This window comes from Capra hircus, chromosome 13 (genome assembly GCF_001704415.2).
Source record: "Capra hircus breed San Clemente chromosome 13, ASM170441v1, whole genome shotgun sequence".
Taxonomy (NCBI): Eukaryota; Metazoa; Chordata; class Mammalia; order Artiodactyla; family Bovidae; genus Capra; species Capra hircus.
This window is the reverse complement of record NC_030820.1, coordinates 76,625,903-76,763,538: the sequence shown is the minus strand read 5'-3', so window position 1 is coordinate 76,763,538 and position 137,636 is coordinate 76,625,903. Positions and strand designations below refer to the sequence as shown.

Here is a 137,636-nt window from a genome sequence, read left to right as displayed (position 1 = left end):
CAGGAAACTGCCTCGTACATTCCTTTCACTGGATTCCAGTACTCCTACCAAGAATGCGCCAGGGGGGACCCAAAGCTGAATCTTGCCTTGTCGCACATGGAGGTCATGTTTCTCAACCAAGGAGCAGAGAGCAAGGAATAATCAACAACTGGGCTGCAGCACCAACACTCAGGTTTCTGAAATGGAGTAAAAGATCACAAATGGAGTAAAAGATCACAATCCAAGAGTGGGGAGACCGCCAACAACATTCCCGGTGTTTGCCTTGCAGTCACACCCGTATTAACAGATTGCATGTGTGCTAAGAGGCTTCAGTCGTGTTACTCTGTGACCCCATGGACGTAGCCTGCCAGGCTCCTCTGTCCATGGGATTCTGCAGGCAAGAATCTACTCTTTGTGACCCCATGGATGTAGCCCGCCAGGCTCCTCTGTCCATGGGATTCTGCAGGCAAGAATCCTGGGGTGGGTTGTCATGCCCGCCAGGGCATCTTCCCAACCCAGGTCTCCCACGCTGCAGGCAGATTCTTTACCAGCTGAGCTAGATGCCCTATTTATTATTAGACGTTTACAGCTAATATTATGTATATTTATGCAGCTAATATTCTGACTGAATGCCAGATTCATCGTGCCCCACAAATAATGCCCAGTGTGGGTAGGGATATGTGACAGAAATTGGCACAACCTTTCCCATGGGATAACTGGCCCAATAATTCCACCTTCAGGAAAAAGAGAGGAAGACTGGCCTAAAAGGTGGTCTACTTCAAGATTTATAAAAATTCTACATACCTAACAATGATTGTATAACTTGGTATTGATACATCCACATGATGAAACTATATAACCACTGAAAATTACATCTGCCAAGTAAATGTTTTAAATGGTACAAGGTTTTTCTAAAAAGCATATAAAATTTTCTTTACAGAATGATCTAAACTTTGCTTGGAAAGAGAAAAAAAATGCTTGAAGGTAAGAATGTGAATGATTTTTAATTGTTAAAATATTTTCCTGTATTTGCTACAAGGAAAACATTTATAAAAGAGAAAGATACAGTCAAGCAGCAGGGAGAATCAGTGGGTCCAGCAAGAGACTGACGAAGAACTCTGCAGCGGCAATGGCCCCCATGTCTAGAACCGTCCTGAGAGAGGGCCCTGCCTAGGCCCCAAAGTATGAACCCATCCCTTCATACAGAGAGCTGGCCCCACCAAGGAACGGCCACTAAGACATCTCGAAAACACACCACAGCAACTCCCCTCCCGTCTTTTAACTCTATAAGATAGATATAAAAACTGTCTTGGACGCAGTAGGAAATCTCAATTTTAAACATTAAAAAAAAAAACAACAAAATATTCATGAATTATGCTAGAGTAAAAGAATGCAAGTAACCAGCCTTCCTGTTCAGAAACTATTTTAAGAGGTGCAGTTACAAAGTGAAATGGTTTCTCATTCGTTTTAACCGAAGAAGGAAAAAATTCAGAACTTGAACTCAAAAGACTGATGAGGATGCTGAGACCAGGGTTCTCCAGAACAGTGCCTGCCTGCCCCCACTCAGCTGTTACCCAGCAGCTTTAGCAAGCTCAGAACCAGAGCTCCGCCAAGCGCCAAAGCAGCACCAACTCTGCCATTCCAGACGTTTCACCTGTATTAGGTCATGTTCATAGTTTAAAAAAGATCTCAGTGCTATCTCAATATTCATCTGCCAGTGACGACTTAAGCCACAGTAAATATGATTTAATGCTTCCATTACTATTCAAATCAAAAATAATCATTAGGTTGGTAGGTACAAGTACACTAGGTTAAACTGGAAACCTCTCAAGCAACAGAACAAAACCAACCTGAAGAAAACAAAGCATTCAAGTCAGGTGGGAAAAAACCCCACATAATCTGTACAGAATCAAGATTCTGGTCTCACTGCACTAAACAGACAGTCCCCACATCCTTTGTAAAAACTGCCTGCTCACGTTGATAGTCTGATTCTTTATTCTCTAAAGACAGAGGCCATGGAACCCTGGATTCGGTCCAGGGAAGGGCCGGGCTGGCAGCCTTTGCCAAGATGGATGCCAGGGTTCAAAAAGTTCCAAGGAGCCTCTGATCTGCAGAGAAGCCACTGGAACAGCAGCAAACAGCCGCAGCACCTAGCGCAGCCCCAACAGCCTGTGAAGCCAGGCCGGGCATGTCTTCCCAACTCAGAGGAAACCATTTCCCACAGTTCACGTTGCCACCCAGGAACTGGGCTAACGGAGAGTTCTCACACACAAGCCGCAAACCTGCAGTGATGGTTCCCTTTCCCTTATTAAAAAAAGACTAGGTAATCTGAATTTGAATTGTTTAGAAATTAGGATTTTATGGAGTCCAGGAGAGGGAAAACTTAAAGAAAATTCATTATAAAAATATCAGCACCAAAAACCTGTCCTTAAGATGTTCTTAGATACATATTTTAGGGCTTTTTATTGCTCATTACAGATTTAAAACTATGAAATGTGCATTTCTTGGCAAGTTACACAAGTGATTTCTTTGCTTATTCACATTTCCAGTAAAAGCTTAAGGAAACGGACAAAAACACAGGACAGGGGAAATACAAATGGCAACAGACTCGAAACAAAAGGACTTAGTAACAGAGGAAACGTCTCCACAGTCCATGTCCGTCAAAACAGTGCAAATGCTCGGATCAATGTCATACGCTAAGCTAATAGTAATACTTGTCTGTAGCTGCAAACTGAAAGTCACTCACTTATATGATCACACAAACTAATTTGCTCAAGGTTCAGCTTAAAACAACATTTAATAGACAAGTTCAAAAAGAACACGTTTTGTTTTAATGCAGCTGTGCTCAGATGTCTACATGATGTCCTCAGAAACCATTCTGGACTAAGCCAATTCAAAAAAGGCAGTTCAAAGCAGCGTCACACTAGCCGCCTGAAGGTATCCCTGGAGATACTGGAGCGCTTCTGCGTTGAGGCTGGTGCTCACCATGGAGGGCACCTACAGAAGGGAAACAGATGACAGATCTGAAATGGGGACCCACAGGAATCACTCTTTTACTGTTCAGTGTGATGGTGGTGTTATGGTTGCTTAAACCAAGTCCGTTGGTTACTGATGCCTAACGAAGTACTCATGGTGAAATACATGATGCCTAAGGCTTGCTCTCAAATTACTTAGTGAAGGTCTGTAATAAATGAGTATTTATTACAGTTTCTAAGTTATGTTCTAAATTTTCCACAATGAAACAATCAAAAATATAGATTTTCTGACAAAATTGGTAAGACTGTTTCTGGCTAATGCAATATAAAGCCATTATTAGATTTACTCTATGGTCTGTTATTTCTGAGTATGTTGCACTTAAAAACATTAATGCCTCCATTTTAAAAATGGAAGGGTTATTTCATTCTGGGAAATAAACACATTTCTAGTCAAGGGATTTATCCTCCACTTTGTCTTTACTCCGAAGTCATTTGCACATCATCATAAAGGAAACACAGAGCCTATCACTTAGAGACCTAACTGCAAGTGCCTGCAGCTGACTGTGCTGGAAGGAAGACAGGTGCCTGAGCGGCTGCCCTCGGCGCCACCCCACGGGGGCCTGTGAACTGAGCAGAGCGATTCAGAGAAGGTTAGAGTTCTCCAAGGTGACAAAGACACGCACCCTTCCTGGACAGGCAGTGGACAGCTTGTGCAGCGACTGTGCCAGGTGGATTTTGGGGTTGTTCACCATCTGACCGACAGGGTCGTGCTCCTTTTTCCCAGCAAATGCCAACTGTGAGAAGGCAGTCTGGTATCCTGGGGTATCTTCTATATCAATAAAATGTTCTTCATCAGGGATGGTATCATCCTCGGGTAACTCGAATAGGCCAATCAGAGACTGTAATAAAGGAGTCCTGGATTGGAAGATGACAAGATTTAAGTAACCTCTTGGAAGATTTAAGTTATTAATAAAGGAGCAATGTCTTCAGAGACATAAAACTACAGACTCGTGGTCTCAGGAGGAGGAAAGGATCCTTGCGATTAAGATGGACACCAGGGATTTTGTTTAACTGAAAAGCGTTCTTCAATTCTTTGGGCCACAGCATGCCGATGTGCTTTGCCCAGAACTCTCAGTGCTGGCTGTGTAACCCAGGCTAGTTAGAAGGCCATGTGTGTGAAGTCAAATTGAGATTCAATGGTTTTAAGTTAGAAGAAATAAGCTTCAAGTTGTCAGATCATTTGATGGAAGAGGCTGCCTGACTGAAACTAAGGGTGAGTCAAGAGGTCAAGAAAAGCTAGGTCGTCATGGAGCCAGACATCAAGCACGCATGTAAGATCTTCTGCCTCATCAGTTTCTCCTTTTAAAGACTTAAGCCAATTTAATGGAGTGAGTGTGTGAAAGCCTTAGAGGTCACCTAGACCAGGGACTCTCAGCAGTCTCTCTAAGGGGTCCATGAATTCCCCCCCAAACTTCCCTGGTGGTCCAGTGGTTAAAACTCTGTGCTTCCACCGCAGGGGGCACAATTTTGATCGCTGGTTGGGGGAACTAGGATCTTACATACTGCTAAGCATGGCCGAAAGAAATAAAAATAATCAGGAAACAAAATCTTTCTAGGCCCAGAAGAATCCACAAGTCATGTCTTGGATTTGATGGTAGCTACAGAGGCAGCTGAGGTCAAAACCCAATTCTCTTGACCCCCAAGAGAATAAGCTTGGTTAATTTTGTCATCACAGGGGAAGGAAACTGTAATTTCCCCAAACTTCAGAATGGAGTACTTACCACAGTTTGGTGTACTCTGTGTCCATCATTGGGGGACATTCAGTTAGTAATTTCGTTATCCCAACAGCACAAATCTTTTTCTCTACATTTCCAGATACTTTCTGAATTTCAGGAATAATGATTTTTTCCAAAACCATTCCAAACATTCTGTTATTCAAAGCAAAATAAATTCACTCAATATTTAATTACAGTAGTCTAACTTATTTACACTCAGTGACTCCTTAGGAATATAATAAAATACAAAAAAAGGCTGCTAATTTTGGTCAACAGAAAGGAAGAGACCTAAAAAAATCAAACCGCTACTCTGACCAACTGCCACCATCCTTTGTGAACACTGCACCGTAAGCTCAAGGGGATTCTCTAGGGCCATTTTTCGGTCTTGCATGTTTTTTTAATTACTCAAGAGATCTTTAAAAAACTAACAGAGCACAGATGAGAAAAGAGAATCACGATCACCTCACCATCCAGCAATAACCAGTTTTAACATTTTTGGATTATAAACTTTCCAACTTTCTATGCTTACATACTTCTAAGTATGTGAATGTTAAAGGCTGTCTTTTAAATAAATGATTTGGCTAGTGAATGTTGTTGCAAACATCCTGGAATTAAAGTTTTCTGTAATTCTGCATGGTATACAATTCTTAAGTTTATACTTCTGTTATTAAGAATTTATCTTATTAAATTCTTTGAAGTGGAAATGGTAAATATCAAGGCACGTGGACATTCTGATCTCTGGACAAGTATTTTTTGCTCTGTGGAAAGACCATGCTAATTTAGGCGCCATGAGCACCGAGTCAAACTGCTCCATTCTTCATGACTTCCTATAGCTAGAAAACATTTTCTGGTACTTCTTAGGTTAATTCATTTTTCACATTTCAATCAATCAGGAATTATTTTTGATTTACTACAGATATCTGTAAGGTTTTTCTCTAAGAAGTTATTTTCCATCATTACTTTACTGCCTTCTTTTCCTAGTAAATGGGTAATGCTGCTTAACTGTATTCTTAATGCATATATACTAAGTCAAGAGCAAAATTTCACTGATATTCGCACTTGAAAAACCACTGTTGGCCTTAACAGAGGGAGGCCCTGGAGACATGCCAGACATCTGACACAACATAGAGCCCTGGCTGTAAAGAACATGGCAGGTAGGGGCAGGGGCCTTTGGGAATTAGAAAAATGTTTGCAGGTATTTTCTTCTTTACAGCCCACCGGCCCCCCTGCAAGAATATTTTGGAAACCACAAAGATACTATCACTGCATCAAGAACTATACAGTCATCTATGAAACAGAGACTGAGAGGTCAGATGCTTCGTTTTTAAAAACAGGATGATAAATAATAAAAGCAGACTTACTTTGGTTGTATACCATCAAATATTTCCTGCAGTGCTAGCGCCCCATATTTTATACAGTACAAATTAATGAAGACTAAGAAACCTGTCAAAAGGAGATACAGAGTATCAATACAGAGGACTGCATTAAGTAAGCAATCCAGTCAAAGTCTGCCAAACAGTTTGGCATCATTCCTTGCCTTTTAATACAACTTCGCATTAGTTGCTCAGGCATGTCTGACTCTGTGCGACCCCATGGACTGTAGCCCACCAGGCTCCTCTGTCCATGGATTTCCCTGGCAAGAATACTGCTGTGGATTCCCATTTCCTTCTTCAGGGGATCTTCCTTACCCAGGGTTGAACCCACACCTCCTGCATTTGCAGGTGGATTCTTCACCATCTGAGCCACCAGGGACAAAAGGTTTACATATGGTCTCTCTCTGATTTATATTTCTTTATGATTTTTCTATTAAAAATATTTTGATGTTTAAACTTACATACTAACTTTTGGAGCATAGTATATTGAAAATGACTTAGTTTAGAGAACAGAAGCATCTTAAAATATTTTATACATAAAATTTATAAATGATTAAAAAATTTCTGTAGGAAAACTCAAATGACTTTACTTACTCTTGATAAACTTTGTTGTTTTGGAATTCTGAAGTCTTTGGAATAGAAGAATGAAGATTTGCTTTCTGTATTGGTCAACTGACTCACTAAAGAATTAAAGAAAAAAGCAACAAAATAAATCCAGCATTTTTCTGAGTCCCGAACAGAATCCTCAATTAAATGTACAATGAAGCTGTATTCATACTCACGGGGGCATGTGCTCTATTATACTATTTAGAAGATAAAAACCTTGGTGGTCATTGGCTTTGGATGCAATCAGCTTCTGGAAGACACCTAGTAACCCAGGCTACAACAAATTAGATTAAATAATAATTAAAGAGGCAAGGATTAATTATTCTGAAAGTAAAACAGGTGATCTATTTTGGAAAAGAGTGCATATTGTAATTATCTAAATAGCATTTTCTCCGTTTGTCTTCTGAAGTATGGGGGGGGGGGGAAATCTCGAATAATAAGCCCCCAATGTTAAGTTTCTAGCAGAGATTAAGTAACTAAAGGATACCCAGTTCCAGTAAAATGTAAGTTAACATTTTCTACTAATCAATTCCCCTTATAGTAAGTTCATTTTAAGATATTTTTAGAAAATTAAAAAGAATCTGCCATCTCTCGTTTCTCAGTTATCTTAAAAATTAGTTATATCAAAATAAATCTGACTCACAATTTTGTCAGCTGCAGCACTTGCTATTGTATTTGAACCTCGTTCTAAGAATGCCTGGAGAAGCCTCACTAGAGCAGGAATATTTCCTGTTCTTTCCCAAAGCACTGGCTGAAGGAGATGAGGAAATAAGGCCATATAGGATGACGGGATGTCATTTTTGTGTGTTTCCAGAAGCAAAGACATCACTTGAAAGACATACGGAATAAATTCTGTTGATAGAAGTAAAAACAGAGCTTTCAGCTTCAGAATTAATGGCTCTGACACAAAAGATACATATCTCTTAGGCAAATTGCATTTTATAATCACTTGAACAATTTTTAATCAACCAGAAAGAAAATAACTTTCCTTACTTACCTTGTACATCATTTTGTAAAATTTCAGTAAACACCAGAAACAAAGCCTCCTCAAAATTTACAACAGCAGCAGGGTTAGATTTGCAAGTTATTCTTATGGATAAACATATTGCCTCAAACATATAGTGATTAAAGTGAGGTTTGCTTGGGTTCTGAAATTTAAAAAAGAAAAAGAAAAAGCTTATGTTTAATAATCTAATTCACTACCTAAAACACATTTAACCTTACTGAAAACACTATTGAGAAAAAAAACACCAATTATACAAAAAAGCCTAGATGTTCAAATTTTATAGTGACTTGAAAACTGAGAAAATGAAATAGTAATACTAATGCCGGTTTGGACTTTATTTTTAATGGGCAAATGTCTACTTATGAAAAATACTTCAGAGGCGCCGGAAGGTGACTGCATGAACCTCAGCTCCCAGTGTTTATAAGGAGCTTTTTCACGCCTGAGTGCTCCCCAGAGCCATCACTGTAACAGTGATAGACGAGACGGACGTGTGGGGCCTCAGGCCAATCTCAACTTCTGCAGGCCTCACTATGCCTACACCTGCAGTAGCAATCCCTCAGACCAGCGGCTTTCAATTTTCTCTTTCAAGCACAATCCTTTGAAGGGCACCATATAAAGTTGATGAGCTGAAGATGAACGTGACAGGGCCAGGTCAAAGTGGAGAGACCTTACTCCTCTTTTCTTTCAATTCCCCAAAACCCAAGTAGGCCCTAGAGGCTTACCCGGGATTCAGTGGAAAAATGATCACTATTCTCAAAGTCTCCCTAATACTTCCTAGGACTTCATCTCCTTTTAATAGAATAATTAACAATAACACATGAATTTTATTGGCTTTAAACCAATTTTTCTTTTCTAAAACTTGGTATTAATATTTAAATATGGATCAAAATATCTGTAAAATTTTTCATCAAAGGAGTGAACTTTATTTTTGGGGAAATGAGTCAGAAAGAAGAGACACAAAAGGACATTAATCTGAATAGCCTCTTTTGTGTCCGTATGGGGCAAAGCCTACTTCTTCCATCTAAGATTATTTCAGATCGTTTGTACTTTCTCAATTCTCTTCAATGAACACGTTACTTTTTAAAGTGAGAATAAAACGTTTTAAAGTTTCTGAGCTTACACTTAAAGGTGACTGCTGCAATGACTCCAATCTATGTCACACCCCACACTTTCAGAATCATATATTAACTGCCGGTCAGGAAGAATTCATAGATCTTTCCCTGTCCGACTGATTGCCAAGGAGTTCTGAGGCTCAAACAGTTTGAAGCATTTAGGTTAAAAAGCAACCGCACTTTCAACACTGGCTCTGTTACCTTACTAACAGCTAATAGCTTCTGTGTGAGCTGAGTGATGAGAGTAGGGATGTAGGGGATTATGGCTTCCTGTAGGAGGGAAAAGCTTCTCATGATAGCTGTAAAATACAAGAAGAGCAGAAACAAACAGTTTAGTGTAAACCTCAGAATAACACTTGTTAGGGGGAGAAAAAAGTCTTCTGATTCATAAAATAAAACATTAAGACTCTGAAACAACCCTCAGCTCTCTACATTAAAAAATAATCTAAAATTTCCCTTCCTTTTAAAATCAGGCCACACAATTTATGTATTTATGTTATTTCCAGAAGGCTTAAGGAACAGTAAGAAATAACGAAGTGACTAAAGAGGCAGGTAAAGCAGAGGTGAGCGAGGCAGGGGATGGACACAGAGAGCAACAGGGAAGGGAGTTTCCTCCATCAGCAACCAGGGGCATGGAGTTTTGCCTACAGTCTACTGGAAAGATCACAGCCCACCACAAGCTGAAACATAAGGCCACCTGCCCATCTTCCCACAAGAGACTAGGAGCCTGAGAAAAATCCAGAAATATACATCAAGCAATAGAGGGCCCATGTTGTGAAATTAACTGTTCATTAACAGACACCCAAAACACACTGGGCAGCGGAGATAAATACATTATTAGGCTAAAACTATATGATGGCTGTTTCTACACAAATGGAATAGACATTTACTAAGCAGAGCATCTACGATATGCCAGGTGCACAGAACAGAAAGTTATCCTCTTTCCTCCTAAACTTTGCTGTGATGCCAAAGGCTCGCCCTCCAAGTAGCTAAGCACTCCCTATCCTGCAGCTCAGCTTAGACACCACTTGCTAGAAAGCCGAGGTTACAGGATGGGTCAGCGTCCCTCCACTGGGCTGCCACAGAATCCCTGCGTTCACTCATGCAACAGTCTTTACTGGGAAGCTGGTACATGCTACATACATGCTCCTGCACACCCTAGCAACACAGCAATGAAGACCACGGACCAGTCGGCTGCCTCAAAAAATGGCCATTAAACAACAGTAGTTACACATCACTGTAGGGAGAAATACAGTGCTGAAAACACAAATACACCTAGATACACACTTACAAACAGAAACACATGCACACCCACCCACGCATCCACCTAAGGGTTCTGACCGGCCAAGCCAGAGGCACTGGGAACAGTTTGACAAGCATTTCCTGCTGCTGCTGCTGCTCAATTGCTTCAGTCCTGTCTAACTCTGTGCGACCCTAGGGACAGCAGCCCACCAGGCTCCTCTGTCCACGGGATTCCCTGGGCCAAGAATCCTGGAATGGGTTGCCATTTCCTTCTCCAAAGCATTTCCTATGTGTCATATAAACTGTGCTGGACCCTTGGAATGTCCCAGAACTGATGCCTACAGCTAGCTCCTACTTCCTCGGCAGTGGTGTCTATGAAGGCAGATCTGTGTGGGGTCCATAAGACACACCCAGGTTTCACACCCAGACCTAGCAGAGCATGCTGTCAATAAATGTAGTCCCAGCTCATCTCTGCCCTCAAGAATGTCAGTCAAGGAAAAGAAAAAAGGAGCTTGATACCTTTTCTTTAATAAGAGGAGTTCCATATCAAGTTAGGGTAAAACTTTCTCTTCAAACACTGTTAATAGTATTTTTCATTTAAAAATATCTAAACCTATCAAATTCACAATATAACCTGAACTACAACTCAGTGTTGACCACCCCTGCAATCTACGAAATTAGATACTTAAGAGTCTGTATACCAGGGAAATGGCCTACCTTTCATAATATATTCATTTTCTGAAGAGCCAGGAAGTGTGAGAGCTTTGAAAAGGTTTGTTAGCAGAATCTCAACAAACGGTGCGATTTCTGTAGCTGTAAAGCTATAGATGAAAAAAGAGCTTTCAGTCACCACCAACTCTTGAGTGTCACTCTGGAATACCCTTGGCAACTACTAAATCACACTTCTTGGCATAAAGCGAGCCATCTCCCACCACAGACAATTGGTACACAGCTTAGGAAAAGATTTCTTTTACATATGCTCACGTTAAGTTCCTCAGAAGGCATGTCTGAGACCAAACACAATTAAACAAACCCCAAACCAGGCAAACCCAACACTGTCTAAACTGCTGAGGTCATAACTAGTTTACACCTGTCAACTAGTTCCTGTTGAGAACGGAACTTGGACCCTCAATCATCTAGCTTTCCAGGAGGCGGAGGAAGTTCAGAACTCTTTTCTGCATAAATTCTGAGCCTGAAGACAGTACTGTCTTAACTCACCTCAAAGGATAACCTTTTAACCCTTAACTAGCCACTGAGTGTATCTGGACTTCAAGTCCTTGAAGAAAAGAACCCTGAATGCTTTCCATCTCAGTTTTCAAGAAATAACACTGTCGAAGAAAGGCCTGAAAGGCATGCAGACCATCCAACCCCCCCTTCTTTTTATCCTTGGAATAGGCTTCAAGAGCCACTACCTTGAACCCCAGAGAATTACTTTCACTCAGCTGTCTCTTGTCTCAGCACTAAGTAAGATGACAAGAACAGCCAGGTCAAAGGGCTACTACCCAGTATTCCCTCAACCAAGGCCTACTTCTGAGATGCCTTCTGAATAACCATTTTACTTTTCATCTCATAGACATTATGGACATTTTAACTTACCACATTTCTCTCTTTGCCTTGGCTGCTGGAGGATTCCACATAAAATTCCTGACTTTCTTTACTATACAGGATCCTAGGACAAACCTCTTTATTAGCCTCACACCCAGTTCTTTTCCTTTGCTCCAATCTCCTCCACTTACCTTCACTGTCATAACATAGCTACTCTGGCATGCAGTCTCAAATCCTTTCCGAATGAGACACAGTATAAATGACATACTCACATTCACTTTTCTAACTTCTAATGAAATTATGACTACACTGAGCTATCTCTAACCAGTACCAATGGTCTACAGCCCAAGATGAAAAAATATACACATCAAATACTTACAGAGTTGCGCTGTTAGGCCCTCTCATAGTAAACAGTCTCTCAAGAGCATGTGCTGCGTAAGTATGAACAACAATGCTTTCAGCCTGAAGATGACTGATTAAGAGGGGAATAGAGACTAGCAGATGCTCTTTTGGTACCTGAAAAACACAACAACACATACGCCATAACTCACTGACCATCTCTGAGTAAAAGCCAACTGGAAGAGAGTGCTTTGCTGGCTCTAAAAAGTTAGGACCTAATTTTAGAGATTAGTTAGAATCTAATTTCTAGCAACTATTATAATGGAGATGAGATGATATGATACGGGTGAGAAATCAAAACTTCTTCCTCCACGCAATGGTTCAACTCACATTCACTTTTCCAACCAACTCTCTAGCTCTGAGCATGAAACTATGACCTTAGGGTAAAAAAAACTCATGGAGCAGCAGCCTGATTTACCTGCTCTTAGGAACTGTACTTCCCACTAGGAAGTTTCTTAAAAAAAACCACTCAAGCTCTTTGTGCCTCACTTTCTCTTCTTTAAAAAACAAAGTGGAGCGGGGAGGCATAAACATAAGCATACTACTCTTCACTAAAAACTTCTAAAAGTTGAGAATATCTAAGATCCCACAAGCCATGTGGTGCAGCCAAAAAAGAAAAAACGGAGAAAAATGGTGTTCAGCATACTCTCTTCTGTGTAGGAGAGTGGGAAATATAGAAACAGATATAGGACAATTGTAGGTTATATTTTCAAAATTAAGTAATGGAAACATAAACCAAAATTCAGTGAAAAACGGTTACCTTCAGGAAGAGAGAAGGAACAGGGAGGAAAGCTAGACCTTTCTGAATGTACCTCGCCTGACTCTGGAGGCATGGACAGTAACCTTTCTAAGGCCTTCCGCCAAAAAACAAAACCCCACAAAGTAGGAAGCTAATTATTTATCAAGTTAGTGGCAAAAATGCAGAATAATTCCAAGTTGTTTTAAACAGTTATTTCTTGACTATCCATCCAATAGGATAATATGCTAAGGATATAAGATACACAAAGAAATCAAATGGCACTCAGCAGTATTCCTTTGGTGATAATATCGGTTTTACTTATTTCCCAGCTCTCTTCATGAAAAAGCCTATAATCAGTTTCCCCAGCATCTAGATTATGGTCTCTAAATAACATTTCCCACCTTTAAGGGCAGCAAACTCAGGTCTGGGACAGGAAATATACAAGATGAACCTGAAATATTGTCATATATGAAAGAAAAGAAGCTGCTAAAAAGTTACTAAATTTGTGTCAAGAAGACACAGGAAGGGACATATGTATACCTACGGGTGATTTATGTTGATGTACAGCAGAAACCAACACAATATTATAAAGCAATTATCGTCCAATTAAAAAAAAAGAAGAAGAAGAAGAAATGAAACCCTACATAATGGGGCCCCTACTGGCCAAAGATGACACCAGAGAGCCAACAAATAAATTCCACTTGTCTTCTGGAGGCTGGTGAGGCACCAAACTCACCACTCTGAACTTATAAAGGGGAAAAACATGGGGAAGGAAATGGCAACCCACTCCAGTATCACTGCCTGGAAAATCTCATGGACAGAGGAACCTGGTGAGCTGCAGTTCATGGGGTCGCAAAGAGGTGGGCATGACTGAGCGACTAACACTTAGAGAACAAAGAAAACAAAGAAGATCAGCAATTTTGTGTGATTTGCCTTTAGGCTCCTAATGGCTTGGCTGGAATTTAAGATAAGAAAGTTGGATAACACTGAGCAGGGGCAAATTGTTCCTAGGGTTTTCTAAATAGATTTTGTAGTCTTTGTTACTTAAAAGGTGGACAGGGGACACACAAACATGTATCCCGTTTTCCCCATTCAAATTGGTAATTAATTAATTAATCTATGAGGCAGTAATGTTGGTTGTGCAAAAGAATAAACATATTAAAAACCACACAAGTATACATTTAAAAATGGTGAATTCTATATTAAGGTTACCTATATCTCAAAAAATGTGATCATCACTCTTAACCTCACATTAGAAATACAGGGAACAGAGAAACAAGAGGTAAATTATACCACTGAGGATGCAATCAGCCAAAGGTAGAATGAGAAACTCTACAAGATAAATGACAGGTTTCTCAAAAAAAAAAAAAAGGGGGGGGGGTTGCGTAGGAAAGGGGAAGAAGGACCCCTCTGTTGTAAACTAACGGACATGAGACATATCAACTGTAAGCAATGTATAAACAGTATTTTTGAGAAACGGAGAAAAATTAATCACGGCCTAGTATCCTAAGTTTTTAAGGAGATATTGTTAATTTTGTTAGATGTGGATATCAAATATGACTGCACAGTAGAAGGGAAGAGAAGCTGTTATAGAATAAAGCTCTTAAGAGAGTAAGTGGCATGTAACATATAAATGAAAAGCTACTTACTTGATTTCTAAAAATCATAATGTATTTGATGCCATCAGCTTTAAGAACAGGAAATTCATTTACTATTGAAAGAAATAAAAAGTCACAGTTATTTAACTATTACTCTCAAATCAATCACAATATTATCAGATTTTAAAAACATGGTTCTGGTAAGCAAATGTCAAGTAATTAAAGCTTAGTTAATTATATAATGATCTACCACACAACTATTAATTCTGGTAAGTTTATGAATAATTCTATTTTTTTCACCTTTACCTTTAATTTTCACTACAAAGGAACACATATTACTTATATAATTCAACAACAATTATTTGGGCCACGGGAAATAATGACAGCATCTCTTCCCAGAACCAAAGCCATTCTGAATCAGGAGCAAGCCTCTCCAGATGAGCTTACACGAGCAGTGGGAAGCACGCTGACTAGTGAAAGGGACACAATATCGGGTGGTTGTCAAAGCTCTTGAAGTGACAGTGACGAGGGAGTCCTCTATGTTATGCCCACTGTGCAGTGACTGTAAGTCTCCACAACTTTACGTCTGTCTGTCTTGATTAACATACTTTCATAAACATATAAAAGTATCCTGAGCATCTATTAGTCTCAAGTGTTTTAAACTTACTTCCATTTTCATGAGTTCATTTTTTTTAAGTTTAATTTTATTTTTGGCCATGTTGTGAGCTCTTAATTCCCTGACCAGGTATTGAACCCAGGACCTCAGCACTGAAGCACAGAGTACCAACCACTTGACCACCAGGAAATTCCCAAGAGTTCTTTTTTTTTTTTTTTTTTTAATGAGAAGGAAAACAAAAACCAAAGTATGACTTCTAGTGTGAAATTATTAGGATAACAAAGCTGAGTGACAATTCAGTCTCACTTGTTCCTATTTTCCTTCTATATAAGCAACATTTTCTTTGGGGAAAGTTAATTTCACCTGGGCAAGATCGAAGGCAACTGTTTGAAATTTTATCCAACAGAAGTAACTGCAAGGATAGAAGCCACTGTTTTCAGTATCATGAATGATACAGAGCCAAGACAGCATTCATTTGGTAGTTTAAAATACCCGTGCACATAAGAATTACAGGTACACTGTAAGTTGTATTAAAAACATTTCACAAAACTCACCATTAGCTGATTTTAAATCAGGGAGAATGTGATTCACGAAGAATTCAGTCAGGTTTACAAGCTCATTTGCTTGTGTAATCCCATGCTAAAAAACAAATTCGTAACAGTAACATGAACTGCCTGTATAAATCCACCACAATGGAAATTTAGGCAGCTTTAGAAAACCAGGTTAAAGATGGACTGCTTACATATAAAATAAGACTGGTTTAACAGATAATAAAACTTCCCCTAAATTAAAGAACAGCTAAATGTAAGCTTAGCAAGTCTCCTGTACTGAGTCTCGCCTAAAGAAACAAGTGCACCATCTACACTGTGGTCTATGGGAAATGTGTTAAGTAATACATCAATGTAAAGTCATTTCTGGAGACTATGAATTCTAATCAGAACATTACCTACCAGAGCAGGCTACATAACCAGAAATACATCCTTTCTTTTTGACTTCTGCGCTAAAGGACAACTATGTTTTGGAAACAAAAATAGACTGAAAAGAGTCACCTTCTGTGTTTGGGCTTTCGATGCCAAAGATGTCACCAGGTAAATAGCTGCGTCTTTGTGTTTCCAGTTGACAGATGGATTTTTGGCATATTCCTGCAGCATGGAATTAACATAACCAGAGAAGATTCCTGTCACGGGTCCCTCAAAAAACTTGCATAATCCTCGAACTAGATCACAAGCAGCCCTGCGTCTAGTATCAATATCTACAAAATCAAAGGGAAATACATCATGGGAGAAAGAAGCAACCACCAACCAACTGGTCAAGTTTTTAAGAAAACAAACTGCCATCTAATAGCTATAAGCAACAAAAAACAATGAAAAAAGTTCTCTCCCCACAAACAAAAAATGATAATGAAACTAAAAGATCATAGTATGATAAATACTAATAAGTATATAAAAAGAGAGAAGACAAATGATTTAACATCTGATACCTTGATATAGCTCATATAAGGGCTGCTTTTTACCACGCTCAAGTTAAAGAAGGAAAACAGTTCTCCAGAAAAAGACAGCTGAAATGACACTTACCCTGACTCCCTTACTTCCCCGTATCTATCAAAAAAGAGCAAGTTCAACACTGGTTCCTAAGAGACCAACAGATAAAAATCAACATACCAGATCCTTCCAGATCTCTTCTTATGTACTCCTCAGAATTATCTTCAAAGGCTTCTTCATCAGCAGCTGCAAAAGCAAGATGACATTCAGGTCACCTCTTGCAAGACATAGCAAGTCATTCTAGCTTTACAGTTGGGTATGCAGAAGAGCACATGGAACCACCGTGTTTTACAGCAAAGTGTTCTTTCCCAACCAATGATTATTTCACATATTCTTATTAATTGTTCTTAGAGCAGTAAATGCTACCCTGAAAGCTTAGGTAACAGGTAATTTACACAACTGTGAGACAGGCTCACTGTTTTAATGTGAGCGTCCACAGAACCACACTTTATCACCAACTTTCACAAGTGCTGGAGATCAATACAGGGAGGCCAGCTCTTTATTCTGACAAGTAAAGACATTAAACAACCGCGTAACCACTACCATCACCATTATTTCAGAAAAGTCACTTCAACACCGAAACAAGTAGGACAGTATCAGATAAAGATCTGTCCTTTAAAAAGGGACAGATCCTTTTATGAAAAGGAAAGGAAATAGAACCCCATGTTACACTGTTATTTCCTCATTCTGTTCCAGACTGAATGATCTAATGACTGCTCTTCCTACTCATAAGAAAGACATTCTGTACAAACAGACTCTGAGGACTATTTTAACCTTAAAGCACGAACTAGGTGGGCTTCAGTTCTGTGTTTAAAAGCCATCAATCACTTCTAGTCTCAAGCCAGCTACTCAAAACCAGCTTTGGCCTTGGTTAAATACTAGATCCAATAGAACATAGACTGAATCTGTTACAAAAAGCAGCACAGAGAAGACTTCTTATAGTCACACTAACATATTCTTTTTAAAAATGAGCTTTCAATTAATCTCCTGAAAAAGCTTTCCACAATTACCTCTAAATTCCATGTTAGGCACAATAACCTTTTCACAGATACTTGTCAGCGTGTTCTGGTCCTCAAAGAGATTCTTATAGTGAGGTCTCTCACAAACTGAAGCCAGAAACTGAATTGCATTACTTACCAACTGGAATAAAACACAAAAATAAACATATTTAAGAGCAAACTGAACCATTTACTTCATGGGGGAGGGAAGGGATGCCTTAATTGTCTCCACCATCATCTTACCAAGTCATATTTAACCTCTTGACCTGTTGTAACTAGTAAATTCCAGATGGCTGTGACAAAACGAGGCAGGTATCGCTGAAACTCTTCATCGTATTTTTGTGCATAAAGTGCAGCATTATCACAAATCTGGGATTTTAAGAGCTCCAGTAAGCCTGCTTCCTCTTCATCCTCACATAAGAGAAAACAGAAAACTCAAACATACAACTTCAATGCTACCATAAACATGGAGAGCAGCCAAACTCTTCAAAAATCATAAATTCAAAGTGCTGTAAACACATCTATGAAATTGCAAATTTGTTCACCTGGTCTTTCAAGTAAATAAAATATGAAAATGCTTCTTATTTATTCATCAATGAGAACAGTTATCAAAAGTTTTCAAGTTAAATAAAGCCCTTTCTTCTGGTTGCTGAATTACAAAATATTTATGTATTAAACTGAAAATAATATATTCCTTAAAAAATCTGAGTAATAAACATCAATAATATCACACTCCCATTTCTAACATAGTCTTGCTATCTCTCAAAAGGTTCTCATTTTCAAATATATTAAAATGTGTTCTCTTCCCCGTAAGTTAATACTATAACATTCTCACAAATAATAGTTTGCTCCTCTGTCCAGGGGATTTCCCAGGCAAGAGTACTGGAATGGGTTTTCATTTCCTACTCCAGGGGATCTTCCTGACCCTGGGATCAAACCCAGGTCTCCTATACTGGCAGGCAGATTCTTTACTACTGTGCCACCTGAAAGTGAAGTCGCTCAGTCGTGTCCGTCTCTTTGCGACCCCATGGACTGCAGCCTACCAGTCTCCTCAGTCCGTGGAATTTTCCAGGCAAGAATACTGGAGTGGGTTCCCACTTCTTTCTCCAGGGGATCTTCCCGACCCAGGGATCAAACCTGGGTCTCCCGCATTGCAGGCAGACGCTCTACCGTCTGAGCCATCAGGGAAGCCCTGTAAAGGCGGAGGGCATGGCCACCCCCTCCAGCGTTCTCGCCTGGAGAATCCCACAGACACAGGAGCCAGGCGGGCTACAGTCCATGGGGTCGCAGAGAGTCGGACGTGACTGAGTGACTAACACTTTCACGTTTACTGTAAAGTGTTAAACCACCAACTAAAGCAGGGGTCAATCTGCTGCCTAATTTCTGAAGTACAGTTTCATTAAAACCCAGCTACACTCATTCTTTGTTTTCATTTATACAACTTATAGTATTGCCCATGGCCGCTTTCAACTACAACTGCAGAACTGAGCACATAGTGCCCAAGTCCAAAATACCTGGACCTTTATAGGAAAAGTCTGCCAGCCCCACTCACAACCATGACAGTGACTAAAAGAATAATCCTTAAGATATATAGCAGCAATCCACAAATACTTTCTGAGCTATATTATGTACCAAAGAACTCAAATTGAGAAGAGATAAAAAGTACAGCTCCTCAAAGCGTAAGTATCGGGGATGCCACACACAGATGACACACAGTTAAACGGGCAAACAATTCCCTTAAGAGTCCTATGTGAGAAACTTCCTTTAGACTTAAGTGTAAAGACAAGCTTGTTTTCTGAGGGAGTGGTTTCTCCCTAGTGTACTGAAGGAATTATTTTTTAGGAACCCTTTTCTTGGTTGCATCCTCTGCAAATCTCAGGTAAAACGTGCTGTGTACCCACAGTAATATTCTCCCTCTGTACATCACTCCCCAAACAGATTTGCATCACCAACTGTAACTTTTATCTGGTGTTGAAGTATTCTTACTATATCACCTTTTACATTTTTTTTGTTTCTTGAGAAAGAGGTAAATCATAAATATAATAATAAGCAAATGAGTAACACAGAAGAAGCGTTATTATGTTGAAAAGCACTTATTACAAAACCCAGATCAGAAACTTACACCTATTACAAACTTCCATGTACTCTCTTTCCCATACTGTAGATGACTTTTTCAAGAGAGGCTGTTATTACAAAGGTTTAAGTTTTCTTAGTATCTTCAATGACAAGTGATTTTCTATTTCATAAAATGCTCATAATGTGAATATTCTTGAAGACTTACTTTCAATAATGTAATAAAATAGCCTTACCTATAAATCGTGACTTAAGTCAGTATTACAAGAGTAGTTCTGCATATTATAAATAATCAAATGTGGGACACCCCATATAATCAAATTTTACATGCATTCTTAGAATTTTTATCTATTAACAATGTAAGAGTAAATAAATTGTAAGGAACCACAATGCTAAATGTTCTCAAATAACTTACATTTTTCTGAAGATTAATTAACTATCCTCCCTGCAATATTCTCACAGGTACTCAAATAATTCTTTTAACATTTAAAAATACTGAGATACAACTGACATTTAATATTGTATTTCAAATAACTCTTAGCTTAAAAAAGCCTACTTAGGAAATAAACAGTACTTACATCAGTTTGTAGAAGCTTATTATCTAATGTTAAGAGGGTATGAAAATTGTTCATCCAAGTTTCCATATTATCTTCAAAAAATTCAGGGAGATCCTAAAGAATAAATGGTGACTTGAGACTTTGGGTTGAAATAATCATTATATTTCAATAAGATTTCCCCAATGGCAAATGTTTTCCACGTGCCTACAGACTCCAGTCCACATTTCTCAGCTATATCAACCAATATCTGCTTTGGCAAGAGTTCGCTGCTCCAGCTGGGTCTGGCAGCTGAGTAAACCATTTTGACTGTCTCTGTAAGCTGTCAATCACAAACGATGCCGCCTGTTTCCTGTCCCAATGTAAAACTACTTATTCCTTTAAGGTCGAACTGGACATGGAACAACAGATTGGTTCCAAATAGGAAAAGGAGTACGTCAAGGCTGTATATTGTCACCCTGCTTATTTAACTTATATGCAGAGTACATCATGAGAAACGCTGGGCTGGAAGAAACACAAGCTGGAATCAAGATTGCCGGGAGAAATATCAGTAACCTCAGATATGCAGATGATACCACCCTTATGGCAGAAAGTGAAGAGGAACTAAAAGCCTCTTCATGAAAGTGAAAGAGGAGAGTGAAAAAGTTGGCTTAAAGCTCAACATTCAGAAAATGAAGATCAAGGCGTCTGGTCCCATCACTTCATGGGAAATAGATGGGGAAACAGTGGAAGCAGTGTCAGACTTTATTTTTTGGGGGCTCCAAAATCACTGCAGATGGTGACTGCAGCCATGAAATTAAAAGACGCTTACTCCTTGGAAGGAAAGTTATGACCAACCTAGACAGCATATTCAAAAGCAGAGACATTACTTTGGTGACTAAGGTCTGTCTAGTCAAGGCTATGGTTTTTCCAGTGGTCATGTATGGATGTGAGAGTTCGACTGTGAAGAAAGCTGAGTGATGAAGAATTGATGCTTTTGAACTGTGGTGTTGGAGAAGACTCTTGAGAGTCCCTTGGACTGCAAGGAGATCCAACCAGTTCATTCTGAAGGAGATTAGCCCTGGGATTTCTTTGGAAGGAATGATGCTAAAGCTGAAACTCCAGTACTTTGGCCACCTCATGAGAAGAGTTGACTCACTGGAAAAGACTCTGATGCTGGGAGGGATCGGGGGCAGGAGAAGAAGGGGACAACAGAGGATAAGATGGCTGGATGGCATCACGGACTCGATGGACATTGAGTCTGAGTGAACTCCGGGAGTTGGTGATGGACAGGGAGGCCTGGCGTGCTGCGATTCATGGGGTCGCAAAGAGTCGGACGGGACTGAGCGACTGAATTGAACTGAAGGCTAAAGACTTTCCTTACACAACACAGTGCTTACCAATACATTTCTTTTCCTTTCTGAATTACTGCAATTTTTTTTTTAAGATGACAACCAAGTCAGGCTTACTGGCTGATACAGTTACTGATTTCCTATGGCACAGAACTGCCCTCTTAATGAGGAATAATCCCCCAAGGGTAAAGATTATGCCTCCTTCCTACTTAGGCTTCCGTGACTAACAAATTATTAAGCACCTCATTCTACCTGACTTCTAGGAAGCAGAATTCAAAGGTGTTAAAAAAAAAAACACCCAGTGATATCCTTTAAGAATTTCTCAAACTGCTATCCAGCTGGACACGGATGAAGGTATGCCACCTTGGGCTATTTGTCTCCTATTCATTCTATCTATTCCTTTTAGGAATGCTGTCCCTACCACTGTGAGGGAGTACTGTTAGGGATTAAGCCTGGTACTTGGCTCTGGCTAAAGTTAACGAAAAGGCCACATCCTTCCTCTTAAATCTCAGTATAGCAATCTGTACCAGTAAGACTTCCATCTTGTCCTGAAGCCCCAGCTCTTATTTAAAGTAATGACTCAAGAACAGAAACAATGACTGGAGCCACTACCTCACCAGCAACAGAGTGACCAGGCATTTCCTACTGTAAGACTGTAGCTGTTTCCTGTGAGACACAGAGGCTCCAGTTGTTACACTTTCCCAAGCCTGCTTCTTCACTGTTTTGTCTCCCAGATAAGCTTCCATTAAAAGCTATAAGCTTTTTTTGGTATTACTAGCCAGAGGCCTCTAATCAAAACATGGTTCCCCCAGCGTCAACACCCACTTAAATGAACAAGAGGAAGGCCTGGGATGTGCTGTGTCTTCAATAAAATAGAATATAGGATGACACCCCAATAATCATTTAGGATGCGGGGTTTCCCTAACTTACCAGACTAAGAGAATGCTACTTTTCTCTGTGATACATCCACCCACTAGCATGTCTAGGAACTACTATAAAATAGAACACAATTTGTAGATAAAAGTGGGGGGAATCAGAAAACAAAACAATTAATACTTATTCTTTGGGCGGGGGGTGAAATCAGCGCTAGCAAAGAAGTCTTTATCAAGTGAAAAACTTTACATTTGAAATCAAAGAATAAGAACCAAAATCAAGAAATAAAACAAAACTTACCTGAAAGTTTAAACTGTAGAACAATTTTGAGATTAGGATCAGGGAAGAGAACAGAATCCTCAGAGCAGAGGCATCATTTGCATGGGTGCTGCAGAGTTCAATAGTGGCCTTGGGAAAGAATTTAGGAAGACGGCTTTAGCATATCGTAAACCTTAGTGAAAAAGCCTTGTACTATGCTGAACCTTTTGGCCAACTCAATATTTATATATCTTCTCCAAAATTTGGCTTTTAAATAGTAGTGTGCACTCATTTACGATTTTTGAAAAATACTTTAAAGTATGTATTTTTAAACTGTCCATAATAACACTACTGCGAAGTCCAGTGCTAATATTTTGGACTAGATCCTTCTATTCTCCTCTGTGTATATATGTAACTATTAAACGTTAAGATAATTAAATGCCTTCATATGTGTTCATTAAATAATTTCCTGCAACCTGGCCTTCAGGTTGTTTGTAACTATTTGTTATTCTAACTGCAATAAACAAGTTTATCTACAAATCTTTGTGCACACACTTCTAGTTTTCTGAGTTCAAGATTCTAGAACTATATTACCAATGCAGAATGGTATGCTGTGAGTAAGGGTTTTGGAAGCCAGACAGATCTAGATACAACCCAGACTCTTGCTGACAATACGCACGATTCTGAGTTAAGTTATTTCAGAGCCCCCATCTCCTTATCTGTAATTAGGCATAATACCTATCTAATATATATCAAATGAGAAAATATACATAAAAGGTCTTGGTAATTCGTGCACATCTATTATGTAAAACACACACAGCAAATGTTGCTAACTATATCCTGGAGTCAGGAAATACGAATATTATGGCTTTCTCACTGAAGTGTCAAACTCCAGAAAGCTAGTACCATTTATAATCCAACGGGAGGACATGAGTGTTCATTTCAGTGCACTCTAGCTAAAAGACCCCCTCCACCAGTTCTACCTCTTCCTGGCTAAAACTTTTAATGTCACTGAAAAGAAATAAAAAATCTCTGCCAATCCAACAGGTGAAAAAAATGATCACACTTATCCAATTTTATTTTTGAAAATAAGAAATGTACTATCAGTAAGATACTCTAACCATGAAAAATTCTATGCATACTCTAAAATTTAGAAGTTGTGACAATCACACAACCTTTCCTTTTTGAAAATAGGAAATGAGCAGCTTTTCTTGAGTTAGAAAAACTGTTGAGGCATGGTACTTTATATTGTTTGTGAAACCAAACTCTCCTCTTTCCTTATCGGGGGAACAAAAAGGTTGACATTATTTCTTCTTCAATCTTAAAGGATTCTCAGAAAGATGAAGAACATGTTTAGGGAAGTTGCTTATGTACTATACGACGGTGTATATAAATTAAATTCCATAAACAGTAAAATCAAAATATAGACCTATTCCTTTAGAGATACACAAATACTTGAGTGAAATACTATGATGCCTGGGATTTGCTTTCAACTATTTATTCAAAATCAAAAAGATAAAACAAAGTAAAAAGAAACAAAACGCTACTAACTTGTTAAACTTGTACAGTCAATACATGGGAATTCATTATACCATCTTCTCTATTTAGATATAGGTTTGAAAATTTTCAAAAGAAATGTTGCTCTAAACCATGACCTATCAAATAAGCTTCCAAAGCAATCTCTTAAATAAATTTATACAAATATTGAAGTGCTTTAAAATGTTAAGTAACTAAAAGATACCACCAAAATGTTATTGTATACCTTAAATAGATTCGTCAGAGGCAAAGCAAAGGCATCCAGAACAAGTTTAATTTCAGTCCATAACTCGTTTGACTTAAATTCATGGCGATATCTAAAAAATCAATGTAAAATAGGTAAATTCACAAATTTTTGTTAACTGACTTTAGGTCTTCAAGGCTGGATTAGACAAAAATCTACTGCTAGACAGCTTTCTGAAATAAAAAGGGAATTCAAGCACAGTTTATCAAGACTAGGTATTTTGCAAGTAACAGGGCAATACGAAATAAAAATCCTACACTTAATAAGAAATAAACATGATAATGAATTGAGAGGCTTATGTTCTTATTCTAGAATTATCATAAAAGAATGACAACAGTCACAAAAATACACAAGGAAAACACCTGAAAAAAGTATTTTTAAAATATCAATACCTTTTAAACAAAGAATGTGCTGTACGAAGGACTCCGTTAATAACATGGAAATCTCCACTCTGAAAGCGATTCACCATTTCGGTCAACAAGTCAGGCCATTTCTGAGGGAAATCTTCTCTGCCAATAATGCTAATGGCATCACTTAACTGGGGGCAGGAGAGAGTCTAATTAGATGAAACCTCTATAAGCAAGGCCCGTAACAAGCAGGGCCTCACGTACCTGCTTCTGAATTTGCTCCGGGCTGCTGAGCATCAAGTGCACGATGTTAGCTTTAATGGCTCCTCTGTCGGCTTCGCAAATTTTATTTGGTTCATCTTCAACCTGAAAGCAAAACATTAATGAGCAAGTAACTTAAATTCATATCCATGACTGTACGCATTTGTAGATAAAACAGAACCATTTCTCATTTCCTGGTATCCTAAGAAAAACAGGGCCTTTCTTCTCTATGAATGGGTCACAGATTCCTTTAATAATCAGCCTCTCTGATGTCAATTGAGAATCTCAGTTCTATATGATAATTAATCAAAATGTGGTTAAAATCTTCATAAATATATGCTACTCAGCCCATATTCATCCTCAATTTGATCATTACCTTAAGTTAAAGAAAGGTCTTATCAGTGAAAACTTCTTAACTATTACCAGTTCAAATGCAACCAGGACTACATCACCCAAAGAGATTCTGAGTCTCACTAGTTTTATAAATCAAGACAGAGGGGGCCTGAACGTCTACAAGTAAATGCGTGGATTTTTAAACATTCTAAAATTCACCAACTCATTTCTTCACCACATGTGAGAACACGTGACTACATAAGTTTAAGAACAGTATTTACTATTTTAAAATTCTTATATGGAATGAAGAAAAAAGACTCTCAGTGAATAAGCAGATGTCAAGTTGATTTTTTAGAAAAACTGACCATTTCTGTCAAGTTTAATACCTTCTAAATGTGATTACTATTATTACTAAAAACATTCCCTTTTTCTTTATCCTAACCCAGGGTTACCTCAGCCGTGCCATTACTGACATTTTGGGTCAGATAAATCTTGGTTGTGGGGGTCTTTCTTGTGCATTGTAGGATGGTTACCAGTATCCTTGGCTTCTTCCCACGAGTTGTCAGAAACACCCCCCATCCCCCGTGACAACCAAAAAATCTCTAAATGTCCCCAGATGGGCAAAACCACCCCCAATTTTAGAACCTCTGTCAAAAGCTAAGGTAGGGAAAATATCTGTTTCTGTTTCTCAGTGTATAATTTTATACTGATCATTAAACTTATAGCACAATAAGATTCACCTTGGAGTGGTGGTAGTTTAGTCACTAAGTCATGTCTGACTCTTTGTGACCCCATTGATTGTAGCCGGCCAGGCTCCTGCCCATGGGATTTCCCAGGCAAGAATACTGCAGTGGGCTGCCATTTTCTCTTCCAGGGGATCTTTCTGATCCAGGGATCGAACCCACATCTCCTGCTCAGCAGGCAGATTCTTTACCACTGAGCCACTTGGAAAGCCCCCATTATATTTGCAGCATATTAAGATTCACCTTGTAATTAGAAAATATTTCCATATCCAAGACATAGGACATATCCCATATCAAAAAATTCAAATGCATTATATACCATATATATATATATATATATATATATATATATATTTAAAATGTGGTTTTTCCAGCTTTATGTAATTTTCCCTTGTCCACAATAGAAACTGCTTCAATTATTCATTTAGACTGTGTAACTTTCCACATAATGTCTCTTCAGCAGAGAGCTAAAGTTAAATTTCAACCATGGGACTTTCCTCTCAGTCCAGTAGTTAAGACTCCATGCTCCCAATACAGGAGGTTTGATCCCTAAGATCCCACATGCTACAGGGCACGACCAAACCAAAAAACAAAACAACAGCAGAACACAAACTGGAGGTTAGACAAAGTCTCACTCTCTCGAGCAGCCCGGGTTATGAAGACAACTTAATCAATATGAATTTAAATAAAACAGGAACTTTCTGTGAACAAAGACAGTTTAAAAAATATCTTTCTTCCCAAACGGCATACTCCTTTACCTACTGCATTATCAAGGACCTCCAACAAAATATTGCAAAGAAGTGGCGAGAGGGGACATCCTTGTTTTGCACCTGATCTTAGTGGGAATGTTTCAAGTTTTTCACCATTATGTATATTAGTTATTGCGTTTTCATAGTCTTTATCATGCCAAGAAAGACCCCTCTATTTCAGATTTACTGAGTTTTTAACCACGAATAGATGTTGGACTTTGACATGGGCTTTTCCTGCACCTGTTAAAATAATAATATGACTTACCTTTTCTCAGTCTACAGGTTTTTGAATGCTGAAACAGCCATGCGTATTTGGGATAAATCTCGCTTGGTTATGGTCTTTTTATACTTTTTGTATGTTTTTGGGTTTGACTTGAGGAGGGTCCTGTTTTTTATCTTTAATCTGTGTCTGAATCACTCAGGAACACTGCACATATAAATCTTTTAAACATGCAGGGTCTTAAACTAGGTACTCACAAAATACTTACAATTCTCCAATTTCTTTTAATATAGTTCTTGAATGTCACAGAGGCACACACTTTTATAACATTATCCTGGGACTTCTCTAGTAATGTTAACAGCAACAATGGGTAGTTCTGATTTCCTTCTACAGATTCAAGAAACTTCTCAGCTGGAAAACAATCCCCATGTTAGACGATATGTTATTAAAACCAAATCTTAAGACTGTATGTATATGTGAACTATGTATATTTCTGACTGAAGCATCAACAAATGGAAAGATTAGGATTGTACATGATGTTACATTAAATTGATATAGTATCTCAGTTTTCACATCACTTTACCATCCATTAACTCACCATTAACTCATCTCACAAACCTATCAAGTGGCCTGGTCAGATGATCACCTCATGTGAAGGGAGAATCTGCTTTTCAGAGAGATTAAGTGACCTTAGGGCAAAAAAGTCATATGCCCTGTCTTGTTCCAGAAAGATTATTATTAGTACTATTAGTAATGGTAGTAACATTTCTTTTATAGGACTATGACTAAGATTAAATTTGTTGATTCATTTTAATATATATTATCATTAATCATGTGGGTCTGATGTTTGACTCACATATGTTTAGTTGTCACTACTACCCAGAGAAGTAGGTAGTATTACCCTCACTTTAAGGACAAGGCCACTGAGGTTAAGTAAGCTTGTCAAAGATCACACAGCTAGCGGATTTCATCAATGAAAAAGTTTTAGTCCAGTCCTTATTCTATCCTACTAGCCCTCAGTATTCTTTTCAAACTAAACACTTCTAATATCAGCAATAACCTTATACAAAGATTTTACTCATATATTTTAAACTCATACTACAGTTAGGGACAATAAATCTCCTGGGTTTACAGATCAGACCATGACGATTTATAGCACTTCCAATTTTTCCTATCTTAAGCTTCCTGAGGCAGCATCCAGTCCAAGGTTTCAATATTTACTGAAAAGGTGAGCGGTTAGCATCTATTATTCTACAATTTAGTATGATTTAACACCTTCTTTCTGAATTGAGTCCCAAGAGTTTAACTTCCACCCTCAAACCCTCCCTGCTTTGTGTCTACCATGTGTTTCTTGAAAGATAAAGAATGCTGAACTGAAAGAGAATTTTCAGGAGGGGACACACTATGGTTTATATGGTTTTATAGAAAGCTTTGGTTGTTCAATATTTGGTTGGTCAATATTTCATATCTGGCAATCCCTGTGAAATGTATGGTTGCAACTCTTATCAGAAACATCAATTTATTCCTACATTTTATCCTGGATTCATAAAACAACAGCACCTCCACCTTACAAAGACACAGTTATTAAAAGTAATTTTCATTAAACAGTGTTGGCAGAGGATTTCTGGGGAAGTCTAAAACTGGAACCATTAATTTCCTTTTATCCAAGAACAAATTACTTCTTTAAGCACGAACAGGAAAACCACAATTTTCCCTCACAGAAATCACAAAGGCCTTTCTACACTAGGATGGATGCATTAACATGTAAATAATAAACAAATAATTCTATTTACTATATCTATAATATACAACACATATGTGCACACATTCATCTGCGTCTTCATGGAGTGCTTCCAAAATCCTCTTTATGAGAATGCACATCAGTAAATTCTGAAGATGCAGATTAAGAGCATTTCTGGTTAATATGGCTTACAACAAGGATCATCAGCTTACTACCCACAAGACACGTGTGGCCCCCAGAAGTTGTTTGTTTGGTTTGCGCGTTATTTCAAAAGTTTTTGACGTTAATCACTGTCATTTAAAAATGAGAACGCTTCATATAAATATCCTTATTTTTCAAGTAAAGCTGGAAATCTGATCTTGCAAGACTGGTTTGAATCCCCCCGAGTTAGATGGTTCCAAATATTAATTATGTCTGCCCCTAACCAAGGCAGTTAACCCCGCAGCCTGCCCTCCTCCCAACCCCAGCTTTTACCTTCCTGTGCAACTCCCTACAATCATTTAAGTTGCAATTTTAAGCTTACACTAAATCGCTAATGACAACTGGTCAAATCTGGGAGGAGGAAGAGGGGAGGAACCCTAGGTCTTAAAATATTAATTAAAAAACCCTAGTTTCATTCACTTAATCACTTTTAAGGCAGTTAACTCTTAGCTCTATGCTCTGATTATTGTATCTCTAAAACAGGAAGGTGTAGGGATTTTCAGGAAGGTCAACGAACAAAGCATCCTAAACTTACTAGTCCTTTTTATCCCAAAAGGGATAAAAGTTATTTTACTCAAGAAACAAAAACACAACAAAGAAGGATATGTTATAAATGAAAAATAAACTAGGCCTAAGAATTCAAGTGTTAATCTCTTTTTAAAAATTTACAAACAGATTGCACAAAGGTTTCTCTCACCTGTCCTTTAAGAATAAATCAACCACAAGAGAGTATTTATTTACTTTACCTGGACGCCTGATGGCAGGATCAGGATCGAGAGTCTTCTTTAAATATTCTGTTAGTGTTTGCAAATTTGCATCACTGAGCTCCATTGCCATTGAGCCTAAAACAAAAATGAGGTTTGGGTAATTGAGCACATGAGGACACAGGGATGTACATAAGAGAATCATTTTACATCATGGATGTCCCCCTCTCTGAAAGTCATCTACTTGATATGCTCTGGGTATCGCCTATAAAGCTTTATTCTTAGCCAAGACAAGGTTCCAGTAGATGGGCTTTTTTGAATCAGTGATGAGACAATTTTGAGAAACAGAAGAAAGAACATATCACAAACTGAAGGTTAAAAATATGAATTATTAGATTTTTTTACAAACCCACAATAAAAAACTAAAATTTTTAAGCAGTAAAATAAGGATCCCATTGACTTCTGAGATTAAAGAAACTAGAGTAAATTCTTTTGTGTACAACATGCAGCCATAGGTATTGACAACAAACTACATACTGAGAATGTGCACCTGGGACGATAATTTTGGGGTTCATAAGATGACAGCTGCAGTTGTAATTAAAAAGCAACTTTCCACATAAAAGCTAAGTCAAAGCAAAAATAAACAAGTAGAATGACATCAAACCAAAAATATCTGCGCAGCAAAGCAAATCATCAACAAAATGAAAAGGCAACATACTAAATAGGAGAAAATATTCACAAATTGTATCTGATAAATAATTAATATCCAAAACATAAAAAGTTAAAAAAAAAAAAAAAAGAAAAACTCATACGACTCAGGAAAAAAAGAGTCCAACTGAAAAATGGGCAGAGGAACTGAATAGACATTTTTCCAAAGAAAATATGAAAAGGTGCTGAAAATCACTAAACACAAGGGAATGCAAATCAAAACCACAATGAGATTATCACCCCACAACTGTTAGAACGACTATAATAAAAAAGACAAGAAATAACAAGCATTTGGCGAGGACGGGGAGAAAAGGAAACCCTGGTACCCTGATGGTGGGAATGTGCAGCCACTATGAAAGCAAGTATGGAGGTTCCTCAAAAAATTAAAAACAGAATTACCACATGCTCCAGCTATTCCCCTTCTAGGTATTTATCTGAAGGATCTGTACTTCTGCTGTTCACTGCAGCATTATTAACAACAGTCAACACACGGAAGCAACCTAAGCATCCATTGATGGATAATCCAATGTAGTATACATACAAGAATGGAATACTATCCAGCGACACACAAAAAGGGAAACCCCTGCCATTTGTGACAACATGGATGGATCCTAAGGGCAGTATACTAAGTGAAATAAATGATACATAAATACCACAGACTAGAGATCTATTCAAGAAAATTAGAGATACCAAGGGACCATTTCATGCAAAGATGGGCCCAATAAAAGGCAGAAACGGCATGGACCTAACAGAAGCAGAAGGCATTAAGAGGTGACAAGAATACACAAAAGAAGTGTACAGAAAAGATCTTCACGAATCAGATAATCACGATGGTGTGATCATTCACCTAGAGCCAGACATCCTGGAGGGGCTTTAGGAAGCAAAAATACTACGAACAAAACTAGTGGAGGTGATGGAATTCCAGTTGAGCTATTTCAAATCCTAAAAGATGATGCTGTAAAAGTGCTGCACTCAATATGCCAGCAAATTTGGAAAATTCAGCAGTGGCCACAGGACTGGAAAAGGTCAATTTTCACTTCAATCCCAAAGAAAGGCAATGCCAAAGAATGTTCACACTACCACACAACTGCACTCATCTCACATGCTAGAAAAATAATGCTCAACATTCTCCAAGCCAGGCTTCAACAGTATATGAACCATCAACTTCCAGATGTTCAAGCTGGATTTAGAAAAGGCAGAGGTACCAGAGATCAAACTGCCAACATCTGCTGGATCATCAAAAAAGCAAGAGAGTTCCAGCAAAAATATCTACTTCTGCTTTACTGACTATGCCAAAGCCTTTGACTGAGTGGATCGCAACAAACTGTGGAAAATTCTTAAAGAGATGGGAATACCAGACCACCTGACCTGCGTCCTGAGAAATCTGTATGCAGGTCAGGAAGCAGCAGTTAGAACTGGACATGGAACAACAGACTGGTTCCAAATCAGGAAAGGAGTATGTCAAGGCTGTATTATTGTCACCCTGCTTATTTAACTTATATGCAGAGTACATCATGAGAAACGCTGGACTGGATGAAGCACAGACTAAAATCAAGATTGCCAGGAGAAGTATCAATAACCTCCAATACGCAGATGACACCACCCTTATGGCAGAAAGCAAAGAAGAACTAAAGAACCTCTTAATGAAAGTGAAAGAGGAGAGTGAAAAGCTGGCTTAAAACACAACATTCAGAAAACTAAGATCATGGCATCTGGTCCATCACTTCATGGCAAACAGATGGGGAAACAGTGGAAACAGTGACAAAATTTCTTTTTTGGGGCTCCTAAATCACTGCAGCCATGAAATTAAAAGACGCTTGCTTCTTGGAAGAAAAGCTATGACCAACCTAGACAGCATATTAAAAAGCAGAGACATTACTAACGAAGGTCTGTCAAGTCAAAGCTATGGTTTTTCCAGTGGTCAGGTATGGATGTGAGAGTTGGACTATTAAGAAAGCTGAACACTGAAGAACTGATGCTTTTGAACTGTGGTGTTGGAGAAGACTCTTGAGAGTCCCTTGGACTGCAAGGAGATCCAAGCAGTCCATCCTAAAGGAAATCAGTCCTGAATATCCACTGGAAGGACTGATGTTGAAGCTGAAACTCCAATACTTTGGCCACCTGATTGCAAAGAACTGACTCATTGGAAAAGACCCTGATGGTAGCAAAGACTGAAGGCAGGAGAAGGGGACAGCAGAGGATGAGATGGTTGGATGGCATCACTGATGCGACAGACAAGAGTTTGAGTAAGTTCCGGGAGTTAGTGATGGACAAGGAAGCCTGGCATGCTACAGTCCATGGGGTCACAAAGAGTTGGACAGGACTGAGTGACTGATCATGATCATGTTTCTATGTGGAATCTTAAAAACAAAAATTCATAGGTAAAAAGAGCAGATTAGGGAACTTCCTCAGTGGTCCAATGACTAAGACTCTGCCTACCAATGCAGCGGGCATGGCTTCTGTCTGTCCCACATACTGTGGTGTGTGGCAGAACAACAACAAAGAAAACAGATTGGTGGGGGCTGGCAAAACAACAACAAACAGATGGTGGTTGACTGCGTGGCAGGGGCAAATGGATGAAGCTGGGCAAAAGGTACAAACCTCCAGTTGTGAAATAAATACATAAATCACGAGGATGCAATGTCCAACACAGAGACCCCAGTTAACAGCAGCGTGCTGTATATTTGAAAGTTACGAGGACAGTAAATCCTAAAAGTTCAGAACACAAAAGACATAAATTTGTAATTATGTGTGATGATGGACATTAATTAACTAAGTTTATTGTGATCATAATATATACACAATTTCACAATATATATACCATTATGTTGTGCACCTGAAATTAACAATGTTACATCTTAATTGTATCTCAATAAAAAGCAACTTTTCAAATATTTAAAGCTCAAAACTAAATATAAATCACAGAATATGCTATGACTGACCAAAAAAATGTACATCTAATATAAGGGCTACAGCTAATGCTGAGGTTGTGAAGAGTACTCCTTCACAGCCAGAAACCACAGCCTTCTAAGGAGACCAATTTTTGAAGCTATATGTATTCTCCTCAACACACTCGTTTTTACCACAAGGGAAGCCAGCTGATTTGGTAGACTCCACCATTTATATATATTCACTTCCTTTGATCCAGGGCAAACCACTCTATGGGCATGAAGTCCCACTCAGCCACACACACAATTTTCTTGAGAAGCAACTCTTCCTGTTTTTTACACCAAAGGTTTGGAAAATGCTATGCATCATATTCACCCTCTTTTGGAGATGTACTTTAAAAGCTTCAAGAACCCAGAGCCTGGCCACAGAACCATGTTATTATGGAACACAGGCCAGAAAGCAGTGATTTAATCAATTTATTTCCCATTCTTTTTTCTGTGTTGAAATGCTGAATCTGTTATGAAAAGCTGTTGCCAAGGAAAACCGTCTACATTAGTATATATGAGATTAAAAAAAAAGTCTTTGCTACATGCAAATTATTCTACCTTTTGGGATTTACACAAGGCAGCATGTTTGTTTAGATTACAGAGGTTAACTTAACTTATTTTGCTGAGTTTAAATTTTAAATACACTCCTTAATAAATCTGCATTTTACCAACTTTCTTCGTGACAGAGTACCATGCAAGCTGGCACCTGTCAACCTTATCTCTGACCTTGCCGTCCAGCCACCAAAGCCTTCTTTCTGTTCCTCAAACCAGACAAGAGTTCTCCCTGACTGTAATAACCGTTCCTTCTAATTTGACATCAGGCATCATCCAGCCCACTGTCAACTCCTCAAAAAAGCCTTCTACAACCATCATCTATCTCATCCCTGTTGCCCTGTTCACAGCACTTACTCTCATCTGAGCTATCTTTGACCTGTCATCTCTTATTTGTAAGCTCCCTGGGGCATGGACTTTGTAGGTCCTGCTCACCTCTGTAGCCCAGGACCTTCAACACTGCCTGGCACACGGTATTCACTAAGCATTTGCCGCATGAATTAATGGATAAGCTAACATGTCAGTCAACCAGCTAAAACATGGATCCAGTCTGGACTGGAGACTATTCTCTGAGCATCAGTTATTAGCAAGCATGACATAATGTAGGAATTCAGTTTATCTGTCACATAAATAGTGACCAACATGCTGACATAACTAGTTTCTGTTCATTCAAAAATGCTTCAAAGAAGATGGGAGTTTGAACTTTATCCAGTATTACTGGTCATATTTGCCAGTGCTTATTTCAGGGGCTAGGACTTACTGTCTCCTCCACCTAGACAGCTCTGCCCCTGGAGAGCTTTGTAGTTCACTCCCCGCTTCATTCAGGTCTCTTTTCAAATGTCACTTCTGTTTTGAGCTGCTGTCCTGGACCATCCTATCTAAAACAGCATCCAGCTCAGTCACTCTCCATTCTCTGGTTCTACTTTTCCAATTTTATCAGGCCTATAAACCGTATTCTTGTTTACTACACTTCTCCCTCCATTAGACTGTCAGCAACATGGGAGCAAGATTTTGTGTTTTGTTCACTGCAATCTCCCTCAATTCTTAAAACAGTGAAGAGCACCTACTGTGTATTTGTGCCCTATTTTCAAAAGCTCCATATGCTTCATTGATCTTTTTCCCATCAAAAAGCACTATCATGCTTCACATTTATTCAGTCAAATGACTGTGAGACAGAAGGGCTGGAGCCAACCGACTCTAAAGCACATGACAGTGACCCCCACGAAACGGTGAAGCTGAAGGGCCAGGTTAAAAAAAGTGTATGGGGGGAAAATGTGTGTGTGTGTGTGGTGGTGGAGGAATATACACGTGTGCTAAAACTGTGTGTGTGTGTGTGGTGGTGGTGGTGAAGGAATATACCCATGTGTGCTAAAACTCTGTGTGCGGTGGTGGTGGTGCTGGTGGTGGAGGAATATACACATGCGTGCTACAACCCCCCAAAGTTAAAATACTATATAAATCTTATATTTTTAATGTTAAGGGACTAAATGTTTGTCCAAAAATCCCTTTTCTGTCTCCTCAGTGTCAGTGTCTATAAACCCAAATTGTAAGCTTAGCCCCGATTTGCGAAAATATGACACATCAGGTAATTTTAGAGACTACTCCACAGGTATTCACAATACATCAACAAGATCAAGGTCTAGTTATCTTTATTTGCCAGAGGTGGAGGTACACTGACATTCTGAAATATGTGCAATATATAAATGTGAGAAGCATTATTGACTTTAAAGACAAACCAGAAATGAAAAAATTCACTCTTTTTCCTTTAAATGAAGGCTGATACTTTACTTCTCCACTGAGCTATTTTTGGAAATCTCTACCAAAAAATACATGAAAAATATGTACCACAATGGGCTTCCCTGGTGGCTCAGCTGGTAAAGAATCTGCCGGCAATGTAGGAGACCTGGGTTCGATCCCTGGGTTGAGAAGATCCCCTGAAGAAGGGAACAGCTACCCACTCCAGTTCTCTGGCCTGGAGAACTCCATGGACTCTAGTCCACGGGGTCACAAAGCAGGACACAAATGAGTGACTTCCTTTATGTACCATAATAAATCAATTATGCTAGACTTTTTGTTAAAAGACTGGCTGGACCTAAAGTCTAGCCTCTTCTCAGAGGTCCTCAATTACAGATGAAGACATTTGGAATAAAAGCTTTGCTTTCCAAGGCCACCACACAGACATCTGTGACATAAGCTGATCCAAGATGTATGCCTTTTCCTTAAGATATTTCCTCTGCATTAGAGAACCACTCCAGAGGCCCTACATCTGGAGGAAGGGAGAGAGATGCAATAAATGAAAACCATCTGGCACACACATGTTAAGAACACACTGCAGCACCTCAGTCCACCCTGCTTTCTAATCACAGGAACATACCACTGAGATGCGGAGCCAAACTTTTTACACTGTCTACAAAGCCCGATGTGATCTGACCTCTAGGTATCTGTCCCTTCACATACTACTCTGTAAAAGCTCGATTTTCCTTGAACCCTTTGTACTTTCTATTCTCTCTGCCTGGAATGTTCTGTTCCCTCATCTTTCCATAGCTGGTCTCAGCTCAAATGCCACCGCCTCAGAAAAGTCGCCTTCATCTGTCACTTGTCTGGAATTATTTAAGTAATTTATTTGTAATCTTGTCTCTTTCCCCCACTAGAATATAGGTTCCCCAAGGGAAGGAACTCTGTCCATTCTGTTTGAGACAAAAAAGGTAAATTTCACTGTATTCAAAGAGATTAAGTGGATTAAATGAAGTTATTTATCAAGTTATTAAATGAATAAAGGAACAAATTAATACCAAAGGTAGAGCACTGCCCCCAAACCTATCCAATATTGTACAGAAAATGGTTCTCCTCTATCCTAGCTCCCAACCAGCAAAAATCAAAGTAAACAGAGGGGAATAAAGAATTCCCCTGCACTGGTGTAAAGAAATGAAAGATAGAGTCTGAGAAGTAAGAGGCTGGGTAGATCCAGTCACACGAATTACGTGAAAAACGGGGACACACACAAAAGGGCCAAAATCTTCACTATGGTGGTCCGAGCAGAGGAGAAAAAGAGCACTGGTGAAGTCGCTCAGTCATGTCGGACTCTTTGTGATCCCACGGACTGTAGTCTACCAGGTTTCTGTCCATGGGATTTTCCAGGCAAGAGTACTAGAGTGGGTTGCCATTTCCTTCTCCAGGGGATCTTCCTGACCCAGGGATCGAACCCAGGTCTCCTGCGTTGCAGGCAGACGCTTTACCCTCTGAGCCATCAGGGAAGCCCAAAAAGAGCACTGGTAGGATCCAAAAGTAAAAAGTCCCTTTCCGTGCCTGACTATTCCGAGGAATAATACCTGCGCATCTACCATGTGGCAAGCAACAAGACAGGTAAGGTATCAGCCTTTGAAATTTGAAAAAGACTATAACCAAGTAAACTATTAGTGATTCTAGAACATGATTAAAAAAACTATGAAGTAAATAAAACTAGAGTGAGGTGATTAGTTGAAAGAGATCCTTTGAAAGGTTGGTCAAAAAAAGGCGTAATGTGAGTGAAACGTGAAGGACAGGGAACCAGCCTTGCAAAGATCTACTGTTGGCATGTCCAAGCAAACGAAAGGCGCGTCCGAACGCTTCTGGAGGACATGCGCTCGGAACATGTAAGAGAAAGAAAACGTAAGCAGCATGGCTACAGTAGTCAAGGAGAAGAGGTGGGTGGGAGAGGTGGACAACGGTCACCCCAGACGGGGCTTGGTAAACCAGGGTAGTATCTCAGGGGAACCCGCAGCCACTTTACGAGGTAGATGTTTTCAACCCCGCTTTTCCAGATGAGGAAGTGGAGACTCGGAAAGATGAAGTGACCAGCCCTAAGGACGGGTTAAATCTGAAAACGAATCCAGGCCTTCCCGTTCCTAAGCGGAATCCCAATGCTCCGAACTACCACACCGTAAATGTTCCCTCAAGAGGCGGACCCTGGGTCACCCGACAGGTGCACGGAGCCCCTCGGGGGCAGACCACAGCCTAACCCTCACGAGCAACTCAGCAAAGTGAGATCACCGGGCCCGTTTCACAGCCGCGGAGACCGAAGCCCTCGGCGGTGTGGCGCTCCGCCACCACCGCCGCCGCCCTAACGGGAAAGGGAGGCCCAGGGTAGCGGCGGCGGCCGGGGCGGCGGCTCGAACGCCCGCCCCGCAGCCGGCCAGGCCCCGCAGCCGCACTCGTCTCACGATGCGGGCGGCCGGGCGCGCCGAGAACGGACGCACGGGTGCAACCAATGAGAGCAGGCCGCCCCGAGAGCGCGGCCAATCAGCGCGGCGCTAGGGAGGAAGAGGCGGGCGCTCGCGCCGCACGGGCTAGGCCTCGCCAGGGCCGCCCTCGCTCTTCACAGGCCCGGGCGGGGGTGGGGTTGCTTACCGAGCCTGCACCTCAGACCTGGGATGCCGCCAGGGGAGGCGAGACGCGAAGGCGAAGCCCCTGCCCCCGGGCGCTTCCCCAGACATGGGCCAATGTTGCGCTCTCACCTGGAGGTGCGGTCCTGGCTTCCCAGCGTTCGGAAGCGCAGGGAGCGCTTCCACCCTCCCCCAGCCGGGTACCGAGAGGCCCCGATACCAGGCCGTGCAGGCCTGCGCCTCACCTCGTGGGGACGCGGGAACGGAGAAGGGAAGCCCAGTCACGGACCGTAGCCGGCACTCCACTCCTACCGCCGCTCCACACCTCACATTCAAACCCCGGCAAAATGGCGCGGCAGGGAGGCTGCGGCCGGGGCGCATGCGTACAAGGGGCCGAGTAAGGGGCGGGGCCAAGGGCACTCGGCTCCACCCAGATTCCAATCACCAATCACGGCCCCGCTCTGAGGGGGCTGACGTCACGCGCGGCAATGCTCTTTGACCGCGCTAGTAGGCATCTCTCTCCGGGTTCTGAGAAGGGCACATATGCGGCGTGTGTCCGCTGAATTGTGCCCTCTTGATGTCAGGGCTTGAGTCAGGCATCTAGTGGGTCTTATACAACTATCGAAGGAACTGTCCAAAGTCATGGCCAAAGCATCTCCGATAGAAGAGAACTTTTCTGCCCCTCGTGGAGCTTGTTTTAAAGAGAGGAAAGGAATAAACAAGATCTTTTCAGATTTGATAAGTGCTGTGAGAAGATTGAAAGACAGTGATACGGCAGGCAGTAACGTAGATTGTCAAGGGGATGGCCAGAGGAGGCCTCTAAACAAGTGACCTGAAGTTCCACAAGAAGACAGCTGTGGATTCGCCTGCAGAGCTTTCCAGAAAGAGGGGATGCTAACAGCAAAGGCTCTGAGACAGGACCCGGCTACACTGGGGCTTAAAAAAAAAGTGGAGCATGACAGGAGAAGGAGTTAGATCTTCAGGGCCAGATGATGTAGGCCTATATTGCATAGAACATACTTACACTAAAAAAAAAAACACAACCAAACAGACACACACACACACACACACACACACACACACAACCAGTGTCTATCTGAAATTCACATAGAACCAGGTGTCCAATATTTTATTTGGTGGCCCTAGCTCCATTATATTTTCTTCACAGCATTTATCACTCCTTGCAATTGTCTCTTTTTTCAATTGTCCCCCGACTGCATACCTAAGGACTCTGTTCAAACGAGGGCATTCTCTTATTTACAGCTGTATCCCAGCATTTAACACAAGGTAATAGTCAATAAATATTTGCTGAATGTTGAATTAAATGCCGTATATAAATAGGTGAAGTTCATTGCGAAAGGTGTACGTTATTAGAACACTGGTGGAAAAGATGTGTTTCTACCCTTGCAGCAGTAGTACAAGCAATCATCTTGGTCATATTAGTCTGCTTTTCTGGACATTTTCCTCTAGTACAGGTGAGAGCAACCCTGATGACTTAACAGTTTTTCATCCCTGAACGCCAATCAGGAAGGAAGCTGGCTGGCATCTTGTGTCTGTCTAGCATGATTACCAGGTTTTGCAGGAAGCCCCTCACTTCCCAGGTGGTACTAATAGTAAAGAACCCGTCTGCCAGTGCTGGAGACTCAGGTTCAATCCCTGGGTCAGGAAGATCCCCTGGAGAAGGGCATGGCAATCCACTCCAGTATTCTTCCTGGAGAATCCCATGGTCAGAGGAGCCTCATGGGCTACAGTCCACGGGGGTCACAAAGAGTCGGTCACAACTGAGGTGACTTAGCATGCACATAGGAAGCCCACAGGCTGTGCCCCTTTTATCGTGTCTGCGGAAGTGGCTCCAGCGGGGCCATCTCCCCTTGCCCTTAGCAGCCCTAGAACCATGCAGGTGAGGGCCATGGAAAGGCTTGTCTTCCCTCTCTACTGTCTGCGGGGCCCGGGTGGCCCATGAAAAGTCCCTGGGAATTCCATCCTGCTCGCTCACCACATGCACACACTCTTAGGTTTGCTACAACTGCTGCTGTGTTGAAAACCAAAGAAAACAATTCAGCCATTTTCAGGAGCAAGAAGTCAGTATGCATGTAGTCTTCTTTCTTTCCAAATCCTGATAAAATAGTATATACATTATATATATATATACTGTATGGAAAGACTTTCTGAAAGCGGAAGACATTTACATTGGATTTGGATTCAGAAAGACATGGACACATCTGACTGTGCTTGGAAAACAAGGCTAAGTTTGGTTTTGTCTCACTTTTAAAAGTCCAGCTGAGATCCAGAAGAGTGTTGATATCTAAAGTTGAGACAGGCCTGATTGCTTCTTACCTTTTCTTTTATTGATTATATTTTTAATGTTGGCGTCTTTTTTCTTTTGGTGTGCTGCATGGCATGTGGGATCTTAGTTCCCCCACCAGGGACTGCACCTGTGCCCTCTGCAGTGGAAAAGGGGAGTCAACCACTGTGCCACCAGGGAAGTCTCTCTCACTTTTTTTTTAAATGAAGGCAACTTTCTTTCTTGGGCACACGGTGGAATATTCACATGTTACAAATAGCCTTTGGTCTTTCACTAATTAGGACATTGTTGTTTGGTCGCTAAGTCATGTCCAACTTTTGCGACCCCGTGGACTGCAGTCCTCCAGGCTCCTCTGTCCATGGGATTTTCCTGACAAGAATACTGGAGTGCGTTGCCGTTTCCTTCTCCAGGGGAGCTTCCTGACCCAGGAATGGAATCCGCATATCCTGTACTGCAGGTGGATTCTTTACCACTGAGGCACCAGGGAAGCCCAGGTAGGACATTCAGTTCAGTTCAGCTACTCAGTCGTGTCCGACTCTTTTTGACCCCATGGACTGCAGCACGCCAGGATTCCCTGCCCATCACCAACTCCCGGAGTTTACTCAAACTCATGTCCGTTAAGTCGGTGATGCCATCCAATCATCTCATCCTCTGTCATCCCCTTCTCCTCTTGCCTTCAATCTTTCCCAGCATCAGAGTCTTTTCCAATGAGTCAGTTCTTGACATCACGTGGCCAAAGTATTGGAGTTTCAGCTTCAGCATCAGTCCTTCCAATGAATATTTAGGACTGATTTCCTTTAGGGTGGACTGGTTGGCTCTCCTTGCAGTCCAAGGGACTCTCAAGAGTCTTCTTCAACACCACAGTTCAAAAGCATCAATTCTCTGGCACTCAGCTTTCTTTTTAGTCCAACTCTCCCATCCATACATGGGTGCTGGAAAAACCATAGCTTTGACTAGATGGACCTTTGTTGGTAAAGTAATGTCTCTGCTTTTTAATATGCTGTCTAGGTTGGTTATAACTTTTCTTCCAAGGAGCAAGTGTCTTAATTTCATGGCTGCAGTCATCATCTGCAGTGATTTTAGAGCTCAAAAAATAAAGTCTGTCACTGTTTTCTCACCTATTTGCCATGAAGTGATTGATGGACCAGATGCCATGATCTTCATTTTCTGAATGTTGAGTTTTAAGTCAACTTTTTCATTCTCCTCTTCTCACTTTCCTCAAGAGGCTGTTTAGTTGTTTGCTTTCTGCCATAAGGGTGGTGTCATCTGCATATCTGAGGTTATTGATATTTCTCTTGGCAATCTTGATTCCAGCTTATGCTTCCTCCAGCTCAGCATTTCTCATGATGTACTCTGTATATAAGTTAAATAAGCAGGGTGACAACATATAGCCTTGATGCACTCCTTTCTCTATTTGGAACCCGTCTGTTGTTCCATGTCCAGTGCTAACTGTTTCTTCCTGATCTACACACAGATTTCTCAAGAGGCAGGTCAGGTGGTCTGATATTCCCATCTTTTTAAGAATTTTCCAGAGTTTGTTGTGGTCCACACAATCAAAGGCTTTGGCATAGACAATAAAGCAGAAGAAGATGTTTCTCTGGAACTCTCTTGCTTTTTCGATGATCCAGTGGACACTGGGAATTTGATCTCTGATTCTTCTTCCTTGTCTAAATCCAGCTTGAATATCTGGAAGTTCACAGTTCATGTACTGTTGAAGCCTGGCTTGGAGAATTTCGAGCATTACTTTACTAGCGTGTGAGATGAGTGTAATTGTGCGGTAGTTTGAGTATTCTTTGGCATTGCCTTTCTTTGGAATGAAAACTGAACTTTTCTAGTCCTGTGGCCACAGTATGACATTAGCTGTAGGTAATTTATTGAATAGTTAAGTTCTTTATGTTCTTATTTTAAAAATATTCTTTATTAATGTTCTCTGAGAGGTATATGAGTCTCCATTGTGATTCTGACTTTGTCATTGTTAAATGGCACTTCAGTCAGCTTCTGATTTATATTTTGAAGCTATTAGGTCAATAAACGGTTCCTGCTGTTTCTTCTTGATGATGTCTATCATCTTATAATGTGAAATATTCCTCTTTGGCCCTTTCAAAGCTTTCCTCTTCCAATTCAATCTTGTCTAATATCAATACTGTTGGACCTGCTTTCTTTCTGTAACAATTTCCTGGGTCTTCTCCTCCCTGTTTTATTGAGGTATAATGGACATCCTTTTCAGCATCTCTTTATTGCCAGAATTCTTTCATCCTTTTGTATATCATACTAGTTAAGAGCATGAACTTGAGCCAGACTACCCAGGTTAAGACCCCAGTGCCATCTGCGTAACACTGGGTAAGTTACTTATAACTTGGTTGCCTAATCTCTAATAATATGATTCTTCCTCTTAGGGTGGTTGTAAAGATAAAGAATGATATGTATGAAGAAATGATAAGTATGAAAAAATGATATGTATGAGGCCCATGAAAAAGCAACTGGGAAACAGTACCCGACAGTGTTAGGTGTTATGACCATTTCTTATGACCAGTGGAAGTGTATTTTTTTTCAAATATCATACCACATCCCTTGGCATGCTGCAGTCCATGGGGTCGTGAAGAGTCCAACACGACTTGATGACTGAACAACAGCAACCACATCCCTTATATGTGGAATCTAAGAAAAAATGATACAAATGAGCTTACTCCAAACTAGAAAGAGAGTCACAGACTTGAAATGTGAATTTATGGTTGTCAGGGGTAGGGAAGGGATATTAATAGTTAGAGAGTTTGGGAAGGTCATATACCCACTGCTATATTCAAAATGGATACCATCAACAAGGACCTATTTATAGCACAGGGAACTCTGCTAGATGGTATATGGCAGCTTGGACGGGTGGGGGTTTGGGGAGAATGGATACATACACATGTATGGCTGAGTCCCTTCACTGTTCATCTGAAACTATCACAACATTGTTAATCAGCTACACCCCAATCAAAATAAAAAGTTTAAAGTTTGAAAAAAAAAGACGTTTTTTGATGTGGACCATTTTTAAAGTATTTATTGAATTTATTACAATATCGCTTCTGTTTTATGTGTTTTTTTGACCGAGAGGCATGTGGGATCTTATCCCTGACCAGGGATTGAATCTGCATCCCCTGCGTTGGAAGGTGAAGTCTTAACCACTGGATGCCAAGGAAGTCCTGGGAGAGTATTCGTGACGCCCTTCCATTGTCCCAGCCCTCGGTTTTTCTCAGGTGGTGCTGCTTTCGACCTGGGCAAGCCTTTGGACCCTTCCCTTGGCCCCTGTATTTTAGAGGTCTCCACACTGGCCCTCCTCCCTGTCCACGGACCACTCCCTGTCCACGGACCAAGTTGGGGAGCTTCTCTGCTCACCCAGAACCTGTGCCATCCCCTTTCAGATCATGTTCCAGTCGCCCAGCACCCTGGAAGTCCCCACCCCTGGGCCCTGAGTCCTTTTCCAAGATCTGTAGAAGTCTCTTGCCTGGGTCAGTTCTGAACGCGAATGTGCAGCCAATGGGAGCGCCCCAAAGCTGGAAGTGTGATGGAGGCAAATGAGTTCGCAGCAGGGTTTGGATGGAGCTGAGTATCCACACGCATTCAAAGCCCTGCGGTGCGGCCTGTGGCTTGCGGCGGAGAAGGGGTGCAGGACAAAGGCCAGTTCCCCCTGTGCTGCTCTGTTCTGGCATGGAACGCTGGGGAGCCTGGAAATGCAACTTTTGAACCGAGACTTGCAGGTATTATGAAAGTATTTATCGAGGAAGCAGGTTCAGTTCAGTTCAGTTCATTTGCTCAGTCATGTCCAACTCTTTGCATCCCCATGGACTGCAGCACACCAGGCTTCCCTGCCCATCACCAACTCCCAGAGCCTGCTCAAACTCATGTGCATCGAGTCGGTGATGCCATACAACCATCTCATCCTCTCTCGTCCCCTTCTCCTCCTGCCTTCAATCTTTCCCAGCATCAAGAAAGGAGGTTAGGATGAGTTTTATTTGAAAGCTCATACCTTGATATTTGACTTTGTAATATTTAGACTCACTGCATGTGTGTAGTCAAAGCTATGGTTTTTCCAGTAGTCATGAATAGATGTGAGAGTTGGACCATAAAGAGGGCTGAGCGCCCAAGAATTGATGCTTTTGAACTGTAGTGCTGGAGAAGACTCTGAGAATCCCTTGGAAGGCAAGAAGATAAAATCAGTCAATCCTAAAGGAAATCAACCCCGAATATTCATTGGAAGGACTGATGCTGAAGCTGAAGGTCCAGTACTTTGGCCACCTGATGTGAAGAGCCGACTCATTGGTAAAGTAAAAGACCCTGATGCTGGAAAAGATTGAGGGCAATAGGGGACGACAGAGGATGAGATGGTTGGAGACATGAGTTTGAGTAAACTCCAGGAGATAGTGAAAGACAGGGAAGCCTGGAATGCTGCAGTCCATGCGGTTGCAAAGAGTAGGACAGGACAGCGCCAACTGCATGAGCCCATGGTGGTTGTATTTCTGCTCCAGAGCCACCAGATGTCAGTAGTGGGCTATGCACGCCCTCTGGAGCCAGTGCCCCAGAGAGCTATGTTCATTCAGCTGCTCTCCAGCCCTGGGCTGGGAAGATCCCCTGGAGGAGGGAAATGCTACCCACGCCAGTACTCTGGCCTGGAGAATTTCATGGATTGTGTAGTCCATGGGGTTGCAAAGAGTTGGACACGACTGAGTAACTTTCACTTCATTTTCCAACGCATTAAATAACCCTTCCCTTGTGTGAGATCCCTGTTCAGGGAAGGCCTGAAGGGAACATCAAGGCTGCAGGTGGAGGGAAATCTCTGCTATGCAGTGTGGCCAAAAAATAAAAAAAAAAAAGGGCCGGGGGTGGGATGTAGTGGAGGTGAGAGATGCAGACAGGGACTAGGTGGCCAAACATGAGGTGAGGTTCGCTCTTTTTTTTTTTCAAGAAGATAGCTTTTGAGTTGGAATCCAGGAGGAGGAAGTGGCCATGAAGCAGTCCAGAGAAAACACATCCAGGAAGAGAAACAGCAGGAGCAAAGGCTCGGAGGCAGGAGCAAGTGTGGAACTCTAAAGAAGTCACGAATTTGTGCCTTTAAAAAAAAAAATTGAAGTATAGAGGCTTCCTTGGTGGCTCAGCAGGTAAAGAATCTGCCTGCAATGTGGGAGACCTGGGTTCTATCCCTCGGTTGGGAAGATCGCCTGGAGAAGGGAAAGGCTACCCACTCCAGTATTCTGGTCTGGAGAATTCCATGGGCTGTACGGTCCATGGAGTCGCAGAGTCGGACACGACTGAGTGACTCTCACTTTCACTTTCATGGTTGATTTACGATGTTTCAGGTGTACAGCAAAGTGATTTACGTATATATATATATATTCAGATTCTATTCCCTTAGAAGTGGTTACAAGATATTGAATATAGTTCCTTGTTTTCTGTTTTATATACAGTAGTGTGTATCTGTTAATCCCAAACTCCTAAATTATCCCTTTTCCCCCTTTCTTTTCCCTTTTGATAACTCTTAAGTTTATTACTTCACTTAGTACGATAATCTCTAGGCTCATCCATGTTGCTGCGAATAGCATTATATCATTCTTTTTAATGGCTGAGTAATATTCCTGTGTATGTGTGTGTGTATACCACACCTTCTTTACCCAGCTTCCCCAGTGGCTCAGTAGTATAAGAATCCACCTGCAGGAGACACTCAGGAGACCCAGGTTCAATCCCTGGGTTGGAAGGAACTGGAGAAGGAAATGGCAACCTGCTCCAGTATTCTTGCTTGGGAAATCTCGTGGATAGAGAAGCCTGATGGGCTACAGTCCATGGGGTTTCAGAGTCAGATACGACTGAGCGACTAAACAAACATACCACAGCTTCTTTATCCATTCAACTGCTGATAGACACTGAGGTTGCTTCCATGTCTTGCTATTATAGATCATGCTGCTATGATCACTGGGGTGCATGTATCTTTTTGAATGAGAATTTTTGTCTTTTCTGGATATATGCCCAGGAGTGGGACTGCTGGATCGAGTGTAATTCTGTCTTTAGTTTTTTAAAGGAACCTCCATACTGTTCTCCACACCCTCTCCAGCATTTATGAACTGGTGACTTTTAAAGGTGTGTATTAAAGTGGAAAAATGAAGGCACAAACCACGAGGGCTTACTGGCCCAGCCTCGGCATCTGCTCGCTTCCTCTCATTTTCTGTTAGTCGCTATTTCTTTGCTTGACTTCTGAATGTCTGTGCTAGTCAGGAAAGGGTCTGAAGGTACAACCCTACAAAGGCAGTGTAAGAGATCTGATAACAATGCTTTCCAACTCAGGTGTTTGTAATACCCAAGCAGTTCAACTTACAAACAGGATCCTTGGAAAATAAGCTCCTGAGAGACCAGGACTGTGTTCTGTTGGATGCCCTGCTGGGCTTTCCACCTCATCCCCTGGAACGGGCACAGTGGGTAGTGTGTGTGTGCTCTGAAGACAGAGTCTGGGCCCGAGTCCCAGCTCCGCCGCGTTCCTGCTGTGCGATCTGGCCTCACTGGCCCTCCGTGTCCTCATCTAATGCTGCTACCCGCTAAGGGCAGAAAGTTCACACAACAAATCCTTCTGAACAAAAAGTTCTTCCTTCCAGCTTCCATGATCTGACCACTGGCCTCTCCTACACAGCTTGTTTTTTTTCTCAGAAACCCATGGACTCTGAAGGAAATCAATATGCCATTATTTAAGCCCAAATTTACTCAAGCTAAGAAGTTTATTAGAACACATGAGTATTTCCTGGACATAGCTCAAGATAAATTCTTTAAACAAATCTGAATTAGGTTAAAGGAGAGGAAGCTATAGAAGCGTCATGTGAAGATTAGGAGTCTCTGGGAAAGATGAAAATTGACTATTACATAAAATTATCCTCAAAAGCTCAATCTTCAGTTGAATACCAGATAAGGTTGGCTTGTGTCTGGAAAGAGGCATTAAGAAAAGTACTAAAATAATTTTTTGCAGAATCCTTACAGAGTCCTCATCCTTCTCCTCTTGCTGTTGGTATGCAACTGCATTTACTAAGCTGGATGTTCCTAAGATGTGACGCAAATCACTAACCCAAGGACAATTTAGATTTCTTTTCATTTTCTTGGGCTCCAAAATCACTGCAGATGGTGATTACAGCCACGAAATTAAAAGATGCCTGCTCCTTGGAAGAAAAGCTATGACCAACCTAGAGAGTGTATTAAAAAGCAGAGACATCATTTTGCTGGCAAAGGTCTGCATAGTCAAAGCTATGGTTTTTCCAGTAGTCATGTACCGATATGAGTTGCCCCATAAAGAAGGCTGAGCACTGAAGAATTGATGCTTTTGAACTGTGGTCCTGGAGAAGACTCTTCAGAACCCCTTGGACATCAAGGTGATCAAACCAGTTAACCTTAAAGGAAATCAACCCTGAATACTCATTGGAAGGACTGATATTGAAGCTGAAGCTCCAATACTTTGGCCACCTGATGTGAAGAGCTGTCTAATTGGAAAAGACCCTGATGCTGGGAAAGACTGAAGGCGGAAGAAGAGGATGACAGAGGATGAGATGGTTGGATGGCATCTCTGACTCAATGGACATGAGTTTGAGCAAGCTCTGGCAGATAAGAAGGAAGGACAGGAAGTCTGATGTATTGTAGTCCATGGGGTCACAAGGAGTCAGACACGACTTAGTGACTGAACAGCAACAAAACCTAGACAACGGGCATGTTACACGTTTGCAAAAATTCCAGGGAAGGCAACCACTCTGGTCCTCTGAAAAAGGAAATGTACTTTTGCCTAAAATGTACACCAGTCTGTTAGGTTACAAAATGCAGTATAATGCTAAAATTACCTTTCAAAGTGCTTAAATCAGTAACCTGAAATAAGCCAGTGACCTAAGCACGCCCTCCACTTGGGTGAGCAAGACTTTAACGGGACGGCAAATACAAGCTCAAAGTATCTGCCGCAGAGGGACTTTCAGGTCCTACAGTACATCCTGAAGGAGCCCTGTTACTCAGAGGAAGTCACTTTAGTTCCGGGTGTTTAAACCTTGGCACTACTGACACTACAGCCCCCACTCCTGCCCCCAACTTGCGGGTCGGAGTGGGGGGCTGTTTAGCAGCATCTCTGGCCTCTACTCACTAGATGCCAGCAGCACAGCCAACCCCACCCAAAAACGTGACAACCAAACACGTCTGCAGACATTGCCAAGTGTTGGGGGCAGAATTGAAAGCCACTGGTTGGCAGCAGGTTGAAAACCAGTGCTCTAGATAAAACTCAGGCAGTATCTGCTCTGAAGAGATAAGACTCTTCAGAAACCTTTTCCAAAAGAAAAGAAAGTGAAAAGTGAAAGTGAAGTTGCTCAGTCATGTCCGACTCTTTGTGACCCCATGGACTGTAGCCTACGAGGTTCCTCCATCCATGGAATTTTCCAGGCAAGAGTACTGGAGTGGGGTGCCATTTCCTTCTCCAGGGGATCTTCCCAACCCAGGGATTGAACCCGGGTCTCCCTTATTGCAAGCAGACACTTTGACCATCTGAGCCACCAGGGAAGCTCTTCCAAAGAAAGGGCCGTTCTTTTGTTCTTCCCTGGAAGCACCTGAAATGTGGTACCAGAGAAAGATGTTTTATACCAATGAATTAGTAAAGACGACCATGTGTTAGTCAATTTCAGCAGTGGAATATTTTAATTACAGTCATGATTTACAATGTGAGATATTTCAGAATGGATTCTGGAGGGGAATTCCTTGGCAATCCAGGGGTTAGGACTCTGTGCTTTCACTGCTGGGGGGGTGGGGGTGGGGGGTGGGGGTGGGTTTTGCCATGAGGCGAAACCAGAAAAGAAAAATAGATTCTGCATTTGGAAGCAGGGAAGGCAAGCTTCCTAGGTTGGCTCCCTGTGTGAACCTTAGGATGGCCTCCCACTCATGCCCAGTTGGCTTCCCTGGGAGTCCTCCTCTGCAATCTTGCCCTCAATGCCAGCAAGAGGAGATTTCTGTCTCCTCTTGGAAACTAAGCCACTGGTCAAACTAATTAATGAGATGAAATAATCTTCTCATGACCTCATAACTGGATATTTTCTTTCATGAGGAGGGGGATGAAAGGGGAATTTTACTTAAAAAAATTAAAACCCACAATTAATATTCTCCCATTAATAATTATATTAGTTAAATATAAAGGCCACATTTTACCACCAACTGATAAAGTACAAACATATATCTGCCACAAGAACAAACCCAAAACTTGATGTGCTGTGCTGCGCTTAGCCATTCAGTCATGTCCGACTCTCTGCGACCCACCAGGCTCCTCTGTCCATGGGGATTCTCCAGGCAGGAATACTGGAGTGGGGTTGCCATGCCCTCCTCCAGGAGGATCTTCTCAACTTAGGGATCCAACCCAGGTCTCCCGCATCGCAGGCAGATTCTTTACCAGTTGAGCTACCAGGGAAGCCTCACACATGATCAAGTCTGATATGCATAATGGCTTTATATACATTAATTACTACATTAAAAGCAGTTTTACTTTTTAAAACTTTATTGATTTACCACTTGATTAAAGCATGGGATATTTATTTTAACAGTATTATACATAATATTTTTACATAGAAAACTTTACATAGCATTTCGTATTATATAATTCTGCTTATTCTTTCAAAAATGTGTACATCCATTGGGCAAGGAATGCTTTTCATTAAATTACCAATATTAAATGCACTTAATCATCATGTATAGATTAAACAAAAGTAGCTATTAACTAATTTTTAGGCATTTTTAAGGAGGTAAAACATACATTTGCACATAAAGAAGTATTTGATGCAAATATGCAAGATAAAATTTTTAAAAAATCAGAATACTGAGAAAAACTACACTTTTGATGAGTGTCTTTTTTTGAGAGCATAGACTTTCACGTAGAGTCATTCTTTTAAATACTCAGCTTTGGTTTCTTTGTTTCCCAAACTACAAAGCTGCAGATCGCAAACTCCAGGACTTTGCATGAGTTTGAACTATGCCTACTTTTAACACAAGTATTAGAACAGAATTCAGAAAATGCAGTTGAGAACCCAGTTTCTATTTAAACCAATATCCATTCGCATCATAACAACAAACATCTGAATGCGATGGTCATACTAGCATTTATCAGCAGGTTCCTATAATAACTACTCAGTGTATAGCCATAATCACAAAAGAATGATGAGAAATTTTAGTTTTTTTAGTTTTTTTTTTTTTGCATTTTGTACAAAAGTCACCTCTCAGAGGAAATGTTGTTTCCAGATATTATTAAACAATTCCCATTATGTATGTTCTTTGGTTGTACATGAGGAGTGACAGGAAAAAGGTGTATTTGACTAAAGATGCGTTATTAGAAATAAAATTTCCCATCCACTGTTTGTTGTTAAGATGCCAAAGCTGGTGATCTCCCTAAAGGACAATGAAGAAAAACAAAATTGCTCAAAGCAGCAGTATTGTAACAAACAGAAGCTTCTCTAGAGACCCAGCACAAATAATCAACACTTAAAGCAACTGAGAAAGAAAGAAGGCCTTGGAAACGCGCTGCTCTCCTCTGTACCCTTGTGAGTGAACGGCCGCTGGCCCAGGGCTGCGGGGTCACCCCCTTCCCGGCTGTCTGCAGGGTGGCACGCACCACGTTCGCCATGAGCTGGGATAGATTTATTCACAAAAGAGAATTTAGGCTGAATGGCTTATTACTGGAGGTAAGGGATTTTCATCTGTATGTCACGGTCCACTGACAAGAAAAATAATCACCCTAAATGGTTTGACATCCAGTTTTTAAAAGGTCCATGCTGGTACAATTCAAATGCCTCACTCAGAAAATTGAATCTCTTAAAAAATGCAGCTGAAAAGAAATTCAAACCTGAATGTTTCGGCAAGGACAAAATGCACTTATACATTTCCTACGTTGTGAGCAGAGGGAGAAATGAAAGAGGAGGCAGGAATACATGGGCAGAGTCTTGTCATCCCATCCAGTGAGGAAAATGTCCCATGAGACCCTCAGAGGGGAAGCGAAGATCTCCACGCAGGGACACGGCTGGACAGAAAATGTATGAGTGGACCTGCGTGCGCCCCACTTACACCCTCAGTGAGGGCGTCGATGGGGACGGTCGACTTGCTGAGGCTGTGACGAACTACAGAGCCAGCGAGGGAGTCCGCGCGTGGCTCCCACGCTGCAGGGTGAGGATGTGACGGAGCTCAGGACCAGGACGTCGTCTATGCTAACGTTTCCCACTCACAGTGAAAAACACTCTCCCCCTGCCCCCTCCTGTTAAGTGTCGGAGCCCCTCTTCTCTCATGGACGTAAACAACGTAAAAACCTAAACATCTCTTTTTTTCTTTGGTAGAGAAATTAAAACACTTTTGGGGGCGGAAAAAAAAAGTAAGTACTGCTGGCCAAAACCAAACATTTCTCAAGGCTGGTAGAACACACACACACAAAAATGTGAGAAATCGGTCTCTTAGTAAACAAAAGCACCAGAAATCTTTCTCTATAAAGAAAAACTATCTGATTTTTTTTTTTTTAGATTAGGTTCCCAACTGACTAACTTCTAAGGCACCAGAGTTGACCTCAACACAACCCAGTTTATAGGACTACAGGGCGTAGGTAGCCGTCTGCATGTTTTAATACCTCTGTAACGGTTCTAATGCTGAGGGCTGCTCTTGGCAAGCAGAAAGTGAGGGCAGAGATGAAGCCTGTGTTCTTTCTCACCGACCTGAGTCAAGCCAGCTCCCGGACAGACTGCTTGCAGGCCTTGGGCCGTACGCGCAGACTGCCTACTCCACAAGCTGCACCACAACTCAGTTCTGTGGCAGCGAAGAGTGTTGCACCATCACTAACATTGTAAGGACACCAGAACCTAACCCTTCCAGAGAACTCAACTCCTCGGCTCCAATTAACGGAAGCACTGAACATCGGTCACCTCTTGCCAAGGTCACGGTCAGCTGCGCTGGCCTTACAATGGCACGTGTCTGCTTGGGTTCAACCCGCAACACGTGGCTGTGGAGGCTCACAGGAGCCCCCTCCTCACGCAGAGTCCCCAGCACCCTCCCCCATCTCTCTCGCTTTCGAGGGCTGGCCAATGCTGGGGACTGTGCCAAGCAGAGATACTGTTGGTATACTCACTATTCCGAGGTAAAAATAAAAGGTTTACTCAAATATAAATTAACTCTCTTAAATTACTACTTCATTTTTGTTACTACTCCATATATTAGATGGACAATGTATTCTGGAAATTTTAATACCCCCTCCACAAATACTTCAAGGAAGACTAGCCATCTTCATTCAATTGTTTCCTTTTTCCTGTAGGCTTTTCCTCCCCCCGTTACTAAAATAGGGAGAGCCAGAAGCACTATGTTTGCTTTTTAAACCTTGCAAGCTCTTAATTCTAACTTTATTACTAAGCTCTGCTTTCAGTCAAATCCTCAGTAATATCTTTTTTTTAAAAAATGCTTTAAAAATCACCCAGACATTAACAAAACAGGGGGGAAAAAGAACAAAGAACACTTTTTCCCCTGTACCTTTCCCTAGACTAACATAACTACAGTTGACTCACAACTCACAAAAACACTCAAACTTCTCTAGCACACTCAAACAAAAAAAACCCAGCGTATTTTAAGTGGCACTTAGCCGTTACAAGAAATTTTATTAATGTACTCTCTAGTAATCACGAACCTATACAGCTATGTTCAGTATTTTCAAGGAGAGTGACTTCCTCTGACGGGAGTGAATAGCCAGCTGTGGGACTCTGTGTGACAGTGCCGGCGAGTGCAATGACAGGTGACACGCAGTTCGATGGGTAATGAGGAAAGACTGACGGAAATGAGACAGACTCCCCACCTACTGTGTCAACTGGGTACGCAGCAGTTTAAAGAAACACCGCAATGCCCGAGTCCCGGGACTCTGATGGAACCATCCTTACCCAGGCCTCTCTAGCTTCAGGATGTCAACTTTCTGTGGTCTGACCCTTCTCGAGATGTGCGAGGCAGGGGCATCATGGGGACAGTTCCGCAGAGATACAGTGGTGCCAGCAGGGGCCAGGGCTACCAGACTGGCGACAGGCTCCCTGGGACTTGTGATGGCTCTTCTGGAATCCATATCTTATACACAACGCCTATCCTCAAGAAGAACTTCCGCAGAACGGCTCGGAGCTCAGGAATCAGGTCAAACTGCATAATTTCACACAGGTAGGGGTAGTACATGGAAGCATGTGCTTTAAACTTGAGGTGGGAGAGAAGGAGAGAGAAAATTAGACGTGGAACTATTTTTCTGACCCTGGTTTTCTGAAAGTATTCATCTCACCCTGGAACTTCTTGCAAATAATATTGGCACTTTTCTCCTCTCTGTTGGAAAATAGGTGCAAAAAATTGCCAATTGAAACTTCTTTTAGTTATATTTAATGCCAAAAACAAACTGGGAACAGCCTTACTACCAAAGTCAGTTTTCATTTCAGTAAATCAAGATTCCAGTTCTAATCCAGGCTTTCACAACCTCAACCCTCTTTTCCAACAAAGCCACAGTGAAAATCAGGTAGTTAACAGCAACCTGCCTTTCTCCACTGGGATTCTTTGAGAGAAAAAGCCCAGTAACCTCAGACACCCATTGTTCATAATGAATGTTCTCGCCAATGCTCTGAGAATGGTGCTGGTTATGTAACCATCCTTGGGAAAATGGGGAAAGTACTTACTTCAAAGTCTCAGTATAAAGCCAACCCAAACCCAATTCTGGTGAAGACATTACTTGTTTATACCTTTTCGTCATTTATTTTGAGCGTTTTTGTTAGAAGTAACAATAGGAGGCTTGTCCAGGCTTCCCGATGGCTTTCAGAATTCACTGTGATGAAGTAGGCCAGGGCCTCGGAGCACACACTAGAAGAAGCAGTGGAGGGGTGCATGTCAGACAGAAGAGGAAGGTCACACATTTCACTGGAGTGGAGAACTCTTTCATTTTTTCTCTAGATTTTTTATTCTGTATTGGAGTATAAGTGATTAATAATACTGTGGTATTAACAGTTTCAGGTGGACAGCAAAGGGACTCAGCCGTATACATATATGCATCCATTCTCCCCCGAAGTCCCCTCCCATCCAGGCTGCTGCATAGCACTGAGCAGGGGTCCCTGTGCTCTCCAGCAGGTCCTTGCTGGTTATCCATTTTAAACGCAGCAGAGTGTCCATGTCCGTCCCCAACTCCCTAATGATCCCTCTGCCCCATCCTCCCCACCGGCAACCACAAAGAGAACTCTCTAATCTTGCAGTGAGTTTCTAATGAGCACCTGCTCTGGCTGTGCCATCTTGAGCAAACCCCTGAGCTTCAGTTTGCTCAGCTATAAAAATGGGAATGAACAACTGTGCCAAACTTGAGGGGCTGCTGAGGGATGAAACTGAACAAGGACATTCAACGTAAGGCCAGTGCAGGCCGGGCCGGTGGCGGGGGCTCGGCCAGGCAGGGTTTGCGACACGCCCAGCACGAGAGCCTGTTACCCACAGTTAACCACGGACCCCCACTCTCTTCTCACACACCACACCACAGCTAGTTTTTAAAATAGGCTGGGTTAGAAACTTAACACTTATGTATGTCCTCCAGAGAAACTGTATGAGACTATGTAGGTAGTTCTCTTTTGGACTTGATGTTAAGTTGAAAGGAGCTGCTGCTGTCCCCTTTAATTAATGAATTCATTTTTCAGTTTATGACTTGTCATATGTTCTTTGTAAGATGACTGAAAAAGGGAAAAAAAAGTCACTGAAGAGAAAAAATTCCCACAACCCCATCACTCTAAGGAACGTGTGTGCGTGCTATGTCACTTCAGTCGCGTCCAGCTCTCTGCGACCCCACTGACTGCAGCCGGCCAGGCTCCTCTGTCTGTGGGATTCTCCACGCAGGAACGCTGGAGTGGGTGGCCATGCCCTCCTCCAGGGGATCTTCCCAACCAGGGATGGAACCTGTGTCTCCTGAATTATAGGTGGATTCTTTACCGCTGAGTTACCGGGAAGCCCACTCTAAGGGACACATGACATTATTCTGGCATATTTACTTCCAGCTATTTTTTGGTGACTTTTAAAAAGCAATGCTGAAATATTACAAGTATATGCGGTTTTACTTCCTGCTTTTTTGTGGTGGAACTTGTGTTTTGAGCATGTTTCCACATCAAGGAAAATTTTATTTTTTTTAATTATTTTAATTTTTTGGCCATACTGTGTGGCATACAGGATCTTAGTTCCCTGACCAGGGAGCAAATCTGCGCCCTTTGCATTGGAAGCTTGGGGTTATCTGTGCTGGACTGCCATTGAAGTCCCAGAAAAATCACTATTATTTTTTTTCCAGAAAATTATTTTTTAAACACTTCATTTACAAAATTTCATTTATTTATTTTCTGGCTGTGCCATGTGGCTTGTGAGATCTCAGCTCCCTGCCCAAGGATTGAACCCAGGCCATGGTAGTGAAAGCCTGCAATCCTAACCACTAGGCAACCAGGGACTTCCACCAAACTTCGTTTTTAAAGGCTGCCTAATACTGTATCATAGGATATACCGTAATGTATATCCTATGATATACTCTGATACACAGCTGAGCTGTTTTAAATTTTTTCTCTTTATATCTGCAATGAACGTTCTGTGTGAGAATCGTGATTCCCTAACAGTGGAATTACTGAGTCAAAGAGAGATGGAGTTCTTTAAGGCTCTTGAGATACATGTATACATATATATACACAGATATATGTAAAATGCCCCGTGACTTCTAGGAAGACCCGTGGTGCAAGAAGAGCATGTGTCTTGTCACATGGTTGTCAGCACTCCACGTTAATGTCTTCAAATCTTAAAGGAGTGAAAAGAGGCACAGACACGGCATCTTGCTCACAGTTGCCCAAGAAACTGGGTGGCAAAGATCGACTTCTCTGCAGAGGGCTCTCTCCATGGCACCCACTGCCTGCCCACTGCTGCATTTCTGCACAGAGTGAGTGCATCCTGGGGCCCACGTAATTCTTGCATGCTTCTCTTGGGAAGCAGGAATGGTGGGATGTTAGAGCTGACAGTGCTCTAGAGGGGACCTAGCCAGGACTAGGGCCTGATGACTCTGAGCTCAGGGCACTTTCCCCTGCTGAGGTTTCTGTGCTTTAAGAAATGATACATGGAAGAAGCGAGGCCCTGTCCTCTTTAGGGCATTAAGAAAACTGGAATATAAGAGTCACCCAACAGAAAGAAAAAACAAAAAGGACAACAGTTTCTCAGGCAGTCAACATAGAGGTATTTTTCTCCTACTCTTTTCAAATCACATTACTGTTGTAAAGCATCTGGTGTATTACAGATAAGAAATCTAATCAGAAATAATTTCTTCTTACCTTAAAAGTCGCTGCTGAATTTCTTCCCAGGAATCCCTGCGGTTCTCATCGACATACATTCGAAACAGGATCCTCAAACAACAGGCCAGGCTGCTGGTTTCTTGCTTTAGAAGATTGGGTTTAGACTTGCCCTTAAAACCTAGGGATCAGATAGTCACATAAGTTGTGCACACTCCTAGGGTAATGCTGAGAAATCATGTGGGAACCTAACGTAGTTACTTTAGGAAATATCGAACCATCTCACATTAAAAAAAATAAAATTATTATATATTTGGCTGCACAGGATCCTAGTTGCAGCATGTGGAATCTAGTTCCCTGACCAGGGATGGAACCCAGGCCCCCTGCACTGGGAGCACGGAGTCTTAGCCACTGGATCACCAGGGAAGTCTTGATCTCAGTTTTGACATGGCTCAATCGTGATACTGGACAAAGGCAGCCCTGACTTTGCACCCTCCGTATAGGACATACTTTGCTCTTTGACACACCCTGTACTGTTCTCCATTCAGACTCTGCTCGCTGGGGGCTGAAGCCATTCATTTCATCTTCTCAAGTGTTATGGCTCTTTAAAGTTCTAGCATGTTTCTTGAGTTGCTAGGTTGTTTTTTTTTTTTCCCCACAAAGCATATATAAGAACACATTTTCTTAAACAAAGCAATACCAATCAGCCACTGGGATGTGTAAACCACTCTAATAAGCAAAATCTTATTATTGGCAAAGACCTAAAACACCTAGAAAGTTTAAACCTAAAGAGAAAAATGACATTTTAAAATTATGGGCTAAAACAGGCATCTGGGGAAAAAATGGTAATAATACAAGAATTATATATAAAGTATCACTTTCATACAAAGTTCACAAAATGAGACTCCTACTGTCTTCACCCCTATACAAACATACGTGTGTGTCTACACACACACATCACTCATGTCCAGGACTTTGTATTTACATATGGAGGTGGGAGAGAAAAACCCCTAAAAGCCCCAGAAAATGTACCAGTGTGTCTGTTTCTCCTAGACTTCCACAGTTTTTATACCATCATATTTAACTTTACAATTTTAATCTAATGTAAAATTTCTTGACTTGCTAGATTAAACTCTAAACTAATTTGTTTTTCCATCAAATACTGAGAATCTCCTGTGTGCCAGGCCATAATCCTGGTACTGGGATGAAATTTCCCTTCTTTCTCCCTCAAGCATGAAAACACCTGTTAAGTTATTCCAGCTGTGTGTACCATACCAGGGACTTTCCAAAGGCTTTAACGGTTTACGACGGTGACCAGGGCAACCAGCTGCCCCATCTGTGTAGTCTGCCTTACCTGCTCGCCACAGGACAGTCCGCTGCTCATAATTGGAGTTGAAGGCCTTTGAGAATGAATGGGACTCCTGCAAGCAGTCCAGGAGCTTGAAGAGGTGCTGCGAAGACATGTACTTGTACATGCCCTGGTCCTCCGTCTCGATGTGGATATCTGTGTCCAGCGTGTCTTGCTGGAGAGGGGAGGATAACAGAGCTGAGTAAAGGAGACAGACTGGCTCTGGACACGCTGGTGTCAGAGCTCTCCAGGGTCCTCCTCTCTACGAGGCGCACTGCCTTCCTCAGCAGCCTCGCCGCTCTTCCATTCAGACTCTGGCCCCTGGCTGGCGAGAGGACACGCTGCACTCCTGCACGACGGCAGGCTCTGCGGCCAAAGTTTCAGCCGTGTCAGTACTGCCGTCACTGCATCAACAGGAGGGTGTGTTTCTCCAGCTATTACAGATTTCATTACACGACTGCACTGTCTGCTTATTTTATAAAGAAAGTGGAAAACGAGAAAATCAATCTGTAGTACCTGTGACAGAAGCTGTGAGGCTCAAAGCATAGTGAAAGAAATTCTCAGCCAAAGCCCACGTGGCATCTCATCTCAAGCCTCATCACATGATCAATGAACTTCAGTAGGTTTGACAATTGTGTTTAAACGTGGAGGGAAAAACCATAAAAATAGGTATGAAATGCTAGAAATTTTTATTCAACATGTTGCCTGAAATGTGGGACATAATTAGGGATTTTGTATTTGCTTAGCCCTCAAGGAAAATGGACCACATCCCTCCCTACAAGCCAGAGGTTACAAAAGGGCAGAGTTCGCAATACTCCTGAAATAGGTCTATAAATTCAGTGTAATCTCCATCAAAATTCCAGCTGACATCTTTGTAGTAACTGACAAGCTGATCCTAAAATTCATAGGTAAATGTAAGTGACACAGAACAGCCAAAACAGTCTTGGGGAAAAAAAAAATTAGTGTAGTTTTTTTTTTAATAGGTTTTTTGGGAAAAACCTATTAAAAAAAAAAACTACACTAATCAAGACAGTGTGATTCTAGCATAAAGACAGACATACAGCTAAATGGAAAATAACTGAGAATCCAGAAATAAATCCTCAAACTTATGATCAAGAGATTTCTAGCATGGATGTCAGAATAATTCAACGGGGAAAAAACAGTCTTTATATCGAATGGTACTGGGATAACTGAGTATTTACATGCAAAAGAATGAAGGTAGACTCCCTATCTCCCATCATATACAAAAATAAACTAAAGAAAAAAAGGATCAAAGATCTAAATATAAGAGCTAAAGCTGTAACATTCTTAAAAGAAAATGTAGGCCCAAATCTCTGTGACCTTGAATTAGGGCAATACTTTTAGAAATAACTTTAAAAGTAACTGGAGAAAACACAGTAACATGACTTTTATCAAAATTAAAAACTTTTGTTCTTCAAAGGACACCATTAAGAAATTGAAAAGATAATGCACGAAATGGTACAGATCATATATCCGTGTGCTAAGAGACTAGTATCTAGGAAATACAAAAGCTCTCTCAGTGATAAAAAGATAAATAATCCAACGAAAAGGATTTGAATAGGTGTTTCTCCAAATATGAGAATAAATCCACAATGAGCTACTACCTCACACTCATGAGGATGCCTAAAATAATTTAAATAAAACCAGCAACACAGTGATAACCACTGGTGAGGAGGTGAAGACACCGGAACCTTCACACACTGTTGGTGGGAATGGAAAATAGTCTGGCTGTTTTGGAAAACAGTCTGGCAATTCCTCAAAAAGGCAAACACAAAGCTACCATATGACCCAGCAATTCTACTCCTAGGTTTATACTCAACAGATTTAAAAACGTATGTGCACATTAAAATCTGTACAAAAATGTTCACAGCAGGATTATCTATAACAGCCAGATGGTGGACACAACCCAAATGTCCATCAACTGATGAACAGATGCACAAAACGAGGCCTGGGCACAAAAGGGGATGTTATTCAGCCCAGGTGAGAAGAGTGGAGTGGGGTACACGCCCTGGCATGGCAAGCCTGGAAAGCAGTGAGCAGAAGGAGCCAGACACAAAAACTCACAAGTTATACGACTAACATAATATGTAATACTTGGGTTAGACAAACCCAGAGACAGAAGACAGATCACCAGCTGCCAAGGGCTGGGGCAAGAAGGGAATGGGGAGTGATATTGATGGTCAGGGTGTTCCCTTTTGCAGTGATTAAAATGTTCTAGAATTAGTGGGGAAGTTTGCATAGCTTTGTGAATATACTAAAACCACTGAACTATACACTTAAATAACATAAACAAAACCCCAAAAAGGACAGCCCTTGTGCTGCATCTACCCCACAGGTATGATTACAGTATTTAACAAACAAGAGGTTTCCATTGTTCAGGGGGGTGGCCTGCTGCACAGCTTCTGAGATCTCAGTTCCCTGACCAGGGATGGAGCCTGCACCCCCAGGGTGAAAGCGCCAAGTCCTAACCACTGGACCGCCAGGAACCTCCCCTGAAATCTTGATTTCCAACTCTGCTTGAAAAACTGGAAGACTATCACAGCTTCACCAGCCTGGCAGCAACCAGCCCTGCAGCAAGGAGGTGGCAGGGCTCAGCGGCATCGCCCAGGCCATGAGGCACTCAGGTCTGCAACCTGTGGTGGAAGGTTACTGTCCCACTTTTGGACACTGAGTTCTGTTTCCAAGCACACTGTATATATATAAAAGGTTGCATATACAAAACAAAAAGGTATTGCTTCTGAAGGAAAAACTGGGACCTCTAGCCACATAACTTTTCCTTCTCAGTTAGTTATGGGTTAACTGTGGATCAATGATAAGGAGCAATCCCTATGATTAATAACACATATTTTTTGAAGCACCAAGGCAAGGAGTGGAACCTCAGCAGTGGAATGCTGGTAAACTGGCTCCCTGGGAAAGGCTGATTTTTAGTGCTTGGTGATTTCTGTGGGGTAAACACTCCCATTACGGCCAACAGTAAGTGACCAGTACCCTTGTCGCTGAACACAGGGCTGGGGGCAGTGAGCGTGAGGGGCTCTCACGGCCAACCCAAGGTGGCTCCAGCACATCACCGCACCCGGGCAACCTCCCCACCGGCAAGGATGCTCTTCTCCAGGCCTGCCCTCACCTGGGCGGCAACCATGTGCTCTGCGTCCTCCTTCTTGCTCGTCGCAGGGTAGAACACGATGTTGTCAATGGTCTGGATCAATTCCAACTGGACCACACACTTGATGAGGAGGCTGGCAAACAGTTTCTGATCTATATTAGATGATAAAGATTAACCCTAATAATGATTCAGCCAGTACTGAGTTCACTGAGCTCTTCCTGTGTGCCAGCACAGATCTTGATGCTGCGGCATAACAACTAAGAAGCTGGACAAAAATCCCTGGCCCCCCCATGGCAGAGAAGGACAGTAAACAAGCTATTTAAGCATAAGATATAGGATGTCACACAACGAGGACACAAGGTGGGGGTTGGGAGGTGGAAGGGGGGCTGTCAAGGTGGGGCTACGGGCTGGCCAGAAAAGGTTCTCTCTGAAAATGTGCTTTCTGAGCAAACACCTGAAGAGGTGAAGGGTGTCAGTGACGCGGGTCCCTGTTCTCCAGCACATTTCTCTGCTGCCCAAAGGGTCGCTTCTACAGACTGGCTCTGGGCTGTGCTCTGTCCACAAGAGGCTACAGGTTCCTGGTGGTAGCTGGCCCTGCCAAAGGGCTAAATCTCAGCCGTGAGGGTCGGCGGAAGGGGCGCAGCTCATATAAACTCTTGGCTCCTGGATCACTAGATGGAGCAGTCACTGCCCACATTTTCCGCTTCCGTATCCTTCAGAAGCTCTCCTGCCTGTTTCAGTGGCTAAAATAATTCTCTGTGGAGAATTTTCCCTGCTTAGGTTATTGATGTGGTTTCTGCCTATGGACTAGACTCCAACTAATGTCTCATTTTCTTAATCCCTGGGTTCTGGGACAGTCCATGGCTGATTTGACTCCAGTCCAAGCAGAGCTTCCTTTCCAACTTACTGTTAAAGAACCAGAGTGCCGAAAGTATTAGATAAACGTTAACAGGGAGTTGGGTCATCTTCAAGCTTTTGAAAATAGCTATGAAATTATACATATAAAAATTCTCCACACAGAATGAGTTTTAAGTGGAAATTGCAACAGATGTACACTTAACTTATACTTGTTCAATGACACCACCACCCTGGACCCAAAATAAAAAGAAAGTAAACAATGCAAGTGTGTGAAGGGTTGCGCCTGCTGCTCTATGCACTGAGCTCATCCCTGAAAAGGAGGTGGTGGAGACGGAAAACTGGGAGAAACAAAGTTCTGTTCCCTAGAGAAATGGCAAGGTCTCAAGTCCCAGGCATCTCTCAGAATCTAAGTATCTTGCTGCACCCAGTGGTTCCACTGAAAGAAACATCCACTGGTTCCTCTATCTGGGGCTGATGAGGACTCAGCTCATCCTCTGCCTGGACCCTGGAGACATCCTGGCCATGCCACAGACATGGAGGAGCGGCCTGCAGTCTCCAAGGTGGCGCCTCTTGAATGAATTCTGAGGGTGGTTATTTTCTAGCCTTCAAAAGACAATGGTGACCACACAGGGCTTTGTCTAATGCGCTGCCTCAGAAGTTCATGCCAATGTGGACACCTACAGACTGGTGTGTTGAGAAGAGGGTGAAACCACTATGAAGAAAAATATCAACCACAACTTTAAAAAACACCAGAAATGGTTCAGTTTCTCAGTCAAAAGTGTCTGAATCTTGACTCTACCACGTATTAGCAAGTCATGTCATCTGAGACCTTAATTCATTCAAATGTAAAATGGTACCCCCTCAAACGGCAAAGATAAGATCATGGCAAGGATAAGGGCTATACACACATGGGACACACAGTGCCTGGCTCACAGCAACTGGAAAACCTATTTTTAAAAAATCTAGACAGGAAAACACGCCATAAGCAACATTAATGGATAAATCAGTAAAAGTAATTTGAAACTTACATTCAGCAAAGGGATCTCTAACACACAGAGTCCCCTCAAATCAATAAAAAGATCAACAATCAGTACAAGATGAGCCAAGATTACGAACAGATAGCTCACAGAAAACAGAAACGGTTCTTAAACACAGGAAAAACTGCTCAGTTTCACGCATAATTAAAAAACTGCATATTAAGACTACTCAAAAGATACCAAGTATCACCCAGGTGTTTTCAAAGATCATGTTAACAGGTGTAACCTTAATAGGCAGCAACCTGGAATTATCTGTCAAAATAGCAAAGGCACTTCTCTTTTACCCTAGCAATTCTGTTTCTGGGGATTTACTGTACAGATAAACTCACAAATAACACATGTATTATGTGATTCAATGCAGTGTTGTTTATAACAGAAAAAGACTAGGAATAACATAAATATCCACTGGCAGGAACCCAATTAAGGAAATAATACCACAGCTACAGTGTGGGACAACATACAGCAGCATGAAAGAGTGTGACAGCACCTCAGGTACTGACTTTGAATGATCTCTAAGGTACATCAGAGATAAAGAACAATGAATGGCATTCTCTAATGTCTATAAAAGGGGTGGAAGAGAATCCATGTATAAGTATAAACACGCATTATATGCTTGTGTAGTTGGATAGGCATTTGCTTACACACGAGTCTCTAGAAAGGACTATTAGCAACTGGTAACACCGGCTGCCACAGGGGAGGGGAGCTGCAGACTGAGGCCCAGGGGTGGAAGGAAGGCTCATAGCCTCTTTACCTCTCTGCACCTGCTGGATATTTGAATCACGTACACGTGTTACCTACTTAAAATAACAAACAAATAAAAACAAAAACAGTAAGAAAAGGGGTCTTACTTGCATATGGTCTGGCTTTCCAGCCGTCGTCGGTCGGGTTAGAGAGTTGGCTCTGACCCCTCTCAGAGGCATTTTTATCAATGCTGCTTAAAGACTGGCGGTCCAGATCCACATCCTGGAAGTTAACCAGAGAGAAACACAATGCTCACTCCTCCATTCACAATGCAGGACCTGCGCAGAGATGTGCCTGGTTTTAACACTGGGGCCCAACTTGAATGTGTAAGTGTCCTGCTGAGCTTGAAGTACAGTGTAGCACTTTTCAGAGGCTGCATGGGAGAGATTATGAATTTCAACAATTTCTTTCTCCCATTAAAATTTCACATCTTCTGATTCCAACTTAGGTGGCATTTCTCTACACACTATGATTTCATGAAGAGTGTGACAATTTTTAACGAGATCAAGTTCAAAAACAAATGAGTATGGTAGGAGGTTTTGTTGAAGCTGACAGCAGAAAGTTAAACAGAAAATGTTTACATACTGTGCTTTATTTTTAAATCGCTATATCCCAAAAGCCTTTCAAAATCTAATGCCTTTATAGTTACTTGGAAATAGAAACTAGATAGTAAGACTAAAGGTTTACCCTATAAATCACAGTATTTTAAAGGGATACTTGAATTAAAACTTCTTTATGGGGTTTTACACAAAAAATAAAAACTATTTCATTGGTGAAGAGAAAAGCATTCTTTTTAAGATTTCTTTTTTTGGATATGGACCATTTTTAAGTCTCTTATTAAATTTGTTATAATATTGCTTTCTGCTCTGGTTCTTTTTCTGGCCATGAGGCATGTGAGATCTTGGTTTTTGGGCCAGGGACTGAACCTACACCCCCTGCATTGGAAGACAGTCTCAAACCATTGGACCACCATGAAGCAATATTTACAACAGTGAAAGGCCAGAACTGACAGTTCAACAAGAGAAAATCCATTAAATAAATTATAACAATGTACAGCCAGGGAAGAGGCTGTCCTCGAAGACTATTTAAGAATACGGAAAAATGTCCAAAATGGTATTAATACATTAGGTATGAAGTGAGCCTCAACTGCAAATGTGGGTTGCATGTGCTCAGTTACAGAAACAAAAGCTAGAAATGCTTTTAGCTTTTATTGAGTGAAGTGACTTATTTTCTTAATACTTCTTTTCACTTTCAAAAGACCACATTAATGAATAAATATAGTGTTTAGCTCCTATAAGGCTTCCCTGGTAGCTTGGATGGTAAAGAATCTGCCTGCAATGCAGAAGACCTGAGTTCAATCCCTGGGTCAGGAAGATCTCCTGGAGAAGGAAATGGCAACCCACTCCAGTATTCTTGCCTGGAAAATTCCACAGACAGAGAAGCCTGGCAGGCTACAGTTCATGAGATCGCAAAGAGCTGGACCCAACTGAGGGACTAACACTTTCACTTTCAGCTCTTATAACCTTCTTTACTCACTTCCCATCAGAAAAGCCTAAAGTCCTTAACTTTTTACTATGATATGTGATCAGAGAAAAGACAACTGAAAAAACAAAAATCCTACCAAATGTTTTTCTGCTGGATCGTCCTCCATTCCTACAGGTCTCCATGTCAGCAGACTTTAAGGAACGCAAGAGAAGGAAAATAATCAATATGAAGCGCAGCCTGGAGCTTTAAAACAACTACTGAACACAGAAGTAAACAGCAGTAATCACACTGACACTTACACGTGGGGGATGGTTGTTTTGAAGATATCCAGCATACAATTGCACGTTTTGTCCCAGACGTCAGGACTGAATTTCTCTCCGTTGGATATTACTAAGTTTTCTAAGCAATTTGTACCTGATCGAGCCAACTGCTCGTTATCTGCAAAATAAAACATCTATCATTAAACTTCAAATGCTGTTCTGATTCCAGCCTGATCACTGATGCTGCATATTGTGATGTGGGGAGACAATGCAACTGGTAGGCTAGTAGGCCTCTAATTAATGAAGCACTGCTAGGGATGGTATTAAAGTTTTTAGCATTTAAGTAGGCTATAAAAAGGTAAAATTATTTTTTAAACTTTATTGTTAGGAATGGAAGAAGGTCAACATTTTGGTACTTGTATGAGAAATGATTTATAAACTGACTCGGAGGAGAAATTGTTTTTATGTTTTAATTTAATTAAAAAATACTCATTTTCACCAATTATAAATGCACTCTTCAGCCTTCACGCTTCTATATGTTGAAAAAATTAATCTCTCACTAAAGACTATGTCAAGAAAAATAAAGCCTAGCTACATGAAAAGTACCTTGTTTTACACACCACTGCAACTGTGCAAATACATCAGAAAGAAGAACTTCATTCAAAGCTTCATAGAACTGGGTAAACACATCACAAATAGCATAAAGTGCATGATTGCAAGTTGTTGTCATCCACTCGGATTTCTGGAAAAAAAAATTAAAAGATAATGTTTAAAAGCCACTCTCCTTGTGGTGAGATGGGAATTCTCACATATCACTGGCAAAATATTCTGAAACAAAATTTGGCAATAGGGATCAACTGTCTTAAACATGTCCACATCTACTCATGCAGTAACACTACTTCCAGGAATAAACCCTGAAGAAATAAAGATCTGTGGCTGAAGGTTTATGAATAAAGATGTTTACCACACGGGTATTTATCTACTGTAAACACAGACATAAATTAATGCTTGGTAATGTGGCAGTTAAGTTGGGAACATCCATATGACAGAATTTAAACAGTCATTCAAGCGATACTTCTGGGAACTCCCTGGAGGTCCAGTGGTTACAACTCTGTGCTTTCACTGCTGGGGCCCAATTCAGTCCCTGGTCAGGGAACCGAGATCCTGCAAGCTGTGTGGCACAGCCAAAACAAAAAACAACCCCCCCGCCCAATGATACATTCAAAAATTTTAGTTATGTTCAATACACCTTACACAAAAATGTAAATATTAAAAATGATGTTGGATAGACAGGTTTTTCCAAAGATATACAAATGGCCAACAGATACACGACAAGGCGCTCAAAATCACTCATCATCAGAGAAATGCAAATCAAAATCACAATGAGATAACACCTCGGGCCTGTGAGAATGGCCATCATCAAAAAGCCAAGAGATAATAGATGCTTGAGAGGATGTGAAGAAGAGGGAACCCTTGGGCACTGTTGATGGAAATATACGTTGGTGCAGCTTCTATAGAAAACAATATGGAGGTTCCTCAAAAAATTGAACTACCATATGATTCAACAAATCCTACACCTAAAGGAAATGAGAACATGATGCTGAAGAAACATATGCAACCTCACGTTCTCCCAACTGTTCAGAAGTTGGTATGAACCAAACAGGAAGAGGACTGCGAGGCGCCTGCTGAACCGGCAGGTTCGGTGCTCAAGGGCCGAGTGGGCGCACAGTGGAGATTTATTTCCCCTCCCTCATCCCCAGATGGGAAGCTCCTCAGCACTACTCGATGACTGGGAGAGGAGGGCCAGGAAGGGCGTTTTCCTTTTCAAAACACACCCGACACGGCTCGCTGTGCAAGACTTCTGTGGGCTGTGGATGCTGACGACGCAACCCTGGGCGCAGACGAGGGCCAGAGCGGCTCTTCTCCCATCTCCCCGGGGCAGCGCGCTTGTCATCACCCACCTCCGACTGTTGCTCGGGGAGTTTCATGTTGTCAAAAATCCTGAACACGATTCTGAACAGGTCCTGCCACCAGTGCTTTTCAAAGGTGTGGCCATAGCTCTTCATGATCTCGAACATCACTGTGAGCCCTCTGGGGGAAACAAAGCCAGGCACAGAGGAGGGGGTGGGTGGGAGAAGAGGGCAGGGGCCGGGGGAGGCGGGGACTGAGACCCAGGCGGGGAGGTGAGGAAGGGGCCCCCGGGAGGGGAGCCGGAACGCGGTTACCTGGTCCGGACATCTAGTTTGCATCTATTAATGATGCAGGAGAGCTCAAAGAGGATGGGGAACCAGCCTCGGACCCAGACTCTGTCACCAGGAGCCACGTTCATGTCATCACTTGTGTATTCTTGCAGCACCTACAATGAGACCATCCCTCAGAGGCAGACCCAGCAGGTGAAAGGAAGGAGCCGAACCAGAACTACAAGATGAAAGCCCCTCATTTCCCCTTCTAAAAACCTCAGTTTAGCAAGGGTCTGTTGGGGAATCCTGAAGAGATAAAGACCAGTCTGTCCCAAAGGCACATGCGCGGTTTCTCCCTATGGACCTTTGTGGGTTTCAGAGTAAGGTGAGTGAGGCAGATCACAAGAATCCTGGCGGCAGGAGGTTTGACATTAAGAAAAGCGATAAAGGTCAAATGGTGATAGCAAAACATCCAGGATGATTCAGTATCTCAGACCGTTCCCAAACATTACTACGAAAGGAGAAGGGGGCAGCAGAGGATGAGATGGTTAGATAGCATCACTGATTCAATGGACATGAATTTGAGCAAATTCTGGTCGATAGTGGTGGACAGATGAGCCTGGCGTGCTTGCAGTCGCAAAGAGTCAGACACGACTTGGCAACTGAACAACTATAATCGTATTACTTAAAACAGGAGGGGCAGCACCTACTATTGACTAAGCACTTGCTAAGGGCCGGGAGCTGTAAAGGTGTTTTACATGAGTTAACAATTCTCACAATTCCCTGAGGCAGGTAGAAATTAATGGTTCCGCTTTGTAGGTGAGTTAACAGAGGCACTAAGGGATTAAATAAGAGGCCCAAAGCCACGTGTGTAGGCAGGTGCTGGCCGTCTTTACACAGTCCAGATGTGAAGCCCCACTTCCTGGCCTGTCTCTGGGGTCCTCAGCCCTCTGATCCTTAACCACTCTTGAAGAAGCACGCTCTGTTGCAATGGAGTTTCTGTGTCGACTCCGGTTACTTAGCATTCGGCGAGTTCTCTCTGTGCTTCAGTTACTGCCCTGTATAACGGGAATGTAATTACCCCTCCTATGGGCCTGATGTGAGGGTTAAAGGTATCCACACACAGAACACGCCTAGAATGCCGCCTGACATGTTCTGAGTGCTCAGTCAACAGTGGTCTCATCGTCATCTCATCTCATTGAGCTGTTGCCGGGACCAGATGTATCATCTCGGGGGCGTGCACTCCTGTGAAGAATGCTTTAAAAAGAGATCTGTACAGGCTATCAGTTTAGTCCTGCTTGTTTTCACCCAACTGCAGTGTTTTGAGGCTGTCAGCTGAACCACTTTAGGCAAGTGAGATGTAACAGAAAAACCCTCAGCACTTTTGGGAGAAAACAAAAGGTGATCTCTAAATGTGATTTCTTGGCTATATCACAGCGGCATGATGTCATTTCCTAAAAGAGAGGTTTGGTTTTTCTCAAATACAATGTCTAGCTTCTTCAGCTTTGCCAAAATTCACAGCTAAACTATCATCTTCTACAAAAACAATCTGTAGGATACTATATAAAAGTTCAGACTAAATAAAATACTTTCATACATACAAACTAACCAGAAAGGTAGAACTCCTGTTACAGCAGTATGTGGAAATAAACATCTAGCTTAGGGCAAGCACACATTTGTAAGAGAGCAGCTGGGAAAGCTCTTTCCCAGGAGAGCAAGGGTCTTCTGTCCACGCATCCTTCCCCGCCACGGCTCAAAGAGTGCGAAGAGGAACACTGTACCCGCGGCCTCTCGGAGACGTATTTCCCACAGAAGCGGATGAGCCGGATGGCTTCCATGCTCGTGTCAGGGAAAGCAGCGTTGCAGGCAAACTCCGATAAGCACTTCACAGCATCTTGGAAGGAATCGATGGCTGCCGGGAAATGGTGCTGGAAAATGGTTGCTGGGAAACAAAGGCACATTTTTAATAAGACCAGGATTTGGAAACGAGGATTAAACACACACACAAACACAGGAGATGATTATTGCAGTGAAAAATCTAAGGAAGGCATGTCAGTGGTCTCTGGAAGACAGGGTTTCTAATGAAATTATTCAGGAATGAGTGCCCTCAGTACAACTAGGGCTAAACTGCACTGCTTCTTGAGCTCAAGCAACGAGGTAAAGGCCCAAATATTCATTCATTCAATGAACATTTATTGAGCGCCAACCACATGCAAAGTGTGTAAAGCAACTAAACTGCAATAGAAATTAATTAATAAAAAATAAAATTATGGATAAGATGGGAAATAAAACCCCCACAAAGTGCGGTTGTGGGCCCCAGGGACAGCGATAAGCAGCTGAATTTCCCGCCTTTGCTCCAGTGGGTAAGATGGACAATAATCACCTCAATCAGTAGATACGTAAAATAATCCCAGGTGGGGTGGGTGCTAGGTGAGGGGACAAAAAACAGGAGAGGCTGGTGGTGGTGGAAGGACTCTGGGGAGTGAGAGGACCGCCAAGAGACGACCAAGCTTCACCAGGAAGACAAGCTGTCCATTTTAGGATGGAATCAGTGGAACTGCGAGAGATATACAAATGTGGATGCATATGGGGTTGGCGCAGAGGGTCTGCCTGACGGAAGTTGACCCTGAGCACATCCCTTCATTCCCTGGCTGCTGCCGCCCTAAGATCACACCTGGTGGTACCTTGCTGGGACCTTATGAGGACAAAGTGAGACAGGGAAGGTCAGTGAGCCAAAGCTGACAGGCAGTTTAAAATTGACGGTTTTCAAAATCTTACAGACACCACCGAAGAATATGAATGACAAGAACTTTAAAAAAGTTAAAAGACCTCAAAGAAAATCAAAGCTGACCCAGTGTCTTACAATGTCCATCAACAGCAAGACCAGCAAACAGGCAGGCCCAGGGACTGAGGCCAGTGCAGGGCGCAGGGTGCGAGTTCTGGGCCGGACTGCAGGCGGCAGTCTCCCTCCACTACCTCCTGGCAGTATGACCTCAGACAAGCTCGCCTACCCTACTCTCCTGCATCTGTTTCCTCTTCAGTGAAACGGGGAAGTACTGGTTTTCTTATCAGTGGGTTCAAACAACCCCAGACCAAAACTATCCTGGAAAAAAACTTTCAGAAAGTTCCAAAACGCAAAGCTTGAATTTGCTGCATGCTGGCAACTAGGTACATAGCCTTCTTATGTTGTATCATGTACTATGAGTAACCTACACTTGATTTAAAGTATACGGGAGGATGTGCAATGGTTTTATGCTATTTCATCTTAGGGACTTGAGCATCCGTGGATTTGGTACCTGAGGAGGGTCTTGGAACCAGTTTCTGACCAATTTGAAGGGAAGACTGTGTAGTCAGTTCTTGTTACTCATGGTACTCATTCTACAAAGCTGCTGTGAGCGATGCACTGGCAAACACTGAACCATCGCTCCTCGGGGAAACAGAGGTAGGTTCCTGTGAGCCTGTGCGCACAATACTTTCATCAACCTATCAACACATGAACTTGCCTTGTGTGCAGTCCTGTCTAAAGACAAGTTCAGTTCCGTTCAGTCGCTTGGTTGTGTCCGACTCTTTGTGACCCCATGAACTGCAGCACGCCAGGCCTCCCTGTCCATCACTAACTCCCAGAGTTCACCCAAACTCATGTCCATCGAGTCGGTGATGCCATCCAGCCATCTCATCCTCTGTTGTCCCCTTCTCCTCCTGCCCCCAATCCCTCCCAGGATCAGAGCCTTTTCCAATGAGTCAACTCTTCGCATGAGGTGGCCAAAGTATTGGAGTTTCATCTTTAGCATCATTCCTTCCAAAGAACACCCAGGACTGATCTCCTATACTTAGAATATTTTGTTGGCTCACTGACAATGAACTTGCAGCCAACAGCAAGGCAGCTCATGCCTGAGCGAAGCTAAGACACGTATTTTCTCCATAAAGGACCACACAGACGTCCTGCCCTTAGGAACACTGGCCGGCACATCAGAAGTGTGCTATGAACTAATTTAAAAGGTGAACTCACAAACTAAGACAAAGATGCTGAAAACACAGTGAGTTGTTTTTTTTTTTTTTTTTTTTTTTTTTTTTACCACAGAAAGGATACTTGTTTTTTATTTGGCTGTGCCACTCAGCACGCAGGATCTTAGTTTCCTGACCAGGGTCCAAACCCACGGGCCCTGCGCTGAAGTGCAGGCTCTTAACCACTGGACCACCAGGGAAGTCCCCGCTTGTTTATTTGCAGTAAAAAAGCTGAAGCACGAAGGCCTTGTTCAGTCTCAGCTGGGAACAGGCAGCCTGGGCGACAGGCATTTTGCTGCTCTGTGTGTGTGCGTGTCAGCAAACGACCACCAAAGGGCCAGGAATTTTGGTTTTGGGGTTACATATAAATTTTAGCAAGTACATGAACTCACAAACATAGAAACATGAGGGTCGACTGTGCTTCCTTTCACGGTTAAGCAAACGTCAAGAGCGCAGCATACCACGTGACACATGAGTACATCACAGTGTAGCTGAAACAAGGAAGCCCCTTTTGAGAGTAAACTAGACAGGAAGTAAGTGGTCACCCTCCTAGACTTGCATGTGGGGCGTCAGTCAGGAGGGAACGGAGACACTCACTGACGATGTGGCCTGTGGTCTGGAAGGCCAGCTCCACGATGTTCCCATCGTGGTCCGAGGCCGCCTGGTGGAACACGGCGAAGATGTTCTTCCAGCCTGAGCGGATGCTGGCTGCCTGGGAGCTCACCATCTGGGCGACGCAGCGGATCACCATGTCCCGGATGGTTGGAGACCTGAGGACGGAACGGGCAGCCATGTCATCTGTACTTTGGACAGTGGGAAGATAAATGAATATGGTTCAATCCATAACAGCAATACTTAAAAAAAATTTTTTTTTAAAGCATGTAGTAATCCAGATTCATTAAAAAGAAAAAAATTACAGACAAAAAGAAGAAAATAATAGGACAGTCATTGGGCAGTTAGTTGCCTAGTCAGCAGTCATCCTCCCATCTCCTTAATAACAGAAGTCTGATTTCACCTGGGCAGCCACATGCTCGATCTCAGGGAACCAGCATAAACAGTGTGAGCAATGTGACAATCTTGTCTCATGTGCCAGATCCTCAATTTCCCAGTCTCCAAGGGGAGCCATGTGGTCTGACCAATTAGGTGTAAGAGAAAAATCTATGTGCATGGGAGGGGAGGGGTTTCTGGGAAGGTTCTGCTTTCGTCTTAAAAGGAATACACTTGTGAGGCACTGCCCTTTTTCCTCTTGTTCCCAATCACTCCCACTGTGAACACAGCATGATGTCTGGAGCTGAAGCCTCCATCCAGCAATCATGAAACAATAAACTCAAGGAAGAAAAGTACCCCATTTTAGGTCAAACAAAGGGACAGAAAGAGCCTGGTTCCTTGGTCACAATTTGGGCTATGGGACCAATGCTGGGACTGTCTGCCTCTGACTTGTTAAGCAAACAGTCCATAGCCTTGTGGTCAATTTTTCTGGCTCCAAACATTTAGAATCACATACTCATAATTCTTCCATCCAGAGATGTGGCCTGTGTACACCATTCCTAAAAGTATATATCCTCTTAGATTTCTGGGCAAAGATATTTGTGTATGCTAAATACATACACTTGGATGGGAATATACATATGTAACTTAAGATGAATATTTTAAATTATTACAAAGCAAAACCTGAAGACAGAAGAAATGGTCCATTTCCTAAAGCAGCTGCAAGGCTCAACATGGTGTTCCTTGGATATTTACAGTAGATTAGAAGGTACGTCTGTTAACATACCTCAACTGACTGCCCATGTAAGAGTGCTCCCCTTACCTTGACACTGTTTTTCAGAGTGGTTATCACCACTGACTAAACATTGGGTTTATTTATCTATCTCACTGGACTATAAACAGGGATTATAAAAATTTTATCATGGAAAATTTCATTTACATAAAAGAGAAGATGGGGTAATAAACACACATAGACCCATCACTTAGCTGCAATGATCATCAAATCAGGGCCAAACTAGGAACTTTTGACTGTTTTCTGTTTTGTTGTATGGTTGGCAGCGAGAATAGTACGTAGCAGATGGCAGGCCTCAAAAACTACAGGCCGAGTGAATGAATGAACAGAGTGACTACTTCAGGGGGACAGCTGTCCTGACCTCTCTTATCACCTCCCTGGGGCATAAAGGCTGGGCCAATGTCTCCCCCTGTTCAAGGATACTTTGGCAGTGGCCCTTTCTCTGAACTCCGCTGGCACCAGCCCAGGTAAGAAGGCATGATGTCTATGGGCTGCAGTAGTGTGATCTGCCCTCTGTGGAGGTGATGAAGCGATCTCAATGGGATTTGCTTAGAGACAAGAGGTGTGAATCACAGTCCAGCTCATTCTATCTGCTTCCATCAACAAGAGAGGAAAAAAGACCGATTGTGTGGTCATTTAATCACAAAATGCAAGTGAGCTCCACAAGGACAGAGACTCTATCTGTCTACTACCTGGTACAAGGTACTCAGTTTGTTAGGAGACCTTCTTAGATCCCAACAGGGGTCTAAGGGTCTTCCAGAATAATGCACATACCTGTTTTTCTTCATAATATGCTCAAAAGGCCTCAAAAAATCTTTCTGGAAACGGAAGTTGGCTAATTCTCCCTTTTCAAGGAACTTCATGGAGAGTTGCCTTAATGAGTCAACAGCAAAGATAGCCACATCCTCATTGGGGTTACAGCCAACCTAAGCGGGAACAGAAGGAGAGGTGAAACAGGCACAGTGGAACAACTGTGGATGTGGGGTTCTGAACCTCACACACAGCCTGCCTTCAAAATAAATGCTCTGGGAAAACAGACCTCAGGAGGAGGAAAAGGCTCTTTCTTGGCTATTACCTGTACAGTTTAAAGTTTCACAACAAAATACATTAAAGCTGCTTTTAAAATATGCTCACGTGTTTCTGAGTCACGTTTTGATAATTCATACATGATTTCAGAACTTTTCATTATTATTACATGTGCTACGATGATCTTTGATGTTACTATTTGCAAAAAGATTACAACTTGCTGAAGGCTCAGGTGATGGTTTACATTTTTTAGCAACAAACTATTTTAAAATTAAGCTATGTACATTTTTTAATTATTACACACTTAATAGACTACAGTATAGAGTAAGCATAACTTGTTTCAAAGTGTTAAGTCGCTCAGCCATGTTCTACTCTTTGCAACCCTGTGGACTGTAGCTCGCCAAGTTCCCGTCCATGGAATTCTCCGGGTGAGAATACTGGAGTGGGTAGCCATTCCTTTCTCCAGGGGATCTTTTCAACCCAGGGATTGACCCCAGGTCTCCTTCATTGCAGGAAGGTTTTTTACCATCTGAGCCACCAACCAAAAGGTTCATATGACTCACTTCACTGTGGTATTCGCGTTACTGCTTTGGTCTGGAACTGAACCTGCAGTATCTCTGAGGTTGGCCTGTATATCGAATGGATTAAAAGAATAACCAGCTTTGATGACAGTCTGGCTGAGGGTTGCTGATGGTCAAAGGTGCTGTTAACTGTAATATTTTAAAGTGTTCATGTAATGTTGATGTAATCAGAGACTAGTAACAATATTATTTGGAGAAGGCGATGGCACCCCACTCCAGTACTCTTGCCTGGAAAATCCCATGGACGGAGGAGCCTGGTAGGCTGCAGTCCATAGGGTCGCTGAGGGTCAGACACGACTGAGTGACTTCATTTTCACTTTTCACTTTCATGCATTGGAGAAGAAAATGGCAACCCACTCCAGTGTTCTTGCCTGGAGGATCCCAGGGACGGGGGAGCCTGGTGGGCTGCCGTCTATGGGGTCGCACAGAGTTGGACATGACTGAAGCGACTTAGCAGCAATATTATTATTCCCTAGCTAAAAATCCCTGGCAGCTTCAGGAATACACTCTACGCTTACTATGCAGCTTTGCACGCCCCTGGATACACTTGTGCCCTTGTCTAGAAGTGGAGAAACATGGGACTGTCCCAATGACTGTGGGAATCCCGAGAGCTCTAGTCCACCACCCGCCTGTTCAAACCCACAGGCTTCTCATGTGCTCCAGCTCCCATGGGGAATGGAACATCCTGAGGTGGTGGAAAGAGTGAAGAGCCCCAGACTGAGCAACCGAGCAGGCCACAACCTCGCACTTCAGAGCACTGATGAGATGGAACGGGCATATGTAATGAGGCTGACAACCATGAAATGTCTAATTACTACCTGCCAGCCTAGGTCTCAAGCGTGTCACAGGCTTGGACGAGAATACAAGGTACAGTCATGCTAATGATTCACATTTACTCTCCCAAGCAAGTTCCTACCAGTGATGTCCACTAGGGATTTATTTACCCAGAATGGCGGGAAACATGAGTGCTGAGTGGTTTGATTACTTTAGGTGGCAATGTTACCCTTTGCTCAACAAACATTTACTGTGGGTCATCTACAGGCTCTTGTGGCTCCTTCCTCACTGAGGGTTCAGAAAGGTCACCTCCAGAGAGGCCAGACACACTGCAATGCCTAACCCTTTACCATCAGCTATTTTATCACGAGGCCTTCCCAGGTGGCTCAGTGGTAAAGAATCCGTCTGCTGATGCAGGAAATGCAAATTCAATCCCTGGGTCAGGAAGATCCCCTGGAAAAGGAAATGGCAAACCACGCCAGTATTCTTGCCTGGGAAATCCCATGGACCGAGGAGCCTGGCAGGCTATAGTCCGTGGGGTTGCAAAAGAACTGGATATGACTTAGTGGCTAAACAATTTTATCACAGAATGCAAGTGAGCTTCATGAGGGCAGGGACCTCATCTGTCTACTACTTGGTACAAGGTACTCAGCTAGTTTGCTAAACAGATAGTGTGCTCAGAAGTGCCTCACGTAGAGCTGACAAGCAAGCAAAGTAACAAAGACCTCAGATTAGCTGATGCGCCAAGTTAGAAACAAGGCTGCATGTGACCGTGCCTCCTTTCAGTGGGGTCCCACGGCTGCCTGGGACAGCCGACAGTGCCCAACTCTCCCCATACTGGGAGCTGTCCATCGACCACTGTGCGGTATTTATACCACAGAAATTGGCAAATGCTACAAATGATTCACCATTGCTCAACTGTTTGCTCTAAATCCCAATGGCAGATTACTTCTTAGATTTTCTTCTATTCAACGTAGAGAGTGCAGTCCTCTTCTGGATAAGCTGTCTTTTATTCACACTATTTCTAAGCATCTGTGTTACAACTCTTTATCTCCAGGCCTGAGAAAATTGTTTTGAAATCATGAAATGTGTCTTGGTAGGAAAAAGTATTATTAAGCTGTTAGTTTTCCCTTAAAAAGCAAATGACATTACAGACACATACATTTATGTACGTAATATATATTTTGATTTCATTTGTTCAGTATACACGTGCATGTGTCTATATGTATACAACGAAACCTCTTGTGGAGAGCAATCTGGTTTTCTCTCTGTAGTTTTCAGTTTAGAACATGGAAGTCTCTGGCTTGTTTCTGATTTAAATAAATGTTAGTTTCCTCGAAAAGATTTCAGATGAGGGGTGGCGATGGAAGCCAGAAAACAGGCAGCAGTGACGTTTATATTGCAACTGTAAAGAACCTAACTTAATCTCTGGTCATTCAGAGGCGCTTCAGGGTTTTGCAGTGCTTTCAAGCACCAATGTGTTTGTCCAGTGATCATAATGATTTTTATGGTGTCAGCCTACATCCTAAACATGGGATATTAAAGTATTTTATACACAAATGGATTTTTAACTCATTCTCCATAAGTTCTATCAATATGTAGGTATGCTATCAGCTGTTCCTGACTCCACAGGGAAAGTGAATTCTGGCACCTAAACACTCAATCGCTTGTGTTTTGAATTTAGTCGCCTGCCTTTTTTTTTGGACACCAACAGAGTGGTTGTTGAATCTGAAGAGTTACCTTATTGAAGTGATCTCCAATCACATGCCATATTCGGGACCACTGCAGTCGGATCCGATTCATGTTGTAGTAAGAGATCTCCACGATCTTCTGCAAGCTGAACATGCGGGGGTGGTGGGGGGAAGCCAGCTCGTCCATGGACACGGCACACAGCCAGCGGACAAAGTCAACTACAGGCCAGACCCAACAACACACGCGAGGCCTCGTTAGTAATGGTCAGACAGTTATAACAGGAGGCTCTGCAGTTTCACAGGTGAGTCAAATACTTACCTATCGCATTTCCATCCAGCCTGGTGGAGCCAGTAAAAATTCTAGGAAGAAAATTCCAGATATAATAAAAATTATATTTGGAAGATGAAGGTTCAATTTCAAACACTCAGAAAAGACAAAAAGGCAACATTTCAGGTTTGGCACTTCCCATCAGAGGTATAGAACTGGTCAACGAGGCCCACTCAGAGCAGAAATGCTTATACTGGTAGGAAGAGAAAAGCAACATCAAAAGGATGGGGGCAAGTCAAAATATGATAGTGCAGAATATGGTATTCCACAGCAGGGGGAATGCAGACTGAGGACCTTTAAAAAGCTGTTCCTCCATAAGAGCAACCAAAAAACTGACAAAAATGTAACAAATTTTTCAGATCTGAACTCTGGAAATTACCAAAGGCTTGGGACAATATTTATTCAAGAAAAATGGCTGAATCTTTTAGACAGCATATATTTAGACCATGTTTATTTTAATTCATCCTGCTAATCTCTCTTTAGATTCAAACCTGAATAGGCTGAAAGTAAAAGTGTGAAAAAAAAATCACATGTAAACAGTTAACAAAAAGAAAACAAGAGTAGCCGTACTGATATCAGACAATACAGACTTAAAACTGGAGTCATTACTATAGACAAAGAATATTTCACAATGATAAATGATTTAATATGTGAAGAAAACCTAGTAATTGTAAATATATATGTGTTTAACAACAGAGGGGCTTCTCCGTTGGCTCAGTGGTAAAGAATCCTGTAGTGCAAGAGACTTGGTTTGATCCCTAGTCTGGAAAGATCTCCTGGAGAAGGAAGTGGCAACCCACTTCAGTATTTTTGTCAGGAGAATCCTATGGACAGAGAACGCTACAGTCCATGGGGTCTCGAAGAGTTGGACAGGACTTAGCAACTAACAAAAGAGCCCCAAAATCATGCGCAAAAAAGACATACTTGAAAGGGGAAAATAAAACAATTCAAACAATGTCCAGAATCAGCACATCTACACAGGCAGGAAGTGTACTAGTGGTTACGGGAACTGTAAAAATGTGGGGCTTCTTTATGGGGTGATGAAAAAGCTCTGAAATTAGATGGCTGCACAACTCTGCATATACTAAAAACCACTGACTGTACATTTTAGAAGAGTAAGTCTTAGGATGTATGAATTATGTCTCAATTTAAGAAATATAAGCACAAAGAAAGGTGCTAGACAAGCTACTATTGTCCACTATCTCGCTAAGGCAGAGAAACAGGGAAGAAACGTGCAGTTAATAGCGGAACAAACATTTTGTTCTATCGGCCCAAACCTAAGAGGAAAAAGTGGGAAAAACTCAACAAAAGTGTGTTGCAGACAGTATTTCTATTGGAGAGAAGGAGAAAAGCAGCAGGAGCAAGATGATCAAAATATGCTAAGTTAGTTAAGTCAGTCATGTCCGACTCTTTGCGACTCCGTGGACTGTAGCCCACCAGGCTCCTCCATCCATGGGATTCTCCAGGCAAGAATACTGGAGTGGGTTGCCATTTCCTTCTCCAGCAGATCTTTCCGACCCAGGGATCGAACCCAGGTCTCCCATATTAGAGGCAGACGCTTTTAAGAGTTTAAAATACTAAGAAAATTGTTCTGACGGCAATACAAATGATGTCATAAATTCTATACTGCTATTATCTGAAATTATTTATATTTAGTGTATATGATCATTCAATGGCAATTTTCAGGAGTTTTTTGACTTTTAAGAAAATTCCTATTTTAAGCCCTAATGTGGAAATGGCAATCCACTCCAGTGTTCTTGCTTGGGAAATCCCATGGACAGGGGAGCCTGTTGGGCTATAGTCCAGGTGGTTGCAAGAGAGTTGGACACAACTTAGCAACTAAACAACAACATAATGAGTATCTTCAAATGAGAATATCTCTGTTGCTCTTGGATATTTAGGTCACGTTTTAAGTAAAAAGAAACAACTGAAAGGTTGTGAAGAAAAACAAATGGAAATGTCAACTTGGCCAACTCTCACTCACAGACAGGCTTTAAATCCAATACTCTTTCCGAAATTTTCTAAAAAGTAACTTCTAAACCAAGGAAATTCAAAACATTAGAACAAGCAAAAACTCGTTTCTGACATAATTTGGCCACAAAGTTGAAGTTATAATTTTATTAATTTATTGGCAGTGCTGCATGGCTTGTGGGATTTTCGTTCCCCAACTGGGGACTGAACCCAGGCCCTAGGCGGGGAGGGTGTAGAGTCCTAACCACTGGACTGCCAAGCAATTCCCCAACATATAGTTTTTAAAAAGGTTATGACAGTTCAAGATCAAAACCCAAGTGAATGTGAAGGTGATCGGCAGCTGTGGGCAAACGTGCTGCGTTTTCTGCTGCTCAGTTTGAGTGATCTGGGGTGAAACACAACAGTCAGACAGACTAGGGATCCTCCACACCCAGCACTATCAGAAGGCGCCAGGGCGTTGGCTGGCCCAGCTTCCCTGGAGAACAAGTTCACTACCTGTCCACAGCCACCACTACGCTCTGAGAGCTGGTCTCGCCGACTGACTCCTGCAGGCTGGCCATCTGTCTCTTGTCCACTCCGCCGCTCACCAGATTACCTGGAACACAGTGCACAAAAGCAATGGTGCCTCTGAAACGGTCAAGTAGAGAACCAAGTATCCTGTGACATCAGCGTGCACAGACAAGAGACTGTGAGATTGGTTTGCAAGCGAAAAAAAAACCCTCCAACGATGGCAAAATAAAACTAACTCAGGTTTTGGCATTTTTGCATTTAGAATACGTTCTTATACAAGTTCTCTCTCTTCCTTTACCATCCATCTCCCTGTCATAACAGTCTTCTGTATTTTTTACGGTATTAAATGTCTGTGTTTAGAAAAAACAAATTCAAGTTGATTGATACTAACTCAGAGCTCCTAGAACATGTAACGGTTTAAAACTGAAGATCTGAGGCGTTCTACTTCAGTCATCCTGATATACACCCTGAGAAGAAGGTGCTGTTACCCTTCCTCCATGTTCGGAGTTTGTACTTTTAACTGAACGACTCCAACCAGTGCTCCGTGGGACCTAGGAGTCTGCTCTCTGTATCAAATGGCCTGGGCTTGAAACCTACCTCTGCTCCTTCCTCCAAACGGCACCTCGTTCATAGCACTTCATCCCCCTTTGCCTCACTTATCTCATTTACAAAATGGGGATAATAGCCCCAATCTCACTGAGTTGTTACAAGGAGTAAATGAATTAAAATATACAAACTGAGTGCTTAGAATGTGGCCTGGGATGCCTGCCCTTTTTTACTGTTATCATTGTATCACTGACAAGAGAGTCTCTCAGTTCAATGTATCACCAGAAATAACCCTACTTTCATAAGAATACCTATTAATATAAGCCTCCCAAATGAACAGGGAAGAGAGGTTGAATTTATTTGAAATCTGAAGATATGCACACCCACTCCTTGAACACCAGATGGCTTCCCACCCCACAACATACTTATATGCATAGAAAGAAAAGTGATGCACCCTGCTGATGTCGATAAAATTAGCATTTACTCGACAGTTTAATCACAACTGAGAGCTGAGACGGCATTCCCACTCCGTTAACAGGCATCCTGTCAGCTGGCACGCAAGAAACAGGTGATCTACGGTCCTGACGAGGCAAGGGCTTCGTGCCTGTTAACTGTGAATCCGCAGCGGCCGGCTGGGGGGCCTGGCACCTTACCGAGGCCAAGGCCCATGAACTCTTCTCCCGCCAGCGTGTGGCCCTTCAGGCTCCCTTCTCTCTCACGCCCGGAGCCAGACAGGTAGCGCGTCTTCACACCGGTTCCTATCAGCTGAGCCAGCTCCAGCTGGCTGATGCACTTCAAGATCTGAGGAAAGAGGGCGTGAAGAAATGAGTTCCCGCTTCATTGGCCGAAAAGGGCAGTGCCCCCTTAACTCAGTCATTACAGAGTTCTCTGAAACATGCAGCCTTTCAGGAGAGGATAACATCTGAGAGACTCAGACTGGCTTCCCTACTTCTGGCTAGGCAACCCCCTGAGTGTGGGTCTGGAAGACAGACCTCGTTACTTTATTTTTTAAACCATTAAAAAGGGAAAGAGAAAATGAGCAGAAGAAAAACTAGTACAACAGAGAGGCAAGATGGATGTCCATTTAGGCAAATTTAAATAAGCGCTCCATAGAGACAAAACATCTGATCAGAGTGGGGCACTCCGGTCACCATGCCGTTCCCCCGCCCCGAGCCATCCCCACCTCCCTCCCACCCTTCCCCTCAGATCGACAGCACACCGCCTGCTCCTCATGCTTGAATGTGTTACTGTTGCTCCTCCCCATGGCTCACCCCTCAGACTCCCAGCGCAGACCTGTGTCCCCAGGGACCTCCCTTAGCCACCTGTGATCACACACCCTCCCCATCACCATCTCCTGGCCATGCGGTTTTGTTTTTTCTCTTAAGTACTTACTTTCCAGCATTATGTCACGTATTTGTTCTCTGTCTTTTGTGCCAACAGGGCATTAACTCTGTCTTGTTCACTGCTGAATCTCCAGCACTTGACGATTATTTTCTGGTTAACGGAATAAATGAGGGCGTGCCCTGGCATGGGTGGGCGGTAGGAGAAAAGATGATCTCCCAGCCCCATGGGGTGGCTCAGGCGCTGGAGAGGCCATACCCGCACACGGCCCTCTCCCAGCTGTAGCTTATCTGAATACAGAGACTGGCTTCAACTTCTACTGCAGCAGAAACTGGCTGCTTGAAACTTGAGGAGGGACGGCACATACATCTCCAGGTAAACCCTTCTTAGGGAATTTCCATGGGGACTTCTGACTACGGCTGAGTTTTGCTTTCCGTGGTGACCTTATAACCCAGTCCCAGAGTATGGGACTCCACGACACCATGGAGCACTGCTGAGGATTTTCACTTAGAAACTGCCTTCCCCTTGACTAAGACAGGCACTCGAATGAACCACAGGGAGTCCACGTGTCACACTATCAAATTATTACTAGTAAGCTGCTAATGACCTCCTTTTCCAGAAGCTGGGATATGTATGTAACACTTGTGGCCAAGGACTTACTGATACCAACCTGACTTCTCAGAGTGTCTGACCATCAAATCAGTGATGGCTTTTTTTTTTGGCTGATTCATTTTTAACATCTCCAGCTGCCGCTGTACACTCGGCAACTGGCAGGGGCCCCACATTAACGTATATCTCAGTTAAAAGAAAAAGAAAGTTCTAGGGGAGAGAGCAGCTATCTACTGATTCATTAGGGTACACTGATTCCTCAGGAAACAGGAAATAATTTATTAATAAAGCACACAACTCAAAACAATGCCAACCTGCCCCTCCCATGCTTTCTAATACGGACACTTCAGAGTGGCGAGAGAGGAAGGAGCGACAGTGAAAAACGACTAAGGTGTGCGCCACGATGATGACAGCGATTAACAGCTAAGAGCTACTAAGCTCCTGTACATGCTGAGTCACTTCAGTCATGACCGACTCTCTGCGACCCCGTGGACTGTAGCCCACCAGGCTCCTCTGTCCACGGGCTTCTCCAGTCAAGAATACTGGACTGGGCTGCCACTTCCTTCTCTTCTTGCCAAATTCAGTTCTAATCCATTTTTCCACATGTTAATTCCTTTCCTTCTCACAACCACCCTCTGAAGGTTGCACAGAGGAAGTAACTTGCCATGTCATACAGGCAGAAGAGGCGGACACCCAGACCAGCTGTCTGGCCCTGGGCCCTCGCCCTGAACTGTGTGATCCCTGTGGCAGCAGGGGGCTGCCAGCAACTTCCTTTCCAGGTCATCACAGCCCCACCACTCTCCACACGCGAGCCTCTACTCTACTTAGTTTTCCCTCTAAAACAAAAAAGTAATACCTTCAGGCGGTAGAGAAATTAGAAAGTACAACTGAAGGAAAAAGAGGAAATAAATCGTCTCCATAATTCTGTCACACAGAGAGGATGCCAACATGCGTGTTCATCTTTCCAAGTCTCATTTTCTGTGTACGCCTGGCATGAAGGATGACGCCGCACCATGCTTATGCAGTGATTTCTTAATTTAATACACTGTGATCAAAGTATTAAAGACCATCTTCAATAGCATCTTTATCGGCTTTTCTCTGAAGTTTCTTTACAGAAAGAGACTTCTCTCTGTTTCCTTCTCTCCCTCACCCCTCTACTATTTTTCTTCCCATTTATTTGTTGAAGAACCTGGTCATTTGCTGAGAGTCTGTCGTGTCCCACAGCTCGCAGACTGTGTTCTCATGATGCCACTTGCCGTGCTCCTCCACTCCCTATGTTTCCTTTAAATAAGCAGTGGAGGCTTGAACTGACTCAGGCTGGAGTTTTAGGCAAAAACATTTCTTAAGTGCTATCGTGTGCATCCATCAGGGAGCATGTAATGCTGGCTGTCTCTCCCTTCAGAAACATTATCTTTTTTTCTTTTAAATATTTTTTTTTTGATGTGGACGGTTTTTAAAGTCTTTATTGAATTGTTACAATATTGCTTCTGCTTTATATTTTGTTCTTTGGCCAAGAGGCATGTGGGATCTTGGCTCCCCGCTGCTGCTGCTGCTAAGTCGCTTCAGCTGTGTCCGACTCTGTGCGACCCCAGAGATGGAAGCCCAGCAGGCTCCCCCGTCCCTGGGATTCTCCAGGCAAGAACACTGGAGTGGATTGCCATTTTCTTCTCTAATGCAGCAAAATGAAAAGTGAAAGTGAAGTCGCTCAGTTGTGCCCGACTCGTAGCAACCCCACGGACCGCAGCCCACCAGGCTCCTCCGTCCATAGGATTTTCCAGGCAAGAGTACTCGAGTGGGGTGCCACTGCCTTCTCTGAAGGAGTGGTACACAACACTTTTTTCTTAAAGATCAATCTCTCATTGATGGGACAATCTAGGCTGTCCTTCATCTAATCTCTCCCTGCTGCTGCTGCTGCTAAGTCGCTTCAGTCGTGTCCGACTCTGTGCAACCCCATAGATGGCAGCCCACCAGGCTCCTCCATCCCTGGGATTCTCTAGGCAAGAACACTGGAGTGGGTTGCCATCTCCTTCTCCAATGCATGAAAGTGAAAAGTGAAAGTGAAGTCGCTCAATCATGTCCGACTCTTAGCGACCCCATGGACTGCAGCCCACCAGGCTCCTCCGTCCATGGGATTTTCCAGGCAAGAGTACTGGAGTGGGGTGCCACTGCCTTCTCCGAAGGAGTGGCACACTACGCTTTTTTAAAAAAAATCAATCTCTCATTGATGGGACAATCTAGGCTGTCCTTCATCTACTCTCTCCCTAGAACAACTAAAATTTCGATGCATGACCTTTCAAACACCTGTCTGGACACATGGGTAAGTATGTCCTTAGATGAAACTCTTAGAACATGGTTTAGTTAAAAAAAACAAAAGTGAGCCTGCTGGCAACCTTCCTCATGGCTCACGTTAGATGCTGACCTTGTCCTTTTTGCTACATTTGGGAGAGAAACTGGGCTCCGTGCTTCGTTTTAAATCCACTCCCTGCAGTAAGAGCGCTCAGGAGGGGCGTAAGGACTTGGGGAAAGAGGCGCTGATGTGGGAAGAGAGCGGCTACGACAGAGGTCTGCTCCGCACAGGCACTGGCAATGGTGTCGGGGGCACTTGGTGAGGTAGCGGATCTGAGGCGTTTCCCTCACCACAGCCCCAGGGAGGCTGACTTTCTGATACATGAGGAACACAGGGATTAAGACAAAACCCAGAGTCAAAGAGAGGCTTGACTGCAGAGAAACAGAGTCGACCCAAGAGAGATGGACTCTGAACTGAAGGAAAGCTGGGGCTCATCCTCATTGAGAAAAGGCAACCACCGGGCTTTCAGAGACACCCACCTCGTGCCAGGAATTCCCGAGGTAGTTGCCGTCGGTGTGAGCCACAGTGATGAGCGTCTTTATGGTGTCAATGTTCTTCTGCTTCATCTCCGTGATGCTGGAGCTGGCTGTCAGCAGGGAGAAGCGTGCAAGGGCCTGGACATAGGCATCTCGTTCCAGCTGCAAGCAAGGCAGAGAGGGGACGCTGAGACCCCGGCCTGGGTGAGACGGGTCTCGCATGAAAGGGACTGAGCACCGGTTCCTCTGCTGCCTCCCGTGTGCGTGGGGACAGGCTGTACGCACATTAACACACCCGGGCCACACCCGGTACTCCATGCCTCTGTCCTCCCGCTACCCAAAAACCTCATCGCACGTTTGAGGACGAGCCTCTCCTCTGCCACTGACCTCTCTTCTGAGGGAGTAGTGGAGCAATCTGCTGAATGCTAAGGCTGTCAGGTAAATGCTGATTTCTACAACAGTCCTGCAGGTCTGTTATCTCAAGTTTGCAAATGAGGAAATAAAGGGAGACTCAGGGAGGAGGTGGCTAGACCAACGTTAGGCTAGAGAAGCAGCAGGTGAGGTGTGAAACCCAGACTGTCTGCAGTCCAAGCCTGGGGTCTTGGTACAAAAGAAAACGTCTATCTGTAAGATACGTGGGAACAGAAGACTGAGGTTTCCCAAAGAGAGGGGTACAACTTCTTAGTGATTTAGGATATATGTAACTGACAACTTCCTGAGTTCATAAGAGTTTCGAATTGTATTTTGCTTATTTGCTTGAATTTTTCAAGACCCAAAAGATTTACAGACACATTCATTTTCCACTGAACTACTTATTTCCCCCAGAGAAGACCTGGGAAATTAAAATAATAAGCTGGTTTTAAAAGGAAAAACACTATTTCCAGCACCAGGCACCTAGCCAGATGGATAGGAAGGCTGTTTTGTCAAGTCCGATTAAGTAGCTTGGACACCCACCTACCTTCAAAAATGGTTTTTAATCCAAATTGCCAATTCTTCCCCCAGTCAGGCTGTTGCCAGCACAAATCTGTCGTCTTCCTCTCAGTGGGCATGAGTAAGGTGTCTGCTGAGAAGTTTTCAGCTAATTGGAAATATCTGATCGTTTCTAAATTTTGCCAAATCCTGAAGAACACAGCCCACCAGTTTCTCTGGAGCTGTGCTAATGTACACCCACCTGCATTCCAAAGATGCAGGCAATCCGGATCGCACACCGGATGCCTTCCAAACACAGCGAGGCCACCTCAGTGTCGTCACAGTTCTGCAGTCCGATGCTGTAGGCTGCCAACAGCGGTGTCCACACCAGCTACCAGGGGAGGAAGGTTTGGAAAACGTCTGGAATCTCAGTGTGGAAGAGCACTTAGAGGCCACACTGTTATTAGTTACAAGCACAGCCAGGATGTCAAGTTCACGGCTATTCTGATTCATTCACAACATGAAATAAAAATTCCTCCTAAACCGGGGTCAAAGCCATCACTATAGCATGCCGTTTACTAAACGCACAGTTCTAAAGGAAGGGTGGCACATACGTGGCTACTGGGCCACCATCACGTCTACTGTACTCATGGCAGACATCACTAATCCATCGGAGATCCCACTCCCTGCTTAGTCTAATCGGGACTGGAGAATCCTTTACATGGTGCAGCAGCATCTATTGCCAATCGGAGGTTGGCATGAAAAGTAAAATCTATAAGCAACTTAGGTTCTATCAACTTAGCTTATTGAAAGCTTCCTAATTCAGATTACTTAGGAGTTTACTTTTCCTCCAACTTTCTTGTGAATTTCCTGAAAATAAAAGCACACAAAAATCTAGAAGTGATCAACAGGATATCAGCAGTTACTTTAAAAACTTAAGAGAAAACATGAGTGCTATATATTTAGAACACATACCTTTTCTAGACATTTAGAAAACAGAGAACTTAGGATATTGTTTTTTTGTTTTTGGCTGCACCAACTGGCATGTGGGGTCTTAGCTCCCCTACTGGGGGTTTAACCTGTGCCCCCTGCAGTGGGAGCACAGAGCCCCAATCACTGGACCACCAGGGAAGTCCCACCGATACGTCTTTTACTTCTACCTCATGTCTTCTTGTAGGCTAACCCTGAGGCCACTGAGATGAGACATCACAATAAAACTGTCTCTTTTGCCTGAATAATTAATTTATTCAATCCCCCCAGCAGCCCTGCAGGACCCATTTCACAGATGATGAACAGAGAGAGGCTGAATAACCTGATCCAAGTCCCAGAGCAACAAAGTGGCAAAGGCAGGGCTTAAACTAGATGCTCTGACTGTTGAGCCCGTGCTGATGCATCCCCAGCAACACTATGGGGCTTCCAGGAAGGATTCGCTTTAGTTACTAGTCAGAAAGAAACACCAGACGTGGCCTTTCCCCTCCCCAATCTCTTCACCATTATAAACTCACTGGTGAGCTTCTGGCTGATCAACTCTAGAATCAGCTTCAGCTGTGTCTGAACTTCTCCGTATACTCACTTTGAACATTGGCCGGACGTGGTCCAAGTGAGTGGCACTCGTAAATGGGGCTTTGGCATGGCTCACGGCCTCCATCAGAGCTTTGGCTGTTTTCGCCATTTGCTCCATCTCCAAGTTGTATAGTAGCCGTCGCTGCTTTTCACTAGCGACACCTACAAAAAAATAAGAGGGTAACAACAGCTAATACTCACTGAGTGCTTGCTATGTACCCGGCTCTGTTTCACAAGATTTACAGCAATTAACTCACAAATCCTCCTCATGAGGACCACTTCCTGAGTCTGTAAAAAGTATTACTGCCATTTCACTGATGGGAAATGAGGCACAGAAACATTAAGTAACTTGCCCAGGGTCACACAGCTAACAAGCAGTAGAGCTGGGACCTGAATTCAGACAATGTGGCTACAGAGCCTGCGCTCTAAACCGGACACCCTGCTGCCTCACCAATGAGACTGACAGCCTCGCAGGGGTCTTAAGTAGGAGAATTCCAATCAGGGTTAACACAATCACCACTGGTATTACAGTAGAGTTTTAATACACATTTTTTGGGAGTAATTTAGCTCTCAGATTATTTTAAATTCCCTCTTGTAACTAACTGCAGATCTAGTAAGAAGTTAAGTGATACTGTAAAAGTGTCAATGTAATCATAATCACTAATTTAATCACATTTCTTATTCAGATAGCTAGATATGCAAACTAAATCTGTCACCAGGGAATTTAACCATGCATTCTGATACACCTGAACATTGGAACTGAGAAATAATTTGCCATTAGACCTTACTCTGCTTAGTAGATTTGGTGGCAATTGTGTGTTCTTTTGTTTCTTTCATCGCAATTTTCTTGCCTTCTATCTCTTCATAGATGCTTGAGAGATATTCTTCAGGTAGATCTTTACTATCATTGATACCCCGATTCATTTTAATATACTGCTCTTTTGTCATTTTATTTTTTACCTGAAATTTAAAAAAAATGAAGAATCCACTTAGGAGACATCCAAGGGCCCAAACAGTTATTTATTTAGCTACTGTAGTATTTAAGTCATTAAACTATGTTACCTGAGGGCTGTGCAAGTCTGTAGTTAGCATAATAATTGAATATGCTAGGACGTACGCAGTGTCAGCACTAGCAAACAGAGTCTGCCTAAAAAACAAAAAAGATTTCAGATGTGAGAACACGGACAGAGACAAGGCTGGATGGCGGCAACAGGGCTCAGGGAGACACGCTTGCTGCAAAGCAGGCCAACTGCTCCCCAGATGCTTCCGTCGCCACTTAATGATAACTAATGATCCAGAGTCTAAAAAAGCCTAGTTAAGAAAAAATAAGTAAATAATAAATTAATTAAATTTAAAAACAAAAAAGACCAGAAGAGATGAGAACCAAAAAAAAGAAACTCACTTTTTTATATGCTACGATGTTTCATACCACTAAAGCAATGTTGCTGCTGCTACTGCTAAGTCCCTTCAGTCGTGTCCGACTCTGTGCAACCCCATAGACAGCAGCCCACCAGGCTCCCCCGTCCTTGGGATTCTCCAGGCAAGAACACTGGAGTGGGTTGCCATTTCCTTCTCCAATGCATGAAAGTGAAAAGTGAAAGTGAGGTTGCTCAGTCGTGTCCGACTCTTAGCGACCCCATGGACTGCAGCCTACCAGGCTCCTCTGTCCATGGGATTTTCCAGGCAAAAGTACTGGAGTGGGGTGCCATTGACTTCTCTACTAGATCTTAAATCTTCCAAAAGATAAAAGGAAATAGTTAATATGAGATGAGAGGGGCTAATCATCACTACCATGGCAACCATATTACGTTAGTCATTTAGTTGTGTCTGACTCTTTGTGATGCCATGGACAGCCTGCCAGGCTCCTCTGTCCCTGCAATTTTTCAGGCAAGGCTACTGGAGAGGGTAACCATTCCCTTCTCCATGGGATCTTCCCCACCCAGGGATCGAACCTGGGTCTCCTACATTGCAGGCAAATTCTTTACCATCTAAGCCATCAGGGAAGCCATAATACAATATATAAATGTATCGAATGTTGTAGACGTTAAATTTACACACTGCTCTATGTTTAAAAAAAAAAGAATAGGAGCTCTTACATGAGATAATCCCTCAGCACAGTGCCTGCTGGTGCAGAGTGAACAGAAACCTCAGTGGCTGGACACAGATTTTAAAAGACTAAACCGAACCCCCAACCACATTAAGACTGATGCTCTGAGGAGGGCAAAAACATGGTGGAAGAGACTTAGACACGGTGCTCACCCCTGGTTGCACTCTATGTATCTTGCAGCAAACTTCTCCATTAGCCGATCAATCTTTTGAGCTTCTCCAGGTAGGCGGAAACCTTCTAGAAATGTCCGCAGGGCTGAGACAAACTCCTTTTCACAGAAGTCGAGTTGGTCCACATAGGCATACATCACCTCCTTGTTGAACTTCATGCTTTCTCCCAGAAAATCACCTACTTGGGTCTGAAACATACACACTCACTCACACCTAAAAACTGTCAAATATGAACACCCAGTGAAAGACACTTCAGTCAAACAGGCGAGGAATAGTGCCCTGGCTCTCAATACTTAGGATGGGCTGGGCTGCTAGAAAAGCTGGGTCACTCCCTAAGCCTGGCCAACCACCAAACCATCCCAGGTTCAGTTGGCACTGCCATGAAGAAAGGCACTGAAAAATGGAGGAATGAAAAGACACACTCAACAGAGAGATGAGCTGCAGATAAGCACCCGAAAGAACAATTTCTGGCAGTCAAGGGACACTTAGCTCCTATAGTTCAGTTCAGTTCAGTCGCTCAGTCGTGTCCGACTCTTTGCAACCCCATGAATCGCAGCCCGCCAGGCCTCCCTGTCCATCACCATCTCCCCCCAAATAAACCACCACCTGTCAGGAGGCTAGTTTATTCCCTGTAAAGAACTTCTTGCAACACTAGCCAAAAGGATAAACAGGACTATGTAAACAGGAGTGCAGACAATGGCACTGCACTCAGGGGTCGGCCAGTCTCTAGATGAAAGCCAGTAAGGTCTCAGAGCCACACGCAAGAACCCACAAGTATGTGCCCAGCCACCCGTCTTACAGAATCCAGACGCTCCTCCTGGTGCAGGAATTGGGCAATGTCTTCCACCGATGTTCCCAGCATGCCCTGCTCCTGGAGATACTGGATCCCTCTCTTGGGTTTCTTGTTGAATCTGTTTCAAGACATGGGACACAGGTTGCTGATTCCAAACTCTGGGGGATGGAAATAGCTGGCATTTGAGGCAAATTACAGTAACACGATGAACAAGTCATCCCATATCAGCACACAAAGTCTTGTGTGTCCTGGTAGCTTTTCTCAATTCCACCTTTAATTTCTGACCTAGATCTAACAGAATCTGCTGGTTTTCACCCCAAATCCATTTTCTTCTTCTCCAACACTAATAAGACCTAGCTGTTTAGCTGGGCACACAACTATCTGGGATTAAAAAAACACATTTCCCTGCCTCCCTTAGACAAAGTATGGCAATTTGATAAACTTCTGGCCGGTGAGAGATTAGAACTGGTGTGGGCACTTCTACAGCAAAGCTGACTTGGCTGTGTGGGGCAGGGGGTATGCGTCTTTTGCTTTTTCCCTTTCTTCCCCACAATACATGTGTGATGACCAGAGCTCCAGCAGTCGTCTTAAACCAGAAGGCAACGGTGAAAACGCAAATTGTATTCAGGATGGTGAAGCAGAAAGATAAAAGCAGCCTGGGTTTCTGACATTCATAAGAGCCACTCTAACAGTCCTAGACTCTGTACTCTGGGATTTCCTCCAACAGCACTTGAGTAGTTACTTCTGTATTTCCTGTTAAAGGCAGGCAAATATAACCGCTATATAAATTCAACTTGTTATTCACCACGCCACGCACTGGGGACTGACAGAAGCCCAAAAGCACGAACTGTAGCAAGAGCTGCGAAGAAAGGCTCTGCTGGGACAGAGGTGACCCTGGACCTTCCAGAGAATGTGGTTACTGGGGGCCTCTTTGAGGAAGAGATGCTCTGTCAAGCCTGAAGGTTGAAAAAGACCCAAGAATATTCCAAGCAGAGGGTGCAATGGTGCTAAATGCTTGAGATGTTCAAGGGACTGAAACCCATACAAGATCCAGGAGTACTGGAAGAGACCAGAGAGGGAGGCTGGAGGCTGGATAGGGCTGTGGGGAGGAAATGGGAAACCTGGAGTGAGTGCAGGCAGGGCAGTGCTAAGACTGATGTGAGTGTTTAAAAGATTCCTTTAGCTGCTGTGGGAGAACACATTGGGGGGATGCAGGGATGGTGAGAACAGAAATAATCACACTGGGGGTTGGCTAAAAATTCCGTTTGGGTTTTTCCATCAGATGTTACAGAAAAACGCAAGTGAACTTTTAGGCCAATCCAATAAATGAGTACTGTAACATCAATTTTTAAAATAAACGGAGTTTACAAAATTGACTAACCATTCAAAAGTTGGACAACATGTGAGAATATGCATTTCTATGTATAAAAGATGAAAGAAACCATGTTTACTCATGATTCTATGATGATGATGTGATTATATGGGAGAAGGTCCTTATTTTTCAGCCATGTAGAGCTTAAGTAATGTGATGGCTACAAATTACTTTCAAATGGTTCAGAAAAAAAAAAGAATAGATAACACTGATATGGCAAGAATTAATTTTTTTGTATGCTGAAGTTTTTTACAATAGTTACCAATGGCGAGTTCCTCTAGGTAGTAATTTTATGAGTGATTTTAACATTCTTGCTTTATACTTTTCTGCATTTTCTAAACTGGTTAAATTTTATAAATTAGGAAGAAAGAAAAAAAAGACCAGGCATCAACCTCACAAAGCTATGAGATTTCTCTCTCACACACTCACAACGCGCACTTGGCGCGACTTGATTGGGCCTGACCATAGCACCAGCCCCAGCTGTAACAGGCGTTTCATCTTCAGGAGTCAAAGCCAGGTTCCCAAGAGACTCAATCAGAACAACAGCCACACTCACAGCTCGATGCCGTGTTCAATCATCTCCTTCTGTTGCTTGATGACCTCAAACTGCTCCGGATCGTCCTGGATGGTTGTCTGAGTCCCTGAGGACACCGTGGACTCCATGGATGTCACACTGCTCCGCCTCGCCAGGTCCCCCATCTCCTGGTCCATGGGCCTCTCCTGACCTGCGACGACATAAAAGCAAAGGAAATCAAATGAGCAGATGGGACGCAGGTGCAGCTGAGCTGAGGTCTGGCTGTGTAGTTCCCTTTCCTAGACCTGTAACAATAAGCTTTGTTCATGAAAACCTTGCTATCACGGTTACTTAACAACTTGCTTGTGGAAAATAAGCTAATGCTAAAATTCACATGAAAGAATAAAAGTGCAAAAATGCACAAGAAAGAACCTGTCCTATCAGGTACTGGAACTCACTGTAGAATTCTAGGCATTTGAAAAGCATGGGATTGGTGGAGGAACAGAAAATCAATACAACAGAAAATTCAGAAACAGTTATGCACACAGGGAGAAGTGATATACCGTCAAGGTGGCACTTCAAATCAGTGAGGGAAAGAAAGACTGCTAAAAGAAGTTGTAATAAATGGCTCTCTGTTTGGAAAAATGAAGTTAGAGCACAATTCACACTATCTCCAACCACCGCCCCCCCACACCCAAGTTCCAGATGGATTAAAAAGCAGAACCTTTAAAATACTTCAGGTATTTCCCAAACTAAGGTATTTTGCTAATTCTAAGACAACTATAGGCAACCCACTCTGGTACTCTTGCCTGGAAAATCCCATGGGTGGAGGAAGCCTGGTGGGCTGCAGTCCATGGGGTCACTAAGAGTCGGACACAACTGAGCAACTTCACTTTCACTTTTCACTTTCATGCATTGGAGAAGGAAATGGCAACCCACTCCAGTGTTCTTGCCCGGAGAATCCCAGGGACGGGGGAGCCTGGTGGGCTGCCATCTATGGGGTCGTACAGAGTCGGACACGACTGAAGTGACTTAGCAGCAACTTAGCAAGACAACTATATCAGGATAGCTGTTTCCAAAAGTCGTGGGCAGCCTATTGTGAGCGGCGGGTGGTGGCAGGTGGGAGGTGAGTGTGTGCGCTGAGGGGTCTCTCACCCAGGCTGGTCTGATGGTTGGGATTCACATACAGGTCTTTGCTCCACTCCACCATGCACTTGAGGATGGACACGAGGCACTCCAGGCCTTTCTTCCTGAGACTGAGCTCCTAAAGGACAAAGGCGACAAGTACAGAGACTCAGCGGATAAACTAAGTGCAGATGTCTGGAGGGCTCTGGGAACCCTGTGACGATACAAGATAATCACCGACATTTAGAGTTACTGACCCAAGGAAGAGGGAACCTGTGACGTAAACACTGAGGGCTCACTGCAAAAGCCATGATCATCTTTAAAGGTATTCATTACAAACTCCCTACCTGCAAAAATATGGGATGTGTACTTTCCTAAAGTAAAGAGTATTATTTGGATTTTTAAAGTGAAATTCTCATTCATTGCTTATAGAAACTAAAAAAACAACCAAGCAAACACTTAAAACACACTTTAAAAAAAGGGAGAGAGTCTTAACTAGTGACCCTGAAAAAAGAGAAAAGAATCTTATGTAGCAGATGAATGACCGTGGACACCATCATCCCCTGAACATCCACAAAAGCATTCCATCTTAAGGCTTACTCTGCAGGTAAATAAAAATACTTTCTTTTTCTTTTTTTAAAGTAGCACTTCTCGGGACTTCCCTGGTGGTCCAGTGGCTAAGACTCCATGCTCCCAGGGCAGGGGACCTGGGTTCAATCCCTGGTCAGGGAACTAGATCCCACATGCCGTGACTAAAGAGTCTGCATGCTTCAAGTACAGACCTGGTGCAAATAGACAAATAAATATTTATAAAAAAGAAAAGTAGCACTGTTCTCAACTAAAAAGCTGAATGTGAATGAGTTGCCAATCATCTTTTAAAAACTGCAAACATTTTAGACTCAAAACAGCATCTAAGATGGTCTGGATCTCCCTGGGTAATCTACCAACAACTGTAAACCTTTGTTGAAGGAAAACGCGCATATCCACCAACACTCTACGTGTGATTACAGGTGGCTCACAGACCTTCCAACCAACTTCTTCAGAGACCTCAGGTTAAGAACCCTATTGTCTTTGTAGGGAGGGAACAGTGAGGGGATCTAGAAAGAAGCAATCTCCTTTGCCTTTACTCTAGCCTGGGATCCTGTGTTCACGCCATCTATGGAAAGGTGACAGAGTGAACAGGCTCCCTACAGGTCTCAGCTCAAGCGTCACTTTCTGAGGGAGACGACCCTGATGACTCCACCCTCGCCTCCAACACCCCTATCGTCCCTGCTTTATTCTCCCTGCAGCTCGCTTCTTCATGGTCTGCTTCTAAGTGTCAGGACCAGAGCAGCTGTGCACGTGGGTGTGCTCGTCTGCGTTCTGTTAACTGCTGCATCCCCAGCACCAAGGACAGTGCCTGGCACATGGCAGCGCTTGACAAACGGGCACTGAAGTGAACCAACTGTAAACATGCATGAACGTTCTCAGTGGTTTTACCTGCAGAGGCGTCATTCCCAGCTCGTGTCCACTTCTTCCCTGAGCGATTTTGGATAAATCGTTTACGAGGCGCTCAAAAATGTTAGCAGCATTTAAATCACAGTCGTAGTTGACGTAAATATCTACAACGCACTGGGCATCTTGGAAAATAACACACGGATGTTAGAAATTCTGACTGAACACAGAGAACAGCTATGTTTCCTTATTAAATGAGATTCCTTGGTCAAAAAGTTTTCCCAGTGAATTAGTAACTCAGGCTGGACACGCTCACTCAGGAAGTGTGTGACGGAAGGACTAGAAATGCAGGAGGCCCTCCTAGGCCTGCCCTGGCACTCACTGAAATCTCAGGCTGCTCACTCAAACTCTCACAGCTTCCTCTCCTCGTCCAAAAGGGAGAGCTACTGCCTCATCCAACTCTTAAAGCCGTGCAACTCTGATGAGGTTACTTTGATGACAAATAGACGCTCAGTTCGTCGTCACACAACTGGGTGGTGCGAAGGGAAACGCAAATTTACTTTAGCACCCAGCCAGGAGTTAGGACACTCAGACCTGGGACTCTGTGACTTATAAACCATGTTCAGCTTGTGGACAGTGACAAGTGTCCTAGTTTTTCAGGATCAGGAGGTTTCCCAGGACATGAGATTTTCCGTGCTACAGTCAGAAAATCCCAGGCAAAACAGTCTTGTCATTAGGTGAGCAGCAGCCTTTAAGGGAATGGTTTCCTCAGCACGTCATTACAACGATAAAAGGAGGGGATCAAGGTCTTCATCTGGACTGTGGAGAATGAAAGCCTCAGAAGTGTTTCTGGGTAAGTCAAAAGGATGAGCCCCACTCTGGGAGACAGTACCTGCGCAGATCCTTGTCAGGGTCTGAATGACCATCCACCTGTGCTCGAAAGAGCTTGTTGATGTTTCTAAAATGTTCAGGAAAATCTCTTTGAAAAAGACCTATATGACAAGAAGAAGATAAAGGAGGACAGCAATTAATAGCTTAAATTAGGGCTCAAAACCCCTGAAGCCTTTACAAGCAGGCAGAGTCTATTAGTAAAGCAGGGAGAGAGGCCGGGGAGGGGGGGTGTATGTGGAGGGAGACCAGGGGGTGTGGGGGTGTAGGTGTGTGTGTCTCTGTGTGTATGTGCAGGTGGCTGCTGTGTATGTGTGTGTGTGTGCGCAGGTGGCTGCCCGGTTGTGTGTCTGTATGTGCAGGTGGCTGCCCAGCACAGGAACCCAAGTGTGTGTGGGAGAGTGAGGAGGGCAGGACCACAGTGAACACGGCCCCATCAGAGTGCGCAGTTGCTCCAGAGAAAAAGCCAAGAGTTGCCACGTGGAAAGGCAGAATTGGAGTTGTGGGTTTTTGAAAGGAAATCAGAAATATGGATTTATATGGAGAATCGTGTTTCCTGATTTTTAAAATATGTATATTTATTTCTTTGGCTACTTCAGGTCTTACTTAGTTGTGGCACTTGGGATCTTTCGTTGCAGCATTCGAGCTTCTAGTTATGGCACATGGGATCTAGTTCCCTGACCAGGGATGGAACCCAGGCCCCCTGCATTGGGAGCTCGGAGTCTTAGCCACTGAATCACCAGGGAAGTCCCTGACTTCTCAAGTCTGGATACTAACTCAAGTTATTTCAAACAATTTATAGGCTAAACAAACATGTCTGGGGGATTGAGCCGAACAAAAGACCACACAATTTAAACCTTGGGTTATAATGAAAGGTATACAAGATTGGGGGCTTCCCAGGTGGTGCAGTGGTCAAGAATCTGCCTGTCAATGCAAGAAATATGGGTTTGATCCCTGGGTTGGGTAGTTCCCCTGGAGAAGGAAAATGGCAACCCACTCCAGTATTCTTGCCTGGAAAATTCCATGGACAGAGGAGCCTGGTGGGCTACAGTCCATGCGGTCACGAAGAGTCAGACACAAATGAGTGAACACACATATACAAGATTTGGGGGCATAACTTTTTATGAAAAGGAATTCTCTTGCTCAAAAAGTTCTCTGGGGTGCCAGCAAGTAGACTGTGCTCCCACCAGTATTTAACACATCATATAAAAGCGTCATCAAACTTAAAAAAAAAAAAAACCCAAACAGTCAACTTGGAGTCCATACCTCTATTTGCATCTTCAGGTGCAGTTTAAAGTTTGAGAGAAGAGTGAGAAAAATAGCGAGAGAGAGCTCAAAGACATCAGGCACTGAGGAGACGCCGTTCTTGGACAACGCCACGCAGAGGTACTGCTTGATCGCGGTGATGAACATCTCGTGAGTCCTGAAGACCGGGCCGGCGTTCTGCAACACGGACAGGAGGAGCTGCAGGGAGACCACCTTGGAACGCAGCTCGTGGGACCTGGCAGAGGAGGCAGAGAACAAGGGCAGCGCTGAGAGTCAACATTTCAGAGAGGATGTTTCTCAACAAGGTCTCACTCCTCTATCAGTGAGGATTTTCTCAGAAGCCGGGGACTCAAGAATCAGCAACAGCACCTAAAATGTCAAGAGAGGGAGGGCAGCTGGCATGAGGCGGGTTCTCAGAACCCGCAGGCCCTGGGAGAACGAGAGCTGCCAACTGTTGTTTCTCTCTCCCACTCATAAAGCAGAAAATACAGCAGGAGCAAAATAAGTGCAAACCGATTCTGGAAACCTGGTTCTGCAACTAATCTAACAGAACCAATTACTTCACATCCATCATGTGAGACTGTCTGTCCCGCTCTACGTTTAGAGACAATGAGAACAGGGCTCTTCATCTACCTGCCTCAGGCTCCCATGCCTGCCCACAGGGATGGAAGGAAAGGGAATCCTTCAGGAGACTTTTCCCTAATGGTCATCATATTCTCAACAGAAGAGGACTGTAATTAGCAACCAGTAATAATGACAATAACAGTGACTATAAACTACCGTGAACTACTGGGCCCTGTGCTTGGGATATCATTCTATCATTTCAGGTAAATGATCCTGTGGGTTGATTTTCCATATTCCCATTTTCCAGATGAGGTTCCATAGCTCTTACGGCCATGCAGTTGGTCTCAAGTGAACCAGGGCTGAAGGCAGCTCCCCATGGCTCCAAAACTTCTGCTTTGACACCCCACAGCACCACTTTCCCTGTGGTACATCCTTCACTCTAAAGGTCTGGCTTCTCTGGGTTGAATCTGGGGCATAAATCTGTATCCATGAAAACAGAAGTTTCCATTCAGGGCAAGAAACTGAGGTTCTCTATGCATCCAGGTGGGGGACTCTCACCCTCAGATGATTAAATTCATCAGTCAGGACAAAGAGGGTGAATTTTCAACCGAACGATTGTTTTTAGTATATAAACCAAGGAAAGCAAAACTGGGCCCAATAATCTTGGTTGGTGGGCACACAATCTGTGATGAGAGGACTGTGGGACCTTCATGAGCCTGAAAACACTGTAACACCGTCCCGTAAATTCCTGCATTTACACCAACGAGGGGACAAGGCAGTGGGGTTTCTTGGAGCCCCTAAGACCCTCCTGGATCATTAGGGTTATAGACGGCCAAGAACTGCTGTCAGCTCACTTTGGATCCGGGGGGCCTTCACCAAGGGGTTTCATGGACAGCTTGCACAGGGAACGAAACACCAGGAAGGCATCCTTCTGCAGAACGTGGGAGAACCTGGCGGCCACTGGGTGTCCCTGAGCATCCGACTCCTAAGATAAGAACAAAGATGAGAAAAATCAAAGGGTCCAAACAAAAGGATGACTCTTTTCAAAAATAAGAAATGTAATTATCTCATGAAAATGTAAATTATTTACTCACTGGGGGAGGTGAAGGATGTGGGGGAGGAAACAATATGTCAAAACAGCAGCTTCTGGGGGAGTTGTCACAGCAATTCTAAAACTTCCTTCCAAGTCCTTCAAAAAGTGGGTGTGAGTGGTTTAAAATGTAAATGTTGCTGCTGCTGCTAAGTCGCTTCAGTTGTGTCCGACTCTGTGTGACCCCATAGACGGCAGCCCACCAGGCTCCCCCATCCCTGGGATTCTCCAGCCAAGAACACTGGAGTGGGTTGCCATTTCCTTATCCAATGAATGAAAGTGAAAAGTGAAAGTGAAGTTGCTCAGTCATGTCTGACTCTTAGCAACCTCATGGACTGCCACCTACCAGGCTCCCCCACCCATGGGATTTTCCAGGCAAGAGTACTGGAGTGGGGTGCCAATGCCTTTGAGCAAAGGTTAAATCATAAAAAACCCAAAACGAATATAGATAATTATATTAGTTTGGGTAAAAAAGATATTTCTAAGAATACTGTTGGGTTTCCCAGGTAACTCAGTAATAAAGAATGTGCCTGCCAATGCAGCAGATGTGGATTCCATCCCTGGGTCGGGAAGGTCCCCTGGAGAAGGAAACGGCAATCCACTCCAGCGTTCTTGTCTGGGAAATCCCAGGGACAGAGGAGCCTGGCTACAGTCCACGGGGTAACAAAAGAATAAAATCTATCTACAAGGATGTTCACTGTAGAACTGTCTCCTGTGATTAATCTGAAATAATCCAAAAACCTAATAGGGAACTGGTTAAGTAGATTATGGTAATCCATGATAGAATTTCACATGGCCATTAAAAAATTAGACAGACATATACGTACTACTGATGTGAAAAGATGTCCAAAAAAGTGTTGAGGGAACAAAGCAAGTTGCGGTCTAATATGTGACACAGATACCACGTGTGAATTTATACACATCCCTATATATGTGCATTCATTAAAAAAGATATTTTTTATTGGAGCACAGTTGCTTTACAGGGTTGTGTTAGCTTCTACTGTACAGCAAAGTGAACCAGCTATACGTATACATACATCCCCTTTCTTGGATTCCCTTCCCATTTAGGTCACCACAGAGCACTGTGCTATACAGCAGGTTCTCACTGTTGTCTACATATATCAATACTGTATACACATCAATCCCAATCTCCCAGATCATCCCCCACCAGTGCCTTCTTAATGGGGATGACAGAACCCCAAGGGGACTGCTATAGTCTGGATGTCTGTGAGCCCCTCACTGCATTTCTTATATAGAAACCTAATCCCTAATGTGACGGAATTTGGAGATGGGGCCTTTGGCAGTGAGGTGGAGCCTTCACAGATGGGATTACCGCTCTTGTTAAACAGGCCTCAGAGAGCTCCCTTGCCCCTTCTGCCAGGACACAGTAAGAAGACGGCTGTCCATGGACCAGGAAACAAACAGGCTCTCACCAGACACTGAAACTGTTAATACTTTGACCTTGGACTTCCTAGCCTCCAGAACTGTGAAAAACACTTTTCTGTTATTTATAAGGCATCCAGTATACAGTATTCTAGAGAAGGCAATGGCACCCCACTCCAGTGCTCTTGCCTGGAGAATCCCATGGATGGAGGAGCCTGGTGGGCTGCAGTCCGTGGGGTCGCCAGGAGTCGGACACGACTGAGTGACTTCACTTTCAGTTTTCACTTTCATGCATTGGACAAGGAAATGGCAACCCACTCCAGTGTTCTTGCCTGGAGAATCCCAGGGACGGGGGAGCCTGGTGGGCTGGCGTCTATGGGGTGGCACAGAGTCGGTCACGACTGAAGCGACTTAGCAGCAGCAGCAGCAGCAGCATACAGTATTCTATTAAAGCAGCCTAAACAGACTGAGACAGGGGCAACTGTCAGGGTGGGGTGGAGTAGGGAATAGTTGTAGAGAAAATCTTATTATTTTTATGCATAAAGTGGATAAACATACAGTACATAAACAGGTATCTATCAGTAACTAAAATTCCATGAAACAGGGTGATGAATAGGAAAAAGAAATACATAAAAAGGCTCCTGTGTGTGTGTGTGATCATTTGAACAGTTGGGACACAAAGGAGAAGGGAGAGACTGAGTGAGTTCAGGAGGCAAGTTCAGATCATATTTCTTCCTGTTTTGAATGTTTATACATAGCATTTTCAATAGAACAACAAAGCTATCTAAAAAAATAATGTAGCAGACACACTTAAGGTTGCCTGAAAGATGTTCATAATGTACCTTAAATCTAAAGAGCGGGTTACAAAACAGCATGCATATCATGTTATTACCTTTAAGTGGTTTGAACATGGGAGGGAGAGAAAAATCTACAGTGTAAGTAAAACCTTAACAAATGTTATCTCTGAGTTACATTATGGATGACTTCTACTTCCTTATTTTTCTTTCTCTGTATTTCCCTTATTCTTTCTGTAGTCAATGTATACCATTTTGAGAAAAATGGCAAGAAATGTTAAGTTTTTAAAAGTTCTGAATAAATAGGGTTTAACAACGTTACATATCACCAGCATTAACAAGCATGTTTCAAGAACACATAGAATATCAGGCCAGGATAGTATGACTAAATAACTGAACAGGGCTTGCTGTTTCTCACTGGCTTCTTCTGACAGAGATATAATTCTGCATCTTACAGATAAAGTAAACATCGAAAGGAGTCTGATGGGAAGATCACCAACGCACCAGGTTATCTGCTGATGACAAGGACTGCCTGTCGTCCGCTATCCCGTTGGTCTGGGAGTTTTCATCAGCTGCAGGGGGGGCGGCACGTTCCTGGCACTCCAGTTCACTCAGGACCCTCTCGGGCTCCGTCAGCCCGTGCTTTTGTGCTGCTTCTTAAAACACAATGCAAAAGTCATCAAGTCAGTACTTACCCTAAAAGATGGCCTGACACCAAGAAGAAGTTTTGGGTTTTTAAGTGGTTTTTTTTTTTTTTTGGTGTGGACCATTTTTAGAGTCTTTATTGAATTCATTACAACATTACTTCTGTTTTACGTTTTGGTTTTCTGGCCATGAGGCATGTGGGACTTTGGCTCCCTGACCAGGGATCGAACCTGTACCTCCTGCATTAGGAGCACGTTGTCTTAAACAGAGAAGTCCCAGGAAGTTATTCACATAACCTCCAAGCTACTGTTTTTTCCCTTTCTGGCTTTCTGTGTCTGTTACCCACAGCCCCACTCCCAGGTTACTTTATACTGTAGTCTGGGTCAATGGTACCTCCAGAAATGTGCAATATAGCAGCCCTGTTCACCCCTACCTACTTCTGAAGATAATTAGAAGCAGCTAAACAGAAATGCACAGAAAGCGTTACTAATGTAGGGGTTAGAGAACAAGAGTCACGTAAATGAAGAGGCTGATAGCTATGATAGAAAACCTTAGTCACAGGAGGGGGAAAAAAAGGAGATCTGAGCTTCCTGGCAGCCATGTGGAAAAGGAAAAGACAAAGAATTAAATGGATTCCATCATTTCATGAAAGAAAGCATATCTGATGACTAGCAGAACAGGTGAACTCTGTGAGAAATTTACCATGTGGATTGCTATATTAATTTATTTAAGGGACACCAAACAACTCAGTAGCACAATCTTCAAAAATGGTTTCTGAAACATATTCAACAAATATTTATCAGGTGCCTACTATATGCCAAGCTCTAGCGTAGGGGCTGGAGGAGACAGTATGAGTGAGATAGACAAGGTTCACCATGTGAGGACTTCATATACTCATGTATTGGCCCCAGGAAAGAAAAATCTAAAGGTATGAAATAAAATCACTTTATTTTTAAATACACTTCTACAAAGAGTTAAACCAACAATGAAATCTATGACTATAGCTTGGGGGTACCTTAAATTAACAAAAGGACAGGGCTTTGAGCAGTAGGTCAAAACTCTTTGACCTTGATGCTCACTTGTTAAGAGATACATTTTAAAAGTCAGGACCTGGTATACATGTGTGCACAAAGATAAATCATTGAAACATGTTTCATGGAACAGTGCTTGGGTCAAAACTCTTTGACCTTGATGCTCACTCGTTAAGAGATACATTTTAAAAGTCAGGACCTGGTATACATGTGTGCACAAAGATAAATCATTGAAACATGTTTCATGGAACAGTGCTTAACATTACTACAAGGGAGACATTCAGTTTTTACCTATTTTTGTTTTATTGTCTCCCATTTAAAAAGACGGATTACAAACCACTAATTTATTGACTTCTCAACTCATTAATGGTTTACTGACCCCGAAGTTCAGTGTTCAGCACATAACCACTGACCTGAGAGTTGGGAGTAAAAACAAAAGGAAAAATCATCTAACAGTCATTCTGAGCTATACAAGGTTAATTCCACTGAAACCACACCAAAAACTGGGGTAGTTATGAATGAAGTCGAACAAAACTAACAGAGCTTCTCTGGGCATCTGACACCTGCTGACGTGGGGACTGTCCCCTGGACACATTGATGTCTAGCCCAGAAACTTCACTGCCTCAGGGCTCCCCGCCCACTCCTGGGAAACCTGGTTCTACTGGGCATGGATCTCTGCAGTGGCACACCCAACTCTACACTGTCAGACTGAGCATCCTGAACCCAATCCGAGGGAGAATGGACCCCATCGCGAGTCACAAGTGACTTCCAAACTCCATATTAAAGATGGGCAGACTCGGTTTCCGTGAGTGTGCAGGAGGCGGTGGCGGCGGTGCACTCTACCACTAACACACCTGGCTGGGGACCTGAGTGGAGGAGCGAGGAGGAGGGGAGGCTGGGTGCTTGGTTCTCACCTTTAACTGCAGACGTGACCACATCTTCTAAGATCTCCTTTACCACCTCCTGGGCTCCGTCTTCAGTCCCTACACACACACCAAATACACAAACGCAAGCATATATATGTGGGCATTTCCAAGGAAAGTGAAGTAAGGTGGAGGTTAAGTCAGTGTTCTCCAGAGCCACAGTCCAAAGCAAGAGTGCAAATAAGCCCTCTCCAAAGCCAAATCTGACCATGTCCCAGGAAATGTGGAAACTTGGGGGCAGCAGTGGAATTCTAAGACCCCACAGTCTTAGACACTCTTCCTTCCTGAGTCACAGTTGCCGGCCAGGGGCCCCTCCACCACCCCCGGGCTGCAGGCAGCAGCTGGATATTATCCAGCTATGGTTTCTGACAGAACAAAAGGAGAAGCGTCATCTTGCCCCTTCACCTCGTATACCCAGAGCTTTGGTAAATGGTCTGCCTCTGGCTGCTTCTTTTTCCCACAGTGTAAACCCAGAACTTAGCATGAGATTTCTCACGTGATAGTTGGGAACTTGCTACATTCTAAATGGACTTATTTTATAAGATGGTAACTGTTTAAGTGGAAAAGGCGCGCTACCAGTTGTTTTGGTAGAAAACTAGTTCTGGGAGAACGAGTAAACAAGCACTCGACTAGTCTTTTGGAAGTAAATATTAAGGGCCATCATGTTAAAGAAAACCAAAATAATCCTTTAAATTCTTCTTTTAACAACGTGGCCAATCAGGCCACGATTTTCTGCTTTTGGTCCTGGAGAAGCAACAGGGAAGTGTTTTCATTTCCATTGGGCACTTAAACCAAGTGAAAGAAAAATGCCGCCCCACACATCAGATCAGTGAACAAAGGATGCCGCAGCCTTGAAACCACTCCAGACGCCCCCTGTGGCAGGCCCGGAGGGAGCTCAGGATGGAGACAAAGGTCCTGGAGCCCTCAGCCACCCCCTCCAGTGGGTGCACCCTGAGGGGACGCAGGATAGGAACACACAGGAGACTGGAGCCAGAGAGCCGAGATACACATCAAAGGAATGATCTCAGTGAGCCCAGACTCGTGCACCAGCCTGTACACTGGAAAGCACTAAATTTATGGGGCTGATAAATCTGGTTTTCAATGCAGAAGACAGGAGTTAGAGCCTTGGGTCAGGGAAATCCCTGGAGAAGGAAATGGCAGTCTACTCCACTATTCTTTCTTGGGCAATCCTGTGGACAGAGGAGCCTGGTGGGCTACAGTCCACAGGGTTGCAAGAGTCAGATACAACTTAGCGAGTAAACAACAACAAATGTTCTCCTTAGAGGGCAAAAAGAACTTGAATGGAGGTTAGGAAAGCCCTCAGTCACAGGCAAAATCTTCTAAAGGTTTAGAAGGTTTCTTCATCTAAATAAGATGATTCAGTCTAGATCAGTGTTACCTATGAAGAAGGAAACAGAACAGGCTCTATCTTGAAAGCAGGACTCCATCTTGGGCTGGACTGTGGACTTTGAGCTATATGCCCAGAATCTGTGGAAACGACATACCAACAGGAAAACCAGGCCCCCAGAAGGAAGAGCCCCAGGGCTCTCCATCACCTGAAAGAATACCCTAATTATCTGTGTAACCAAATAGAATCATACATTCTATTATGCTTACTGGGGTATGACCACAAGCCTATTGATAACTGTCCACTGTTAACTACCTAGGCTTAAGGCATATGAATCATGGGTTAACTATGATTGTATCTTTCTTTTTCCTTGGTTCAGACTAGTTTCAGAGAACCTTATACACTTAGGGTATATAAGGTTTTCACAAATGTTGGTCAGGGTCCTTGGCTAAGAGGAGACTCTGCCTTGGGCCGGCCGGTGTAATCAACTGCACTCCACTATCTGCATTGTCCTTCTGAGTGAGCTTGTTTCCCGGAACACGGGGCTACAACACACACAACCTTCATAATTTTTGCCATTTCATGCACCGCTTATTATATTACGTGTGTGTGTATATATATATATATATATATAACAGTGATCTTTAACTCACTGTAGGCAATAATTAATATTCACAAAACAAAGGTTTCAAACACTAATCACACTTTGTTAATGCACATTAGAACAAATGTATAACTATTAAAATAAAAACCACTCACCTATGAGCCATCTAAAATCACCTCGTCTAGATCATGCTTTGGTAAACACGTGTCTCACGTGTCTAGGTATTTCTAAGTTCCTTTCTAGTTCCAACACTCTCTGATGCTATGATTTAACAGAATTGTGATGACAGGGTCTAATCTCTACTAAACATTCCAAAGTCCCCTGTACACAGTGAACACCCAAGAATTAGCAGCCCAATGAATATGCTTCATCAGAGGAGCTGCAGGCTTGGTAAGTTGCTGGGCTGTTTTTCCCTTAATGAACGGGATGCAAGACAAAAAGAGTGAGCGAAGACATCTGTGAGCACACTGGTAACTGTGTACCTACAATACTACATATTAGCTGTACATGTGTGTAAATGCTTAAGTCTAATGCTGGGAGTTAAAAAGTAAGAATCTTAAAAATAAAAAGAAAATGGGAAGTGACTATTCTTGGGTACAGGGTTTCTTCTGGGTGTGATAAAAATGCTCTAAAACTGATTGTGGTGATTGATTGTTGCTCAACTGTGTCAACATACTACAAAGAACTGAACTGTACATTTTAAACAGGTGAATTTACAGAACTGAATTTCAATAAACCTGTATTTTTAAAAAATTGACAAGAATAGTTGGGTCTTTGGGCTGTGAATGGACAAATGGGGTGAGGTCCCCAGGGAACCCTGTTGGCCATGCCCTAAGGTTCACAGAAGCTAGCATGTTGCAGGCTCAAAGATCTCATTTTGTGAATTTACAAAGAGCAATACAATCCACTTCTTGCACGGGCTGATAAGACTGACAGATGATCAGTTTTATCAACCTGGGATGAAAATCTGCCAAGGGGAGGAAGATCCTCTGGTCTGCTGGTGAGCTGTCATCCACGCAGATTCTGCTAGGAGGCACCTTATCTCAGGAAGGCCAGGAGGGTTCGCAGTGAAGCAGGACAACGCATGTGGAGTGCCCAGGGAGCAAGGACCACGCCTGGCACAGTGACTGGCTCGGGGCAGCGGGGCCTCCCTGATGGCCAGTCTACGGGAGGGAACCAAGAGGAGAGCTGGACAGGTCATCTTGGTCACACAGGCACTGGAGCCCCTGGGGGCCTCGGCAGCCTGGACTCCAGCCCAGGGCGCTGTGTCTGTCGGCCAGCACCTCTGTCATCTGCCTCTCAGGCTGCCCTTCCTCCCAGGTGCCTCATCCGCTTCTCCTGAAGGACGCGTTCTTTCTTTAGAGCCACATCTGGACAAGTGGAGGCCTGCCTGTCCCTCTTAAGGGCGATGGTGCACCTCCACTCTGATCTTCCACTTGCAGGTTTGTGGTCTGATTCCTAGAGGCACTCTGATGCCCACGATCTTGGGAGAAGCCTCATGGGGTGTATTACACCTTGTGGCAACACAATCCACAGCAATATGCTAAGTGTAAAGCTTTCTATGTTAGCAGAATTTTAGGTTCCTGGGTTTCTGTAAAACCATATTCTAGAAATCAAATCCCCCCCCACACTCCATTCATTCAGTAAAAAAAGGTATTTACTGACTATACGTACTGGGCACCAAACCAGGTGTTGGGAATATTGTGGTGAATGGGGTGGCTGATGCCTTAGACCAGGAACAAGTGAACACAAACTCTTCACTGATTTGAAGTAGTGATCAGTGCCATGAAGAAAATAAGAGAGGGTGATGGGACAGAGTGACGGGGAGCTTCAGAGAGGGGATCAGTTAGAAATGAAGCCTGAAGACAAAGGCGGGGTAAGGGACAGTAGGTGCCAAGGTACCAAGAGCAAGCACTGCATTTTCAAGAACCAGAAACACCACCTGCACATCCTATAACAAACAAGCGGAAAGGAAGCAAAGGAAGGTACAGGGAGGTGGGAGGAGGCAGGACACACAGGGCCTTGGACATCGTGGAGATGAGGCAGGCACAGATGTCATTATGAATGGGACAGGATGGGAAATTACCAGAGGGGTTGAAGCAGAGGGAGGTCCTGATCTAATCCATGCTTTTAAAAGATCATGTTGGCTGCTGAGTGGAAAATGGGCTGCAGCGGAAGCACTTTCATGCAGCTCAGGAAGACCTGCTTTTCCATCTGCACAGTTACACTCACTACAGTGTGTTTAAATATTAATATTTGTTGATTGGCCACAGTCTGATAAAGGTTCCAGTAAAAACCTGCCTGCTCTTTGCTCTGAGAGTTAATAAGGCAAAGATGAAAACCGATACAGAAGGTGGGTCAGGACTTCCTGAACACCTTCCAAGACACATGACACTGGGCAGCCAACAGCGCGCACCCAAGACACGTGTGATTCCGTGGCAGCTTCTCATTTGATCCTTGCCTTGGGTGAACTGATCCAGAACAACATTCCAGAAACAACACTTGGTCTCTTCCTACCCGTGCCAAGCTCTGGTAAATTACAGATGAACAAAAACTGCTCAAGTATGGGCTCTGGGTAGCCAACATACCACCAACAGACCTCACTGCCAATAATGGGGCAGAAGAAGATATGAGGCCAATTATGAAGGCGGGTCAGATACTTCGTTGTAGAACCATCAGCTAGAGTGAAAAATTATTTGGCAGAAATCACTTGGGAATAAGGTATGTTCTTGAAAAATATATGAATTTAGAATTTTGTTTGCACAAACTGCACAGTGAAAGAGAGGTAAATATTAAAAAATAATCTTACGTGACAACCCAATTCAAAACTTTCACACCTAATGTTTTATTTACTTCAAGACTATCATCGGGTGCAGAAGATCTTTCATTTAAAAAAGCAAGCAGAACCAAGTAGTAGTGTACTTGGTCTCAGAAGAAGACAAGAGCTGTCTGTGTGCCTATTTCTCTATGAACCCACCCACCCACCTTCTGGCTCCCTTCGAAGATGTCCATAAATAGTGACTAACTGCCCGTAAGTGGGTAGAGCACAGAGAGCCTGTGCATTAGTGACAAATGATGTCTGCGTCCTCTTCTGGGAGATGAAACAGACATTAAAGGCTCAACCACCCAAACGATTACCTCCTGGGACACAAGCACTCCACAGTGAACCCATGGCACTACAATTGACATCAAACAGCAGTAGCTAGATATATTCCAAGAACAACCCCCCCCACCAAAAAAAAAAACAACACAACCAAAACACTCATAACTGACAACGGGATCTGAGACACTCGGCCTCCTGGGCTGTGCTTCATAAGAGAAAATCAAAGGGGAAGTCAAGGGGGAGGCCCAGAAATAGAAGAGCTACTGGAGGTTTCCTGTCATGACACCAGACAGCTCCTTCACCAGCCCCTTGGATGCAAGACGGCCCAGTCACTGGGGGACAGGGAAGCACAGGGGCTGTACCTGAGAGCGACGGGCCTCTCTCTCTGGGGGCGTGTCCGTTCTCTGTGATCACCGAGGAACCACTCCTGGCATGCTCGCCATTGGTTAGATCTGTCTTTTCAGGAGTTGTTGGTTTGCTCTGTGCCTGGCTCTGCTTCAAACGATTGAACTTTGGGGACACTGCTGCAGCTTGGATCACAGGGGACTGTGGTTTCGAATGGATTGGTTTTTCCAATTCTCTGGCCTCCTGCAACTGAAAGGCGATGAAAAAGGGATTCAATCTAAATGGATCCAGCGTTTTGATAAGGAATAGAAGAAAAGCCAGCCTGCTGCATAAAGAATATCCAAACAGAAGGATAGAATTTAAAAAAGGAAATCAATTCCTTCAACAAACTCACGCCAAATCTGGAATGCAAATTTCAAAACCCATCGAGATTCTCTCTGTGCTTTTTAAAGCAAGGACAAAAACAGAGTGCAGAGAATTCAGAGGAAGAAGTGATTAATTACAAGATGCAAAGACTCTTCACCAGGCACCGAGGCCACACAGGAAAGACTTCACAGCATGGGATGATGTCCCACTCACAGAAGCTGGTAACCGCTACCACTCACCACTTGGTTTTCCATGCGGGTGAAAATGACGTTCAGCATCTGAGTGAGGGTAGCCTTGGCGGTGGTTTGATTGATGAGATTTTTGCTGGCCAAATAGATATTGTAACATGTCCTGACCGTCTGCAGGATGGTGCCCTCGTGAATTTCAATGTGCGGGGATGTGACCGCAGTGAGAAGAGCCTGAAACAAAAATCCAAAACCTTCATCTTCGGGAGTGCCCACTGCCCATCCTCTCAGAGTCCAACTCTTCTATTGGAATTGGAAAAACCAAAGGTTTGCCTTTGTTTTTATTTGGTTTGGTTTAAGAAGATGGCTCTGTGAGCTAAACTGGATGATTAGTACCAAGAGCCAAGTCCCTGCTGCTCCAAGTTCAAAAAAGTTTAAACACACTTACAACTCCATAGAACCCAAGTTATGTAAAGTAACTGAGCTGTGTTGTGAAGTGTACTCTCTACCAGCTTACTTTTTAAAAAGCGAAAAAAAAAAACCAGACACTTCTCTCAGGAGGAAAAATGTTCCAACCTGATCTCACATACGTTGATCACAAAATATACATGTTTTGATGGAGGTGCAGGGTGGGGTGGGGTGGGAGATCAGCTTCCCAGTTCCCTGGTGGATTTTCAAGGGAGCTTTAAGTAGGGTGCAGCTAGCACAGAGCCATCCCTCACAAAGCTAACATGTCCAGGACTTAGGATTTGAAACGTTGACCACATCTATCCTGACTGGTTCTGACAAGCAGATGGGACCATCCCATGCCAAACCATTCCTGGCAGCAGAAATGGAACAGGATGATGGGAAGGGAGAATAAAGGGACGGGGGCAAACCGGTGATAAAAGTATCGACACAGGACCTGCTGAGAAATGGCAGTCCGGGAATCCAGAAATTCAAGGGAAGACATTAGAGGATTTTAAGTCAGTCTAATTCACAAGCAATTTATGTGATTATTAGTGGAACTATTTACTTTGAAAACACACCTGTTTCTGCTCTTCTGTTTTGGTCCACGCTAATCAGTTCTGACACTTAACAAAAGATCTAAATGATGCTTACATATTTTTGCTCTAGCTCAGTGCCTCCTGAGACAACTAACACATGGTAAATTAGAAATTAAAATTCCCAGAGGGGATGAGTTTTCTCATTTAAAATCTAGACTAGGCAGACAGACAGAAATACCTTAATGATTTGTAACTGAACGCCTTCATCGGTCTGAGGGCCTTGAAAACAGTTGCAAATGGTTTCCACGATCCTGTCAATCAACCGCTTGCCGGGGGCACCACTGTCGGGGGCGTTGCCAGTGATGTGACCATAAGCGATGAGTTTCTAAACACAGAAAGCACAGACATGAAGAGTTTCTGCCTGGCCAAGGCTGAGCCCATCCACAGCGGTTAAGAGGCAGGCGGTGGGCTTGGCCTCTAACTTCCATTTCCCAGAGATCCCTCTGCTCCCCCTGGGTGTGGGGGGCATGGTCACGCCAAAAGCACAGCACCCAGCCTGACTCCTGATGGCAGAAGAGCCCACGATGCTGACAGTGGCCAGGGGAAAAGGCATGTGCAGAATGGCCCCCAGTGCACAACCACTTCTGTGAAAGATGGAGGAGTTAGGGACGTCCCTGGGGGTCTGGGGCTAACACTCTTGGCTCCTAATGTAGCAGGGGGCCTGGGTTTGATCCCTGCTTGGGGAACTAGATCCCATACGCTGCAACTAAGACCCGGCACAGCCAGATAAATTTAAAAAAAAAAAAGGAGAAATTAAAAACTATATATAACAGAGACAGAAGCTGTTAGCAACTGCCTAGAGCTGGGGGATTCCGGGGAAACAGGGAGTGACTGCAAAAATGAGCAAATATGGTGCTTCTTTCAGAGGATAAAGATGGTCTGTAATTAGACTGTGGCGCTGGCTGCACAACTCCGTCAACATACAAAAGTCATGGAATTGTACACCTCAGACGGGTGAGCTACAGGCATCTGAACTGTATCTCAAGCTGTTAAAAAACCTCCCCCCACGCCCCTGCAAAAGGCAAGATGCATTAAAAACTAATGATAACAAGTTTTGCTCCAGCTCAGGGAGAACTAAGCAGCTGTGAGCAGGAGCAGGACTAAGACATACTGTGGCTCAGGCTTTCCTTCTTTCTGAATGGTGACTCAGGCCTGTGCGTTTTTCATTCCAAAAATTAAAGTAAAAATCCTCACTGAATTCTGCACCAACACTATCAAACTGCACGTCACCCGTGCCACTGAAGAGACAAGAGGCTGTCCAGGCTGTGCCCTCGGGGTCAGGTGACAGATCAGTTTGGACATGGGCCTCCTCCCTCCTGACCTGGATTTCCTCAGGGACGATCTGAGAACTGGAAGGGAACTCAAAGGTCAGGATGGTTTCAAAGCCAGGCTGATATTCAGAGTCAAAGAGGGACCTGTGATAGCAACAGCCTCCTGGACCTCAACGCAGACGTCCTCGACCCGGCTGGTTGGGTGGAGCCCGGGAAACGATGTTTTTCTCCAAGTCATCCAGGTTGTCCTGACGACTGACCGAATAAAAAGAACCACTCATCTGCGATAGGCCCTCTGGGGTCCGTGAACTCTTAAGGCACCCTCTGCTTCCAGCGACTTAGTAAAGACTCTGACAGATGCTGCTCTGTTCTTGATCCTTTTCGTTTCTGGTGTGTCACGTTCTTGATCTGCCTGCCCGGAGTGACACAGCTCCAGAGGCGATCACAGGGCCTTGACCCCTGCGACACGCAGACACGCCCCCTGCCAAGGCCTCATGCCACTTCTCAATGGCTTTTCCTCATTAGTAGCCTCGAAAGCACTGCCGTTCAACACACAGGAAGAAAAACTGGTTGAGAGAGAGGCTGAGAGCAGAAGTGTGACACTGCTGGACCAAGCGAGCAGGAAGAGGCCTGCACACAGTGGGGCTCAAGATCAAGCCCAGGGAGCGCCACACGGAGGCAGGGAGGTGCTCCAGCGTGGTTGTGGTTTTTATTTATTTCTGGCCCCGGCAGCTCATGTGGGGCCTCACATTCCCGGCCAGGGATCCAACAAGCACCCCGTGCTGTGCAGTGCAGGGTCCCTGGCTGCCCAGGAGGCCCCTCAAGTGTGTTCCTGAAGAACAAGCCCAGATGCCCATTGTGTCATTCCCTCTCATCACGGCTCCGCAGGCTGGCTTCCTGTGAGGGCAGCGCTGCGGTGGTTGTTTAGCTGCTAAGTCATATCTGACTCATTTGCGACCCCATGGACTGTAACCTGCCAGGCTCCTCTGTCGATGGGATTTCCCCGGCAAGAAAACTGCAGTGGGTTGCCACATCCTTCTCCAGGGGATCTTCTTGATTCAGGGATTGAACCCGTATCTGCTGTGTCTTCAGCACTAGCAGGCAGATGAGCCACTTGGGAAGTCTCAACAGGAGGAGGGATAAATAAAATGGTAAAATATCATTTATCAGGAATGCCCTCTACTTGCATGGGGTGTTTTAACAGACATTAAAACCAATGTTGTAAAAAGCAAGCCATAGAAAAATCTGTACAAGTATAAATGCTTTATGATATAATTTCCAGCTACTATGGCTGAGTCGAAGAGTTGGAATGGAGACTATATGACCTGCAAAATGCCTGAATATTTACCATGCAGTCCTCTATACGAAAATGGTATCATAAATGGTACCATTTATGTTAAAAAAAAAAGAGAGAGAGAATTAAAACATCAAAACAGGCAACTGGGTCTGGGGCTTGTGGTCTAAGGAACTTCAGCCATATCTGTATAGTTCTAAAGGAAATTTCTAACAGAGAATGTAGTTATGTACAACTTATATTATTACATATCGATTTTAAAATAAGCATTAAAACATACAAAGTCTTTTAGAAATAAAAGCTAAAAGATAATGTTTGTGGTATGAACCAGGTAGCTTAGACCAGGTTTCCCACGGCTTTATGTAGAAATAAAATATTAGAACTCTATTTCTATCTACTTTTTATCTTACTCTTTTAAAGGTCTCTTTTTGTATGGTTTATAATATATGTAATGTGATACCAGTAGCACATGTATATGATCTTATAATTGAAGAAATATTGTGAGAGAATAGTCTCAAAAATAATTTCTGTGGTTGGTCTATGCCCAGAAAAACTTGGAGATCACTCACTAGGCAAGACGGGACTAGCTCTCTCCCCTCCGGGTCCTGGCCTTAGGGTAGTGTGTGGAGACCAGGAGCTGAAGGAAAGGATCTTTATCACAAGAATAAGGGAAAGGGAACACTGAGCTCTGTGCTGTTACAAACCAAACCCGAAGCATCTCTGCTACCTGCTCAACTTCCCAGGCTAAAAAAGGGACACCCTAAAATGTCCAGGGCACAAGACAGATGCACCACAGCTGGCCTCAACCCTGACCAAACCAACCTTTCCTCCGGGACACTGGCCCTCCACCTCAAGGCAGAAGTCACCTCGCCCACACCAGGAAAAGCCAGTTGAACAGGCTGTGCAAGGACAAACCCCAAAAGGAAATCTTTTTTTTTCATTCAGTATTCCAGGGAGCACCTAGCCACTTTTTACCGTCATAAAAAGGACAACACATTTTGTATACTAAGGAAAGAAATCCTGGTGTACCTACCACATCACAGAAAACTTCCAGTCTAAAAAAGAGAGCTAACCATATGCCAAAAGCATTAAGACAGGTAATGTAACTCAAGTTGCTGAAGCAAAGCAGGACGTCAATGTTTCCACCAGATATCATACTCACATGTACACTGAGTTTCAGAAAAAAAGACCATTTCTAGGAAAACCCAGCCTATTGATAATTAAAGAGGCCAGAAGAACAGGCTACCAGTGACGAGTGGAGGCCGGCAGCTTTTTCTGCAGAGGACCACCTGCTAAACATCAGGCTTTGCAGGTCATGTGAACTCCATTCCAACCCTTCACCTCAGCTGCAGGAGATGGAGGGCAGCCAACGAAAGCACTCGGCTGTTGTCATGAACTGAATGCCTGTGCTTCCCCAACTGAAGTCCTAACCCTCTATGTGACGGTAGCAAGAGGGAGGGTCTTGTGGAGGTAATTACATCTGGATGAGGCCATGAGAGTGGGGTCCTCACGACGGGATTAATGCTCCATGAAAAGAGACCAGGGACTTCCCCGGTGGTCCAGAGGTTAAGAATTTGCCTTGCGATGCAGGGGACACAGGTGTGATCCGTAGTCGGGGTACTAAGATCCCACGTGCTGTGGAGCAACTTAGCTTGCGTGTCGCAACTACTGAGCCCACACTCTGGAGCCTTGCACCACAACTAGAGAGCCTGCACGCTGCAACCAAAGATCCTACATGACACAACCAAGATCCTACGTGCTGAAACTAAGCTCAGTGCAGCCAAATAAACATTAACAAGGAGGAGAGACCAGACTCCTGGCTTGCTCTGCCACCTGAGGACACAGTGACAACCTGGCCATCTACAAACCAGGAAGAGGGCTCACCAAGAACTCAACCAGCTGGCCCTTATCATGGACTCCCCAGCCCCCAGAAAACTGTGGGAAATAAATGTCTCTTGTCCGTATTATTCTGCTACATCAGTCTAAACAGAGTAAGTCAGCTATGTTCCAATAAAACTTTATTCACCAAAGCAGGCTGCAGGCCAGATTTGCACAGACTGGTTCCAGATCAGGAAAGGAGTACGTCAAGGCTGTATATTATCACCCTACTTATTTAACTTATATGCAGAGTACATCATGAGGAACGCTGGGCTGGATGAAGCACAAGCTGGAATCAAGACTGCCGGGAGAAATATCAATAACCTCAGATACGCAGATGATACCACCCTTATGGCAGAAAGAGCCTCTTGATGAAAGAGCAGAGTGAAAAAGTTGGCTTAAAACTCAACATTCAGAAAACTGAGATCATGGCGTTTGGTCCCATCACTTCATGGCAAATAGATGGGGACACAATGGAAACCGTGATAGACTTTATTTTTGGGTGCTCCAAAATCACTGCAGATGGTGACTGCAGCCATGAAATTAAAAGACGCTTACTCCTTGAAGAAAAGCTATGACCAACCTAGACAGCATACTAAAAAGCAGAGACATTACTTTGCCAACAAAGGTCTGTCTAGTCAAGGCTATGGTTTTTCCAGTAGTGATATACGGATGTGAGACTGGACTATAAGGAAGGCTGAGCGCCGAAGAATTTTTAACTGTGGTGTTGGAGAAGACTCTTGAGAGTCCCTTAGACTTCAAGGAGATCCAGACAGTCCATCCTAAAGGAAATCAGTTCTGAATATTCACTGGAAAGACTGATGCTGAAGCTGAAACTCCAATACTTTGGCCACCTGATGTGACGAGCTGACTCACTGGGAAAGACCCTGATGCTGGAAAAGATTGAAGACAGGAGGGGAAGGGGACAACAGAGGATGAGATGGCTGGATTGCATCACCACCTCAATGGACAGGCGTTTGAGCAAACTCCGGGAGCTGGTGATGGACAGGGAGGCCTGGCTGCTGCAGTCCACAGGGTCGCAAAGAGTCGGACACGACTGAGCAATTGAACTGACTGAACTGATAGTTTAAGGACCCCTGATTAAAAACACAGGCTTGGAATAAACAAGTCCTAGACACCCACCCAATCCCATCACTGCCTGGCTCGGGAAACTTGGCAGAGCTGGACACTTTATTCTCTAAACCTCAGTTTCATTAATTAAAAAATGAGGATGAGAGTAAGAAGCTCAGACAGTTGTTGGGAAGATTAAACACAATGATGGGGATAAAGCTCTTAGCACAGGGCCCAGCACAGGCTGAGTGCTCAAGATGTTAGCTGTTGTTTAGTACATCAATAATGTTAACTATCGGCACCAGCTTCCAAACTAAACCTTAACATGAGGACAAAACAATGAAAATTAAACTTAAGCCAAATTTTCCTCAGAAAACATTCACAGCAACAAATATTTTAGGCTAGAAGTAGGATTTGAGCCTGGTACTTGAAAATTCTTGGCTGATGACACGCTTCACACAGGACAATCTGTACAGAATTATATTGAATGAGAAATGGCTTTTCATTTGGAAGAGCTGCTTCTGTGAAGAAACTGTCATCAATTTTTAAGAACAGCTATAGCAAAGAAGAGAGATTAATAGAGTAAATATTAGACTAGAGATGCCGAAAATGTGGCATGCCCACCGCCACTTGGCAGTCCTGGGTCTCAGCAGACACAATCAATCAACTGTGGCACTTTCTCAAGAAACCCAGATGAGGCTCCAGATAATTCTTCTAAGCAATCATAATACAGAAACTATTCCCTATTCCTGTTCTAGAAAGTACTGGTAAACTGTGTATCTCTCCACTGTATTTTTAAAAAATTTTCCTAGCTCTTTTCATTGCTGTAGGTTTCCACTGGGGTTAAAAACAAATGTTTCTTGGGGAAACCAAAGCTTCAGGAGTAGACCTCAGGAAAAATTCAAGAATGCTGGACCAAAAATTAAGAAGCCCGAGCTGTAGTGCTGTTTCTGTCCCTCACTACCTGCACATCACTAGCCAAGTCACCCTAACTTCTCACGGCTGGCTGCTTCTTCACCAGTCAGAAGGAATTTATAACAAGGCTACTTGTGGCCCTAAATACAGTCAATCTCATTATTCATAGATTTGCATTTGTGAATGCTCCCATTTACTAAAATGTAAGTTCCAAATCAATACTTGGGATACTAATATGGTCATTTGTGGACACCCACAGTGCAAAGAAAAATTTGAATCACTTGATGGTCAAGTTCCCAACTGAGGTCAAACAAGGAGCTGCTTTGCCGTCTTGTTTCAGCTTTCCTACTGTAAGCAGTGACTTTTCTGTATCTATTTAGTGTCATGGTGTTCACATTCTTGTCCTTTTTGTTGGTGATTTTACCATTTAAAAAGGCCCGTGTGCACAGAGCTGAGTGCTCTCTTAGTGTGGCCAAGAACAAGGAGGCAGGGATGTGCCCTGAAGAGAAAGGACGTGTGATCAGCTTTGTTCAGGCATGTATCACAGTGCTGCTGATCATGAGCTCAAGGCTAATGAACCAACAATGCAGGTTGCTGTGAATAAGGTTATCTTTAAACAGAAACATGAGCTTCCCCGAAGGCTGAGTGGTAAAGAATCCACCTGCCAATGCAGGAGACCCAAGAGACGCAGGTTCAATCCTTGGGTCAGGAAGATCCCCTGGAGGAGGAAATGGCAACCCCCTCCAGTATTCTTGCCTGGGAAATTCCATGGACAGAGGAGCCTGGAGGGCTGCAGTCCATGAGGTCACAGAGAGTCAGACACAACTGAGCAGGCAAGCACGCAGACAGAAACCCACAGAGAGTAAGGCTGTACGTCCAACAACTGGCGAGCAGGTGACTGGAGAGGCTTGCAGGAGCCTAGTCCTGGAGTTCATCCAGGAACAACACTTCAGGACTCGCTAATTCTGTGTTCACAGCGACTTTACAGACCATCACCACAAATAACGTGAGCTGATTCTCTCTCTCTACTTGATGAGTATTAATGCCATCAATAAAGAAGCTGCATAAAACACCTTCTGTGCCTGCATATGTACCAATAATTCAATCAATGCTAGAGGTTTTATTTAGGAAAACACACAAAGAGATCAACAAAATACTTCTAGGAATCAAATTTTTTTTTTTAAGTAAAGAAATCCGACCTCTCATTCTTCTCTCCCTGACAGTAATATAAAGAATGAGGTGAAAAGCTCCTCCGTCCACCAACTCAGAGCGTTCTGAGTACCAGGGTCATGGGCACAGCTCCTGTGGCAGTGGTCCCCAACCTTTTTGGCAGCAGGGGCCGCTCTCACAGAGGACAGTTCTTCCGTGGACTGGGGCGCAGGGAGGGTGGTTTCAGAGCGATCCGAGTGCTTTACGTTCACTGCGCACTTTGTTTCTAGTCTCCTGTCGCAGCTGATCTGACAGGAGGGGCAGGTCCGTGGCCTGGAGGCTGGGGGCTCCTGGTATAAAGGACCACCTGTAGCCTGCGAGAACACCCTGTATACCACCAAGATGAAACACAGTACCTGCAAGCAGTCGAGGGATGTGCTGACCACCCGGGGGGACCTGGACTGGCAAGCTAGCTCGAATGGAAGGAAGTACTTGTCAGCTTCAACGAAGTTTGCCTTTGGCGGTGCAGCAGCACCAAGCCTAAAGCAGAGAGGGCCGGAGAGGGGAAACGAATTAAAAAAGCTTGCTTTTGCTACTCTCCCCCACCACTTTAATTTCTGCTCCCACTTGCAATCATTTAATTAAAAGTGCCTGCAAACCACATCTGGGGGGCTAGACAGGGAAGAGTTTAAAGACACGCATTTGAGGAAAAAAACACTAAGGCGCCACATGCAGAGAACAAGATCTCTGATGACAGGTGTCACGTCAGAAGCCTGGTACAGATCCTGGATGCCACGTCAGAGCTGCATTTCTGAAGGGGGGACTCTGGCCTCAATACTCTGAGGATGAGGGGTCACCCCGTAACAGCATATGCTGTCCTCCTGCCTGAGGAAGCATGACCTGCAAGAGCCAGGGCTCTGCCTCCTCTGTCAAGGAAAGGTGGTTGCTGGTGCTGAGTTGCTAAGTCAGGTCTAACTCTTGTGATCCCAAGGACTGTAGCCTTCCAGGCTTCTCTGTCCATTGGATTTTCCAGGCAGGAATACTGGAGTGGGTTGCCATGCCCTCCTCCAGGGAATCTTCTTGACCCAGGGATCAAACCTGCATCTCCTGCATTGGCAGGTGGATTCTTTACCGCTGAGCCACAGGAGAAGCCCCAGAGGAGAGGGTAAGGAAGGTCAAGTTAATGCTGGTGAGCCTTCTGTGGGGGCTTCCCAGGGGGTTCAGCGGTAAAGAATCTGCCCACAACGCAGGAGACTGGGGCTCAATCCTTGGGTTGGGAAGATCCCCTGGAGGAGGGCACGGCAACCCACTCCAGTATGCTTGCCTCTCCAGGCAATCCCATGGACGGAGGAGCCTGGCGGGCTACAGTCCTTGGGGGCCCAAAGAGTCGGATGCAACTTAGCACTCACATGCACACACCCTCTCCTCCAAATGTGCAGCTGCTAGCCAGCAGTCTGTTAACCTGGCATCAGTACAGACAGATACAGAGTCCTGCTGTGTGTCCAGCACTATGCTGGGAGAATGCGTGCCCCACCCTCCACCCGGGACCAGAACAGGACGAAACACGCAGAGGAAGGAGTTCCCGCAGCCCCCGCCAGTTCCCGTCACACTGCGCTTCAGCAAGGAGAAGGTGCCCGGGCTCACCTCTGCTTCTCTATTTCTGCTTTAATTTCATCTGGTGGGGAAGAAAGAGAGGCATGTTAGGAGCAGGTAATGTATATATAAAAGAAAACAAACAGAACAAAATACTGAAAGCTGTCTGAGTAGGGCGATGATGATCTTTCTTTTCCACATTTTCTACGGTAAGTATATATACTTTTGCTTTAGCATTTACAAAAGTTGTGGTAAATATGCTAACACAAAATTTATCATATTAACTATTTTTAAGTGTACAGTTCAGCAGCATTAAGGACATTTCTACTGTGCTTATATATAATTATAATTTATATATATAATTTTATAATATATATAATATATATACATAATTTTTATAAGTTAAAATTAATTTATGAACCTTTACCATGGAGGGAACATCAACTACACAGTTATGGTTACAGATACAGTGTCAGCATTCAGCAATCACAATCTCAAAGAGAGTCTTATTTCTAGGAGGACACGATTTTGCGCCACTGAAACAAGAACATCCTATCTAAACACGCTGGTTCCCCTGCATCCACTTAGTCGAATGCATTCCTACGTGGTGCGCTCGGCAGGCTCACAGTATTATCAAAGCAGGCCAGTGAAGCCGGTCCACCTGAATTCCATGTATTCAGATAACCTCCAAAAGGCCAGCCTTCTTTATACAATCTCTTGTGAGCCAGTCGTCTACAGACACTGCATTAGTTATCCTAGCAACCATAGAACACGGTGCTGGGGGTGACAGATTTCCTCCCCCTGGACAACTCTATTCCTGACTAACTTTTAGGAAGTGAAGACCGAGTAACTGAACTTTACAAGAGGTGGCAATTTTAACTTTCGAGCCAATCTTTCAATGTCCTCTTTCTACACACATAAGAAAGCAGAAGAGAAACATCCAGATGACTAATATCAAACATCTTGCCCAGGGACCATAAGGCCTGTTACACACTGGGTCAGCTAAACAGAGCTCCGTGGTGTGGTTCCTGCCCCTCCAGGACAAGAATCCATGAAGGAGCAGCTTTGGCCTCCTCTAGCTGAGGCCTCAGGCTGTGGGAGTGGCCAGCGAAACCCAGCCCAGGAGGCTGGTGGCCAAGCTTTCAGCTTGCAGAAATCAACATGACACAGCCTGGTGAGTGAAAGGCAAGAAATGGGTTGGCAATTCTGGCAGAACTAGGTTCTGGCATGGATATCTCTCACCTGAATGACACCAGGTGGGTTATTAAACCTCCCTGAATCTTGATGTCCCACTCTAAAAAAACATGAGCATGCTCCAGAGACTATAACAAGGCAGGTGGGTGTGGGTAACTTTTGAGAAACCCGAAGTGTTCATGGCTAAGGCAGGGTCAAGCATACACAGGTGGCCAATAAACGTCAGCTCTCTGGCCCTTAAGACAGGAGTCAGTAACAGTGCCAAGTCTCTACTGCCACTGGTGCACTGCAGAGAGCCAAGAGAAAGAAGACAACTCAGGGAACACAATTCACGGAACAGCTGACATTCACAGGGGCATGGGCCCATCTGGCCCTCCTCACGCCTCCGGAAGACAAGAAGCTCGTCTCCTAACCATGTGCAGGTGGGAATCTGGGCCCAGAGAGGTGAAGTTCCCTGCCCATGGCCACAGCCAGGAAGCACCACTGCAGGACTCACAGCCCGGCTGTCTGCTCCAGAGAAGGGGGGAGGGGGGAAGGGGAGGAGCAGGTGGCAGGGCACACCTGCTCCGGTTTATTGCCCCACGTTTTAATAGGCCCTGCTCTCCTAACTGCCAACTGGGCAATTAGCAGCAATAAATAAGCAGGCTGGAGAGGAGGGAGACCTGGGCGGGTGCGGCAGCGGCAGCTGTGAGGCCACGCGGTCTCGCCGGGAAACGCCTTCTGGGCATCACTGTCCTGTACGAATCCCTCGGGTCACACCTCCTGGCTCACTGATGACTTTGGCACCAGCTCACCTCCTTCTGCTCTGCTCCCAGGCTAGGTCCAACAGTGACCACGACCAACCTCAACGACGCCATCACTGGTCAACTCCGCAAGGTTCCACAACATCCCTTGGAACCTCCACCTCCCCTCATACATCCGATCTGCTTCACCCCCACCCCCTACCACGCAAATCCACAAGGCCCTCCCCCGCCCCTCTCCCCAAGCCAGGCCGGAGGGGCTGGTCACACTCTGAATCTTGTCCCTGTTTGGAACTTCCAGCTCCTCCCTGTACCTGCCCAGCTCCTGTCCTTCCTACTAACTGGCCCCAGTAGGACCCTTCTTTGGCCTGTCAGACTTGACTAGACCAACTTGTCAGCTTTCCCTTTCTTCATTTTTCCAGGACAGATCCCATTAGCAGGATTGTAATCTGTTGCTGTTATTGTGCAGTTGCTAAGTCATGTCCTATGCTTTGTGACCCCATGGACTGCAGCCAGGCTTTCCTGTCCTTCACTATCTCCCAGAGTTTGCTCACACTCATGTCCGTTGAGTTGGTGATGCCATCCAACCATCACATCCTGTCACCCCCTTCTCTTCCTGCCTGCCATCTTTTCCAGCATCAGGCTCTTTTCCAATGAGTCGGATCTTTGCATCAGGTGACCAAAGTACTGGAGCTTTAGCATCAGTCCTTCCAATATTTAGGGATGATTTCCTTTAGGATTGACTGGTTCCTCTCCTTGCCAAACAGTAGGCTTGACTTGTTCTCTGATTTTTAGTGTTAACTTCTGGCCAAATACCAAGCTTGTATGACCATTCCCTTCTGACCAGTCTCCACACCAATGACAGGCCTGACAGCAGGGAAAGCCGGCAGGTCTCTAAAGGCCCTGACAACCAACCACAGTAGTACCTAGACACTGCTGGTTAAGCCCACCTTCTCTACCTCTCCACGCAGACTACTGCGCATCGCGTTCTCTCCTCAAACACCCTGTCTCTCCCTCTTGATGTCACCATTCCTCTTTACTCACAACCAACGAAACAGCCGATTTCATGCAAAAATTAAAAGCCACAAGGAGACTCCTTCAACTTCCTGTTAGCCAATACATAAACTGGCCAACCCGCACTCTCCTCTGCTGGAAAACAGTAGTGTCAATTCCCTCCACCTTTGCAATGTCCTGTCCCTGCTGCCTTCTGAGGAACTATTTAAATCTGACCACTTCTCACCACGGGGGACCACCCCCATTACGCCAAGCCAGACTGTCACCATCTCCTGCCTGGACCGAGAGCCTCTTTCTTAACTGGTCTCATGCCTTCAACTCTCACTGTTCCTCATGGCCCACAGCGTTCTCTACACAGCAGCCAGAGGGATTCCCTTAAAATATAAATCAGATTATATCTGCTCAAAATAGATGATCCATAACCATTATAAAGTAAATCTGATAACATCTGCTCCTTTGCACAAAACTCCACTGGCTTCTCATCTCACACAGAGTAAAACTCACAGTCTTCATCTTGGCCTCCAAGCCTCTGAAGGATCTGGGCCCCTGTGAGCCCCTCTGACCTCACCTCCCCCCACCCCAGCTCATTCATGGCCAGTTCCTGTTCCACGGCCTTCGCACCAGCTCCTCCCGCCTCCTGGAACGCCCTCCTGCCTCCAGATATCCACAGGCTCACTCATCGATTCCTTCAGATGACTGTTGAAATGTCACCTCTTCCCTCATTACCTGAAGCTGCCACCCGACCGCTCCTTGTGATTCTTCACTACCTTACCTGCCCTGTTTTTTCACTTTACACCAATTTTTCTAGTCTTTCACCGCCTTATTTACCACTTGTGACATACTCTGTTTCACTTATGCTCTGACTTCCCCAGCAGAACATAAACTCTGTGACAACAGAGACTTTGGTCTGTTCTGGTCACTGCTGAATCCCCAGCATCTAGGAATTCCTAGACACAGAGCAGGCGCTCAATATTTGTTGAATGAATAAACCATCCTTTTTCTTAGTTAACCTCTCCCTCAGCTGGCTCCCTTCCCAATGATGTTGAAACAAGCTCAAGTCTCTTCTGCTGCTACTGCTGCTGCTAAGTCGCTTCAGTCTATGCGACCCCATAGACGGCAGCCCACCAGGCTCCTCCGTCCATGGGATCTGCCAGGCAAGAACACTGGAGTGGGGTGTCAGTGCCTTCTGCAAGTCTCTTCTACCTTCAAACAAAGATAAAAATAAAGCCAAAAAGTCCTCCATGATCCACCTCTCCCTCTTCACACCCCAGGCAAAGCCTGGGAAAGAGTCGTGTCCGTTTCCTCACCTCCCACGCCTGCCCCCACCCACTCCAGTCTGGTTTTCACCTTCACTGTGCCACCAGCACAGCTCCAGCTAAGGTCACCCATGACCCACAGGGCTCAAAAGCTGATGGGCAGTTTCCCAGCTGCTGTCTGACTTGACCTCTCTGCAGCGATTGACCTTACTGACCTCCCCTCACAGAAATCTTCTCGATTTAAGGGCTTCTCTGGCGGCGCTAGTGGTAAAGAATCCGCCTGCAATGCAGGAGACATGAAGATGCAAGTTTGATCCCTGGGCTGTGAAGATCCCCTGGACAAGGAAATGGAAACCCCCTCCAGTACTCTTGCCAGGAAAACCCCATGGACAGAGGAGCCTGGCGGGCTGCAGCCCATGGGGTCATGAAGACACAACTGAGCGAGCCTGAGCACACTGCACAGCTGGCCTCGTAAGCACACGTTCCCATTGGCCCTCTGCGTCCCGCCCCATCTCTCCTCCGTTTCCTTGGCACACAGCCGCCTCTGCCCAGCCAGGCAGGCCGGGCTTCCTCGGGCCCAGGCTCTCCTGCCTTTCCTTCTATGCAACATTCAGCTCTTCCTCAGAGGCATTCGCAGCCTCACCTGCCCCTTCGATTCCCACCTGGGCTCGGATGACTCCCCAGTCCTCATTTCCGGTGCAGGCCTTCCTTAAGAACATGAAGCTCGTATGTTCATCCAATATCCAAGTCCCAACTCAGATCAAGCTCCTCCACCCACCTCTCTCCAGATGGTCTTCCACAACCATCTCAAGGAACTACACCACCATCCATCCAGTTGGGTGAGTCATAAGCTTAAGAGTCAGCCTCACTGATCCACATTCTGGCATTGTCCAATCCAACATCAGGTTTTCTTAGCTCTCCCTTCTAACCCAGCGGGGAATCCCTTCATTCTACTCTGTTTCCCCTGTCACTACTCTAAGGCTGGGCCCCAGCACTTCCCCCCTGGATGATAACTGCCTCCTGAGTGGTCCCTGGGCAACCCCTCTGGGCGTCCTCGAAGATGTTCTGAACATAATGGCTCAAGTGATCTTTCCAAAATACTAACCTCTTTATCAACTTCTTCCCTCTTTAGAACTCTGCAGTACTATCTCACTGCTATTGGTCTAAAAATCAGACTCCTCAGCACAGCCTCCAAGGTCCTGTGTGCTGGGGGCCTGGACTGCCTCTCCTGCCTCACCTCCAAACCCTCTCCCCCTTCATCTGCCATGCCCCAGTCAGTGGCCTCCTTTAGTTTTTTAAAAAATTATTATTATTAAAACTTGGGGGGGGGGGTGGGACTTGTAAGGTAACTGCAGAATCACAGGCAGTTGTATCTGTTCGTTTTCCCGAACTGCCCTACTCCTCTCTGCCGCAGGGCCTTTGCCTACGCTGTTCTGCCCCTGCTGCCAAAGTGCCTCTCACCCTAACCTCTTCAGTGTTTGTCATCCAGCTCTCAGCTTCCTCAGGGAAACCTTCCTTCACCCCTTGTCCACTTTGCCTGTGGGATCAGGTTTTTCTCCTTCACAGGACTTGTCACATTACTGGTATGACTCAGAAAACGTGCTTATTTGAACAGCCCCTTCTTCCCCATTAACTCCAAGTTCCATGAGAACGAGGTCTTTGTTTTCTTTGTGTCCTGACAGCAGGTATGACACCCAAATAAATACCTTCTGAATGAACATCACCCTGGTTCAGTCAAAAGACAAAAGGACTGTATAGAGAACGAGAACACACTGACTACCATTCTTTAGGAATGAGGACAATTTTAAGACTTCCAGGTCCCGGCATAAGAAGGCTGTTCTGCAAGTCTAGAAAACCTAATGAAATACCGAATAAAAAAGCCCAAAGACTCATTTACAACCAAGACAGTAATCCCAAAGAAGCTTCTTATAGAAAGACTCCAGGAATGAACTAGTAAACATGTAAGTATTTTCTAAGATAACCTTCCTGGAAAGAAAGTCAAGTATTTTCCTGGCAGGCCTCCTAGGCCTGGTGAAAATGGTAAGAATTAAACACAGTTCTGAGCTATTTATATGAGAGACTCCATGTACTTGCTGATTAAGTACACGTTTTCACAAGTTTGCGCTTTTCCATAAAGAATGATCTTACTGTTTTCCCCAGCACCGCTTACAGAGTCTCCCCTGAGATTTACAAGCACAGGGCAGAGCTCTAAACTCTTCCAACCACTTGCCTTGCTGGTGTTGAAATGTCAGAGACCAGCAAAGACGTCCATAAACCAATTAATAAGGGAGGCAGAGAAGAACAAGCATTCAGTTCCTTCTCCTTTGAATGCAAGTAACGCCAATGCCTCTGAACTTCAGTAGGTCGTTTGTTAGGCGCCAGGTACGTTGTTGTCAGTTATTTATTGTGTCAGTTCATGTAACCTTTACAATAATCCTGTGATACAGGTATTATCACCTTTCTCATCCCAGGAAACTGAGGCTCCCAAAAGCTAAATTATCAGTTCAGGACTACAAGACTACTCAATATGCAAAGTTTCCAACACAGCTGCCAATGAATTTTCTGCCAATCCAATAAATAAATCCTTTTCAATAAACAAAATCCAATTTTTAGTGCTGCTTCTAGACAGAGGACCTCCTCTTGCAAAATAATAATAAAGCTTCTCAACAAAAATTAATGTCAGTTAAAAAAAGAGTCCTACTATTTCTGAAAATTTTTATAATCCACAGCACTCATAAACAAAATGTCTAATCAAAACACCAGACTTTGCTAACATTAAAGTTTTATTCTGTATTCCAACTGAAAGCCTTACTTTATGATAATTTAGGGATATTTTTGATATTTTTCAAATTTTGCACTTATATTCCTTCTAAGGGTGAGAACAGTTATTTTAAACACATCAAAGTTAGAGGAACAACAGTGTACAGGGAAAAAAGCAACTTACCATGCTATATGGTCATGTGAATGCTGAATGTTTTTGTATATTAATATGCAACTAAAATTTAGTTGCATATTAATATACAAAACCCCCTGTAGAAGGAAATGCGGCTTCCCAGGTGGTGCTAGTGGTAAAGAATCTGTCTGCCACTGTAGGACATGTTAAGAGATGCAGGTTTGATCCCTCGGTCAGGAAGATTCCCTGGAGAAGGAAATGGCAACCCACTCCAGTATTCTTGCCTGGGGAAATCCCATGGACAGAGGAGCCTGGAGGGCTACAGTCCACAGGGTCGCAAAGAGTTGGACACAAATGAAACGACTCGGCATGCACGGAGAAGGAAATGGTAACCCATTCCAGTACTCTTGCCCGGGAAATCTCATGGACAGAGGAGCCTGGATTTGCTACCCTGGCGGGGTCAGAAAGAGTCAAACATAATTTAGCAACTGAATGAATGAATGAAAATGTATGAATGTACTCCCTTAACTGGCTTCTTCCTAAAGACATTTAAACAAGTTTGAGTTTTTCTATCTTTTAAAAAAAGAATAAACCAGAGCACTCCTCTGATCTACACTTCCCTCCTCCCCTTCACGGCAAAGCCAATCTCTGGGAAAGGTTTGTGTGTTGCTCACCTCCCACTCACTCCTCAGCCCACCCTGGTCTGGTTTTCACCCACATCATGCCACCAAAACGGCTCAAGCTAAGATCACCAATGATCCACGTTTCTAAACTCTGTATATTAAACAGAGTTTCAAGTCCAAAACTGGACTTTATGATTTATATGTCAGCTGCATGTTGTAGTTGTTGCCCACCTGGCTGGACAGATGTGGGCAAGTTGCCCTTGAGCCTTGGTTTCCCTTTGCCTGCTTGTATCCAAAGATGGACATCAATTACATGTCACAACTCTAGAATGAAGACGAGGGATACTGCTGATAAAGAGACAGAGGTCCTAAATCAGAAAGACTTAATACATCAAATGAAGCTTATGGGAAACCAGCTCTTTACTCTCATTTCTTTCTTCCTTTTAGATCCGAAATTAAACCAAATACATATGCAGTGAAAAGCTGCAGAGAAAAAGCTGTGATCTTTTTGATTACAGGCTTTCAAATACTACATCTCAAAATTCAATTCAACCATACTCAAAAACTATGGTCTCTTACTGAACATTACTGAAACATTACCAAACCGTCACTGCATAGAAACTTCGCCTCAATATAATGACTGTTTAAGGCTTCACTGAGTACCTCACACAGCACAAGCGCTTCCTTGCGGAGAAGCAATGGTGGTGATGGTTACTGTGGGCTCTGGAGCCAGGATGCCAGTGTTCACAGCCCGGCTCCATGGCTTTCTGGCTGAGTCGGCCGGCCAAGTTCTTTAGGCCTCAATAAGGACAATAATCATAAGAACCAAACTGCAGGTAAAGCATACGGCACTATGCCTGGAGCACAGAAACGCTCAGCACGTGGTTGATTTCATATAGTTATCACATGACGCGATTTTTAAAAAGTCACTCACTTGACTGGGTGACAATGATGCAGCAATGTGAGGTTCACCACTATAAAAACTTCCAGCTCTGCTGAGGGATGTTGGTAATAGCATGCATGTTGGGGGGGAATACGGGAATTCCTTGTACCTCCTAGGCAATTTTGCTGTGAACCTAAAACTGTTAAGTCACTGAATTTCATACGAAAAACACAGGTATGTTTAATGACAGCTGGCAGTTACAGAGCACTCAGCCCTTACATGGCGCTTCGTGGGTATTAAATGATGAAATAAGACACTCCGTCTCCTATACATGAAGAGCAATGTTAGAACAATTCAGTTCAAGTTTTGGAGATTTCAGAATCTTCCCACACCATTTAAAAATGCTCAGATTATCTTGTCAAGTCTCTAAACTTCATAGTTTTTTTTTTTTTTAATTTATTTTTAATTGGAGGACAATTGCTTTCTAAAGTGTTGGTTTCTGCCGTACAATGTGAATCGCCCATAAGGATACGTATATCCCCTCCTTCTCAAGCCTCCCATCTTCTATCCCATCCCTTTAGGTCGTCACAGCAACAGGCTGAACTCCCTGGTATACAGCAGCCTTCCACTAGCTTCTATTTACACATGGTAACGTATATATTTCAATGCTACTCTTTCACAATTCATCCTACCATCTCCTTCCCCCACTGTGTCCACAAATCCATCCTCTACGTCTCTAATCCTGCCCTGCAAATAGGTTCATCAGTTCCATTTTTCTGGATTCTATCACAGGGTTTAAAACCAGAAATATAAAAAGATCATGGGAAAGAATAACTCTCAAGTAAGGCAGGTGTCAAAGGAAGGTTTAAAAATGTGATTATATGCTCCAACTGGAGGGGTGAAAGGTTCGAGATTATTCAGTTCACTCACTCAGTCATGTCCGACTCTTTGTGACCCCATGAATAGCAGCACGCCAGGCCTCCCTGTTCATCACCACCTCCCGGGGTTCACTCAGACTCACGTCCATCGAGTCTGTGATGCCATCCAGCCATCTCATCCTCGGTCGTCCCCTTCTCCTCCTGCCCCCCAATCCCTCCCAGCATCAGAGTCTTTTCCAGTGAGTCAACTCTTCGCGTGAGGTGGCCAAAGTACTGGAGTTTCAGCTTTAGCATCATTCCTTCCAAAGAAATCCCAGGGCTGATCTCCTTCAGAATAGACTGGTTGGATCTCCTTGCAGTCCTCAAAACTTCATTATGAAAGTAAAGAGCAACAGCATCCCTGGGGTGATGAATACACTCACAGGCTCTTTTGATTTCTCAATAAAGGTTGGAGGGCCACGATTTTCTAACTGGGCAGAGCCTACCTATGCCTTTGGCCTGTAGTGAAGATGAATGCTGTTCAGTTGCTAAGTCATTATCCGACTCTTTGTGACCCCATGGACTCCAGCACCCCAGGCTCCCCTGTCCTTTACTATCTCCTGGAGCTTGTTCAAACTCATGTCCATTGAGTCGGTGATGCCATCCAACCTTCTCATCCTCTATAGTTCCCTTCTCCTCCTGCCCTCAATCTTTCCCAGCATCGGAGTCTTTTCCAATGAGCCGGCCCTTTGCATGAATCCCTGAGATTACTCCAAACCTATTCATCCTGATCTTCACTGCTTTCACAAGGAACAACTCCTGTCTTCACTGAGCTAGGCAAGTTAATACTCTCTTGAACACAGCCTTTTAGTCATGTAATTATATTCTTATTTACTGCATCTACAAACCAAATAGAGCAATAAGTCACTCCTGAATGAAGAACCAACCTAAGCTAAGAACATCAAGCCAGGTGCTTACAGTGTCTGTGGTTTGTCACAGATTCAAATAGTAAAGTAAACAGCACAGCAAGCCTATACAATGTACCTACTGCATGCCGAATGCTGCACACATGTCAATTAACTTCATCTTTATAACGGCCCCAAAGGGAAGGTGTAACATCTGTCCAAGATCACAAAGATAGCAATTGGAAGGCAAGGGATTTGAAGCCAGGCAGGTGAGTCCAGAGAACACACTCCAAACCCCTACACCACACAGCCCCCGCATCCCCCTGTTCCCTCCCCCCAATACACCACAACTCCTGGAAGGTCACAGAAGCTGTTTCCAGGAACAGCTCCTATTGGTCAACATTTCAACTTTGAGTGGTCACTTACAGTTCCTCTTATCAAAATGATAGGAAACCTCTACACTACTCGCCGCCCTGCAATGCTTCTTGTGCACAGCAATGTTTCAGCCACTTTCCACGCGCGTGCTCAGTCATGTCCGACTCCTAGCAACCCCCTGGACTGCAGCCCGCCAGGCTCCTCCGTCCATGGGATTCTCCAGGCAAGAACACTGGAGTGGGCTGCCATTTCCTGCTCCAGAGAACCTTATCGACACAGGGGTTGAACATGCATCTCCCGCACTAGGTGAATTCTTTACTGCCGAGCCACCTGGGAAGCCCCCTTCAGCTATGTTTACTGGACACAAAACTGGGCCTTGAGATGCAGAGTAAAATATCACCAGATCCTTTGCTGTGTCTTTTTTCCTGCAGTCCTTTATTACTTAACAGCAATGACACACAAGTACTGTCTTAAAAAAAAAAAAAAAAGATTATCAGTTTAACTCAACACTTTACCTCAACACTTTACACAGGTTACTTTATAATAATTACTCAATTTGATGATGAGCTACCATGACAATCAGCTATCCAATTAACCTGTGTCAATTACTTCCTTTATAAGTTAATTTTTTTAAAATAACATTATATGGGATATTTTATTTAACTCATCTATATTGTTTGATAAGAAAAATATTTTTAATGGAGAATTTATATTTTCAGAATAGGCTATTTCTTCAATTCACTACCAAAATACTGAATGTGTGTTCCACAATTCAGGTTGGAAAAATCTGGAGTTCTCAACAAAAATATAATCTAAAAATATCAAGAAACCTCCCAATGTTTAGGCTCTTTTTATAACGCATGTGATGATTTCATAAGTAGGTTCCAACAAAGTGATATACGATTCGGTTTAATTTTGATGTTAAGTTTTCCGAAGGGAGAATGAAAACTTTGCCAAATAACCATCTGCAAACTTCTGCAACAATTCACTTAAAGTAACAATGAGAGAATAGAATGCAGGCAGATTTCAAAGTGGAGTTGTAAATATCCGCTTTCGCCTAACTGCTTCGTAGGGTTTATCCTGCATTCCTGATAAAACAATATCCAACAGTTAGCCCTGGATTTCTGAATAAAAAAGCTTTACAAATCTAAGTCTGAGTTCCTCAATTGATCCTGAATTTCACAAGACTAGCATCTGTTCCAAGCAACAACCACCTTTGTTATCAATAGTTCTTGATCCTTGAGGGTGTCTCAGACCCACAAAAGCTAGGGCCTTCCAGAAAAATAATGGCAAAGCTCACAAACCCATTCCTAGGCCGCAAGAGAAGACTCCCAGAGCTCCTTGCACCAAATGAAGGGAGAAAGATGATGGTAACCTCAAACCTCAAAAGGTGACAGAAGAAAATAAAACTTTCCTTTTACTCAGTCACTTGTTAGGAAAACAGGTCTTTTTACAGATTCCAAAGCAAAGGCATTGGGACAGCGAATTAATCCGAGACCCAACTCCGGTCAAATGTACTGATCCTCACCCCCTCTTCTCCTGAAATTCCTCATGGCGGATACTTCCTGACTTTCAGTACTTGGCTCAAATGTCCCCTCCTCAGAAAGGACTACTTTCTTGACCATGCTGTCTCAGGCCCTCTTTATCACATTTTGCTCGTTTACAAAAAATTTTACAAAAGTAATTACAAAAAAATTTACTAGTACAGAAGTATGTATTAGTATTCAAAAATGTCTTATTAATCTTTAAATTTACTTATTTCATCTCCTCTATTAGACTATGAGCTCTGTAAGGGCAAATACCTTGTCTGTCTTCTTCCCCACTGTATCCTCAGTGCCTGGTACACAGTGGACACTTGATAAATATATATTTGCTTAATGACCGAAAACTAAAAGGATGTTGATAATGGAATCAACTACTAAGGTTTTAACTAGGGATGAATAAGACTTCTCACTGTCGCTCAGTCATCTGTGGGTCCATTCAAGTCAGTACCATCTACCGTGTGCCAGACACTGCTGGGGTTCCTGCGGTGAATAAGACAAGTATCTCTAGCCTCACAGACCCTCTGTTTGAGAAAGAGTAGATCTCGTGCACACTACAATATCTGGCAGGTGCAGGATAACCCTCTCTACATTCCCTCCTGGAAGGAGTTATGGGCGATCTCAAATGAACGAAAAACAGTCACCACTTGGGCACTTACAAAGCAGGCCTCAGTTTTCCCCAAACCAGCTGGGCGGCTCTTCCCACCTGCCCATCTCACAAGGGACAACTCCAACCAGCAGAACCCACGTAAAGAAAAACTTGGAGGAAGAGCTGCTGCTTCTGAGGGTGACGAGGGAACGAACCAGGAAATGGGACGGCAGGGAGTCGTGGCAAGAACCCCGGGCTGGGAGGCTGGAGAGCCGGCCCTGACTGTCACCAACTTGCTGGGTGACCTTGGGCCAGTCCCGAGCTGCCAGGGTACCAGGTCCCCCTCGGATATAATAAAGAGGCCGGGCGGGTGGGCCTTGGGGTCGCGGGGGGAAAGTGGCGCCCAGGAGGCCGGGTCGAGGCCGGGTGGGGTAACGGCCGGCATGGGGAGGCCGGCGCGGGGCCGGGCCGGGGCGGCTCACCCACCGAGCGCCACCTGGCAGGCCCTGCGCAGCTGAGAGTGCTGGGGCCGCTTCACCTCCTTGTCGGCTAGGATCTTCTCCAGGGCCCGGGACACGAACATGCTCTTGGTCTGGCTCTCCTGCATGGCCCCGGCCCAGCGGGGGCTGGCAGCCCCGCGGGCGGACGGAGCTAGCGGGCGGGCGAGCGAGGCTGCGGGCCCGGCGTCCCCGCCTGCACCAGCCGCGTCCGTCCGCGCCACCCAGTCAGGAAGCGACGCCGCGGCCACACGGCGCCGCCATGTTGGAGCGCGTCACGTGACCACGTGACCGGCGGAGCAGCGACGGCGTCTGTCGATCCCGTGACCTCGGGGCGGGGCCTGTGATGGGGCGGGGCCGGTGGCGGGGGCGGGGTCTGTACCAGGGGCGGGGCCAAGTGGGCGAGGGTCGGGGAAAGTAGGGGGGAAAAGTTGCCGAGAGAGTAGAAATGGGCGGAGGCAGGGGGCACGTGAAGGACAGAAGAAAAGAGGTGACAGGGAGGAGTGGGGGTGACGGAGGTGTGAGGAGAAAGAGGCAACGAGGAGCGTGAGGATGGGGGAGTGACCGGGTGGGAGATGAAGGAAAGACAGGGAACTGGAGAGGAAGGAAGAGGGAAGAGAAGACTGGGAGGAAAAAAGGCGAGAGATGGCGAGAGAGGACAGACAGGAGGCGAGGGACAGAATGGGGAGAAAGTTGGGGAGGGAGAGATGATAGGGGAGTCAGGGGAAGTCAGAAGGAACAAACGAGAGGAAGCTGGAAGTGCAGGTGAGGGAAGGGAGGAGGTGGGCGGGAAGTGAGGGGCCGTGGGGAGAGAGCAAGGAGGAAGAAGGGCGCTCAGGGGCAGAGCAGGGGCGTGGGGGAAAGACGGGGCGGAGAGGGGCGTGAGGAGCCAGGGAGGGGAGGACGCGAGAAAACAGGCCGGGACCGGGAGAGAGCAAGGGAAGGCGGGGTGAGGCGTGGGGCGAAAGGGCAGGTGAAGGGAAGGCTGAAGCAGAAAGAGCGTTTGGAAGGAGGTGTGTTTATGCACACTCTCCAAACGGAATTTCTCCACCTCAGTGGCAAGACACGCAGCCTTCCTGCCCCTGGAGTAGAGCCGACTCCTGGCTTTCAGTCCAGGTGCTGCGTCCCTGCGCGGTGGTGTCAGCAAGGACCACCCCAGTGCACCTCCCCCTGGAGTATATCCATCTATTCCCGTAAATCCCTGGTTCTTCCCAGTTCTGTGTCTCAGGCGGGGGTTGGAGGGTGTGGGAGAGGGGGGCACTTGGGGGCATCAGACGGGAAGAAGGCAAACATGGCCAGGGTCACAGGCCTGCCAGGGAGGGTAGGAGACAGTTATTCCAGCCCACTGTCTCCCACAGCCAGTGATGTCACACCAGCGGTGATCTCCACTGGACCCTCCCTTGAGCTTCCCCTCGGGGTGCTGTGGTGCTTCGGGGATCATGCAAGAGCAGGGTCTTCCGCGGAATCTTCTAAACTTCTGACGCAGACATGCTCAGATTCTCAGGTGTCAGCTCCAACATCTCAGGGAGGCCCTGTCTTCCTCCAGCACTTTCTGACCTTTTTCCCTAGTTGAGTTCCTTGTCTGACTAGGGTACAGGCCACAGAGGGGCAGGCTACATCTCCAGGGCCTGCCCTGGAGCCAGGTTGCAGGTTTCATGGCCTTAAGTTCCATTGCCGTCTCAAGACTTGGCAGCTCCTCAGGTCAAGAAGTAGAGTCTGTACAGGATGGATAAACAACAGAGTCCTACTGTTTAGCACAGGGGACTATATTCAATATCCTGTGATGAACCATAATGGAAAGAATATATACATGTATAACTGAATCACTTTGCTGGATAGCTGAAATTAACACAACGTTGTAAATCAACTATACTTCAATATATATATATTTTTAAAGACTTTCTGGAACAGAGTCAAGTTTAAAATAAATAAATATTATCTTTAAAAAAAGTCTGTTTCTCTACCTCCTTGGACTAGTCTCATGACTTGCCTTGGCCAATGAATGTGCTGAAAGTGAAGCTGTGCTCTTCCAGAACCTGGGCATCATGAGGTCTTCAGATGGATGTGTAGAAGCATCTGGAAGAAAGAGCCCGTGGAGAGAGAGGTTCATTGTCCCAGTGCTTCTGGCTGAGTGCAGCCCCAGCTGACCTACCACCAAAATTCAACAGCTTGAGAAACCCTGGGGAGACCAATAGAGGAACTGCCCAGCTAACCCACAGATTCGAGGAAAACAACAAATGATTGTTATTGTAAGCCACTACATGTTGAAGTAGCTTGTTATACAGCAGTATATACATCACTCACACGCTCCTCAGTCCTCAGGTGTTGAATGAATTAGTGAATGAATGAGCACGCCAAACTCAGAAGAATGCAGCGCAATCCACTGAATGACAGATGTTTTGAGCCCTCCCCATGTGGACAAGGTCAGGCCACATCATTCCCCGACTGAAAGCCCTACAGTGACTCCCTATCACTCTTGGAACTGAGTCTAAGTATCTCAGTGTGGCTGACTTCTCAGGCCTCATCTCTCTCCCCCTTTCCTCCTCATCAGAACTCTCCAGCCACTCTGTGTCCCTTTTTGTTCCCATCCGGAGCTTGGCTTAGGCACCTCTGTTCCTCTGGATCAGTGCTTCTCCATGAGGCGGGACCACCCTCAGGGGAATTTTTGGATCTTTGTAGAGGAAGTATTTTTATTGTCATGATAGGGGAGCTGGATTGTTCGTCTGCATCCTGCAGAGAACTGGACAAGCCCAGATAGCAAAGAACAACGCATTATCTCTTGTGGCTGGACTAGACACTTCTGGAAGGGAAAAACCTATAATGAGGTGAACCTAGAACCTATATCTGCTTTACCTATAAACACAAAGCATTTTTAGTATGGTTTTAATGTATATTGAATTTTCCAGGAATGCGACTGTGATTGTAATTCTTTATCTGGAACACAACCAAATACTGTTCACCATTTCAAAACCACATCACCAATGTTGAAGTCAACTATCATATTTGAGTTGCCCAATGGCACCCTGGCATTTGGAGCTGTCATAATCCAGGGGGTTCGACTTCAGGTTCCAGCAGCTGACTGCTTTATCTCTTAGTGTAATTGTGCCTGACCATTTATACATTGAAATAAAATCTGCAAATTACGCATTGCTTTCCTTTTGTTTCATCTTTATTAGGTCATTATCTTTTCCAAGAAATTATGTGTGTGGGAAGATTCCATTGTCTATGAATTTCATGTCAGAATAGTTAACAGAGGTAGAGTATGCATCTAAGCAGCTGGAGGCATGGTCTGTCGTGTTCACGTCTCTGCACAGAGCACACAGGAAGTGATCGATAACTGTGGGGCAAATGAATGAAGGACAGAATGAAGGAGGCTGGATTGGGGGCCACCGAACTTAGTCATTTAATCAGCAAGTTATGGGAGAGGTGGGGTAACTTCTGTGTTTTTCCTTGGCACAAAATCATCCCCAAAGACATCCACCTCTTAATCCCTAGTGAATAGACTATGTTAGAAGGCCAAAGGGACTTGGCAGATGTGATAAAGTTAGGAGCTTTTTGTTTTAAGTTAAAGGTTTTGAGATGAGGAAATTATCCTGGATGATCTTGTTGACTCAGAGTAATCAGGAGCCCTTAGTAGAGGGACATAGAAGGGTCAGAGTCAGGAGGAGATATGTTGTTGGAAGCAG

General features: G+C 43.8%; 2 protein-coding genes across 2 annotated transcripts; both read right to left on the bottom strand.

Annotated features, from left to right (window-relative positions):
• On the bottom strand, positions 2,319–38,606 carry CSE1L (chromosome segregation 1 like). The gene is made up of 25 exons (XM_018057999.1): positions 38,475–38,606; positions 29,715–29,810; positions 27,295–27,437; positions 24,985–25,086; positions 24,766–24,911; positions 24,356–24,446; positions 22,636–22,743; positions 20,156–20,248; positions 17,748–17,915; positions 17,517–17,646; positions 16,627–16,692; positions 16,015–16,217; positions 15,520–15,604; positions 14,401–14,462; positions 11,993–12,129; positions 10,786–10,889; positions 9,028–9,125; positions 7,706–7,856; positions 7,352–7,560; positions 6,885–6,982; positions 6,697–6,782; positions 6,091–6,172; positions 4,736–4,882; positions 3,638–3,869; positions 2,319–2,976 (listed from the first exon to the last, which is right to left on the bottom strand). The coding sequence occupies exons 2-25, from the start codon at positions 29,803–29,805 to the stop codon at positions 2,887–2,889; spliced, it is 2,922 nt and encodes a 973-aa protein (XP_017913488.1). The 5' UTR covers positions 29,806–29,810; positions 38,475–38,606; the 3' UTR covers positions 2,319–2,886.
• Positions 50,406–134,241, bottom strand: ARFGEF2 (ADP ribosylation factor guanine nucleotide exchange factor 2). Its single transcript, XM_005688637.3, has 39 exons — positions 133,940–134,241; positions 120,635–120,665; positions 119,407–119,530; positions 111,591–111,737; positions 110,421–110,600; positions 109,833–110,064; positions 104,407–104,475; positions 102,321–102,472; positions 99,404–99,534; positions 97,986–98,220; positions 96,724–96,823; positions 95,877–96,016; positions 94,428–94,536; positions 93,315–93,483; positions 91,393–91,504; positions 90,576–90,781; positions 89,379–89,463; positions 89,105–89,276; positions 88,327–88,478; positions 87,016–87,144; positions 85,848–86,006; positions 81,725–81,872; positions 80,511–80,610; positions 78,036–78,076; positions 77,766–77,935; positions 74,419–74,570; positions 72,462–72,634; positions 69,641–69,801; positions 67,905–68,035; positions 67,641–67,770; positions 66,286–66,421; positions 65,719–65,857; positions 65,556–65,610; positions 64,042–64,156; positions 61,320–61,450; positions 58,181–58,349; positions 56,869–57,007; positions 54,283–54,400; positions 50,406–53,752 (listed from the first exon to the last, which is right to left on the bottom strand). Exons 1-39 carry the CDS (start codon positions 134,058–134,060, stop codon positions 53,576–53,578), a joined length of 5,340 nt encoding a protein of 1,779 aa, XP_005688694.2. The 5' UTR covers positions 134,061–134,241; the 3' UTR covers positions 50,406–53,575.

What these genes read in the sequence shown, in the direction of transcription:
- CSE1L (XM_018057999.1), bottom strand. Translation starts at nt 29,805, where the DNA reads ATGGCAATGGAGCTCAGTGATGCAAATTTGCAAACACTAACAGAATAT. An exon ending in CTCTGACGAATCTATTTAAG is followed by an intron (nt 22,744 to 24,355) that starts GTATACAATAAC and finishes TTCTTTCCCAAG; the next exon opens with GCCACTATTGAACTCTGCAG. An exon ending in TTTGATGGTATACAACCAAA is followed by an intron (nt 4,883 to 6,090) that starts GTAAGTCTGCTT and finishes TTTGAATAACAG; the next exon opens with AATGTTTGGAATGGTTTTGG.
- ARFGEF2 (XM_005688637.3), bottom strand. Translation starts at nt 134,060, where the DNA reads ATGCAGGAGAGCCAGACCAAGAGCATGTTCGTGTCCCGGGCCCTGGAG. An exon ending in CCCGCATGGAAAACCAAGTG is followed by an intron (nt 110,065 to 110,420) that starts GTGAGTGGTAGC and finishes ATCGCCTTTCAG; the next exon opens with TTGCAGGAGGCCAGAGAATT. An exon ending in ACCTGAAGATGCAAATAGAG is followed by an intron (nt 96,824 to 97,985) that starts GTATGGACTCCA and finishes CTTGTCATATAG; the next exon opens with GTCTTTTTCAAAGAGATTTT.